The sequence below is a fragment of the Carassius auratus genome, chromosome 1, assembly GCF_003368295.1.
Source record: "Carassius auratus strain Wakin chromosome 1, ASM336829v1, whole genome shotgun sequence".
NCBI lineage: Eukaryota > Metazoa > Chordata > Actinopteri > Cypriniformes > Cyprinidae > Carassius > Carassius auratus.
This window is the reverse complement of record NC_039243.1, coordinates 3,185,305-3,309,534: the sequence shown is the minus strand read 5'-3', so window position 1 is coordinate 3,309,534 and position 124,230 is coordinate 3,185,305. Positions and strand designations below refer to the sequence as shown.

Here is a 124,230-nt window from a genome sequence, read left to right as displayed (position 1 = left end):
AAAAAACACATTATTCTAATATTTGTAGGGAGTGAATTTTAAAATTGGGTAACACATATAGAAATTTGAACTCCATTGCTTGCTTTTTAGACACAGAGATCAAGAACCAGCATATGATGCTCTACAACGGTGACAATCAACAAAATGCTTCATGTTGCAATACATTAAAGACTCCCATAATGCACTGCAGTATGAATAAATATTTTCACCACTGTTGAGGATCATATGATAAATAGTCATGGCTAAATGACTAATCCCAAACTGTGTTTTTATTTTTCCTATAAATCTAAAGTGCACACACAGAGCAGTGAACAGACAACAGTCCTCTCTAATCACTTATACAGAAATTATTTTATTTAAAAGTAACATCAAGAAATTGAATCGAGAGCATACACTCATCAAAAGCATTAGTTAACTGCTAGATCAAGATTAAACAATAATGCAATTGCTGTGAAACAAATTTATAAAAACAGCTGAAAGGCTCAAGAGCTCAACTGAAGCAAATTCTCACCACAATTATGGTGGCACAGATTTTTTTTTTTCTCCCAATTGATTTCATCCAAGGCTGTGGTTAGAGTCAGTTGTAGTTCTTGTGTTTCTCTTTTCTTCAGTGATGTTGATTGTAAACAGCAGGTGTTCATCACTAATGCACAATCATCATTTAATTAGTCTCTTAATGATCTCATTAACTTTAACTCTTTGAGGACTTGGGATTTGACTCAAGACTAGTTTGTGACTTGAAAGGAATGACTTGTTTCCTCCTCTGATGAAATCAGCTGCTAAAAATATGGCAGGACTTTTACTCTTTGGCCCCTGGATTACCCATCTCTGTCAGGGACCCTTTATAGGCGATAAAACTGTCCAAGGAGCCTCAAATAATTATAACAGTGATCAATGCTTACTACAGTTTGTACTTTTGGATCATGGAAATGGATTATGTTTAATATTTCTGGAGTACATTAATGTGTGTGTCTTCATTGAAGTATGAGTGTGTTTGTCTTACCGTGTTGAAGCTCATCAGATCAACAGCAGACACATGACTGTTTTAACACATGAACTTTAGATATGTGGCTTTGTGTAGTTAACACCTTTTTTTTTTTTTACACAGTTGCAGAAATATCAGTGTCCCTCCCTCAGCAAGAGAACAACATTACTGGACTTAATCTACAGAAAAACAGAGCTCTTTTTCTTTAAGTTAATTTAAATACATTTACTGAAGGTGTTTAGAGAACAAGATTGTGTTTGCAGACTTTCTGCTGGATATTTAACACTTATTAATATGATGTAAAGAGTAAACTCTTTCCCTCTTTTGTATGTCGCTCTCTGCTGGACGTCTGTGATTCTCAGGAACAGGTTATCAAAGTATTTTGGGGTCAGGGACCAGAGGTGGGTAATCCAGGGGACAAAGAGTAAAAGTCCTGCCATATGTTTATTCCACCCATAAACTCAGCATCATATTTCATCAGAGGAGGAAACAAGTCATTCCTTTCAAGTCACAAACTAGTCTTGAGTCAAATCCCAAGTCCTCAAAGAGTTAAAGTTAATGAGATCATTAAGAGACTAATTAATGGATGATTGTGCATTAGTGATGAACACCTGCTGTTATTGAGAACTACAGAGGATCAGATGATGATGTTTTATTGGTTAAAATGATGTCACCATCATGGAGATCAGTGTTTGGTTTAGTTGTGTTCTTGACCCTTGATTTGTTGTGTCAGATCTCTCTGTAGCTTATTTGTTATTTTTCTGGATTCTGATTAAAGGTTAAAATAAATTATAACCAAAAAGCATGTCTAATTATTGTAAATCATACATAGTATGCAATTTAACTTCATATTTAAGGGACATATTTTAGGGTTTTAATTTTTTCTCAAATGAAGTGTTTTCTGTTTTAATTACATTTAAATAGTATAATTATATTAAAATATAAAATATAAGTTTTAATAATCAAAAATGATTTTTGGTTTAAATCCAGGCAATCTGTTTACTCAACCGGTTTGAGTAAAGTTTACTTATCGGGTTTTATGATATATAAATTAAATTGTATAATTAAATTGTAATAATCTAAAAGCATTTTTTGTCAACTGAATTAATAAAAACTGTGACATTTATTATTTTAGTATTATACCATTTTAATATTTCATTCATATTTTATAATGTTTTGTTTCTTCGTCTGAAATTCTGTGTTCTGTCTGTTTTAATTTCTTTGGATTTATAATTTAAGACAAATGATGTGTTCATGTCATCATAAAGTTGAGATGACAGATGCTGAAAACAGTGAAAGTGTCGTAGATGAAAACACACATATGACACAGAGATATGCAGGATTCATGTTTAAAAAGCGGTCTTTTGCAGTTTATTATTCACATTTGAGTACAAATAACAACTTTATAAATCACCAACATTTAACTAAAAATATAAAACTGAAAAACACAGAAAGAGACTGAAAGGTTAAGGATCCAAACACAGAATATATTGAAGTGTTAATCCACAGAAGAGTCCAAAAACGGACAAAGGTCATTCACAAACAGATAATGACAGGGTCCAGAACAACAGACTGATGATCAAAACCAGCATACGAGGCTTCGAAATGACATAATGAGACCTGCAAGACTTGGACAAGGCGTATGTGCAAAGGATCGTGGGGAATGAAGTCCATGACAGAGGAGCAACAGTTTGAATGGAGCTCCCTCTGGTGTCTATCAAGGGCACTCCAGCTGGTGTGCGTGACAATAGCACAGTGGAAACATAAATAAAAGATCAGATTTGAATTATATAAATAAAAACCACACATACAAACTTTAGACATATTAAACATAAAGTCAGGTTAATTTGGCCACTTATTAATGAATGCACGTCATCTAACTCTAACACCTAACATTTTTGTCAGACTACTTTATATTACTTTAACTGTTGCTTCATTTAACTACTAAGAAAATAAAATAGTTATGTTTTCTGTTGTTTTTGTTTACCCATGTAACACTAACATTTAAGAATAAAAGGTATATTAGGCTGCTGTCACTTTAAGACCTAATGCACAGCTCCAGTACTGATACTTATATCAGATCTGCACTTCGATGGCTATTATGAGAGAATTAGTGAAGTGCAGAATTCATTCAGTGGATGTTTTTTCAGTGGATTTGAAGAACTTTAATCCCTGCTATCCAGAATGTCACAACAAACTGATTTTTTGCCACATTTTCTCCAGACAAAGGCTCCAGCGGCTCCCACCGCAAACACAACTCCTGCAATGATTAGCGCTGGTGCTACGACTGGCTCTGCTAGCAAACCTGCTGTTATCAATCCTACACTTGCTGGTGCTGCTCCTGCTGTGACTTTATTTAGGGTTTTTTCTAGTTTTTCATTAAAGATCTTTTTTTGAATCATGTTTTTAATGAAGTATGACAATGGCATTGATTATACTTGACTGTGGGTTTTATCTCATCTCCTGATCCCTGATTACTGCTTTATCAGGTAATGATTCATACTCACTGTTGTAACTCAGTGTCTTTCAGTTTGACCTGTATCCACTGTTTCATGAGTCTTTAATTATACATTAATAACTGCAGAGGAGGAAAACCAGACACTCCTACTAGAGCTCTTATAAATGTTTAGTAAGCTTAGATTAAATGATAAATAATGATATATTAAATCATTAAATTATATTAAAATCACAGGTTATTATTTTGTGTGTGTTGAGCCTTTGCAAAAGTAAATAATTGTGTTTCACATTCCTGAATATGACCATATGATATTGACTTGTTCTTTGGTGACATCATGCTTTCTTTATTTGTATTTTTTCAGATTAAAGATGAAGGAAATTAGTCTGTTTTAAAACACATCCATGTGGCCCTCTTGCAGACACTAATAAAGTGAATTAACTACTATCTTTATTTTAAATAACAAAACTTTTCTTTCTTTTTTATGCAACTTTTAGTTGCTGCTTTTTTGATGCATTAACTAATTGAGTTGGAATTGTTTCAAAGGCTGATTACACAGATAAAACATAATTTAGGTGCACTACATCCTCAGATGGTATCAGCCTTTTCTGGGTGAAAGAGCAGCACTTTGAAGCAGAAAGTGAATTTAAGTTCAGCTATTTCACTCACAGTTAACATGCTCATTTTTATCATTCAACCTGAGCATGTTCTTCATCAGCAAGATCTACCAAAACCTGACGCCAGAAAAACAGCCATCTGTATTTTGCAAAATTGAGCAGATGAACTAAGAAATAAAAATAAAACGATTCTGGGGTTTTGATTGGCATGTCATAGTCACCTGATATCAAATTAATCCATTCAGAGCTGCTGCTGTTTCTTGTCTCTAAAGAATTAACAGAAAGCCTTACATGTGCCTTACGGGTTAATAATTAACAGCCTCTCTATAACTCAACTCTTAACAAATGTATTGTGACATAATCACTCCCACTGTTTGGTTTTTGTTTTCCTTTCCACCAATGAGTATATAAACACCCCTGAGATGATCCGAGAGTCTGTTCTGAAGAAACATCTCATCATCTGTGACCTCAGGTCAGTGCTGACGCTCTGTTAAAGCTGTCTTTATCATGTTTAGTAGCGTGTTTAGAATGTATAGTAACTTAATCTGTATTTACAGGTACTCAAGTCTAAGAAGACTATTACTTTGCTCCTGAGAGATTGTTTGATAGAGGTAGGAAATCTTGATATTAATGCTTAAAGGGATAGTTCACCCAAATTAGGGGTTGAATGACTACTGATTTTTTAAAGTCGACTTTTATGTGATAAAAGTCTAGTCGAAGTCGACTAGTCGCTGATGACGTAATAATGAACAAATAAGTCTGAAACTATAAAAAACTCCTCGAGCACAGTCATGGCATATGACACAGCTCTGTGTACATGGCTATTGCTCCTATAACAGCTCATTTTTATCAGTTCTTTTGCCTTTGGGTCTTAATATTCCTCACAGATGTTTGCTCTTTCTTCATCATAAACAGACAAAGTAGCACAGATTACATTTATATGAATGTATTAGTGAGAGCGATTGTGTGTGTGAATTATTTCTACATGGCAGCATCTATCTAGTAGTATAAACACTGTGGGATGTAGTTATCAACACATACAGTATATGCGTAAACTTTTCAGTTTCTAAGCTATTTTGTTCTAAGATTTTAGTTTTTTTTTTTTTTTTTTTGGTTGAGCACCCTCTATAGGATCGGTGACTAGTCGACTTCCAGCTTAAAGCATCATGGGAGAGCACTGAAGTCGACTAGTCGATTAGTGCAACCTCTAACCCAAATATAAACATTCTGTCATTTTATTTATTTATTTATTTTATAAATTGTTATGGATGATAACATTCTTATTCATTTACACAACAGTATGCATTTATACATACACATTGAACCAATAATAATAATAATAATAATAATAAATTGAGTTTATTCAAATAAACAATACACATGCAATTTCTACCCTTTTATTTAATTTCAACGGCTTTTTAAGATTTAATAATAAATAAACTTTAATAAAAGAAACTACAGAAAAACAAGTACAATAAACAGACGTGCATTCTCGCAGGAATCCCGTGACCTCATGGATTTCTTCAAAGCGGTGGGCGCGGTGGCAGCTGGTGTAGCCGAAAGAACGGTGGGCGTGGTCAGAGCCGTGGTGGACGTCCCGGTGGGGATGGTGAAAGGAGCTGCAGACAGCATCAAAGAAGCCAGCAGCAAAATCGACAGCGCCAGCTCGCCCGGTGAAGGGGTGGACGCTGTTTTCAGTCTGCTGACGTCTCCACTGACCGGCGCGGTGGCCGGAGGCACGAAAGAGATCGTCAAGGCACCAGGAAAAGTTGTGCAGAGTGTTGCAGATGGCATCGAGAAAGTTTTAGACGACTAAGTAGTGTGAGAGTTTATGCTTTTTTATAATAATCCTTGAACACTCATCATGCAAAAACTTTTATTTTAGACCAAAAATTATTAGAAAATTTTATGTATATGAAGTAGACAATATTTTATAAATTCACTGGTAATAATGTTCTCACAGTGTCTACAAATTACATTAAATAATTGTAGGCTATCATAAATCAGCACTGATTGTTTTTAGATTTATGACAATTATGCTAATTAAACTTCTTAAATTTCTCATAATACGATGTGATCTTAGTTTTGGTTTCAATATTAATGCAGGACAAACTATCAGCCAACGGCCAACCCAAAGGACATAAAACAATAAACATAAGATTTCAAACAGTTTTACCAAATGCCTACTTTTTTTCATAATACCAGAGCTGTGAACTTTTACTATTTAGGGCACATTAATTTCATTTCCACTTACAACATCTACACATCTGCATTAACTGTCTTCACATCTGCCTGAACCGTCTTCAAGAAAAGCCATACTAAAGACTCTGGAATAGAAATAAATGTCAGAGATTTTCAGATTTTTCCCTTAAGTGGATAATTATTTTGGATTTTATTTAAGCTAAACAGGAAAATCAAATATGATACACAACAGCTCCAGTATTTGATTTTTCATATCATGTTTATTGTGGCCATTCAAATTCACGATATCGATATATTGTGATCTTTGCCGTCACTGTGGTCCGGAAAATAAAATGTATTCTCTGACCGATTTGTTGCTAAACTCCTCATGTGAATGTCTGCATGTATAATTCAGAATGTTTAGTGTCCGTGGTATGAAAATGAATGAGACGCTTCCGAAGCTTGTCTTCAGAGAGTTGTGATTTTCTGCTATTTATACTTTTGTACTACTTACTGCAAATAGTGGCAATTATCTGCACCTCAGAATTGTAGTACATTATAAAACAGGATCCGATAATAACTTATTGGTTCTAATTTAATGGATGCCACCTTATTGGGACAATAAAGCCCTCCCTACACCTACCCTTTTTGATTATTACTTAATTTTCATTGAAAATAAATGCTTTTCTGATGTGATTTGAAATTTAGTCGAGGGGGCAAAGATTAAAAGTCCTGCCATATTTTTGCTCCACGCATGAACTCAGCAGCTGATTTCATCAGAGGAGGAAACAAGTCATGCCTAATAAACACGGCCCTCCTCGGAGTAGCTGTGAGCACTGCATCTTCTTCTTGTGTGACAGTGTCAGTGTTAAAGCACAATACTGCCACCTGAGAGCTCACACAGGTACTGGCACTGGTGTTATCATTAGAAAACTGTTCATTTGAAATATTGAGTTTATAATACATGTTAAATACTAATACCATTACATCGTCACACACTATATTAAAGCAAGTGTAAATTTACCTAACTACAGCTAACACTGATCCCCATTATGGTGACATCAATCCAAACTCTTAATCTTAAACAGACATCAACATCTAAACTTCTGTTAAACACAATAAATACTTGAAAGAAATAAAGTCAACCTGGTTTATAACAAGTGAAGATGGAAATACTATTTTTGGGTTATTAAATGAAATTGGAAAATGCTGGGTTTTTACTTTCAACCAAAATTTGACATCTGAGCAACATTTTAGTCCACATCTAAGTTATTAATGTTATTGATAAATTTTGATATTGATTTTAGATAATTGTATCCTACCTTTTAGGAGAACTTTCTGCCAACTAAAATAAAACTTGCAGCTGAAAACATATATACATATATCATTTTCCCAGAACAGTCTTAGAACAATAACATTCCTAACTGAGTGGTCTTTCTGTTTTCAGTGTTTGAATACTTGAAAACCATATCAAAATAATGTTTGTTAGAAAACAGTTACTGCGTGGTTTTCTGTCAAGACAAGTTTCAGCAGCGATGCTGTCAGATATTTATCACTTCTATGGAAAGTTATGTAAACTGTTCATGCAATAACACAACATTACTGTATTTATATCTCATATCATTATTATATCTTACATCAGATGGTATAGCATGTCAGTGTAATTGATTAAGTGAAACTTGTAATATAATCTAATCAAGTGAAGAATTAAAGTATCGCTTTAGGCTAAATAAAGATTTTATTTTAAAAACACCTGACTTATGTTGAATGTGGACTCATTATTAATGCAAATAAAAATAATTGTTCAGTTTTTCACTAAACTGCACAAAACCGCTGCACATTTCAGTTCAGACGCATTGAGCCTACAAACAATACAGAAATACACACAGAATTAAAACTATTATATGACTGGAAATAATTACAGTAATATTGCAGTTTATTTTCTATGTGAATTTCTTTCTCCACAAGTAGTAAATAATTCAGAGCAAAGACCCCTGTGCGAAAAAACAATTTCAGCATTGATTTGAGTTTGGTTAAGCATTCAGTTAACATTACTTATAGCAGAATTAATATATAAATGTACATTACATCAGCTTAGCTTTCCGATATGAACTCTTGGACTATTATTGATTTTTTTTTTCTCAAGGTACATCCCTAATTTGAAGCCACACATGATGTTCTGTGGAAAGTAGACCATCTTCAGATTACAGATGCATGTTTCCCTGGAACAGACTTATTTTGGCTTGATTTAACTTAAACAATTTCAACAAAGATCACAAAGATATCAGCAAACATGCATAAAACTGCAATAAATATTATTTGTTGTGTTTATGCAGCAAAAGATTGTGAAGAACTTCAATCACACAAATTACATATATATGCGGACGGAAAATCATCTTGTGACTCATTCTTTAGATACTTTATTGAGAGTGTATGCAATTGTATGATTAGACACATTCTTTCTTAGTAAACATTAGATGCTTTCTCAGCAACATATTCTTTTGAAGAAGCATTGCGATATTATCACTTCTAAAGTGTCGTGTAAGTTTCTCCATGCATTGAGTATATAAAGACACTTGAGATGATCTGAGACTCACTCCTTCATCTGCACTGCTAAATTCATCAATCTCACCTGACAGACAGCAGCATCTTCAGAAAACTGACTTCATATCGACTACAGCTTCTGGGTTTGAGGTAAAACCTTTCAATATTAAAGGCCATCAATATAGCTTTAAAACCTTAAAGAGTGACCATCCGAGCAAACTATCCAAGCTACTATTAGTTGAACAGCTCTATACTGTATGTCTATTGAACAATGAGTAACTTTAATTATTTCTCCAAAAAAAAGTGACAAGTTCACACTAATACTATTTCTGAGGTTCAATCTTTTCCTGAGCAATTCCCTCAGTGTGACATTTATTTTTAACAATAACTGTATATGTTCATTTAAATAATGCTTATGTTGCATTGCAGGTGCAGTCAAGTGTGAAAGCAGCTCAACTTATTTCTGACTTCTGAGTGTCTGCTGAAGGTAAGATATCCTCTTTATATCCTACGATAAAGACATAATATATTAGGGTGATTAAATTGCTCACAAGTGGCACAATGTAACGCTTCAATATTCTTAAAGATGTGCACAGTCTCATTCATCAATCCATATTTTTTACAGACAACTTTCACGTGCTGGAGGACAATTAAAATAAGATAAAGACAAGAAGACATGGATTTCATCAAAAAACTGAACGATGGTCCCGAGATGCTGAATGAAGCTGCTGATGGCATGAAAGCTGTCAGCAGTAAAGTCAGCAATGTCACTGACTGCATGAAAGATGCAAATGACAAACTAAACAAATTCATGACTGGAGAGTCCAAGATATTTAAGAAACCAAGAAAATTTATGCAGAGCATTGCAGATGGTTTTAAGAAAAAACTTTAGATGACTAAATATTTCTAATATAATGTTAACTTTATCATTTAGCATTTATTCAAATTTATAAGCTTATGTTTCCATGAATATTTGAAGTTTACTGTTCACTTTTAATAATCTTTTGTTCCTTTAACTAATTTACATATTACTACTAATTATTTTTTATAATTTCCATAATCAGAAATCTTCCTTTCAGAAATGAGCTTGTAGTGTAACACATTTCAAGTCCTGCTTCAGCAGCTGAAATATCATGTTGGTGAATGTGTGATGTACTGTACTGTACTTGACTGACTTTATTCTATTAAGTGTTTATGTTGAAAAATCAGAAAAGTTAAATATATATTTCTGAAAATCTATGTTTTGCATTCATACATTAGAGTCATTTGATGGACAAATAAATGCACATAAAGTCTATTGCAAATAAAGTCTGGGTCAGTCCAACACTTCCGGTAACAGAGTAAAATAAAATAGTAACAATTAAATAAATTACAAGGACAAATCTACTCATAATTTATTAATAATGAAATGCAACAAAAAGCAATATTAAAAGGTTAAGAGCTCAACTAAAGTAAACACTGATCACTATAATGGTGACTTAAAAAATGTGATTTTCTTCTTTGGAAATTTTGCTTGTTTACACCAGCTGCCTTCAATAACGGTCTATCATTACTCCATGCATCTTAACAGGTGTAAGCATGAATTCTGATATTTTTGTGTCATGGCAATGCACTGTGTACTATACATTTCTAGATTCTACACCAATAATATAATGTTGTGCTGATTAATGCTGAAAAAAAAATCAATGAATTTTGTTGCTGTGCTCTACATTAATTTAGTCTCAATCTGGGGAAGTTATTCTCTAGACCTTAATTACAGGACTTTTAAACAATAAAACTGACTCAATATGAAAATGAGATCCACATTTGTAAAACTTGACCATATAAAAAGAATCAGTTTGCAGGAGGTGGATGTCCCACCAATGAAGAATGATTCACAAATCATCCACTAGATGTCCTGTCAATCCAGTAAAAACACTACAGCCTTAAATGACTTGCAGATCAACCAAGTTTATTGAAGCATCCACAGTAGTAACAAAAACATACAAAGTGAAACATGAAAAAGACACTTTTGATAAAATACAATAATAAATAAAATAAAATACTTAAACCATGTGATTATAAAAGAAAAGGTTTAGTTTTAGTTGCAGTACAAGTGACATTATTTGGCTTAATTTCAGATGAGAAAATGAATTATAAGTTGCAAATAACATGATCCAGGTTATATTTCTTCATGTAAAGTATATTTATGGTTTATAAGTTCATGTCTGACACGAGCACAGGCTTTGTGTCCACTGCTGTCTATCATTCACTTGACACTGCTGTAGATTACTGATGCATCTTCCATAGTTTGAACATTTGATTGCCTAAAAGAAAAAAAAAAAAAATCAAACAAGATCACAACAGTGTTACAGCTCTGATTACATGATCTGTGCTGGTTAATGTTGCTGTTTTCTCACCTCATGGCAGCATCATGCTGATGGACCCTTATATTGTCATACTGACATTCATCTTCCAGTCTGCTCTTCTCTTTCTTTCTGTGATATTGGACAGCTGCGTACTGGATCTCCTCAGTATCTCTGGATTCAGGAGTTTCTCCTGTGGATCTGCTGGGTTTCACACTGGCATACAGAGCATCATTGACTGGATCGGGTTCAGAAAGGGACTCGTCATGGACTGAAACTCTCTGTGACACATCAGCGTAAAGATCATTCTGAAAGTTGAAAAATTAATCAGCTTTTTTCATAGGTGAGGTAAAGCTTTTATATAGAAGTTGGCCTCTAAATTTAGCATTTTATCAAATCACATTAATGTAGTGATGTAAAATATGCGTTTATATCCTTGATTCACACATGGTGTGGAGAAGAACAGGACAGAAGGAGCCTTTGAATTGAATCACGAATGTTCATTCACAACACAATTTGCTATGAATATACAATTAGTCCAACAAATTGAAACACAGACAATGGATGATCAATATTCTGGTACCGTGAAGTCATGTTGTGTCTGGATGATTTACCTTTGTAATTGTGAGATTAGTTTTAACACTCCTTTTCCTCCTGTTACATTAACATATAAAAGACAATAACATCAGAATTAATGTACAGGGAGAAAATATGAATGCTGTTTTTTTTTTTTACGTTATCTAATAATACTTGCTATAATATTTAGCTACATTAAACACCCACTGCAGTTTTTATTGAACTCACTTTATAAACAGGATGATGATGATAATGATGATGGTGATGATGAATCCTCCAGATGTTGCTGCGATCACAATCACATTCCTATCAGCTCCAGGATGAACTGAAAGATGAAGATCATCATAATTAACAAACTGATGAATGATGAAGATCCAGGAGCATGTTAATAAAAGCTTCACCTGTGACAGTAACAGCGTCTGATCTCTGAGATCCATGTTGATTGTGAGCCTCACAGTAGAAGCGTCCACTCTGTAGTGCACTGAAACTCTGTCCAGATCCAACAGCTGAGCTTTGATTCTCCTTAAACCAGCTGAAGTTCAGAGCAGGAGGGTTTGAATCACTGCTGCAGATCAGAGTCACTGAATCTCCCTCCACTATTACACCTGATCCAGTTATAGACACTGAGACGTTCCTGGGAGGATCTGAAAAATAAAAATAAAAATATCATTATCAATAATGCTAAATCTGCAGTGACAAAGAATTAAACCAGGGATGTCAAACATACAGCCCACGGGCCAAACACGGCCCACAGAAGTGTCCAATCCAGCCCGCAGAAGGATTTTAACAATGATATAAAAATAATAAAATAAACATCAGTTTGAAAATTAAATAAAGACAGACAGGCTATTTAAGGAGAGATGGAAAAAAAAGGTATTATTATCTCAACAACATGTAAGTTTAATCACAACTTGTGGCTAACATTAAATTACACTGTGACGCACTGGACAGCTTCATATGAAGAAAGTAAATGAGAAAGGAGTGTGCAATATTTATCGTGTACTAATATCCTAACTGTTGTTTTAATGATGTGTGAACTGACATTTTGTAACTTTGCAAAAAACATTTAAAAAAAAAAAAAACATTGTGAGAGTTTTTCAGTGTCAGATGAAGGCTATCAGGTTACAATATAATTCAAGATATGAGGCAAAAATGCCCTGTATTGTTTTTAATATTTATGTCATGATCGTTAAGTAATGTCTAACTACATCAAGAGTTTTGCTTTTCCGAATGTCAGCGCGATCGCTATTATACAATAGCTCAACTAAAAAGATGCTAGTATTAAGTGTGCTATATTAGTCACAGTGCTATCTATCTCTGTTAAGACAAGGATACGTTTTTAACAAGGCCAAAGTAAGACCAGGCCTTAATGTCATTTATTTTTCCATGTCAGGCTTAAACCATCTCAAAAACACACTCTGCAAAATAAATATATATATGTGTGTGTCAATATTGCACACCCCTAAAATAACGAAGCATCATCTTAAAAAGAAAAAAAAAATCCCATATGTGTGTTTATATATATATATATATATATATATATATATATATACTGAGTGAGCGAGCGCCTTAGGCCCGTTCACATATCGCGCCTAAAATGCGTGGAAAACGCTAGGTGCGTCTTTCTCCTCCTTTCCAAAGCGCTCGGGCAGAAGCGCCTCTGAGGCGTCTGCCTTTGCTAAGCAACAATGACGTGCTTTCTCCATGAAGACGCGGAAATTTCAGCAAAGGATAAATGGATTTGCAGCTCTAAAAATCACTTGCAGTAGGCTAGCTCTGCTACTAAATTTATTTCAAAATTGCAATCCATATACAACTATGATCAGCTGTTCCTTCATCTTGGCTGAGCTTTCAGCGTTGTTACGGGAAAGGATGAAGCTGATTGGTTAGTTGATACGCGGTGCGCTTGAGGCATTCTGAAAAGTTGAGATTTTTGAGAGTTTGACACCCCTGAATTAAACTGAACCATAATTGAAACGGAACCATCAATAACTCACACATGACACCTAAATTTACAGCATCAGAGTATTTCTCTCCATGTTCATTGATGGATCTACACTTGTATTCTCCACTGTGATCAGAGCTGATCTTTGAGACGCTGTAGATTCTTCCAGATCCTACAAATATTCCTCCTTTAAACCAGCTGATTTCTGCAGGAGGGTTTGAATCACTGCTGCAGATCAGAGTCACTGAATCTCCCTCCACTATTACACCAGATCCATTTATGGACACTGAGACGTTCCTGGGAGGATCTAAAATATGCACAAATTAAAATTCTAAAGAAATATTATTAAATTGTGAATTTGGATATTATGAGCAAGTTGCAGCTGATCATTAACTCACACAGCATTTAAAGTGACAGCATCAGAAAAAATAAATAAGCAAGCAGGAGTATGTGGTTAAAATATAGAATATGATTCATAAAACTCACACATTATGTTTAAAGTCACAGCATCAGAGTATTTCTCTCCATGTTCATTGATGGATCTACACTTGTATTCTTCATTGTGATCAGATCTGATGTTTGAGATGCTGTAGATTCTTCCAGATCCTACAGATGTTCCTCCTTTAAACCAGCTGATTTCTGCAGGAGGGTTTGAATCACTGCTGCAGTTCAGAGTCACTGAATCTCCCTCCACTATTACACCTGATCCAGTTATAGACACTGAGACGTTCCTGGGAGGATCTAATAACAATCACCATATTATTAAAGATCTCTTATACATTTTTTAAATTATTATTATGAGCTGAAATAATACAACAATCGAATATACTCACACATAACATTTAAAGTCACAGCATCAGAGTATTTCTCTCCATGTTTATTTCTGGACTTGCACTTGTATTCTTCACTGTGATCAGATCTGATGTTTGAGATGCTGTAGATTCTTCCAGATCCTACAAACATTCCTCCTTTAAACCAGCTGATTTCTGCAGGAGGGATTGAATCACTGCTGCAGTTCAGAGTCACTGAATCTCCCTCCACTATTACAGATCCACTGATGGATACTGATACACTTTTTGGTGGGTCTAAAACAGTAAAAATAAAACGTTTAAGTAAAAGTTATCAGAAAGGGAAAAAAGAAGACTAGAATTCAAGAGGCCAAAATAATTCAAAAGTGATGTATAACAAAACACAACATATAAATAGTGTAATAGGAAACATGCATTATATGAATAAATAAATACATAAATAAATACAGTAAAATAGAATAAGGATGAACTGACATCAAAACATAATCTGACATTAACCCTCTGGGAATGACAAATATGGAGGACCAAGAGTGCCACTTAAAAATACAAATTAAGAATCCATTTATTAATTAAATAATTCAAACTTAAAAATGTATGTAAATAAATCACCTTTTAAATTGACAAATGAATAGACATATTTAAAGATGTATTTAATTAGTTTTTAATTATAGTTTAATAAGTCAATACACTTTAAAAATATCATTTTTTTATTTATAAACGAGACCTTACAAATAATGCAATATTGCTGATGACCGATAAACAGTTGTATAGTGCTTAAGTGTTAATTCAGAAATGTGTAAATCCAGCAGAAAAAGCCAAATTATCGGAACTTTCTGAATTATCTGAACTAGAAGGAATGTTTCTCTTCGACAAAGATGTCATTTTTTGTTTTGCAAATTGGTTTATTGTTTCAATAGGTTTTGTATGTTCTTAAGCAAGAGGCCAAATTAAAATGCTAAAAAAACACAGAAAATCAAAACAATTTTAGTATTGTTCCTCAAAAAAAAAAAAGCAATATTGTCCGAGTACCACTGCTTTAGAGCATGTGTCTACACAAATATTTATCGTGAAAACCTAATAAATATTCAATGAAGTATAAAGTGTGACAGTAAAGCTTGGTCTCATCTATATTTAATGTATAAAAGGTGGTACAGGGGGCAGTAGAACAGGGCACAGAATGCCTGAGGAGCATATCGCTGCAGCCTGCGGTGGACATCCAACCCGGCCCATATCCAAGTGCGACGTCACAGAACACGCCCATGTCAAATACGTCACATTCTCATTCATTTTGAAGCAGGAAGAAGCATCGATAAGAAGATATTTTTTTATTGTTTGTCAACCACTAAAAATGAGTATTTGCAAAGTATTTTCAACTTCCCACAGGCACATTATTGCTTAGCTAGCAACAAATATACTTATGTGTGTGTGTGTGTGCGGGGGTGGGGGGTGAGATGTTTTTATGTTGGGGGGGGGGTCTATCTATCCACACATGTATGTATGTATGTATGCAGAGGTGGGTAGTCCAAGGGCCAAAAAGTCCTGCCATATTTTTGCTCCACCCATGAACTCAGCAGCTGATTTCATCAGAGGAGGATCCAAATCATTCCTTCCAAGTCACAAACTAGTCTTGAGTCAAATCCCAAGTCCTCAAATCATCACTGAAGAAAAGAGAAACACAATAACTACAACTGACTTAAAGCACAGCCTTGGATGACATCAACTGGGAGAAAAAAAAAACTTTGCCACCATAATTGTGGTGAGTATTTGCTTCAGTTGAGGTATTTAGCCTTTAAGCTGTTTTTATAAATTTGCTTCTAAGCAATTGTATTATTGTTTTATGGCAAACACTTGTGCAATGCTGATGCAAATCTTGATCTAGCAGGTAATTTATGCTTTTGATGACTGTATGCTCTTGATAAAATTTCTTGATTATACTTTTAAATAAAATAATTTGTGGCTTAGTGGTTAGAGAGGACTGCTGTCTGTTCACTGTTCTGTGTGTACTTTGGATGGGTTAAATGCAGAGTACGAATTCTGAGTTTGTGTCACCATACTAAACTGTATTCCACTTTCACAAAAAAGAGAAATCTCATTACGTAAATGCCACCATAATGCTTCAATATTAAGGAATAAAACAAAAAGTACTTTGGGATTAGCCATTTAGCCATGACCATTTATCATATGATCCTCAACAGTGGTGAAAATAATTATTCATACTGCAGTGCATTATGGGAGTAATTCATGTATTTCAACATGAAATATTTTGTTGATTGTCACCATTGTAGATATTCATATGCTGGTTCTTGATATTTGTGTGTGTTTAAAAAGCACTGTATTTCTATATGTGTTGCACAAATTAAAAATTCACTCCCTACAAATATTAGAACAATGTTTTGTGTGTGTGTGTGTGTGTGTGTGTGTGCTGTAGTTTCACTGGGATTATTCAACACCTATACATTTGAAAAAACATTTTGATGTATTATTAAACCAGCTCATTGTGACAATAGGTTCTTCATATATCAAAGATCTCTTTTTTCCACAACATCACATACAGAGAGAGATCTGTCACAATAAGTCAAGGGTCAAGAACAAAACTAATTCGAACACTGATCTCCATGATGATGACATCATTTTAACCAATGAAACAACAAAATCTGATCATCTGTAGTTCTCGGTTCCTCATCTGGTGAAATCAGCTGCTGAGTTCATGAGTGGAGCAAAAATATGGCAGGACTTTTACTCTTGGGCCCCTGGATTACCCACCTCTGCTTAGAAATAAAAGGGACCACAGAGATTGGACAATAGTTATTTAAAACAGAAATGTCTAAGAAAGGCTTCTTTAGCAAATGATTAATGGAGGCCAATTTCATGCATGCGGGAACCAAACCAGTTGATAAGCATTTGTTAAACTGGGAAAAACAAGGCAGGGCCTACTGATTCCATCAACAATTTATCGGGGTGAATTACGTTGTGAGGACAGAACGCAATTTTGAGGGAGTTAATAATTTCAGAGAGAAATTGTAAAGAAATGGGATCAAAGGACTCCCATATAGACGTTGACTGGAAAATCTCATCAGAAACAGGCACAATGTAGGTGGTTACCACCTGGGATCTTAATTTAACAATCTTTTCAGAAAAGAAACTCAAGAATCTTTCACATAATTCATTTGAGGAATTTGGTATACCATTAACAGATGGATTTAAGAGAGCATTTGTGACCGAAAACAAAACTTTTGGTTGGTTAATTATTGTTTAGAATCAGATTAGAGAAATATGCTGCTTTTGCAGTCTTGGATTGAAGAGCAGACTTAAATACCTTGTGTGAAAATTGAAATCTATCCTTTTTGCATTTTCGCTCTGTTTTCCTGCACGTCTGTCTTAGAGAACAAATTTCGGGAGTTAGCCACCTTTCAGATTTAGTTTTTGGTTTAAAAACTTTAAGAGGAGCAGTTTCATTTAAAATGTCCATCCATACATTATTTAGCATGTCAAAATGTTGGCCGACATTCAGATCAGCAAGCGAAATGTCCAGGGACAATTTTGAGCTCAGTTCATTAAAAAGCAAGTTAAAATCCAGGTGAAACTGAGAGGAATAAGACTGAGACAACTTGACAACATCAAACGGAGCACGTAGATTTGGCAGTGACAAAGAGAATAAAATAGGCTTGTGGTCAGAGATCACTGCATAAGAAAGCTCAAGTTCAGAAATAAAAAGCCTATAAGTGAGCACTAGGTCCAAAGCGTGCCCTTGTATATGAGTGGGCTCATTTATCCACTGAGTGAGGTTAAAAGATTCAATGACAATGAATTCAAGATTTAAAAGCTCCTTAGAAAGGGAACTGGATGGGCAACATGAATATTAAAATAACCAACTAATATAAAATGGTCATAATTAGTAGTAGTATACCTCATTAACTCTGTAAGTTCAATAATAAAATCTTTAACCAAATGTGACCAATCACGGAAAGTAGCAAGTCGGTTCTGGGGCATTTTGAGTTATTCACAGATTCTGAAAGTGTAGTCTTCAATCTTTCCAGCGATGTGTAACACATGTAAATCTGATAATATTTGGAGAAGTTGTGGCCATTCAAAGGTAGGCACTCAAAAAAGCTCAAAAAGCAGAAATAGCCTCTGAAGATTGTGCAGTTCTCACTGCTGCGAGTGACAATGGGGCTCATTTACATATCATTTAGATAAGCCACACCCCCTGCATAGCAACGACAGACACAACGGGAAAAATCGGACCGCATACTATTAATGATAAAGGAGAATGTGTATTGTAAATGTCAGTAATTTATCTTTTTTGACTATTATAAAAATGATTTAGAGGCTGAAATATGTGAGTTTTATCTTTTTTATAAAAAATCTTTAATCTTTAAAATGTGGCCATCATTTTCAATGTTATTATTTTAATGTTTATGTAAACAGAAAGTACATATTGATGCTAATTTTATTTGTTATTTGCTGGTTTTCTACATAAAACTTGGTGAATTGATTTCATTGTGTAGCATTAGGACTTTTTTAACAGGATTCTGTGATAACCGATGAGCTAGCTAATAACAATAGGTAGATATGGGAAGGTCTGAACATGGACTAAACATGAGATAACGTGTGTTCTTAGAATGAACACAAAACAACAAACTTTGATGTTTATGGAAACTCACCCCATAAGAAACAAAAGTATTCTCGCAGATCTCGATGCCTCCAATGAAATAAGTAGTTCGGGCACACTTTCTCTTTGTCTGGGTTTTCTTTGTGGATGTCACCATCTCCGAAGTTTGCACTGTGCGTCTGTTTGCCTCTAAATGTTACGGATTTTCCCCATTTCTCTGTCTTTATCCCCATCAAATGTTACTATCGATATAGCCTCTGATATCTTACGGTCCAACTCGTTTGACGCCAGTCCAATACATTCTACCTCGTCATCATCTTCGCTCAGCTGTAGATTAGGGATATTACAGTCTTATTATGCCGCTTTCATCTTCGCTCAGATCGTCTTCAGAATCAGTGAGTGTTGTTTATAAGCATCCGGCTTGTCTTCAAGTACTTCAAAACATTTTTGGTGTAACGGCCACGGTTCAGCTCGTCTGCCATCATCTTTGCGGGGTCCATCTTCACTGAATTTTGATATCAGCTAGAGCCGGCCAGAGAGCTGCATACTAAGTAGCCACGCTTCCCTCGGAGGGCGGGGGCAATAACAAAAGAAACAAAAGCCGGCTTATCCAGTGTGGAAATACACAGACAATGAAACGCCCCTACTGCGTGCTAGAATCTCCGACAAACTAGCTGATTTCAACCTCAAAATGTACATTTTTAAATATACCAATACTGCTATCTCCAACACGGAGAGGCTTCTTTGTGATATCAACTAACAGATTCTGAAAAAAAAAAAAACGAAAATCACCAATTTTGAAAAAAAAAAAAAACGCTTCTTTCTCATTTTGTTCGAAAGTTGTGCTGCCGACTTGTGTCACTGGTTTCCATGACGGGGCACAAATGTGCACAGCAAAATCCCCAGTGTTAATTTAACACTCTTGAGTGTGGACTCATATAAACACTAAAGCAGTGTTAAAAGTAACACTGAAGCAGAGTTGAAGTTAATTGAGTTATGATTGACCATTATTGAAGACACCTGATGTTAACAAGCAGAATCACCAAACGAGAAAATCACAATTTGTGTATCACCATTATAGTGGTCAATGTTTGATTAAGTTGGGATCTTGACCCTTCAGTTATTATCTTTAGATTTTATGTGGCTGTGGTGACTGAATTATATCATACAGACAGACCACAGCAAAGGCAATCATGTGTGCCATTGATTGAGGTTTGAGCTATTTGTTATAGAGTGACCTGAATGCCTGAGTTTAGGTTTCTTTACTGCATACATAAATTAAGTGAAAAAGAAAAGGAAGCAACTCAGCATTTCTGACATAGTATGACATGTTTATAATAGTTAGTACCACGTAAAAAAAGAAATATTTAGTTTAGACACACAGACATCAGGAATCAGGGTGAGCATCACAACAGCGGTGACCATCAAAAAAGCATGTTGTAGCCAATAAAAACTCATCCATGGCTCCCATCATGCATTGCGGCATGAATAAATTATGAGCTGAACTGTCTTTTTAACTTTTTATTCTAACTATATTTTACTTTTGCTGTTTTTATGTTCATTTTTAGTATCTAGTTTTGTGATTTTCAGAGTTGGTCTGTTTATCTGAATATGCTGTTTGTCACCATTGTTGAGATTCATACGCTGATTCTTGTTATCTGTGTGTGCCTAAAATTAAAATTCTTTAATAAAAAAAATAAAATAAATCAGAATTACTTGAAAGAGATACCTACAAAATTTATAGAAAATACAGATTTTTTCACTGTGGAATCAAAGCTGTGACAATCAATAATGGAAGTTTTACTTTGAGAAAACACTGTAAATGAGTTCAGTGATTCATGTCAAACAACGATTACATTAAAACATAATCATCAACCGCAATGATTTTTGCTCTTGGTTTGACAAACAAACTTTAAAAGTAAAAAGTTACAAGCCAAGATCCCAGCTAAAGCAAACACTGAACACTATAATGGTGACACACGAATTGTGATTTTCTCGTTTGGTGATTCTGCTTGTTAACATCAGGTGTCTTCAATAATGGTCAATCATAACTCAATTAACTTCTTAATTATCTCATTAACTTCAACTCTGCTTCAGTGTTACTTTTAACACTGCTTCAGTGTTTATATGAGTCCACACTCAGAGTGTTAAATTAACACTGGGGAGTGTTAAATTAACACTGGGGATTTTGCTGTGTGGAGGGCGATACAACACAACTAACAGAAAAGGACCGTTCCACTCAAATTTAAAAGCTGAACTTAAAAACTAGAAAAAACTTTTGCAACAATTCTCTGACAGCGAGAGAAAAAAGCATTTTTTAAAACAGTCAGTAGGCCGCCCCCTCTACCATTTTGCCGGGGAGAGTTAAAAAAAAAAGCGAGCAATCGTTAGGAACCAGTTCAGAAAAATGACTCAAATCTCCTTCCTCTGTCCAAGATTCAGTGATAAAAAAAAATCCAACTTATGAGAGGAGAAAAAATCGTTCAGCAGGAAGGTCTTATTTACCAGCGAACGGCGTTTATCAGAGCCAATTTCATGGATTTATGTAGCTGGAAGAGGTCTTGACTCTGCGCAGAGATCTGAGGTTTCCAGGATTTAGCGCCGTTTGTCGCGTGCTGAAACTGATGTGAGGAGATGCAAGACGAAGGTCAGGTGAGCAGTCAGCGTAAGGGAAAAAACAACGAGGACCAGAGAGCAGCGGAGTGTTGAACCGGCTTCCGGGCCCGGAGCATCAAGCTGGATTCGCAACTATCCCGTAGGTGATATTTCCATCTGGATGAGATCGGAGCGCGTCTGCCACACTTCCTCCTGCATTTCCTTCATGTTGGTGTGAAAGGCCAACGGCATATATAGCCCAGTATATCCGATGGCAGGGATCCACACGTTTCAAAAATAAACTATTTAGCAGCAATATTGCTGCTTGCCAGAAATGAGGTACGAATATCCAGCAAGGTTTGACGATCATAGGTCAGCAGTGCATGACAATTCGGAGACGGAAAATTGATCAAAACCAACAGACACAGATAGAGCAACAGACGACAAGCCATCACCAGCGCCATCTTTCATTACAACCTAAAACCTAAAACTTAATTAGATTTACTTAATTTCCAAATGTGTTAAAGAGCCACTCAGATGGGAAATCAAAAATTACCTGTATTACAGTGTATGATGTAGCTGTCCATCAGTGTAAACAATGTGCAAAGTAATTAAACCAAAAAGTACATAATTTATAAAGTTATTGGCTTCTAAAGTAAGGAGTCAACTCTGAATCGCTGAAACGAGTCGTTATAGATTTCAAATCTAATGCCCATCTCTATGTACGTCACTAGGAGCACTTTGCATGATAATCTCCGCCTACCATCTTGGGAGAAACGGAACTCTGAACTGCCCCACCCCCCACACAGACGCTCTGGTTGGTGTGAGAGCATCATGTCGAAGAGACAGTGTGTTTTTAATTGTAAAGGCAAGTTTGTTTTATATTCACTGCCAAAGAATGAAGATCAGAAGAACCAATGGCTAAAATTCATTTTTACCACAATACCAGAGCAGTACAACAAATCCTTGTTGTGTTCACAACATTTCACTGATGACTGTTTTCTAATCTCGGTGAGTACAAGGCAGGATTTTCAAAGCGTTTGGCCATAAAAGAGGGTTCATTACCAACTTTATTTAGACCAACGACCATCTCCGAATCACAACGTGAAGTATGATTATGAAGTTATGTGTTTGTTTTCTCCCGAGCGTCTTATCAGTATGTGTGCTGTCTGCAGCCTGTCTGCGCTGATCTTCATTTACAAAAACATCATTAAAATGAAGTGTAACTACGTGAATACTCAACGAAGAGACATGAGAGAGATATCTATAGAAAGCTTGACATGTCTACTTTAAAACTAATTAAGTTTTGCCGAAAACAGATATTCTGTGATAAAGTAATCCATATGAAAACAACGCGATCTCTGTTTTTCATGTCTCCCTTCGTTATATCTAATGTGACCACGCCCCCGCGCTGAACGCGTTATTCAGATTCAAACTGAAGTGCGCGGCTTGAATGCACCCACACAGAAGAAAAAGCAGCGAGACTGTTCAATTTTTTTTATTTTACTGTTTGCTTCGCGGTAAGAGGAATAAGACATAATTCACCCTAAACAGATGCTAACGCATTGTTTACCGTGAAGTTGTGTGCGGAACAACCAATCAAAACTATGTCAGTTGACCAATCAGAACACAGTATGCTACCGAAAGGTGGGGTTTAAGGAAACTGAATCTTTTGAACAGCTTCGCGTGAACTGTTTGGGGATCTCTGAGAATTGAGGTAATTTTAAAATGATATTTTGACAAAATGACAATGTTTTTTTAACCTTGGATGGATTTAAACCTAATGTACAGGACTTTTAAACAGTGATAGGAAGCTTAGAATTTTCATCTTACTGGCTCTTTAAATTTATTTGAAAAATGCTTGTGCAAAAATTTGCCAAATAAAAATTAAGTAAATTTACTTATAATTTTTTTTTCAGTGTAGGAAGCACAGACATTATATATGTCCACAAGAAGAGGATATGAACAGTTCAGATTATGCAGATCAGAGGATGAATAGAAAAACTCATAGTAATAACCATAAAAATATAGTAGTCAGGGTCGAAGCAGCAAGGTAGAGAGAACTAAGAAAATTTGCAAAGATGTAACATACAGTTTGTATACACTGCAAAATGTTAGATTTTGCTGTATTTGGCTGAGCAGTGGTTTGGGTGACTCACCAATTTACTGGAATTCTCTAAAATATAAAATAAGGAAGCTCGACTGGAGTTCATGCGGTAGATAATAATTTATTGAAGATAGCAGTGTAGCCGTTCTTTAACAGTGATGTTAGCATGAGAGTCTTCAAAATATCTTAAACCTTTTAAGAATCTTAGCTTCTCCAAAAGTTCTGTATGTGAGACGTTATACCAAAAGACAAAAGGACTGCAAGCGATAGATACTGTAAAGACCTCCCGCTTGAGATCCAGTAATCTCCAGGAAGTTCCTGAGGAATGCTCTGACTGTGCAGGTCACACCTTTACAGAAACAGTTTCAGCTGATTTTAATTGTTTGCATCTAAAGGAAAGTGGCAATGTAAACGCATCTGAACTGAAATATCCATAATATTTCAAACAGGAAACACTTTGAGGAAAAAAAAATATATATTACAATCGTTTAGCATTTAACAATGTGTGATATTGAACAGGACCACATGGAGAGACCTCAATGTGACTGCATATAGATATGATAGAGATCCATTCAGAATGAATAAACACAGCAGAATACAGCGATCTGAAGGAAAGTCGACAGCATCAGTGAACAGTTTGTCTGTCAGAGGGAGTGTTTGTGTGTTTCAGTGTCTGATGTCTATATGTACATAAACACCACCGATCCTCACAAACACCTTCAAAACACACTTCAGTGAGCATCTGTCATAAAACACTTGATCATACTGAAATGTGTTTGTGCCTTTACCATAATTATAATCATCATCCATCAAAACTTTACACTGGTTTGCTGTATTCAGGACTAGTTCTGACTTAAGCAGTGGCTCATTAGGGACGATAAAATAATCATCTTTTTGGATTAGATTTGAGGACGCTGATTGGCAAAATTTTATGTCATATATTGAATATGTTGATATTAGCAGTTGGCCAAACAACTATTCTGTCACACCAGAGATATGTAGTCCTACACTGTGCTGACTTTCCAAAGTCAACTATTAAGAGAAAACAGCATTCTGTACTCACAGGTGACATTGAGCTGAGCAGCAGGAGAGATGTAAGTGTGTCCATGTAGAGCACAGCTGTATCTGCCTGCATCCTCTCTTCTGACTGACTGCAGCAGGAGTTGATTGTTTCTGTCTCTTCTCTCAGTTAATGGCTGTGAGTTTCTGTACCAGATGAATGTTGCTCTGTCAGTCAGAGCGCAGCTGCTTTTACATGTCAGACTGACATTATGACCCTCTGTCACTCTCTCAGGAGCCTCCACCTGAAGATCTGAACACAACACACACATTATATCTAGTGCTGCTGTCATACACTGATTATTATTCAACATAATGCACAGAAGAAGAGCTCAGCCTCATGAAAGTCACCTGTGACAGTAAGAGTCACTCCTGGATCACCAAGCCATTGATCTATATTAGTTTTGAATCTGAAACAGTACATGTGTTGGTCGTTCTGTGTCACATGACTCAGTCTGATGGTGCAGTTCTGCTGTTTGTCTCCCAGATACTGAAGCCTCTGACTGTATTCAGGATCCTCAGACAGATCTGGAGGGTCTTCACCCTTTACAGGGTTTTTGGTCCAGAACACTTTCTCAATCTTATGTCCAGTAGGGTATGTATAAGTGCAGCTCATTATCACTGATGAGGTCTTTAGTGCACAGATGTGTGAAGAACTGTAACTCACACCCCAATCAGCAGAAACCCCTGAAACACAGAATTCATCAGGAGGAAAATTATGTTTAATCAGATACAACAGAAATTAACACATCATGCTACTTCTTAATTGAAAACAGCAACTAATTACAAGGAACTATAAGCAAATTTTCTCAGAATCTATTGAGTGATAAATGATGTGAAGTTCAACATCAGCTTTTATGAAGGGTTGTTGCAGAAAAGCAGAAATAAAAGCACAGAGACAAATGAGTGAAAAGAGAACCAGGAAATCAGCTGTAAGTATTTAACACATTCACTTATGAGATCAAGAGCAGAAAAATATTTGAGTGTTACGCTGACTTTTTGTCCAATCAGATGCTCTGAACAATGAACACGTCCCTAAACCGCATGACACTGAGCAGCAAATAACAGAAGACTACTGAATATTTATAAAAGACACAAGGCCTAAACTTCATGTTTAAAAGGAAATACGTGACCCTGGACCACAAAACCAGTCTTAAGTCACTCGGTTATATTTGTAGCAATAGCCACAAAAAACATTGTATGGGTTAAAATGAACACATTTTCTTTTATGCTAAAAATCATTAGAATATTAAGTAAAGATCATGTTCCATGATACATATTTTGTAATTTTCCTACTGTTAATATATCAAAACTTATTTTTTTTCTTAGTAATATGCATTGCTAAGAATTCATTTGGACAACTTCAAAGGCGATTTCCTCAGTATTTAGATTTTTTTTATGCCCTCATATTACATATATTCAAATATTTGTCTCTCAGCCAAATATTGTCCAATCTTAATAAACCATACATCAATGAAAAGTTTTTATTCAGCCTTCAGATGATGTATAAAAATCAATTTTGAACAATTCACTCTTTTGTGGTCCAGGGTCACATATGTGAATCCTTAAATTAAACCATCAGAGAGTTTGTAATGTGAATGTAACAGAGACTCACCGTGAATCATGAGCAGAAAGATCAGAGGAAGACGAGGAGCCATTCTGACCGACATCAGCGTCAAATATATCTATAATACAGCATTAATCAGCTCTTATACACTCATGAACAGTACATCTACATCTCCATATTCTTAACATTTCTCACGTTAAGACTCGTGTGTTATATGAGCAATAATCATCAGTTTTCTTTGAAGTATGAGTGTGTTTGTCTTACCGTGTTGAAGCTCATCAGATCAGCAGCAGACAAATGACTGACTGTTTTAACACGTGCACTTTATCTTTAGACTTGGTGTGGTTAACACTTTTTTTTTTTTTTTAGTTGCAGAAACATCAGTGTCCCTTCCTTAACAACAGAACAACATACTGGACTAAAACTGCAGAAAAATAGTGCTTCGTTATCAGAAGCTGATAATATTGAGTATTTCGAGATCATGGTTTTTAATAGCAGGAATATAATGTGAAATAAGGCAGTGCTTGTATCCACCACTGAACATCACTTCAGCTGTTTTGTTCTGCTGCCTTAATCTGAATATTATGGTCTGGTTTCACAGACTGGGTTTGGACTAAATCAGGATTAGGCCATAGTTCAATTAGGACATGTCTGAAACCATTTGATAAATGATCTGAGTGAATTATTTCTTCAGTTTAGATGGAGTAATTGAAAGCATATCAAATAAGTCAGTCATAAAAATCATGCTTCACTAAATAAGTGTGAAAGTTAAGACGAAAAATTATTAATGTTGCTCTAAACATTATAAAGATGTGAGTTTTGTGGCTTGATGTTCATGTCTATCAGCTCTGAGACCTTCTTTATTCTAATAAAGTCCTTTGACACATAACCCTCTATCATATCTACACACTATCTTCAGAGAAAAAAAGGTCAAAAATATGCATGATCTGTTGATATGATGATGTTTGTCCAATCAGACGCTCTGAAGAGTGAGAAAGTCCCTCCCCTAAACCGCCTCACACTGACTAACAAGAAATCAGCAAATCATATGCAAGACTGTGATGTAACGAAGAACTACTGGATATTCATAAAATGGACACGCACAGTAACATCTCTTCTTCCTTTTTCATCAGCACCACACAGAAACTACTCATTATCACTCATTATCAGGTCTTTGATAATACAATTTTGTCAGGAATTATGTGTTACATGAGCTTCATCTATAGAAATCAGTTTTTATTGAAGTATGAGTGTGTTTGTTTTTCTGTATTGAAGCATCAGATCAGCAGCAGCCACACATCTGACTCTTTTAATACAGTGTTTAACACTCTTTTAATTTGCAGACGTTGGATTTTGGTTGAAAATTAAAATCGGGTTGACGTCAAGATCCAACGTTGGGCAGATGCTGAATTTTGGCCGAAATAAACACCCCCCCACCCCAAAAAACATAAAAAACTGTGAAATGCATGGCAGTACACGTATAACCAGCTTCACTTATTACTAACCAGTTTGACTTTATTTCTGTCAGATGTCTACAGAAGTTATTTTGAGAATTTACAGAGGTTTAGATGTTGATGTTTTATTTGAAAATGTTTGGTCACCATTATTGTGATCAGTGTTTGCTTTACTTGGGTAGTTTGATATTTATATAATATTTATATTGTCCATTGTGAAGGTGTGAAATTGAAATATTGAAGGCAAATGTATTTTTAAAATGTTAAAACAGTGAGCTTACTTCATATTTATATTTCTATACAATAACATTTAATTTTACTGTTACATCATTCCTAAACTATAAAGAAATAAAAGGCTTCACCAACTATTCATTAATGATAGCTGTCAATCATATGTGGCTCCGCCCACAGAGCTCAGGATTGGTTCCTCTCTGCTCCGCCTCTCACAGCATCATCTTCCTGTTGATCTGAAAAAAACAAGAAGAAGAAGATGGAACGACTGACTGAAGTTCATCAACAACATTATAAACCTCCCACAAGCTTGATAAAACAATCAAACTAGAACTGTGATGATGATCTGACTTTGACGTCTCACTTACTGTGAGTGTGTCGTAGAGGTCAGAGGTCGTGGACTTGAGCTCAAGAGCTGTATATGTGTCTTCACTGGGATCAGAGATCTACAGAGACAGAAGCAGATGAGTTCATGTTTAAAATCTGAAAATGTAACTGCACTGAGTTTATTATTGAGAGGAACTGTTAACTGAATCCAGGACTATAGAATCAGGTGTCCTGTACTCTTCATATCTGTGTACGGCTCATACAGCAGCTGTGGGAAACATCTCTCATGCAGAAAAACACTGTAAATTACTGATCATCTCACCGCAGACTCCTTCATAGCTGATCTTCTGTTCATCCTTTTAGTAAGACTGTCAGAAGAAAGATGAATAAACAGCACATTTAAAGAGATTCATATAGATATTACATATCCTGATCTGTTGTGATGTTGGAGGACCTCGATCAGTGACTGAATGAACCTGTTTCTACAATAATGTTGTAGGAGACAAGTTATTGTTTATACTGAATTTATTTCACGTATTTTAGATTGTGTTGTTTCGTGTTGTCTTGTGTTTTTGTGGTTTAGGAGTCCTCTATAGGAGGTGATATATCAGAATATAATGGTGTTATGTCTGAGTGCCAGGAGTGTATTTACTGAAGAGGAAGAGGAGTGAAACACTGTCAGTGGTGTTTCCCGTGTGGTACACAAATAGTCTGTGTCACTACAGATGTTGTTCAGAAATGTTCATAGATTCATTTTAATAAACACAGCATTATGAAATCACACACATCCCTTAATGTAATAACGGTAGATTTTAACTGTTATACATGCATGTGTGGTAAACAAGTATATTTTAACCCTGAAAGCATACAGCAGTTATTTGTGAAAGGAGCTTCTTACCAAAGGTACATCATGAAAGCACCTGATGCTCCACCGAGTAAAACAGCAGCAGAAACAGAAACAGCTAGAGCTACTGACGAGAAACATCTGACTGCTGAAATACAGACAAACATACACACCATACTGTACATTTAACAGGACTAGATACCACAACATACACTGACAAATAATGAAGAAAGCAGGTTAAAAAATAGAATATGATTGATAAAACTCACACATGACGTTTAGAGTCACAGCATCAGAGTATTTCTCTCCATGTTCATTGATGGATCTACACTTGTATTCTCCACTGTGATCAGAGCTGATCTTTGAGATGCTGTAGATTCTTCCAGATCCTACAAACGTTCTTCCTTTAAACCAGCTGATTTCTGCTGATTCTGAGGGTTTGAATCACTGCTGCAGGTCAGAGTCACTGAATCTCCCTCCACTATTACAGATGGACTGATGGAGACTGAGACGCTCCTGGGAGGATCTAAAACAGAACAGAAAAAAAAAAAAAAAGATTTTATGTTAATCAAGGTGTCTGCAGATATGATCAAGTTACATTTAAGGCTTTTGAAGAACCTCTTAATACCACTTTATGTGAAATTTATGACCAAACTTGTGATGGAATTACATTGAATATTACATCCGTGATACGTATATTTAATTTGTTTTAATGTAATGTCCCATAGTCACTGAGATATTTTGTGGTGTACACAATTTATTCTGATGTAATATTTTCATCAGTGTAGTATCAGCTTTTTCAAACTTAAATCTGCATGTTTTTAATATTTACCCCAAGATGTCATTTACCTTAATAAAGGCCAATATTTTTTACCCTTATTAAATATATGCATAATCTTTCATGCCAAATTCTTACAATTAATCAATAAATTAATTATATACTACTGCGCTGTTACCAATAAAGTTGTTTTAAAAATATTTTACACAGCAAAATTACAACTGCAGTAAATAATGTAATGAGATTAATATTTTAAATAACATTTGTAATATACAAATAAGAAATGTTGGGAAAATGCATACTTTTAAAGATGAGACTAAACAATAAATCACTTATTCATTAAATCGCTTCCTTCAAACCTGAAGTGTTGCTTGGATAATGTGCAATAATTCTGATCTGATCTTTGATCAGAAATGTTTTTGTTGGTGAAACAGAACAAAACAGTTGTGTCTCAAATGTAAGTAACTTCATACTTTACTTGTTTGTTGAACTAAAATCAATGAAACATTTGCAATTGTGAAAATATTCAGAAATCTTGTCACAGATGTTACTTAACTACATTGTTTTAAATAAACAAAACATTTTTAATTTTGACCTCAGTATGTTTGTTCTGTGAGTTTCTTTATATATGTCCCTCATATGATTTGATTTCTCCATGAAAGTCTCTCACACACACAGACAGACAGCGGGACTGAGACCAGAAATACACACTATCCATAATCTATCACTGTTTATAAATTAGAAGAATCATTCTCGTGTTTCGAAGCATCACTAGTTATTTTTTGTCACTTTAGTTTTAATCAGACTAGATACCACAAAATATACTGACAAATAAAGCAGGTGTGTGTGTTTAGAATATAGAATATGATTCATAAAACTCACACATGACATTTAAAGTCACAGCATCAGAGTATTTCTCTCCATGTTCATTGATGGATCTACACTTGTATTCTCCACTGTGATCAGATCTGATGTTTGAGATGCTGTAGATTCTTCCAGATCCTACAATCATTCCTCCTTTAAACCAGCTGATTTCTGCAGGAGGGTTTGAATCACTGCTGCAGGTCAGAGTCACTGAATCTCCCTCCAATATTACACCAGATGGACTGATGGAGACTGAAACACTCCTGGGTGGGTCTAAAAACAATTACAAAAATATTTGTTGACTTGACCTTTGAATACTCTGTCAGTAATGCAATCTAAAAATGATCCCAATAAATGTTTTTCAGTATAATGTTTAATAAACTCACACATGACGTTTAAAGTCACATCATCAGAGTATTTCTCTCCATGTTCATTGATGGATCTACACTTGTATACTTCACTGTGATCAGAGCTGATCTTTGAGATGCTGTAGATTCTTCCAGATCCTATAAATGTTCCTCCTTTAAACCAGCTGATTTCTGCAGGAGGGATTGAATCACTGCTGCAGTTCAGAGTCACTGAATCTCCCTCCACTATTACAGATGGACTGATGGACACTGAGACACTCCTGGGAGGGTCTAAAACAGAAAAATACAAAAACAAATTTGTCATTGCATAAGACCTATGAATAAGAGATTTCTGAATCTCCCTCCTTTATTTCTCCAGATGGACTGATGGAGATCACAGGATTCTCTGGAGGATCTGCAGGTGTCTGGTGAAAGTATTCATGGTATATTCTCTATTTATATACATTTTTATTCATTGACGAAACATTGCATTTGTAAACAGTTTCCTTCTCAACCTTAGACATTATATATATATTTTTTTCATTTTTCTTTTAGAGACTGTTGAAAATGAAGGCCCAGTATTTAACAGTATTTTCTGATTGGATGTTAATGTGATTGACAGTTAGTTTGACCGTCCAGAAGAAAGACAACTTTTTAATTTCGTACAGGCCTGTCAAGAAAAGAAATAGTGTTTGTTTATATCGTTTGCTTACACACTTAACAAATATTTAACTATTTAATCAATTTTCCATCAGTTTGATTACATAAATAAATAATCTTTCTGTGATTCATATGTCAGTCATACGTAATTTAATCAGGTAATGATTGATGTAATACTTCACAAGTCCCCAGAGTTAACTAAACACTGCTCTGTGTTCATGTGTTTCCACAATACAGAGTATTAAAGTAGCACTGAAGCAGTGTTTTCATGAAATAATTGTATGAGTTATGATTTTGGAGAAGGGATAAGAGATTATACAAACTGGCCATTAATCAGAGATTAATGACAAGATTAATTTTAATTAATCAGAGATTAATGACAGTTAATTTTAAAGATGAAACATCATTCTCTACTCACAGGAGACATTGAGCTGAGCAGCAGGAGAGATGTAAGTGTGTCCATGTAGAGCACAGCTGTATCTGCCTGCATCCTCTCTTCTGACTGACTGCAGCAGGAGTTGATTGTTTCTGTCTCTTCTCTCAGTTAATGGCTGTGAGTTTCTGTACCAGATGAATGTTGCTCTGTCAGTCAGATTGCAGCTGCTTTTACATGTCAGACGGACATTATGACCCTCTGTCACTCTCTCAGGAGCCTCCACCTGAAGATCTGAACACAACACACACATTATATCTAGTGCTGCTGTCATACACTGATTATTATTCAACATAATGCACAGAAGAAGAGCTCAGCCTCATGAAACTCACCTGTGACAGTGAGATTCACTCCAGGATGACCAAGCCATACGCCACCAGGTTTATCAGTGATGAATCTGAAACAGTACATGTGTTGGTCGTTCTGTGTCACATGACTCAGTCTGATGGTGCAGTTCTGCTGTTTGTCTCCCAGATACTGAAGCCTCTGACTGTATTCAGGATCCTTAGACAGATCTGGATAGTCTTCACCCTTTACAGGGTTTTTGGTCCAGAACACTTTCTCAATCTTATATCCAGTAGGGTATGTATAAGTGCAGCTCATTATCACTGATGAGTTCTTTAGTGCACAGATGTGTGAAGGACTGTAACTCACACCCCAATCAGCAGAAACCACTGAAACACAGAATACATCAGGAGGAAAATTATGTTTTATCGGTTACAACAGAAAATTAACACATCATGATACTTTTTTACTGAAAAGAGCAACTCATTATAAGGAAATAAAAGCTAATCAGTTTGGAAACAAAAGCAAAGAGACCAAGGAGTGAAAGAGAACCAGGAAATCATCCGTGAACAACACGCTACACTGTCAACTAATGAAAAACAAGATTAAGAAAATAAAAAAAATTGATTTTGACATCAAAATATGGGTTTTAGTTCACATTTATCAGATCTGCTCATCTATGAGCTACTGAACTATTTAACATATTCACCTCTGAGATCATGAGCCAAAAATATTCTAAAGTTGCACTGACTTTTTGTCCAATCAGATGCTCTGAATAATGAACACTTCATTAAACCACATGACACTGACCAGTGAATAACAGAAGACTACTAGATATTTATAAAAGTCCTGTGACATTTCTCACCTATACTTCCTGTTTAAAAGGACATATGTGAGGTTTTACATCTCTCTATTCTTAACATTTCTCACGTTAAGACTCGTGTGTTATATGAGCAATAATCATCAGTTTTCATTGAAGTATGAGTGTGTTTGTCTTACCGTGTTGAAGCTCATCAGATCAACAGCAGACACATGACTGTTTTAACACATGAACTTTAGATATGTGGCTTTGTGTAGTTAACACCTTTTTTTTTTTTTTACACAGTTGCAGATATATCAGTGTTCCTCCCTCAGCAAGAGAACAACATTACTGGACTTAATCTACAGAAAAACAGAGCTCTTTTTCTTTAAGTTAATTTAAATACATTTACTGAAGGTGTTTAGAGAACAAGATTGTGTTTGCAGACTTTCTGCTGGATATTTAACTTATTGGTTAAAATGATGTCACCATCATGGAGATCAGTGTTTGGTTTAGTTGACCCTTGATTTGTTGGGTCAGATCTCTATCTGTAGCTCCTCATGTATTGCTGAGAAGAAAAGAGATCTGTGATATGTGAAGAACATGTAGTCACACTGAGCTGGTTTACTTCTGTTTATATATATATAAAATGTTTTTTCTCTGTTTTCACATGTTTAGGTTTTGAGTCTCAGTGAAATAATACCAGTGAAACTACAGCATACAAAAAAAAAAAAAAAAAAAAACATTATTCTAATATTTGTAGGGAGTGAATTTTAAAATTGGGTAACGCATATAGAAATTTGAACTCCATTGCTTGCTTTTTAGACACACACACAGAGATCAAGAACCAGCATATGATGCTCTACAACGGTGACAATCAACAAAATGCTTCATGAGATTCATGCATTCAATAATGAGATCATTAAGAGACTAATTAATGGATGATTGTGCATTAGTGATGAACACCTGCTGTTATTGAGAACTACAGAGGATCAGATGATGATGTTTTATTGGTTAAAATGATCATGGAGATCACCATCATGGAGATCAGTGTTTGGTTTAGTTGTGTTCTTGACCCTTGATTTGTTGGGTCAGATCTCTCTGTAGCTTATTTGTTATTTTTCTGGATTCTGATTAAAGGTTAAAATAAATTATAACCAAAAAGCATGTCTAATTATTGTAAATCATGCATAGTATGCGATTTAACTTCATATTTAAGGGACATATTTTAGGGTTTTAATTTTTTCTCAAATGAAGTGTTTTCTGTTTTAATTACATTTAAATAGTATAATTATATTAAATATTATAATACAAGTTTTAATAATCAAAAAATATTTTTGGTTTAAATCAAGGCAATCTGTTTACTCAAACGGTTTGAGTAAAGTTTACTTATCGGGTTTTATGATATATAAATTAAATTGTATAATTAAATTGTAATAATCTAAAAGCATTTTTTGTCAACTGAATTAATAAAAACTGTGACATTTATTATTTTAGTATTATACCATTTTAATATTTCATTCATATTTTATAATGTTTTGTTTCTTCGTCTGAAATTCTGTGTTCTGTCTGTTTTAATTTCTTTGGATTTATAATTTAAGACAAATGATGTGTTCATGTCATCATAAAGTTCAGATGACAGATGCTGAAAACAGTGAAAGTGTCGTAGATGAAAACACACATCTGACACAGAGATATGCAGGATTCATGTTTAAAAAGCTGTCTTTTGCAGTTTATTATTCACATTTGAGTACAAATAACAACTTTATAAATCACCAACATTTAACTAAAAATATAAAACTGAAAAACACATAAAGAGACCGAAAGGTTAAGGATCCAAACACAGAATATATTGAAGGGTTAATCCACAGAAGAGTCCAAAAACAGACAAAGGTCATTCACAGACAGATAATAACAGGGTCCTGAACAACAGACTGATGATCAAAACCAGCATACGAGGCTTAGAAATGACATAATGAGACCTGCAAGACTTGGACAAGGCGTATGTGCAAAGGATTGTGGGGAATGAAGTCCATGACAGAGGAGCAACAGTTTGAATGGAGCTCCCTCTGGTGGCTATCAAGGGCACTCCAGCTGGTGTGTGTGACAATAGCACAGTGGAAACATAAATTAAAGATCAGATTTGAATTATATAAATAAAAACCACACATACAAACTTTAGACATATTAAAAATAAAGTCAGGTTAAATTGGCCACTTATTAATGAATGCACATGTCATCTAACTCTAACATCTAACATTTTTGTCAGACTACTTTATATTACTTTAACTGTTGCTTCATTTAACTACTAAGAAAATAAAATAGTTATGTATTCTGTTGTTTTTGTTTACCCATGTAACACTAACATTTAAGAATAAAAGGTATATCAGGCTGCTGTCACTTTAAGACCTAATGCACAGCTCCAGTACTGATGCTTATATCAGATCTGCACTTCGATGGTTATTATGACAGAATTAGTGAAGTTCAGGATTCATTCAGTGGATGTTTTTCAGTGGATTTGAAGAACTTTAATCCCTGCTATCCAGAATGTCACAACAAACAGATTTTTTGCCACATTTTCTCCAGACAAAGATTCCAGCGGCTCCCACCGCAAACACAACTCCTGCAATGATTAGCGCTGGTGCTACGACTGGCTCTGCTAGCAAACCTGCTGTTATCAACCCTACACTTGCTGGTGCTGCTCCTGCTGTGACTTTATTTAGGGTTTTTTCTAGTTTTTCATTAAAGATCTTTTTTTGAATCATGTTTTTAAACATCTCATTTGTGTAGAACTTCCACTGGTTTCTCTCTGCAATGTTTTCGATCTTCTCCAGCAGCTCTGAGATCTGATTGTGATCATCTCTATTCTCGTTGTTGAATGAGTGAAATCTGCCACCGCAGCCTTGAACCAGCGACTGGAGAAGGCTTCTCTCTCTGATATATTCATCTAATGTTTTCCCCGTCAGATGATCGGCGTGAGTGAACAGAACGATGGTGTGACATAAAGCATCTTCTCCAATGTTCTTACGAATCCATCTCTCGGTGTTATTCTCCTCGTCTGTGAATCTCGTGTCCAGTTTGATCACCAGCAGAAACACATGAGGACCGGGAGCAGACATGAAGACAAACTTCTCGATTTCTTCCTTCATCTTCTCTTCTGGTGCATCGATCAGTCCAGGAGTGTCAATTATTATCATCCTCTTTCCACACACGAAAGCTTCTAGCTCTCTGCTGTCAGATCTCCTTTGGCCCAGGAAGGTTTCTACCACGCTGGTCTTTCCTGATTTCGTTTTACCCAGCAGCACAAAGCGAGGTTTTTCAGCCCCTGTCAATCAGATTGTGAATTAACTGAGTGTTTAGGTTCAACACTATCAATTGGAAATGAAGTGACACAGGCACAGAGAACAGATTTTATTCACAAACATCAGTTTATATCATGGTGGTATTATGTGTCAAAAGCACTTACAGAACTGTGCTCTATTGCGTATCTTTCTCTGAGCGTCCTGGTACATCTCATTAGTGTAGTGCTGTCCTCCATTCTTCTCCACCATGATCTCAATCTTCTCCAGCAGTTCTGTGACTTGATCGCGGTTCCTCATGTCTTCGTTGTTAAACGGGTGATATCTGCCCTCACACTTATTTACGAGGGCCTGGAGATCTTCACTTTCAGTGATGTACAGATCTAAAGGTCTTCCCTTGAGATAATCAGCGTGAGTGAACAGAAGGATGGTGTATTGAGTAGCTTCTTCTCCAAAGTTCTCCTGAATCCATTTGACTGTGTTTTTCTCCTCTTCTGTGAATCTCACACCCAGTCTGATGAGCAGCAGAAACGCATGAGGACCAGGAGCAGACATGTAGACACATTTCACTATTTCACTCTTCATTTCCCCCTCTGACATCCGTGTATCAAACAGGCCTGGCGTGTCGACGACTGAGATGATCCGCTCACCAATCTGTGCTTCTCCTCTCTCACAGGTCTCAGTAACCGATCCTGGAGAAACAGCCTTGATGAAATACTCTCTGCCCAGGATGGTGTTTCCCGCTGAACTCTTTCCTGATCCAGTTTTACCCAGCAGCACAATCCTGAGTTCAGATGGAGCCGATCCTGTCAGTCACATGATCATGTCTGGATTAGACAAAGCTTTTTAACCGTGTTCAAAATAATTAGAAAATCATGTCATTATTTACCCACCCTCCACCTTTTCCAAACCTCAAAATAAAATATGTTGAAGAATAACGGTAACCAAACAGTTGACGGCAGCCATTGACTCCCATAGTATGGACAAATAAAGTGTGAGTCAATGTACAATCAAATGTTTGGTTATCAACATTATATTTGACAAATGTTTATTGCATGTCTGCTTGATCAGTGAAGGTACATGTGAAATAAATACTGTCTTCTGTGGATTGCTGTGTCCTCCCATGATGCTCGTAGTTGTGATGTCGGTGTGTCTGATTTAGTGTCCGTCGTCGCACCGCAGAAGATTGTCTTTCTGAAACTAGTTTTCAGGAGTGACAGATGGACACAGTTAAACTGCAGCCAAGCTAACCTTGAAAACCTGGAGCTGACAACACTACAAACTTACACATAACAGCTCACTACACTACATAAACCTAGGGCATGACGGGTTTTTAAAACAACATTTATTATTTTAAAAATTCATTTATCATGAAGACAGATCTTGATAATTTGGATCTGGACAGAGTTAAAATCAATTGAATCTTTTCTAAAGACTAAAACCACATAGCAATGAAGCAGATAAATCTTACCAAATGAATCGATGGCACCTTCATCTGAAAACAGAGGAACTATGGAGAAAGCGATATATATATATATATGATAAAGTGATATGTAATGTGCGGATTATTAGTAGATCATTTGTGTCTTTATGAAGTAAGTACTCACCTCTGTCATTCATTTTCTTTCTGCTTGATTTTGGTTTCTCAGAAAGCTGTAAATCATTCAGTCACTTATATATCAAAGCACACATGATCTTTAAACAGTTCCAGTATGATTTATTCCAGTTTAACAAAAGGAAAATTATTAATACTTGAAACATTTTAAATAAAGATAATTGTTTTACCAAGTTCGAGATTAAATCTGAGGATGATTCTCATAAAAATATTTTTTCCTGCAAGGTTTTTTCAAGATCAATTAAAAAAAAGAAAGAAAAGGAATTGTTATAATTCACAATTTATGTATACAATAGTTATGTATTTTAATAATATAGAGAAGCATATTGGGTTTGGCCTTTATCATCTTAGTCCATTATGCCACATTTTGCGGTATGTGAGGAAAATACTATATACTTATTCATTAAAATAATGAACTGTATATTTAATTTGATATTTTAATAGCATCTTAATACAATAAGCCATGTTGAGTGTTGGGTGTTCTGGCCACGGATTTGCCGGTCTTGTCTGTTTCTTGCAGGACCCTGTATGTTATAGTACTAAATTAGTTTTAATCGTTTAATCATCAACATAGCTTCAATCATTCAACATGCATGATTTGTGTCGATTGCAATTGTCGCAGGTAGCGATTGCAAGAGATATTGTAATTTAGTTTATTTTTTCTTGTCTTCGCCACCTGGATACTGTTATAAAATGTTGGGAAACTCAAACAAAAAGTAAAAAAAAAAAAAAAAAAAAAAAAAAAAAAAAAAAAAATCTGCAAAGTAAAAAAAAAAGACTGCAAGTGATGTCACTAGCGGAAGTGCAAGTGTCTGAGCGTGCAAGTGCAAGTCTGCAGCCAGACCCTCTTGGACGTGACAGCATTGGATAGAGGAATTAATTTGCAAGCCTCCTTACAAACGGGCGCATAGTCATTATTATTATCATCATCATTATCATTAGAATTATTACTGCTTTTCTGGTCATATTGACATTCACTGTACTTTTATCTTTGGTAACTTGGCATTAACAATAAAACATTAAATAAAAAAATAACTAATAATTTGTCCTTCGGGCTCAGACTGCGCTGACTGAAAGAAGTGAACTAGACTACTTCCAGAACAGAACCTAAAGAATACTGCGCATGCGCGACTGAACGAATCACTCCCGAGACGACTCGTTCTTCCCGAGTCACATTAAAGATTCGTTCAAAATGAACGAATCGTTCAAGAACGACCCATCACTAAAACATATAGCATCAATTTATCAATTTAAACTTAGTCAATTGGTGACTAAGACTTTGCAACCACTCAGTGTTGTTTTTCGAGATCGTGCTGACACATTGTGAATACATTATCTGAAATGAGAAGACTAATCAGAATTTTAGATGTCGTTTATTATACGGATGTTTAATGCGAATAGAGCCCAAGCGCGAGCGTCTCACACGCGTTTCCGCTAGTTGCGTTAAAAGAGACAAATATAAAGCATGCTGCTATAAAACAGTCTTCTTAAACTATTCAACAAGTTCGTGAAAGAATCATGTAAGTGATTCTACTCACAGAAAATCTTTCCTTCTGCTCTGTTTATCGTATGTGGCCTGGATCCGCTAGATTTAGGATGAAGAGATTCAGATGAAGAAGATCCTGCAGAACAGGGTTGAGCTGAACCTGAGGCGGTGCTACATGTGTCCTTACAAACTCTCATTGGCTCTGCCGTCTTCATATTCATGATAGGAAATATGTTCGTATTTCTATTCTTCAAGTCTGTGTGAACTGGGAGAATGAAGAAGTATGTAAAAAAAAAAAATGAACCCTCATTATTTAACCAGAATTATAATGCTTATCTCCAGCTCTTTCTAAAGAGAAATTAACTGTGAATTAAACATCACAAAATGTAAATTAGTTCGCATAATGACGAGAAATAAATCAGTATAACATGGCAATAATATATTTGTATGAGAAATACATTAAACACACACACACACACACACACACACACACACACACACACACACACACACACACGATGTGTTTTTCCTCATCCTGTAATTCAAGGCTTTTCCTGTAGAGAGCAGTTTACTTTCAGTTTCACTTTAGCAGAAACACATCAACATCAGAGTTTCTTTCAAACTAATGAAGACAGAAGGCAGGACTGCCAGATGTGTGCTAATATTTCTTGCTTATTTCAGTAGAGGAATATTTTCTGTAACAGAAATAGTAAGACAAATTATGTTTTAAGAGCTGCAGGCAGATTCATATCAGATTAATATTGAATCACTGATTTTAGCCCTCAGCAAAAAAATAAATAAATAAAATAAAATAAATAAATAAATAAAAAATAATAAAAAAATATTTATATTATAGATTATATAAATTGACTCTGTTTAAAGAAGACTATCAGCATTTTATTGTAGGAGTAGAATAATTTCAAAATACGAAAGTATCAAATATTTATAGAAGTTTAAATTTTCTGTAAAAAAAAAAAAATGGTTTTACGTGATGAATTTTGTGGTTTTAAGCTTTGAAATGATATCTAACTTATCTTCACACATTTGTAAGCAGCTGTTAAGGTCACTGTTCGAGGGTGTATAGTGTTAAATTGTTCAGATCACTATTGTGTAACAGAGTTCCCAGCTCCACGCCCCCGTGTTTCTGGCTTGTGTTTTAGTTTGTTTGTTTCTTTAGTTAGGTTTGATGGTTTTGCAGAGTATAGGCGCATTAATGTAACAAAGTGATATTGTTTGAAATGTTGCATGCTGATTGTTTTGATGCATGAAGAGCCAAAGAAACTCTGAGAAAGAAGCAGGTAAACATTTCATGAGGAGTTCATGAGGATATTAGCAAATTTCCTTCCTCCATTTGTTTTCTGTTTTCATCATTTCACACCCGATGGACAAGACTCACTGAAACTGGTAAAACTACTCTGTATCTATCTGGTTTTACTTCATTTGGAAACATTACTTTTGTAAAGCATTCTTCTGTTGCTTTTCTGTTGTTCTTGTTTGATTTATTGTAGATGTTGTAGTCAATATTCTGACTTGGAGTCTGTATTGATTGATGACCTCAAAATTCAGCAGACTATTAGTTATTATAGTATTGACAGTGAACTCACTATCTTGAGGAATAAAAGGAGATGTACAGTACATTGAAGACACTGAAACTTACTTAAAAAGATCAACTTCTGGAGCTTTTTATTGAGTTAAATGGTATTTGTCCTCTTTGTGCTTAATGTTACAAACCCTTTAAATATGTTAGCAATTTAATTTTCCATCATGTTATATTGTATGTATAACAGTAACTGATTGTTTATTGGTTGTTGTAGGTGTTGCTGTGGTGATGTCATTCAGGATGGCTCCTCCTCTACCTTGGATCTTTCTTCTCATGATTCATGGTGAGTGTCTGATAATGCAGCAACACTTCACGCTATATTCACTGATCAAAGTCATACTGAACTGTTTTCAAGGTATTTAATTATTTATGCAGCATGAAAAATCAGCATGCTTTTTGCTCTTCTTCGTCATCCTCCACTCATCTTCTTTCTTTGTTTGGGAGAAATATTTCAGCATTTGCAGAAGCAGCTGATGTCTAATGTATTCATTATGAAATCAGTTTCAGGTCTTTATAGTGTGTAATGCTCCCTTCGAGGGCTAATAATTGAACCGCATGTCAACACTGACCCATAGTGGAGCAATTCTGATGAGTTCTGACTTCACTGCACTTTTTAACTTTTTTTTTTTTTTCTGCTCTGTAATTATTGTGTTGTGGAAGCCTGTAGTGCTATACTGATTAAATATCTGTCCCAGTGCACAAGAATAAATGAGAATTAGTGTACATGTCTGCTTATAATAACTTTTGTTTGCAACAAAACACATGGACTAAAAGCTGGAAAAATCCATAGCTCAGTAACTCAAGGAAACATATTAATTTTTATTGTTTCTGTGTTTCAGGGGTTTCTAGTGCTGACTGGGGTGTGAGTTACACTCCTTCACACATCTGTGCACTACATAACTCATCAGTGATAATGAACTGCACTTATACATACCCTAATGGATATAAGATCGAGAAAGTGTTCTGGACTAATACGAAAGAGAAAAAAGATAAACATGAAGAGTTTCCAGATCTGTCTAAGGATCCTGAATACAGTCAGAGGCTTCAGTATCTGGGAGACAAAGAGCAGAACTGCACCATCAGACTGAGTCATGTGACACAGAAGGACCAACACATGTACTGTTTCAGATTCATCACTGATAAACCTGATGGAAAATGGACTGGTGATCCAGGAGTGACTCTTACTGTCACAGGTGACTTTCATGAGGCTGAGCTCTTCTTCTGTGCATTATGTTGAATAATAATCAGTGTATGACAGCAGCACTAGATATAATGTGTGTGTTGTGTTCAGATCTTCAGGTGGAGGCTCCTGAGAGAGTGACAGAGGGTCATAATGTCCGTCTGACATGTAAAAGCAGCTGCACTCTGACTGACAGAGCAACATTCATCTGGTACAGAAACTCACAGCCATTAACTGAGAGAAGAGACAGAAACAATCAACTCCTGCTGCAGTCAGTCAGAAGAGAGGATGCAGGCAGATACAGCTGTGCTCTACATGGACACACTTACATCTCTCCTGCTGCTCAGCTCAATGTCTCCTGTGAGTACAGACTCATTTGTTCTTTTTCAAAACCTGAAAATTGTGTTTGAATGGGTTGATATAAGGATTGAATATGTATCCTTTATAGATGCACCAAAGAACGTGTCAGTGTCTATAAATGGATCAGGTGTAATAGTGGAGGGAGATTCAGTGACTCTGATCTGCAGCAGTGATTCAAACCCTCCTGCTCTGAACTTCAGCTGGTTTAAGGAGAATCAAAGCTCAGCTGTTGGATCTGGACAGAGTTTCAGTGCACTACAGAGTGGACGCTTCTACTGTGAGGCTCACAATCAACATGGATCACAGAGATCAGACGCTGTTACTGTCACTGGTGAAGGTCTTGGAGAGCAAACCTGTAAAACCTTTTTTTTTTTTTTGGTTTGGACAGTTAATCTTAGCTGATTTGTTTCTTTCTTTTAGAGCATTACAGATCCAGTTGGAGTGTAGTTTTTGGGATTGCAGTGGAATGTGGAGCGTCATTAATGCTTATTACCATCATTATCATAATCATCCTGTTCATAATGTGAGAACCACAAACACATTGATATTTTCAAATGTTGTCTATATCCTGTTAATATCTGTCATTATTACAGAAAGAAAAGAAGGAGTTTTAAATCTGAATACATCACAAAGACGCAGGTAAATCTTCCAGACACAACTTAACTGAAGCAAAAAATCAATTCATCAGTGGTGTAGCATTTGGACCAATTAGACAAACAACTATTTGTAATATTTAACAAACGATATGTAACACTCCCTCATCCAACCAAAAGGTCTATGGACCCTCCCCCCTCAAAAAAGGCAGAACATGTTCTCTATTTATTTAATAGAAAAACCTTTCTTTGAATTAATTCACATATACTTTTTCTTGTATATTGTGTTTTGTATATGTTTTATACATGCTTATGGTGGATCACTAGTTAATATAACCTCATCTATATGATGTTTGGTATCTATTCGTTCGTATTTTCATGATCTAAATGAGTCTTTATTATATATTGATTCCTATGCAACACATTCATTTTATATTCTCTTGAACCCCCCTATCTAATTTCATATGCAAGACACCATACTAGAGACCCCCAAAAGGTACCATTCCTCATCGGCTCACTCAAATTCTGAGGGTGTGACATTATCCCATCATGAAGATGCTGAGCTAAACAAACACTCTAAGCTTGAACCAAGCTTTTCAGTCTTGATCTTTCATTCATCGATATCCTCTTATTCGAGCTGGTCTTTCTCATCAGCTCACTTCAGCAGAGACCAAATTTAGCCCCAAAGTGCATCAGGACTCTTTATCAAACAGGCGAGACCTGCTGTGCAAGTATCAGACTTAGTCTTATTAACTGATAGAATAAGTATCATATGCACCTTTGTAAAATATGCATATGATACTTATTCTATCAGTTAATAATTTGAACTAAGAAACTGATGTTTCCTTCAGGCTGTAGACCTCCTGAATATCAAATTGTATCATACTGTAGCTTCATGTCTTTATTTCTCTTTTCTTTACTGCTGAAACTTTAAGCCTTTTTCCTATCCAAACTGTATGCATGTGTGTGTATGTGTGTGTTAGACTAGTTTAATTTCTTAGGTAGTTAATAAAGTTTTATATCACATTTGAGGTCTTTTTTTGCTCATAACTGAAGTCCCTAATCATGCAGATTTTAGCTACATGCTCTGAGTAGTATTGTACAGTAAGAAACAGGAAAGTAATGTTTTTAGAATTTACATACAGTTGACACTGAGAGGTCAAATAAATGCATATAGCAGATCTAAATACTTATAACAAATCATAACTAGTTATGATTGCTTATTCATATTTCCCCTTTGAGATAATTCGCTACAGCAGTTATCTGTGTTTCAGACTTATCAAAGTCTATCAACATATTCCACAACAAAACATTCAGAAACTGATATTTCTCTCTTTAAACGGATAGCTGTCAGTATGTGAAGTGTCCTTACATGGTGTGACAAGAGATTTTGGAAATTAAAAAATATATACAAATACTAATATATATATATAGTCTCGTCATAACCTGAACACAAAAACAAATAGCACGAGCAGCAGAGTCCTCTTCACAAACAAATTAAGTCCACTTATGAATCATTTAAAAAACCTGATGTCAGAATGATGCAAACAAATAAATCATAAGTAAAAATCTATTTTGAAAATATGTATTTAATATTGTGCTATGAATTTTAATTAATTTACCTTCTTTTATTTTTTTGATGTAAGTTTTTCAGTCTCTCTGTCTCTGTAGATCTCTGATCCTGGTGAAGACACATATACAGCTCTTGAGCTCAAGTCCACGACCTCTGACCTCTACGACACACTCACAGTAAGTGAGACGTCAAAGTCAGATCATCATCACAGAAGATCACATGACCATCTCTCTCTCTCTTCCTCACAGACCGTTCGTCCCAGACCTCCTGAAGACTCTTGATCCTAAACATGAGAATCCATCAGTAAGTGTCTTATCTGCAGCTCATCTCAAGATAATCCAGAAAACTCAGTTTCAGTTTCAGTTCAGTTTCAGTTTATTGTCCCCTAAGGGAAACTTGTCTTACAGCCAGGTAAACACACAGGTAGCACAACAGGTAAACACCACATACACATACAAATAACAATACAAACTACTAATTAAAAACACTGTTACACTACTACTCGTCTAGATCAAGAATTACGCAAGTTTAGCAACCGAATTGTGCTTGGTATAAAAGAGTTCTTTGTCCTATTGGATTTAAAACGAGGGACCTCAAAAGAACAATAAAGGGGGTGATTTACACAGTCCAATATGGCATCTGCTTTCCTCATAACCTGCCTCTCATATATATTTGTCAAGGAAACCTGTGGGCAGCCTATTGACTTACCAGCCATCTTTACAATATAGCTGAGGTTATTTTTCTCCCTCAGGCTGATGACCCAATACCAGGCAATAAAAGCAAAAGTAAGGACAGAGTCAATAAAAGATTTATAAAATAAAGACAGGATAACCTTATCAACATTAAAAGAGTTAAGCTTCCTTAGGAAGTACAATCGTTGTTGTCCCTTTTTACAGATCATCTCTGCATTTATTAAACTCTCTTCAGTACTAGTTTGATTGTTTTATCAAGCTTGTGGGAGGTTTATAATGTTGTTGATGACAAAAAATCTTCTTCTTGTTTTTTTCAGATCAACAGGAAGATGATGCAGTGAGAGGCGGAGCACAGAGGAACCAATCCTGAGATATGTGGGCGGAGCCACATGTGATTGACAGCTGTCATTAGTGAAGAGTTGGTGAAGACTTATTTCTTTGTAGTTTAGGAAAGATCATGTACCAGTGGAACTAAATTAAATATTTCAATTAATTAAATTAATGAAGGCAGTGAATTTGCACAATTTACAAGATTTTAACAAATTATATATATATATATATATATATATATATATATATATATATATATATATATATATATATATATATATATAATATTTACTCAGAACCTACTAGTGAATTAAATATTAATATACACATGAATGTACAAAAGGGCAAATGTGCAAACAGGTTGACACTGTCATATGTCAATGTGAGGTCGATAATGATGAATATCTTACTGATTAAATAAATATTAAGTGGAGACATGAAGATGTTAAGAGACTGGGTTTGAGTTTAGGAGCCTGGTGGGCTGGGGGAAGAATCAATCAATCTATCTATCTATCTATCTATCTATCTATCTATCTATCTGTCTATCTGTCTGTCTGTCTGTCTGTCTGTCTGTCTGTCTGTCTGTCTGTCTACGATTTAAACACTATTATCACCTAGCTTTATATTTTAGTTTGATGCACAGCATGTCTACACTACCTGACAGTTTATATTATCGCAAAATGCAATTTTGTCAAAATTTGTCTGTTTGTTTAATGTAAAACTGAAATGTATTGTGTAAAGCGCTGTACTACAAATAAATTGAGCTGACCTGACACTCTATTGATGGAAGTTTATTTACTTTAAAAAATGCATGTTGTTTTTCAAAAGTCAAAGCACTTCCTATAGGAACTCAATCCATAAAAGTTGAGCAGCTATATATTACACATCATATGCTTCCCAAAGCTGTTCAGGGTTGCGTTTCCCCAAAGCATCATTAGCCAATTATGGTCCCAAGTTCCGTCCTTACCAGCGTAGTTCAACGATTCGATGTTTCCCGAAACCATAGTTCAAACGAACATTCGTAAACTGCATCGCAAACTTGTGTTGTGTGAACGACAACTCTCCTTCTGTGGTTAGAAGCATAGTTCGTTGTTAGTTTGCTGTGTCGACGTCATTGATTGCACCGCACCTGGGCTGGGTTTTGTTCAGAGTTATCGACCCTATGCCCTATTACTTTAGAAGATTTCACCATCCACTTTGAGTGATTTGGGAAAAAGTTGTGGTGCGTAGATCTAACCTAAAACTGCAGTGATGGCTGGATGCTCGCAGGTGTCAGGAGGTGGGTGAAGAAGATATCCTCTGTCTCCCAGCTATCACCAAAGCCATGCACCCTCTTCAGCCACCTGCAAACTGCAGAAGTGGCCCACACAAAAGAGTCATGTGTGCTTCCAAGCCATTTTGGTACAATGCCATTGAACGTCTCCTTGTGATCACACACTATTTGAACATTAATGGCAGGATATCCCTTCCTGTAAATGCACAAGGGCTCATTTACCACAGCGTTTGACTCTGGGATTAGGGTGCCATCAGTGATGCCACTAACTCTTGAGATGTTGTCACACTGTAAATCCCGACAAGTTAACTTAACTTAAACCGTTTGAGTAAACCGATTGCCTTGATTTAAACCATGTACGTTTAAAAACTTTTCAATTAAGTAATTAACTAAGTGCTGATTGAGAATTAGTGATGAACAGCTGCTGTTAACAAACAGAATCACTGAAGAAAAGAGAAACACAAGAACTACTACACCTTACTTCAGACACAGACTTAGATGAAATCAACTGAAATAAAATACATGAAATCTCTCACCTCATGCAATGCTACATAAAGAGATCTTACATGTCAGTCAAGGGTCAAGAGCCCAACTAAAGCAAACACTGATCTCCATTATGGTTGCATCACTTTTACCACTAAAACATCAACATCTGATCCTCTGTAGTTCTCAATAACAGCAGGTGTTCATCATTAATGCACAATCATCATTTAATTAGTCACTTAATTATCCCATTAACTTTAATCCTCTGTGGACTTGGGATATGACTTGAAGACTTGCTTGTGACTTGGAAGTCCCACCTCTGTCAAATGGCATTTGTTTCTCTGACTGAAGCTCCTAATCCAGGAAGTACGAGCCTTTGAAGCTCACACGCACCAAAGATGTAGTTGATGATGAAACATTTGTGTGACCCAAGAGTAGTGTAGCTGGAGTTTCTTCTGTAGAGGGAATCAGCTGAACTAATTGCTCTGTAAAATGATACAATGGCTGCTTCCAAAATAGTAGATGAAAAACTGAATGTGACAAATGTACTATATCCGAATTCACAGTTCAAAAATCACTGGGATGTCTGACTACTCCATGCGTGATTCAGAAGTATAATGACTTATTCAGAAGAGTATACTCTAGAGAATATGAGATCTCAGACACAGCCAATGTTCTGAACACCTGAGGATGCTGAGGACATCTGCTGCTCAAACACGTGTAAATACAGAGGAAAGACTCAGAACACAAGCTGCGGTACTACAATACAGTTTATTAAAAGGGCAATATACAATCTTTAAATACACTGAATAAGCAGAATATGTAACACTTTGAATACAGTGAGGTTTTGCATGATTATATTCATTTTTAGATGCACTTTTTTATTGTGAATGAAGACTGTTTTCATGCCAGTTCATAATATTTTTATGCTTTAACTAAAATAAAATTACAGCACATTTATGGCTCATCGTCTGCAAGTCTCTCTGGATAAAACCAATTGGTAAATACATTTCTGTAAATCAAGACACTGCTGTCAATCATTCAGGGCTCCACCCACAGAGACAAAAAAGGCAGTGTCCCAAACACTACGGCTTGTCATGCTGAAAATAAATTAATAACTTAATAAATTATATAGTTATTATTCCTGGAAAGTGTAAAGGAATTGAATTAGACATTTGATATTCTAGGTAATGAGTGAAAACACTTACCATTGTATTCTCATACACAGGTTCAGTCATCTCAAACTCACAAGGTCCGGATTCATTCATCTTTGCGTTTAAAGAAGAAGAAGAAAGAAAGAAAGAAAAAACAGAATAGAGAGAAAATGTAAAAAGAAATTGAAAAATGTACAATAAATATTAGGTCATCTATAATAATAATAGTTTCATTAGCGTTCACATCAACAGATTATAACAACAATTTACCGTAACATTCTCATATAAAGGATCAGTCGACTCAACATCAGATGCTGTACATCTGTCATGATCACGTCTGGAATGATTCATCTTCAACATTAAAGAAATAGAGAAAAAATTAGAGACTAAATAAATAATGACTATAAACTTAATATATAAGATCAGAACTCTTACATATACCTGAGTTTCAAGTGTGTCTTTCCTCTTTTTAATCCTGCTTCTCCTTAAAAACAACGTTGTGAAAACAATGTTACATAAAAGAGTAGAGAAATAATATACTGTATTATAAAAATATTGGAATTGCATATCTTGCATTTCTTCTGTGATAATATTTCATTGGTCAATACCAATTCAATTGTATTCCTAAGATCTTCCACCTAAATTAATTTGTACAAAAAGTTACCCTTACAACAATGTTTTTCTTTTATAGAAGGTTATATCTGTAAATTACACACATCTTACCCAATAAGCACTGTGATGATAACTGCAGCTCCACAAATCACACCGACAGATATGTACAGTATCAGCAGACGTCCTACAACAGAGACAAAAGAGTAAAATATCTGGACAGGTTCACTTCAGAAAGAGTAATATACATATATGGGCTGTTCTACCTTTAACCTTTACAGTAACAGCGTCTGATCTCTGAGATCCATGTTGATTGTGAGCCTCACAGAAGAAGCGTCCACTCTGTAGTGCACTGAAACTCTGTCCAGATCCAACAGCTGAGCTTTGATTCTCCTTAAACCAGCTGAAGTTCAGAGCAGGAGGGTTTGAATCACTGCTGCAGATCAGAGTCACTGAATCTCCCTCCACTATTACACCAGATCCATTTATAGACACTGAGACGTTCCTGGGAGGATCTTAAAAGGACAAAAAAAATTATATTAGAAAACTGTGAATTTGAACATTTTGAACAATGTGCAGATGATCATTGACTCACACATGACGTTTAAAGTCACAGCATCAGAGTATTTCTCTCCATGTTCATTGATGGATCTACACTTGTATTCTTCACTGTGATCAGAGCTGATCTTTGAGATGCTGTAGATTCTTCCAGATCCTACAAACATTCCTCCTTTAAACCAGCTGATTTCTGCAGGAGGGTTTGAATCACTGCTGCAGATCAGAGTCACTGAATCTCCCTCCACTATTACAGATGGACTGATGGAGACTGAGACACTTTTTGGTGGATCTAAAAAGGACAAAAATTAAGTGTAGTTCACCTAAACTACACATAAACTCAGCAAGTTCAAAATAACTAATGAATCTGTACTCACAGGTGACATTGAGCTGAGCAGCAGGAGAGATGTAAGTGTGTCCATGTAGAGCACAGCTGTATCTGCCTGCATCCTCTCTTCTGACTGACTGCAGCAGGAGTTGATTGTTTCTGTCTCTTCTCTCAGTTAATGGCTGTGAGTTTCTGTACCAGATGAATGTTGCTCTGTCAGTCAGAGTGCAGCTGCTTTTACATGTCAGACGGACATTATGACCCTCTGTCACTCTCTCAGGAGCCTCCACCTGAAGATCTGAACACAACACACACATTATATCTAGTGCTGCTGTCATACACTGATTATTATTCAACATAATGCACAGAAGAAGAGCTCAGCCTCATGAAAGTCACCTGTCACAGTAAGAGTCACTCCTGGTTTACCAAGCCATTTTCCACCAGGTTTATCAGAGATGAATCTGAAATAGTACATGTGTTGGTCCTTCTGTGTCACATGACTCAGTCTGATGGTGCAGTTCTGCTGTTTGTCTCCCAGATACTGAAGCCTCTGACTGTATTCAGGATCCTCAGACAGATCTGGATGGTCTTCTTTCTCTTTAACATTTGTTTTGGTCCAGAACACTTTCTCAATCTTATATCCAGTAGGGTATGTATAAGTGCAGCTCATTATCACTGATGAGTTCTTTAGTGCACAGATGTGTGAAGGACTGTAACTCACACCCCAATCAGCAGAAACCACTGAAACACAGAATTCATATTGTACAAATGCTTCCATTCAGGGCCATCGCAAGGGAGGTGCCAAGCAGGCGAGCGTGACTTCACCAAGTACAACATGTTCCTGGATTTACACTATTTGATCATAAAATTTTATTTTAAAATGTGCACATTCACTCTTATTTGTATGTCTAATAGTCGAAAACGCATACGTTCATTTATGATTTAATCATGGTCACATATTTTCAATTAAAAACGGTGAACTTTCATAAAAATTTGAATAGTTTGCATCACTAAAGGGTCTATAACTGTTAGTCACTGAACATTTCTATCCTAAAACAGTACTACCTACATATTTCCACAAACTCTCATTGCATTGTGCTAGTGACAGTAAGTCCCACCTTCTTAAGTGACATTACATTCAGCCAAGTATGGTGACCCATACTCAAAATTTGGCACCCAATGGATCTGTTGGGGGTTCGGTGCCTTGATCAAGGGCACCTAAGTCATGGTATTGAGGGTGGAGAGAGCACTGTACATGCACTCCCCCCACCTACAATTCCTGCCGGCCCAAGATTCAAACTCACAACTCTTCAATTGCAAGTCCGACTCTCTTCCCACAACTTCCTCATCTTTAAAGTGGATCGAGCGCAGATGGACCACTGAGATTAAAAGCTTAACTTTTTAAAACTTTTTGTCATCCTAAACCATTTGCCATCTACTTAGACTTATATTGTCTATCCGCTATGACTATTTTAGTTTTTTGAAGGACAAAATAGGTAGAAAAATGGAAATAAAAGTTAGACATAAACAAGATGAAATGCAGGCCAGGAGCGAGGCCCTCTAGAGGCATGAGTGCAGTCACACACTTCGCACAGCCCTTGTGACGGAACTGTATCCATTGTCAAAGCAAATCCCTCTCTCTCTCTCTCTCTCTCTCTCTCTCTCTCTCTCTCTCTCTCTCTCTCTCGTCTTTTTAAAGAGTTGCAGTCACTTACTGTGAATCATGATCAGAAAGATCAGAAGAAGAGGAGGAGCCATTCTGACTGACATCATCATAGCAACACCTACAAATAGATTTACAGTTTTAAAGTTTATAGTAATATTTTTATGCAACATTGCAATATTTTATAAGACAATACCAAGTAAACATCTAATTATTACGGTTAGTTCATTGTCTGTTTAGATGCTTGTTTTTTATTGAGGTTTAGTGTTTTTGTGATTGGTTGTTGTGCTGTTAAACTATAGTTAAGCATACAAAACTTTAACTTCCTCTTTCTGGCTAGTGTAAATCGAGCTCCATCTGCAGTTGTCGACTAAGACATTCTTTGTGGGTTAAGCTACAAGTTAAACCTGGTGATCGCACCAACACACAAAACATGACTTATGTCAGTGCTTTCAACAGGCTTACAGTATATTTATAGAAAAACACATCTAATCACCAGGTAAAGGTGATTAGATGTTTAAAACATTCACCACTATTTTATTTACTTAATCAAAAAACATTTTTATCAGTTCATTCATTACATGGGAATTAAACCCATGACCTTGGCATTGTTAGCACCTGTTTGAGCTACAGGAATACTTAAAAAAAAAAAAAAAACTTTTTAGATTAGCACAGATGTATACCAGTATATACCAGTTTATTCCAGTGAAATTGTTACTGGAATTTTAACTACTTGGAGTGCAGAATTTACAAAACATATTTTAATCTAATTAATTAATATAATTAATGTATTTAAATTTGAATAATTTTAAACAACATACAGAAACACTTGGACTTTTGACCTTAAACTTGATTAATGGCAACTTCCCTGTGTGACAACTAACAACAATATCCCCTAAACCACACACACACACACACACACACACACACACAAACACACACACACACAAAACACACATTTGATGATATCAGTCTAAAGAATGATTATAAAATCATGTTCTTACCCATTTCACCAAATCTCATGACCAGTGACAGAACTACAAATGATCAGGATGAGACCAGCAGTGGGGTTTTTATATGGTTAACGTCTTTTATTTTAGCAGAAGGATATAACACTTCACACAGTACAGATGCAGCAGAAGCAGATACTAAACATGGCAAAGTAAATGAATACTGAAGTTGCACACTCATGTACCATATGAGATCTTATCTCTGTAGCGATCACAGATATAAGAAAATCCTACGTGCAAACTCACAGCAGCATCTCTCTAGTGTTGTTTACTGTGTGATCATGTGACCCTCATGAGAGATGGAGAGAACAGGTCTGACATCACAGTCCTGTTGCTCTGACATCGAAAGGCAGATATTGCTGATACTGTTTAACTGTGAATGTATAATACCTGTAGAAAACATTCATATCAAAAGGTATGTGTTTGGATGACCGTGGGATTTTCTCCTGTAGAGAACGATTAGTGCTTATTTCATTCCGTAGGCTTGTTGAAGATGCCAAAGGCCAGACTGAAAGACACGAGAAGGCAGATGTCACCGTAATGAGGTGAGAAGTAAAAAAAAGTGCAATCAAGATGAATAAATTTCATGGCAGACCTGCCCTAATGGTTAGAGAGTTGGACTTGTAACCTGAAGGTTGCTGGTTTGAGTCTCAGGTCTGGTAGGAATAGTTGTGTGGACAATGAATAACCAGTGCTGTCTTCCACCTTCAATACCGTGACACAGCAGCAAAAATAGCTACCCATGGCTCTGGGTGTGTATTTGTTCACTACTCACTGCTGTGTTTGTGTGTACCCACCAGTGATGCGCGGGTTGATCCGAAATGAGCGGGTGCCTGCGGTTACACGCGCCTACGAGTCATCCAAAAATATTTTTTATGATATTCGGGTCGCGGTCGGTCGGGTCGTTTGAAATTTATATAGTACTAGACACAATTTTGAAATACATAGGCCTACACGTTATTGGCTGAATAACTGGCGCAAATAGAGTGACCACCTTTCCCGCTTTACGTTGTACTGTACAGCAATTTACCCTTTGTCCCGACTCACGCAAATTGAGCATCTGTCCTGCTTTTTCATTCGACCCTGCCTAATAAATACACGGATACGTCCATAGGCGTACTGTTAACTTGTGTCCAATAGTTCAGAGGAGAGCAATAAAAGTGTTAGTCGATAGGCTGAGTCGTACGTCAATCAAACTGTTGACTGGTGCACGAACGCCTCCTCAACAATCTCAAATTGGAGAGCGCACGGGTTGTTCAGTCAGGTTAAGCAGCCATGGCCAGTGTGGACACGAAAAAGAGAAGATGCACTTTTAATAGCGAGTGGACCGCAACATAATCTTGGTTAAGACCTGTAGATGGCGAAGCAGAGAGAGCTTTTTGCATTTTATGCAAAAGCAGTTTTTCTGTGGGACATGGTGGAGAATACGACGTGAAGCGACATGGTGCATGTGAGTACCACAGAAAAAAGTGCATCATCAAGAAACATGCAAATCAGTGCAATCGTTTAACAATAAACCCAATGACCCACAGGCTGACAAAGTTCGGCAGCAGAAGTGACAAGCATGTATCATGCCGTACATCTCACACATTCATATCGCTCTACTGCAGTAACAAGTTATCCCCAGACACTTTTCCAGATTCTGAAATAGCTAAGGAAAAAAGCTGTAGAAACTTTGGGTGATATTTTGGGACAGGTCCCACACAGCAAAGGCTTCTGGAATGGACCCGCAAAACGGACCCGTATCGGCGTCCACTTGCGCGCAATGACGGATCCGAAACGAAGGCGGGTCGCGGACCCATTGCTCCGTGCTGCATCTGCTCCGCATCCGCAATTAAAACCTTACCTCCACATTGAAACATATATCCGCCACGGACCCGCAACGGACTCCTAAAAATACTGTCTCATCTGGTTCAGGTCCATTTTGGACCCGTTTATCTCATTTTCAAAATCCCTTCTGTTCTTGTTGTAGGATAAAATAGAATAAACGAAATATTAAGATAAACTATGCCTCGTAAGATAAACTATCACTACACTGTAAAACCCGACAAGTAAACTTAACTCAAACCATTTGAGTAAACAGATTGCCTTGATTTAAACCCTGTAAGTTTTAAAACTTTGCATTCAAGTAATTAAGTGATTAACTAAGTGCTGATTGAGAATTAGTGATGAACAGCTGCTGTTAGTGATGGGAAGATGAGGCCTCATGAAGCTTTAATCTTTTCAGCCAAGTGATTCACAAAAGGGTTAATTTTTGGAAACTTAATTTGCTCACAATACCACCTGGTGGCCAACGAGTGTAAAAACAAGCAGATATATTACAGACAGAGGTGTAAAGTACAGGGGTCAGAAAGTAAAAGTCCTGCCATATTTTTGCTCCACCCATGAACTCAGCCGCTGATTTCACCAGAGGAGGAACCAAGTCATTCCTTTCATGTCACAAACTAGTCTCAAGTCAAATCCCAAGTCATCAAATAGTTAAAGTGAATGAGATAATTAAGAGACTAATTAAATGATGATTGTGCATTATTGATGAACACCTGTCATTATTGTGCGTCACAGAGGATCAGATTCTGATGTTTTATTGGTTAAAATGATGCCACCATCATGGAGATCAGTGTTTGCTTCAGTTGGGCTCTTGACCTTTGGCTTCTTGTGTTAGATATTTATCTGTAAAAGTACATGTGCTGTTATAAAGCAGTGCAATTAGTGCAGTGCAGCAAACAATTACTAGCTGGTTTTACATGATGAAGTAATTATTAGGCATCAGCCGGTTTACTTCCAGAATAATTACATTTCATTTAACATATGTTCCATTTTTAAATAACATACCTTGTGGAACTGCAACATGCAAATTAAGCATTGGTTTAACAGTTATAATGAATTAACTTGAAATCTAATCTATATAATGAATAAAAAAAAAAAAAAATGAAACATTGTCCTAATAAAACACACAGACATCATGAACCAGCATATGAATCTCAACAATGGTGACAACCAACAAAACGCTTCAAGCTGAAATAAAGCACATTATTTTGAATTATTAAAAGGGTCAAGAGCCCAACTAAAGAAAACACTGATCTCCATGATGGTGGCATCATTTTTAACAATAAATCATCCGATCTTCTCTCATTCTCAATAACAGCAGGTGTTTATCACTACTGCACAATCATCATTTAATAATACACTTAATTATCTCACTAACTTTATCCTAATATAAAGACATTTTTTTAAACTGTATATAAAAATTATATACAGCCCAAAAAATTTTTATTATGTCATTAATTATTCAACCTTGTGTCGTTCCAAACCAGTATGAACTTTGTCCATCTTCAGAACACAAATTAAGATATTTTTGATGAAATCCGAGTGCTTTCTGACGACCACTTTCAATGCCCAGAAAGTTAGTAAAGACACTGTTATTAAAGTCCATGTGACTATCAGAAAGCTCTCGGATTTGATCAAAATATCTTAATTTGTGTTCAGAAGATGAATGAAGGTCTTATGGGTTTGAAACGACATGAGAGGGAATAATGAAAGCATTTTCATTTTTGGGTGAACTTTCCCTTTAAGACTGCTGAGTGTCTATATGTGTCCACACCAAAGCATTAACATGGGACAATTTCAATAAAATTAGGGTAAGAGCTAAACTCTGCAGGAAAGTGGATCTCGAGGTCCAGATTTGAGGATCCCTGATCTATGGTCATTATCAGAGATCAGTGGAATTTATCACCATTGTTAGCTCATTGTTAGCTGAACAGATGCAGTTAACAAACAGAATCACTGAAGAAAAGAGAAACACAAGAACTACTACAACTAACTTCAGACACAGACGAAGATCCAATCAAGAAGACATTAATAAATCTCTCAATGTCCCGGTAGAGGGTGATTAAAAAACAACACTGAACCATTATCAAATTTTTAATCAAAGATTGGACCGCACCAGTTGCACCCCAATAAGGACAGCCCTGAATCACATTCTTGTAGCTTTTTTGGCCATGACGAATGGCTTCCTAACCACACAGTTACAGCAGCCAGAGGAAAAATATATAAATAAATCACATAAGTCGTCAAGAGCTCAGCTAAAGCAAATACTTCAAACGGATATTATTTACTTTTGTGTGACATAAAATAAAGTCAGTCTGATTATTAATAATTGCAGCTGGTGATGCTGTTTGTGAGGTTGTTTAATCAGATCATGAGAAATTTAATGTATTTTCTTCCAGTTTATTTAATCTTCATCTGTGTCTGAAGTCAGTTGTAGTTCTTATGTTTCTCTATTCTTCTGTGATTCTGCTTGTTAACAGCAGTTCATTACTAATAGTCAGTAATCACTTAATTAATCATTTAATTAATTCATTAACTTCACTACTGTTCTTAACACTGTAGGGTGGACCCATACTGACACACAGCAGTGTTCATTTAACTCCAGTGATTTTGCTGTGGTAACTGACCTTGTTTATAAGCTTGCTTTAGTTCATCACTCGTGACGTGACTTTGCTTTCTAGCACCAGGTTCTTCTGACTCACAGAGCTGAAGTTGTTCTTCAGTTGGTGTTTTTCACTCATTAGATCAGTTTTGTCCTGTAAGCTATTGATGGTTTGATTGAACTCTTCAACGGTGTTCTTGTAACTCTTTGTCATGTCTCTCTCTGCTGTGATGGTGATGTACAGCAGTATGATGAAGACCAGCAGAAGAACACAAAAGAGCCCGAGACTCACTGTGATCCCCAACAAACATCTACTTCCTCCTTACAAACACGAACAAAACACACAAATATCAAGTGAAAACAATTCACTGAATATCATTAGATCACATATCAAATCAACCATTGTACGAACAGTGACTTGTAGGGCTTTTTGAAGAGTGTTTTTTTAAATGCTCTCATAAAATGAATTAAACTCATCAGAAATGAATGTACGATAAACTATGCAAGCAAGAATGTGCTGAAATAGTAAAAATAATAATTATGTATTAATACAGTTCATGTATACACTGAATTTTTTTTTTTATGTTGAATTTACTTAATTTTATTACGTCAAGGGGTTGCACGGAATAAATTTATCTAAATCCAGATATATTTCTTAAGTTGAGTGAACTTATATTTTATAAGTTGAGTTTACTTATATTTTATAAATTGGTTGTACTTATATTTTATAAATTGAGTTTATTAATCTCTTTCAGTAATTTCAGATTAATTATAATCATAATTTTAGCTAAACTATTTTGAGTAGAATTTACTCAAATTAATTGTGCAACCTAAACAATTTAATCATTTAATTTCTATATACTAAAAAATAATTTTAATCCAATATTTTTTTTTATCTATTGTATCTTTCATTAATATTCAGACAAATAAAGCAAACCCAATGTTTTTAATTCTATCTTTATTTCTCTCATCCAAGATATTTTTGCTCTCTCAAACAAGAGTGCCTGTATTGTAACTCAGTAGTCACCATTTCTCAGAGACCTCAATACATGGTACACCACACACAATGACGGTAACAATCAGTGAATAGTGTTCGAGTATAAATGGGTCATTTTTAGTAGAAAACGAACTTCAGGCATCACAAAAATGAATGTCACTAAAAATAATATCAAAAGCAACCATAAAACTGTGTAAATACAACTCGAAAACTGTGAAAAATTTAACATTTTTAATTATTCATGCCCCAGTGCAGGCCCGTCGTCAAGGGGGGGCATTGGGGGGCAGTGCCCCCCATAAAGACTTTTTGTGCCCCCCTAAACGTAACGCACAGAACAATTAACCAAACTTGCATTACTGTGCATTCACACCGCCGGCGTCGAGAGCGTCAAAGTGGCCGGAAGTCATTCATTTTCAATGTAAACCAGAGAGGAGCTGCGCGGCGCGACTTGGCCTTTGAGAGCGTCGAGCAGAGTTTAAATCAAGGCAGCTTTATGGTAATGAGCTATGACGCGGTTGGGCAGCAATCAATCGGAACGTAAAAGTCAACCGCTTGAGAGGATTCCAGAGGACGCAGCTCCGATCACATTAGTTCCAAAGCAAAATAGAGGACAGGTTGATTATTGCTGTTTCGCGTTTGCAGTAATCTATGATGTGTCCCTGTTTGCGTACAGGGACATAAAAAAATAATTAAAAGTGATACGTGTACCAAGGTGTCTGAGATCGTTCATTTTAAGTAAAGGATCTTAAAATTTCGTCCAAAACAACATTTAATGAGATCAATTTATAACGTTAACCTCCTTGTGGTTAGTCCGCATAAGATCAGCAAGTCTGTTTGCTTTGCGTACAAAATAAAAATTCAGTCTATGTGATCACGTCAGACCATCTGACCGCTCACGATTCTTTCTGCAGCGTCGTGAACAGAACAGCAAGGGCGATTTTTCACGCTCCCGACGCCGCCGGTGTAAACGCGCAATTAGACGTATAATATTGAATTAGATCATTGCCGTAATAACGTTGTTTCGGCAGAACTTGGCTCACATGAACAGTAATCACTACAACGGTAACACTAGAAATGCATAACACATTACCTTCAGAAATGATTCAGACGATTCATTATTCAACGCATTATTACACAGAACATAATTTTAAATATAATTATATTCATAAATGACTGTTAAAACATCCCAAAACAGCACCCAAACCTTGCAAAGACCTACCTCATTAATTATTCAAATACAACAGCCAATGGCAAGTCTCCAGTAGCAGACCTTTCAATATGTTATTTTTGTGTTAGTAGTTTTATTAATTCAAATTACAATATGCAGTTTGTGTGGAAGTATATGTATATGTATATATAAATCATGCAATTCATTTAGTTAAGCATAAAGTATTGTATTGTTTATACGCAATTCCTTTGTGCAGCTGAGCTGCGCGTTGCATGTGATCTCAGAATAATTTTTTGGCGGTTTTGGAAATGTTAAGAGACAATAAACAGAGACGTTGAGATCAAACGGTGAAGTATTTTATTTGAATAATTGAACAAAACAAGACTTTTGTGGTCTATTTTAGTTATAGCCTAATATTGGTTTATGTTATGGTCTGTCTCAGATCATTAAAAAAAGTGTGCCCCCCTATGAAAATTAAATGCCCCCCCATTTGGTTTGTTCTGGCGACGGCCCTGCCCCAGTGCATGATGGGAAATACACTGAAAAAAATGATTCATTGAATTTACTAAAAAAAAATATTTAAATATAGCTAAAATAAATTGATTGCAACCACTTACCATAAATTTTTTTAGTAAATTCAATGAATCATACCATCATAATCAATTTGTTTAAAACCAATTAATAATTATTAATTAAAATCAAAAAACTAAATTTAAATGGATTAAACTAGCTAAATTGATTTACGCTTAATTTAATTGGGGCCATAATCATTTTTTTTCAGTGTAACATTTCATACGTAAAACACTGATGTTTTGTTCTTAGACAGAAATTATTTTTGTTTAACGTTACTAAGTTTCTCAAATTTTAGCCACACAGAATTAACTTTCTTCTTACTGCACTTTCGAGCTTTTCCTTCATCCTGGCAGCGACTTGGTGATTGAGGTTCAGTTGTTCCTTCAACGCTATAATTTACATAATAAATATCTGATTCCATTATTTACACTTACATACAGTTATACAGTACACTATGTGTTCACAGATGTGCTGCTCTCCAGAATGAGTACTGCGTATTTACTGTTTATTTAAATAGTACTGACCTGATAATTTTTGTTGAACTTATGCAAAATCTTGACATATTTTTGTGTGTCTTTGTTGTTCCTCTTTCCTTCAGTGATTCTGAACAGCACTCAATCAGCATTTAATTTATCACTTAATTGTCTTTAACACTGTTTCAGTGTTACTTTAACGCTCTGGAGTGTGGACACATGAGGGGTGTCAGTTTACACAGGGGCACCTTCTCTTGCCCACTGATGAAGAGGAATGGACTTCCACAATGGCAGAAGGGTTTCCCCTGAGGGGAAGTGTTTAGGGATATTTGTGTGTTTAAGTTTAAAAGGAAGTGCAACGCAACAGTAGATTTCCATGTTTCGGTTTTACTATGATTGTGTTGATGGCTACAAACAAACAAACAAACATTAAATAACTAAATAACAGTCGAACAAGGAATCATTTTCATTTTTGGGTGAACTATCCTTTTCATTTAGGCATTTTCTCATTATATGTGTCAAGAAGATGATACACTAAATGTTAGTTTCTGAACAGGATAGTGCAATGTGTTATATGTATATATAGTAGTAGTAGTAGTGTACGGAAGTTCTAAGCGGCCATGCATTATAATTTTTTTTCTTCTTGTTTTCTCATTATAACGACTTAATTTTCTTGTTATCTCGACATAACTAAGGTTGTTTTCCGTTATAACGACTTAATTTTCTCGTTTTCTCGACATAACGAAGTTCGTTTTCTCGTTATAACGACTTCGTTTTCTCTAAGAAGTTACAAAACTGCGCCAGCAGTTGGCACTATAGACCTGAATATAACTGATGGGTGTTGTACACTATCCACTTTACTGTACGTGGACCTTCCTCGTGATCGCTATAATTTGTGCAGTCTTGTTCATTACTGACATTTCGTCTCGCTACCGAACTAGCTACAGCTTAATTTGTGGAGGATGAAGAGAAAGCCCCCATTTGGTAAATGAGCCAGTGAGAAATAATAACTTTTAAGAAGGGTCCAGTGCCTTTTTTGATACTTTTAAAACGGTACCGGCGCCTAAACGGTGCCTTAAACGATACTTTAAAAAAAATAACCTAAAAAAACTATGGATAAAATTAGAGAATATTATAAATATTTAAAATAAATCCATAGCTTTCACCTTGGATGCTCTCATTTCCCAAGTTGTGCTTCCCTTAATAAGGCTAATAAATGTATTTCACAATCTGGGTCATTATTTAATACAAAAGTACACATAATGTTTCTACTGTATCTCTGTCACTCACTCTGATATTTAGTTAAGATGAGTGCTGTCTGTCACTGTCTTTAATCAGTCCTGTGAATTACTGTATGGTCATTCTTTATTAAGTAGCAACAATGTCGTTTTTAAAATACAGTACTGTGCAAAAGTTTTATGGAAAAGAAAATATAGTATTTTCACCCCAAAAAGAGTGTTTTAAGTCAGTTATTTATATATTTTGCAGTAGTGTGTCCTTAGGAAAAATCAGTTTGCCATTAATTTTAATAATAATCTAGTGCGATTTTGAATGCACAAGCAGTTTGACGACGGCAAAATGGATGTTTGGAAATATAAACTGATATTTTATACTGACACACCATCATGACGAACACCATTCTTTTAAGTGAAAATACTAACGTGCCTAAGACTTTTGCACAGTAGTGTATTAAGTATATTTAAGTAAGTGTAATTAAAGTATGCGTTCGTTCATATGTGTTAAGGGCTGGATTTTCGCTGGAGGAAACGGCTGTGATGAGCGCGCGGTGACAAGCGAAAACTTTATACTAGATGAGAAACCGACTGCTCACTCGTGACCTTTTGTAAACTGTATTTATGACAAAGAACTGCACGGATACAGATATTCTAACAATCTATCGAGAAACACACACCTTGAGTCCTCTGTCTCTGTTTGAGCTCGCATTGAATCACTGTTTCACGGCTGATCACTGAGCTCGGATTGCAGAGCGCGCTGAAAGACAGAGAGGAGACCGCGGTCTGACGCCGGTTTCATATGAAATTTAAGGGGACTGACTCTGAGGCGATCGGAAGCCAGTTCCACCCTACTTTTAAGAAATATAATTTTTGATAAACGAACCCAAAACCGGCTATGTCCTTGCTGGAGTGTGATGTGATTTGTGTCATGTGCAGGTGCGATGGATGGATCGCCTACAGACCAATAGGGTGGGTGTTGGAATGGTATATGTTTATACTTCTCATCCAACCACAATCAAATTCACTCCATCCGGATGGCGCGATTTATCTGGATATTTTTTTTCTCAATTATGACAAGCCAGAATGAAAACAAGCCGAAATAAAATAGCAGTAACGAAGCTATTTTTAAAATGTAAGGAGTAGAAAGTACAGATACTTGCGTGAAAATGTAAGGAGTAGAAGTAAAAAGTCGGCTGAAAAATAATTACTCAGGTAAAGTATAGATACCCCAAATTTCTACTTAAGTACAGTAACGAAGTATTTGTACTTCGTTACTTGACACCTCTGGTAAACAGATTGCCTTGATTTAAACCCTGTAAGTTTTAAAACTTTGCATTCAAGTAATTAAGTGATTAACTAAGTGCTGATTGAGAATTAGTGATGAACAGCTGCTGTTAGTGATGGGAAGATGAGGCCTCATGAAGCTTTAAGCTTTTCAGCCAAGTGGTTCACAAAAGGGTTAATTTTTGGAAACTTAATTTGCTCACAATACCACCTGGTGGCCAACGAGTGTAAAAACAAGCAGATATATTACAGACAGAGATGTAAAGTACAGGGGTCAGAAAGTAAAAGTCTTGCCATATTTTTGCTCCACCCATGAACTCAGCCGCTGATTTCACCAGAGGAGGAACCAAGTCATTCCTTTCATGTCACAAACTAGTCTCAAGTCAAATCCCAAGTCATCAAATAGTTAAAGTGAATGAGATAATTAAGAGACTAATTAAATGATGATTGTGCATTATTGATGAACACCTGTCATTATTGTGCGTCACAGAGGATCAGATGCTGATGTTTTATTGGTTAAAATGATGCCACCATCATGGAGATCAGTGTTTGCTTCAGTTGGGCTCTTGACCTTTGGCTTCTTGTGTTAGATATTTATCTGTAAAAGTACATGTGCTGTTATAAAGCAGTGCAATTAGTGCAGTGCAGCAAACAATTACTAGCTGGTTTTACATGATGAAGTAATTATTAGGCATCAGCCGGTTTTCTTCCAGAATAATTACATTTCATTTAACATATGTTCCATTTTTAAATAACATACCTTGTGGAACTGCAACATGCAAATTAAGCATTGGTTTAACAGTTATAATGAATTAACTTGAAATCTAATCTAAGTAATGAATAAAAAAAAAAAAAAATGAAACCTTGTCCTAATAAAACACACAGACATCATGAACCAGCATATGAATCTCAACAATGGTGACAACCAACAAAACGCTTCAAGCTGAAATAAAGCACATTATTTTGAATTATTAAAAGGGTCAAGAGCCCAACTAAAGAAAACACTGATCTCCATGGTGGTGGCATCATTTTTAACAATAAATCATCCGATCTTCTGTCATTCTCTATAACAGCAGGTGTTTATCACTACTGCACAATCATCATTTAATAATACACTTAATTATCTCACTAACTTTATCCTAATATAAAGACATTTTTTTAAACTGTATATAAAAACTATATACAGCCCCAAAAAAATTTATTAAGTCATTAATTATTCAACCTTGTGTCGTTCCAAACCAGTATGAACTTTGTCCATCTTCAGAACACAAATTAAGATATTTTTGATGAAATCCGAGTGCTTTCTGACGACCACTTTCAATGCCCAGAAAGTTAGTAAAGACACTGTTATTAAAGTCCATGTGACTATCAGAAAGCTCTCGGATTTGATCAAAATATCTTAATTTGTGTTCAGAAGATGAATGAAGGTCTTATGGGTTTGAAACGACATGAGAGGGAATAATGAAAGCATTTTCATTTTTGGGTGAACTTTCCCTTTAAGACTGCTGAGTGTCTATATGTGTCCACACCAAAGCATTAACATGGGACAATTTCAATAAAATTAGGGTAAGAGCTAAACTCTGCAGGAAAGTGGATCTCGAGGTCCAGATTTGAGGATCCCTGATCTATGGTCATTATCAGAGATCAGTGGAATTTATCACCATTGTTAGCTCATTGTTAGCTGAACAGATGCAGTTAACAAACAGAATCACTGAAGAAAAGAGAAACACAAGAACTACTACAACTAACTTCAGACACAGACGAAGATCCAATCAAGAAGACATTAATAAATCTCTCAATGTCCCGGTAGAGGGTGATTAAAAAACAACACTGAACCATTATCAAATTTTTAATCAAAGATTGGACCGCACCAGTTGCACCCCAATAAGGACAGCCCTGAATCACATTCTTGTAGCTTTTTTGGCCATGACGAATGGCTTCCTAACCACACAGTTACAGCAGCCAGAGGAAAAATATATAAATAAATCACATAAGTCGTCAAGAGCTCAGCTAAAGCAAATACTTCAAACGGATATTATTTACTTTTGTGTGACATAAAATAAAGTCAGTCTGATTATTAATAATTGCAGCTGGTGATGCTGTTTGTGAGGTTGTTTAATCAGATCATGAGAAATTTAATGTATTTTCTTCCAGTTTATTTAATCTTCATCTGTGTCTGAAGTCAGTTGTAGTTCTTATGTTTCTCTATTCTTCTGTGATTCTGCTTGTTAACAGCAGTTCATTACTAATAGTCAGTAATCACTTAATTAATCATTTAATTAATTCATTAACTTCACTACTGTTCTTAACACTGTAGGGTGGACCCATACTGACACACAGCAGTGTTCATTTAACTCCAGTGATTTTGCTGTGGTAACTGACCTTGTTTATAAGCTTGCTTTAGTTCATCACTCGTGACGTGACTTTGCTTTCTAGCACCAGGTTCTTCTGACTCACAGAGCTGAAGTTGTTCTTCAGTTGGTGTTTTTCACTCATTAGATCAGTTTTGTCCTGTAAGCTATTGATGGTTTGATTGAACTCTTCAACGGTGTTCTTGTAACTCTTTGTCATGTCTCTCTCTGCTGTGATGGTGAAGTACAGCAGTATGTTGAAGACCAGCAGAAGAACACAAAAGAGCCCGAGACTCACTGTGATCCCCAACAAACATCTACTTCCTCCTTACAAACACGAACAAAACACAAAAATATCAAGTGAAAACAATTCACTTAATATCATTAGATCACATTTCAAATCAACCATTGTACGAACAGTGACTTGTAGGGCTTTTTGAAGAGTGTTTTTTTTAAATGCTCTCATAAAATGAATTAAACTCATCAGAAATGAATGTATGATAAACTATGCAAGCAAGAATGTGCTGAAATAGTAAAAATAATAATTATGTATTAATACAGTTCATGTATACACTGATTTTTTTTTTTATGTTGAATTTACTTAATTTTATTACGTCAAGGGGTTGCACGGAATAAATTTATATAAATCCAGATATATTTTTTAAGTTGAGTTTACTTATATTTTATAAATTGAGTTTATTAATCTCTTTCAGTAATTTCAAATTAATTATAATCATAATTTTAGCTAAACTATTTTGAGTAGAATTTACTCAAATTAATTGTGCAACCTAAACAATTTAATCGTTTAATTTCTACATACTAAAAAATAGTTTTAATCCAATATTTTTTTTTTTATCTATTGTATCTTTCATTAATATTCAGACAAATAAAGCAAACCCAATGTTTTTAATTATATCTTTACTTCTCTCATCCAAGATATGTTTGCTCTCTCAAACAAGAGTGCCTGTATTGTAACTCAGTAGTCACCATTTCTCAGAGACCTCAATACATGGTACACCACACACAATGACGGTAACACTCAGTGAATAGTGTTTGAGTATAAATGGGTCAAATGGCATCACAAAAATGAATGTCACTAAAAATAATATCAAAAGCAACCATAAAACTGTGTAAATACAACTCGAAAACTGTGAAAAATTTAATATTTTTAATTATTCATGCCCCAGTGCATGATGGGAAATACACTGAAAAAAAATGATTCATTGAATTTACAAAAAAAAAAAAAAAAATTAAATATAGCTAAAATAAATTTATTGCAACCACTTCCCATAATTTTTTTTAGTAAATTCAGTGAATCATACCATCATAATCAATTTGTTTAAAACCAATTAATAATTATTAATTAAAATCAAAAACTAAATTTAAATGGATTAAACTAGCTAAATTGATTTACGCTTAATTTAATTGGGGCCATAATCATTTTTTTCAGTGTAACATTACATAGTTAAAACACTGATGTTTTGTTCTTAGACAGAAATTATTTTAATTTAACGTTACTAAGTTCCTCAAATTTTAGCCACACAGAATTAACTTTCTTCTTACTGCACTTTCGAGCTTTTCCTTCATCCTGGCAGCGACTTGGTGATTGAGGTTCAGTTGTTCCTTCAACGCTATAATTTACATAATAGATATCTGATTCCATTATTTGCACTTACATACAGTTATACAGTACACTATGTGTTCACAGATGTGCTGCTCTCCAGAATGAGTACTGCGTATTTACTGTTTATTTAAATAGTACTGACCTGATAATTTTTGTTGAACTTATGCAAATATTTTTGTGTGTCTTTGTTGTTCCTCTTTCCTTCAGTGATTCTGAACAGCACTCAATCAGCATTTAATTTATCACTTAATTGTCTTTAACACTGTTTCAGTGTTACTTTAACGCTCTGGAGTATGGACACATGAGGGGTGTCAGTTTACACAGGGGCACCTTCTCTTGCCCACTGATGAAGAGGAATGGACTTCCACAATGGCAGGAGGGTTTCCCCTGAGGGGAAGTGTTTAGGGATATTTGTGTGTTTAAGTTTAAAAGGAAGTGCAACGCAACACTAGACTTCCATGTTTCGGTTTTACTATGATTGTGTTGATGGCTACAAACAAACAAACAAACAAACATTAAATAACTAAATAACAGTCGAACAAGGAATCATTTTCATTTTTGGGTGAACTATCCTTTTCATTTAGGCATTTTCTCATTATATGTGTCAAGAAGATGATACACTAAATGTTAGTTTCTGAACAGGATAGTGCAATGTGTTATATATATATAGTAGTAGTAGTAGTGTACGGAAGTTCTAAGCGGCCATGCATTATAATTTTTTTTCTTCTTGTTTTCTCGTTATAACGACTTAATTTTCTCGTTATCTCGACATAACTAAGGTTGTTTTCCGTTATAACGACTTAATTTTCTCGTTATCTCGACATAACAAAGTTCGTTTTCTCATTATAACGACTTAATTTTCTCGTTTTCTCGACATAACGAAGTTCGTTTTCTCGTTATAACGACTTCGTTTTCTCTAAGAAGTTACAAAACTGCGCCAGCAGTTGGCACTATAGACCTGAATATAACTGATGGGTGTTGTACACTATCCACTTTACTGTACGTGGACCTTCCTGGTGATCGCTATAATTTGTGCAGTCTTGTTCATTACTGACATTTCATTAATTCATAAATGTTAAATGCTTGAATCAATATGAATATTTTGTGTATTAAGTTCCTGCTAGATGCATGAGTTTCACCAACGCGTTCTGTGTCATAAAATAATTGCTTATCAAAACCAAGGTTGACATCACTGTATTCTGTTTATCTACAGTAGGACGGGATTTAACGATGTAGGCTGATGTGCTTCTTTTCCTTATTACTAATCTTTATTGTTAACCATATTGATGAGAAATGTGATGTATATGTAAAATCCATAGGCTAATTTAATTCAGTTTTGTTCTGTAATGTTGTAATGTTTTTTTTCCACACACACACACACACACACACACATACACTACACGTACACATGAACGCTCTTTTCAAACAGAAGCTTGTAACACACCTGATATCTGCCACATCATATAATGACTACTACAAATTACAAATTATATATAATTTTATTTCAAATAAAGGGAAAATGAAAAGGAGTTTAATCCAAGCAGCTCTAATGGCGTGGTGTTGCCATTTAAACATGTTAATTACAAAAAACAAAATGTTTGTTGTACTATCTCTGGAAAAATCAACAGTGATTGATCTGCCTTTATTTATGTACAGTATTGTAGACGTTATTACCTAGGAGAAGCAAACTTTGCTGAAATATAGGCTACAGTAAGAGCGCCTGCATGGTCCATCAGATGCCTGTCAAAGTTGAGTTCGTTACTATAGCAACAGTAAAACTGTCATGTCGTTATAACGAGAAAACAAAAAGGAAAAAAAAATATAATGCATGGCCGCTTAGAACTTCCGTAGTAGTGCCCTTCGGAAGCAGTTTCAAACTTTTCTATAGTCAACATGCGTTACCTTTTTGAGCCTCAGTAAGTAATAGCAGCTAATGTAAGATTTGTGTATTGGCAGGGTTGGGAAAGTTTACTTTTAAAATGTATGTAATGTAAACTAATATAAATACTTTTGAATACTTTTAAATACTTAAGGCCTACTTAAGGGCCATGTTAATTCTGAAGTCTTGTTTTTATGTTAATCACCTCTAAACACATTATTTGACCCTCTAACTCTAGCACTCTCTATTCTAATTCTAAAAATAAATAAATAAATAACACGCCCCTTTTAGACTTGCACTTTATTAATTTACTAACTGCTAAAAAGATTTTTTCTCTCTGATTCTTACTCCGCATCACAGTTGCACCATGATTCCTTTTCCACGTTTTCACAGTGTTACGCGTCATAACCAATCACACACAAGTTTGTTGAGTTTATTAACATAGCAGCCAATCAGATGCTTTCAGATGAGTCATCGCTGAAACACCTGAGATTTGTTCAGTGTGCACATTCGCTATCTGACTGGATTCTGTTCTCTTACAAATTCTCTCATCTCTCAGTAGGGGATTCATTCATCAAAAAGTGTATAGACAGCTTTACTGATTCATGAAGGGAGTTTTTGAGTGCACTAGACTTAAGTCAGTTATGTACTTTGACAAGCTAAATTTTCTTTGCTCGCTTATATCTCTTTACAATTAGTTTTAATAACTTTAAAATGTACAGGTAATAAAATTAATTAATTTCACACTTGAACATGACTTTGAACATCTCTGGATGGTGAAAAGCATAGACATATAAAACAGCTAGACACCTCATTGGCATTGGATCGTACGTCAATGGCGCCACCATATTGGTCTGGGCAATTTGCCATAACTCTCATAAATGGACTGAAGATGATGAGACTTACATGATAGGTATATGCGTAGTTGGTGTAGGACGGAGAATGCTGTAAAAGCTAAAAACGCTGTACAGTTTTACAAAGCCTTTACTATAATGCAGTTTTTAATTTGTTTCCTGAGTTTGGTCTTTTAAAAACACTGTTTTAATGCATTTGCCACATTAAACGTAGAAGGTCACGAATCATTCCAGCTGATTGAAAATAATCGGCTCAATTGTCACAAAATGGATATCGGAGAAGATACCAGTTTAATATAAATAGATGATACTTTATAAAGTTTATCTCAGTATTCGACAGTGGCTGTGAGACTGCACTAAAATAAGAGCATAATTATCATGAAATTGTGTTTGTAACTATAGCAACGGTTTACAGGTATGTCCTTTCAGAATCATCACTGACCGATAGAAATAAACAGTGGTGTCAAAAGTACTGGCATTCATTACTCAAGTAGAACTATAGATACTAGGGTTTAAAAAGACTTTTGTAGAAGTTGAAGTATCAACTCAAGATTTTTAATCAAGTAAAAGTGTAAAAGTACTGGTTTAAAAAACTACTTAAAGTATAAAAGTAAAAGTAATGTAAGGGGGAAAAAAAAGCTTAGGCCGCACCACAGGGGCCTATTGTGCACTACCCCACCACCTCAAAAAACATTTTTCTAAAGGCCATAGGCCATAATGACTATAATGTTATATTAAAATGTTCATGTTGAAAAATTTGGGATGCACTAGGCTTCCTGTTTCAGCCGCATATATGAAAATACAAAAATGGTGTGCACATCCCAAACATCCAATTAGGACGCAGGTGCAAGACAACTAAATGATATAGACAAATAAAGAAGTGAAGTCTGAACACTGAAAACTACTGCTCCAGAGGAATTTAATCAAGCAACGTTTCGACCTTCAGGTCCTCCTCAGCCACATATATGCCCATTTAAAATGAACGCACTTTAGTACAATGCAAATACATTAAAGGACTAGAGATATGATGACTAGTTGCCAATAAGTATTGTTATGGTGCAAAAAGTCAAACTTCAGAGGCTTGTCATCAATAACTTTTAATGGAATGTACATCCAAGATTAGCTGCAGGAATCTGCGAGGGCAATGGACAAGAACATTGGTGCAGGCTTAATAACAATTACACTTGTATGGTTGTCTATTTACAGTAAACATTATAGTGCTGTCAAAATGAATGATTACTCCAAGTGATTAATCAAAAACTAAAACTGAAAAATAAATTATAATCCTGATACTTTATTGATTGATACCTTCTTGTATTTGGTACATACGTCTGCTTTGTCCAGTGTTTGGGGGGTAACGAGTTACAAAGTTGGTATAGCCTACTTATCACAACATTGTCAATCGCATCGTCAATCGAAAACGCTAATTTATTAAAACGTCTCGCTACCGAACTACGTACAGTAGCTTAATTTGTGGAGGACGAAGAAAAAGCACTCATTTGGTAAATGAGCCAGTGAGAAATAATAACTTTTAAGTAGGGTCCAGTGCCTTTTCAATACTTTTAAAACGGTACCGGCTCCTAAACGGTGCCTGAACCGATACTTAAAAAAAAAGAACCACAAAAAACTATGGATAACTTTAAAGAACATTACAAATATTTAAAATAAATCCATAGCTTGTTGTGCAAGTTGTGCTTCCCTTAATCTAAGGCTAATAAATGTATTTCACAATCTGGGTCATTATTTAATACAAAACCACACATAATGTTTCCACTGTATCTCTGTCACTCACTCTGATATAAAAGTTAACATGAGTGCTGTCTGTAACTGTCTTAAATCAGTTCTGTGAATTACTGTATGGTCATTAATGCATTCTTTATAAAGTAGCAACAATGTCGTTTTTAAAATACAGTACTGTGCAAAAGTCTTATGGAAAAAATAGTATTTTCTCCCCAAAAAGGGTTTTAAGCCAGTTATTTATATCTGTAGTGTGTCAGTAGGAAATATCAGTTTGCCATTAATTTTAATAATAATCTAGTGCGATTTTGAATGCAGTTTGAAGCAGTTTGACAACATCAAAATGAATGTTTGGAAATGTAAACTGATATTTTATACTGACACACTACAGCAAAATATATAAATAACTGTCCGAACACCATTCTTTTAAGTGAAAATACTAACGTGTCTAAGACTTTTGCACAGTAGTATATGTATAAAGTACGTATGATTAAATTAAGTATATTTAAATAAGTTTAATTAAAGTATGTGTTCGTTCATATGTGTTAAGGGCTAGATTTTCGCTTTAGGAAACCGGCTGTGGTGTGATGAGCGAAAACTTTACAGATGAGAAACCGACTGTTACCTCGTGACCTTTTGTAAACTGTATTTATGACAAAGAACTGCACAGATATGGATATTCTAACAATCTATCGATAAACACACACCTTGTGTCCTCTGTTTGTTTAAGTGCGCATGCGCTGCTCCGTTCGCGGTCTGCGCCTCTGCGGATTGAAGAGCGCGCTGAAAGACGGGAGGAGACCGGTCTGACGCTCGTTTCATGTGAAATTTAAGGGGACTGACTCTGAGGCGATCGGATACCGGTTCCATACCCAACCGTTTTTTTTTTTTTTTTAAGATATATATTTTTTGATAAACGAACCCAAAACTGTCTATGTCCTGGCTGGACTGTGATGTGATTTGTGTCACGTGCAGGTGCGATGGATCGCGTACAGACCAATAGGGTGTCGGAATGGTATATGTTTATACTTATCATCCAACCACAATCAAATTCAATCCATCCGGATGGCGCGATTTATCTGGATAGGTTTTTTTTTTTTTTTTTTTTTTTTGAATGATGACAAGCCGGAATGAAAACAAGCCGAAATGAAATATCAGTAACGAAGCTATTTTTAAAATGTAAGGAGTAGAAAGTACAGATACTTGCCTGAAAATGTAAGGAGTAGAAGTAAAAAGTCGGCTGAAAAAAATCACTCAAGTATAGATACCCCAAATTTCTACTTAAGTACAGTAACGAAGTATTTGTACTTCGTTACTTGACACCTCTGGAAATAAAAGTTTATCGATTTCTTCACTTTCAAATAACGAGGAGCAGAATATTTTCCTGAAATAAAGGGGAGAAAAAGTCTATGTTTTGCAATGTAGTAAAGAAAATTTAAAGTTTCATAAAAATTGAATTGGCAGACACATTAGACTTTTGCAGTGTCATTTATCATCTGCATGACAGATAATTATATGTAACAATAATTGTCTTGTCAAGCTATATAAATTAAAACAGTAATGATACACCCCTTTCATTTTCCTTTCTCATACTCTGATGATCTGAAATAATCACATTTTCTCAAATTATTTAATTCATAATTCATTCTTCTATCTGAAGACCTGATCGTCTTACTGTGGATAAACAACCCAATTAATTTACTATATTCGTATGTTAGCCTAAAGATCAGCTTAATTTAACAAAACAATCATTTCAGGGACATGGCGAGTTACAGGCAAATGTTTTTTCTTCTTCTTTTGTACATAATGAAGGCTTTAAAAAACTGCACAGTGTTTTTAGCTTTTTAAACAATATTCTCTGTCCTACACCAACTACGCACACATTTCCTATCATGTAAGTCTATGAAAGACGATTGAACCAATCAGAGTAGGTGTGGGGCCCCGCATTGATCTAAAGGCTGCAGCCGGGTGCTTCTCGTTTTGGCCCATATCCAGCCAACATCTGGCCCGCATTGATCATTTTCACCAACAGAGGGAGCTGCAAGCCACACTGATTGAGTTGGGGTGGAAGAGGGATGCTGGAAAACTGTCACAGGACAGGGGTAGGTAGGCTGCATATATTTACGTATTGTGCAAGTTAGGATGCACTTGTTAGGATTCATGAGTTGCACTTATGTCATATTGGTTGATTATCTGATCGTGCTCCTCCCGAACCTTCTTAATAAAATATCATATATCCAACATGACAGACTGAACACCAGAGGTTATGAAGAACAAGTGTCAACACTGTAAATATTGACTCATTGTATTTTTGCTAAGAGAAGCCTTTAAAATGTATGATATGCTTATTGTTGTTTTTTAGCATGTCAAATGTGAAAAAAAATAATATTGAAGCAACAAACTTTGCAAAACAAAATGTATGTCACTGCCAAAACATGACTGCATTGTATTTCCGGTCTTTAAGGGCTTCACTTTATCTTCATGTTTTTTTTGCTTGCCATCAAGAGTGCACTCTCTTTCAGTGTTTGGAATAACACCATTTAAAAGAACAACGTTAGGTAACGACATTATTTTTTCATTAACGGGGTAATCTACTTTTCCCGTCGTTACAACGCCGTTAACATTACTGGACGTTAAATGCGGTGCGTTACTATGCATTGATTTAATAAAATATGTAATCTGAACCCAACCCCGGCTCACACAGCGAGTGAGGAGGTGGGTTGACTGATAACGAGATAAGCGATTATGATTGGCTAAGGCACAGTCATGTGTTTCATGGTAGCCAATCAGAGCCAGTGTTTTTACACACATGCCGTCACAAGCGCCAGCAGCACCAAACACACACACACACACACACACACACACACACAACAGCTACACAGAGATTCGCAGCAGAGATGGCGAGTCAGGAGCAATCCAATGAAAAGTTGGCATTTTCAAGGTGGAGATATAAGCACTACTTCAAATTCATTGTGGTCAAAGGCAAGAACATGTAATGTGTGACACGCATCTACAAAGCTAGTGGCCAAAAACACTTTTCTTACAAAGATAATACTTGAAATGCAGGATAAAACTCTTGCTGTCTTTTGACGTGCAATAAATATCGAAAGTTATGTATGAACACCTGTCTGTTCTACTCATTTTAACTGATTTGTGAAAACTGCAAAAAAAAAAAAAAAAAAAAATTCTTTGACATAACAACTTTTTTTTTTTTTTTTTTCAGTAACGCAAGTAGTTACTTTCCCTGGTAACAAGTTACTTTTATTATAGAGTAATTCTAGTTTCTAACTCAGTTACTTTTTGGAACAAGTAGTGAGTAACTATAACTAATTACTTTTTTAAAGTAACGTTCCCAACAGTGCTCTCCTTTGCATCAGTTTTTGTTTATAATAAAGCAAAAAAGATTGCATTAGCATCCTCTTTTGTTGGCTGTCTATGTCATTTAATCTGACACTTTTTCTTTGATGATGAACCGGTCAGAAGGTCCTGATGGTCAGTCCATCCCTGCCTGAGCCCTTCATCACTTGAGTCTGCTCTGGAGTTGATTTATTAGCATTTCTTCCCTTAAGAATTAGTTTGATGCAGTATTCTGTATGTATATGAGTGTGTGTCTAAAAGTGAAGTGCTTTATGAGACTGTATTAGCATATGAAAGAGCATTAAATAAAAGTTATACAACTCACATATGGATGTCATTTAGTTTTTAAATCAACACTGATTCTCTTGTTAGTCTTAACTGTTGTGTGTTTGGTTATATGCTTGCTTCATTTCTGATTTCTTTGCTCTGTTTTCACACTTCTGTCTCTGTGTGTTTATTTGTGCAGCATCCTCCATCTAAACTGATGAAGTCATTCACACTGTGGATACAAGCACTTCCTTACCATCTCCTGCTCCAGACATCAACACTAATGTGTAAGTACATGTGCATATGTGTGTTTTAGTCGAGTAATGTTCTTCACTTGTTGAGGGAGGGACACTGCTGGGTATTAAAACAGTGTTAACCACAGAGAGTCTAAAAGTGTGTGTTATACTGAGTTCAGTCATTTGTCTGCTGCTGATCTGATGAGCTTCAACACGGTAAGACAAACACACTCATACTTCAATGAAAACTGATGATTATTGCTCATATAACACACGAGTCTTAACGTGAGAAATGTTAAGAATATGGAGATGTAGATGTACTGTTCATGAGTGTATAAGAGCTGATTAATGCTGTATTATAGATATATTTGACGCTGATGTCGGTCAGAATGGCTCCTCGTCTTCCTCTGATCTTTCTGCTCATGATTCACGGTGAGTCTCTGTTACATTCACATTACAAACTCTCTGATGGTTTTATTTAAGGCCTCACGATGAGCAGCTGATGAGAACTTTCTTCTGTCCTGTTCTCACATATTTCCTTTTAAACAGGAAGTTTAGCTGAGAAACGTCACAGGACTTGTGTCTTTTATAAATATCTAGTAGTCTTCTGTTATTTGCTGCTCAGTGTCATGTGATTTAGCGACGTGTTCATTGTTCAGAGCATCTGATTGGACCAAATATCTGTTTGACACTAGAATGTGAATATTTTTGGCTCATGTTCTGGGAAGTGAGTGTTCATGTGTTAAATATTGTCAAAGAAGTTCACTTCGATATGGATGAGGTTAGAGATGACAAACTCACAAAACGCACATTGGGATTTAATAAATCAACTTATTATCAACTGATTTTTTTCTAAGTTTTGTTTTTCATAATTTAATAGTGCAGCATGTTGTTCACAGCTGATTTCCTGTTTTTTTTTTCACTCCTTTGTCTCTGTGTTTTTATTTCTACTTTTCTGCAACTGATGAACTTCATATAATTTATTATTCATGCTGTTGCTTGTTTAATTAGTAAAAGATTATTACTATGTTTTTATTATCCAGTGTTGCTAATTAAACATAATTTTCCTCCTGATGTATTCTGTGTTTCAGTGGTTTCTGCTGATTTGAGTGTGAGTTACAGTTCTTCACACATCTGTGCACTAATGAACTCATCAGTGATAATGAACTGCACTTATACATACCCTACTGGACATCAGATCATGAAAGTGTTCTGGACCAAAAACCCTGTAAAGGGTAAAGAGCCTCCAGATCTGTGTGAGGATCCTGAATACAGTCAGAGGCTTCAGTATCTGGGAGACAAACAGCAGAACTGCACCATCAGACTGAGTCATGTGACACAGAACGACCAACACATGTACTGTTTCAGATTCATAACTGATAAACCTAATGGAAAATGGACTGGTTATCCAGGAGTGACTCTTACTGTCACAGGTGACTTTCATGAGGCTGAGCTCTTCTTCTGTGCATTATGTTGAATAATAATCAGTGTATGACAGCAGCACTAGATATAATGTGTGTGTTGTGTTCAGATCTTCAGGTGGAGGCTCCTGAGAGAGTGACAGAGGGTCATAATGTCAGTCTGACATGTAAAAGCAGCTGCACTCTGACTGACAGAGCAACATTCATCTGGTACAGAAACTCACAGCCATTAACTGAGAGAAGAGACAGAAACAATCAACTCCTGCTGCAGTCAGTCAGAAGAGAGGATGCAGGCAGATACAGCTGTGCTCTACATGGACACACTTACATCTCTCCTGCTGCTCAGCTCAATGTCTCCTGTGAGTACAGATAGACAATTCATCTTTAAAGTTGTCTTTGAAAAGTTCATGGCTACATATCTCTGATTAATGGTTAGTAGTTTTTTTATAAGCTCTTGTCCTTTTACTAAAACCATTATTCTGAAAACAAAACCAGGTTTAAATGTTAGTGTCTCTAATACACAACAGATTATTTCTAAGGCTGAGAATGAAACAGGAAAGATCGCTTTTTCAAAACTTGCCAGTGAATAAAAATGCACATACATTATGTATATAATAATATAATATAATGATCATAATTCCTTACATTTATATAGCGCTTTTCTAGAGACTCAAAGCGCTTTACATAGTCAGAAGGTATCTCCTCATCCACCTGGATGATGCGACGGCATATTGTGCCAGAACGCCCACCACACACCACACACCAGCTTACTGGTGGAGAGGAGACGGAGTGATGAAGCCAATCAGCAGATATGGGGATTGTTAGGAAGCCATGGTGGTCAGAGGCCAGTGGGCGAATTTAGCCAGGATGCCGAGGTCACACCTCTACTCTTCCTGGGGTTTGTAATGACCACAACTATATGATTCATAACTTTTATGAATCTAGAAGCCTAAATACAAACGCCAGAACTAAATAGCTAACATTATGCTATAAACTACATATCAACTTCATATCAACTATCATTTTCCATGATAATTATTTACTCTGTGGATTAATTTTAATCTACATTATATTAAAAAACAAACCAAAAATGTGTTTATATGTGTTCTTTTTTTATTTGTGCCATCAGAGAGGGAGGAATAAGTGATGTGACATTCAGCCGAGTATGGTGACCCATACTCAGAATTTGTGCTCTGCATTTAACCCATACAATTTTTTATGCTGCGGCACCCCGGGAGTCCGTAAAAAAAATCAGTAAAACCAACTTAGACCAGCATGACAGTGGCCAAGCCCACTTTTAAACCATGTTAAAAGAATATAACCACCAAAATTAATACAATTAATTACCCACCAAACACGGGTCAGACCTTCAGACTGGTCTGACTCGGGTTGCTATATCATTTCTAACGGGTCCGGCTTATGGTTTTTGTAAACCATACTATCAAAACCACCTTCAATCCCATAGACTTTCATGGAGGGGGTGAAAACTTTTATAGAACGACCCAGCTTTTTTACGTTTCTCCTATAATACATTAATAGAAATACAAATCCTCACAGCTCGAGGTATTAAAAACGATAGGGGTTTTGTGTGCTTTGCTCAAGGGCACCTCAATCATGAGGTGAGGCCCAAGACTTGAACCTGCAACCTTAGGGGTTAACTGTTAAACAATATGAACAATCACTTAACATTATACAATTATACACTTAACAATCACTTAACATTATAGATTAATATAATAATAATAATAATAATAATAATAATAATAATAAATTACCCAGTTATGGCCAATAGCATCAGCATGTTAGTAAGTGTTCTTGTCAGAGTGATGATGTTGTGTGTCTCTGATAGCACCTGCAGTCTCATTTAGCAATTTGGTAGCAACCGTAATTTTTAAAAAACTTAAACAGCTTTAAAAAATCATGAGTGAGTGAGTGGGGTGTAACTGAAATTGTCCTTCAGCCACAGCTGCTACTTCCAGTGAATCCTGTGATCTCTATCAGTCCATCTAATGATGGAGTTTCAGAAATCTGTGATTTATAAGTGTCAGTCGTGTGATGTCAAATTTACTTTGTTAATTTCTTGCATTTTTTTAGACCCTCCTAAAAATGTCTCAGTGTCTATAAATGGGTCGGGTGTGATATTGGAGGGAGATTCAGTGACTCTGATCTGCAGCAGTGATTCAATCCCTCCTGCTCTGAACTTCAGCTGGTTTAAAGGAGAAATGTTTGTAGGATCTGGAAGAATCTACAGCATCTCAAAGATCAGCTCTGATCACAGTGAAGAATACAAGTGTAGATCCATCAATGAACATGGAGAGAACTACTCTGATGCTGTGACTTTAAACGTCATGTGTGAGTTAATGATTATCTGCACATTGTTCAAATTCACAGTTTTCTAATATTTATTTTGGATTAAATTTTTTGTCCTTTTAAGATCCTCCCAGGAATGTCTCAGTGTCTATAACTGGATCTGGTGTAATAGTGGAGGGAGATTCAGTGACTCTGATCTGCAGCAGTGATTCAAACCCTCCTGCTCTGAACTTCAGCTGGTTTAAGGAGAATCAAAGCTCAGCTGTTGGATCTGGACAGAGTTTCAGTGCACTACAGAGTGGACGCTTCTACTGTGAGGCTCACAATCAACATGGATCTCAGAGATCAGACGCTGTTACTGTCACAGGTGAAGCTTTTATTAACACACTCCTGGATCTTCACATCATTCATCAGTTTGTTAATTATGATGATCTTCATCTTTCAGTTCATCCTGGAGCTGATAGGAATGTGATTGTGATCGCAGCAACATCTGGAGGATTATTCATCACCATCATCATCGTCCTGCTTATAATGTGAGTTTAATAAATAAAACTGCAGTGATTATATGTTAATTTTTGTTCTGATGTAGTAAAAACTTGATCATATATGTTTGTTTATAAGATTTTATACAGTAAAGATTGTGTCAAAGCAGCTCTACACACTGTTAAAAATCGCTGTAAAAAAACGGCCAAATTTCGACAGTAACATACTGTTTTTCAGTAAAACAGTGCATTCTGGGTAATATTCATCGTTTTCTAGAAGGTAGCCTGCTGCTATATATCGTAAATTAACAACGTTCAAAGTCGACACTCAGCGGCTGTGTTTCAAATCACACCCTACTCCCTCATTCACTATTCCCTACATGAGTTTACTAATATAGTCCACCTGACAGAGAGAATGAAAACTAATGAGTGAATTCAGACAATGATCAACAGCTGCTGTTAATGAGTAGAATCACTGAAGAAAAAAGAAACAAGACAAACACAAGAAATACAACTGACTTCAGCCACAGCTTTAGATGAAATTAACTGAAGATTTAAACAATCAACAAACAGCTTTATCAACTTCACTCATTACTAACTGACTTTATTTCTATCAGATCAGAGATCAGAGATCAAAAGATCTTATTGAGAATTACAGAGGTGTAGATGATAATCTTAGTTTCGTTTAGCATCACCATTGTGGAGATCAGTGTTTGCTTTAGTTGGGCTCCTGACCCTTGACTTTTGTTTCATTGCTATATTTGTATCTTTATGATACATCTATTACAGCAATATTAATCTTGATGATCAAGTGCTTATGACTGTTTCTGTCAGGCATGATCTACTAGACTGACTTGTTGTTATAATAGTCAAATAATAATTTTGTGTTGAAATATGTGAGTGAATAACACTTTTCTTTCGTTTGTTTCTTCAAATTTATAAGATTGAACGGTAATGTGATTATCTGGATATGGATTTTTGAGCTTTAAATATTTTGGGCAGCAGTCCTCACAACACTGAAAGAGAGACATCAACAATCAGCATATTAATCTCAACAATGGTGACAATCAAAAGGTTTATGATGCAATGCATGCTGGGTACCAGCACAGGATAAAACTCATCCATGACTCCCAGCATGCATTGCGGCATGAATAAATTATGCCACTGAATTGTTCACTTATTTTCTTGAATTCTTATGTGCTTATCATTTTGCATTTGTTTTAAGTTTTAGTAGCATGTGTTGTGATGTTCAGAACTGATCTGTTCATTTATTTTGTGGATTGTCACCATTGCTGTGATTCATACGCTGATTCTTGATGTTTCTGTCTAAATTTCAGCAAAGGTTTTTTTTTTTTATTTTGAGTGAAATTTTCTTAACAGTCTTTTATAACTTATTACTCAGCAGTGTTCCTTCTTATGCTGTAGTATCAATAAGAGATAGTGGTGGAAATTATGATTCTTTCTAGTGATTCGTTCATTTTCAGTTCGTTCACCAAAATGATTCGTTCAGAATCGTTCACTGATTCGTTCAGTGACCATTTCTTCGTATTACACAAAATAAGCCAGCAGATGGCAAAAAGTGTATTATGTTGTTATGTCTTAAGTCAAAGAACGTATACACTTGTTACAAAAACTGATCCGGCTTTATTAAAATGTGTGTATAATCGCATTCAATATATAAAGTCTAATTAAGTTGTTCAGATGAACAAAGCACAAGGTTTTCTTGCCTAAATAGCATTTTAATTGTTTGGTCAGACAGTTTGTTTATTATATATTCACATTCATCAATCGTGGATAAACGTGGAGTTGCTAAATATCAAAACAAGCGTATGTGCACAGTACAGTACCTATAACTGCGCTTTGCATTTTTGCGAGATTGACATGCTAAATGGCAGACTGACCCGGTTTACTCTCATTCATTTCGTTCACGAACGAGATAAGCTATGTACCAGTTCATTTCATTCACGAACAACATGTATCCGTTCATTTAGCTCGTTCACGAATGACATGTGTGCCAGTTCAGTCATTTCATTCACGAACGAGATTTACTAAATCATTCAACTCGTGCACGAACGACATGTGCTTTGCCGATTGAGAAACGTGATTGGTAAACTGTTTGCCAGAATATACCCTGACCATCAGGTCACTCATTTCATTCACGACCGAGATGTATCATTCAACTCGTGCACGAACGACATGTGTGCCAGTTCAGTCATTTCATTCACGAATGCTATGTATCAGCTCATTCAACTCATTCACGAACGACATGGGTACCAGTTCAGTCATTTAGTTCACGAACGATAAGATCTCTAGATCTAGTTCAGACTCATATGAAACTCGTTCATTGAAGGGCGTATTCGTTCACTACATTCAACAAATCACATACTCTGTCACATCTCATACTCGAAGGCTATTGGCTCGAGGTTGAGTAATTCTTTGACAGGATGAAACAGTTGTTACCCGGTTCACTGAGCTGCGCATGCGCTGCTTATAGCGCCGCGCTGCTGTGGAGGGAGGAACTTCACTGAACGAGAAATATGAGTCAGTGGATTACGTGAACGAGAACGATTCGTTCACCTAAAAGATTCGTTCAAAAAGAACGATTCGTTCGCGAACGACACATCACTAATAAGAGAAGAGACATGGGATTAGATCAGAAATAATAGTATTTGTTCTTGTCAATCTATAAACAACAATATCAGATTTTTTTTCTTCTGTGTACTTTTGTTTTGCTATAACAGGTTCCAAAGGCGCATTGTTACAGCATGTAAAAAAAAAAAAAAAACCTTAATTGTTGAAAAGTCACGTTCAAGAGCCCAACTAAAGTAAACACTGATCTCCATCATGGTAGTGAAAAAAACACCTAAACCTATTTAACTCTCCATAAGTTCTTCTGTAGACATCTGACAGAAATAAAGTCAGTCTGGTTAGTAATGTGAATCTGGTGAAGCTGTTTTAGTAGTTGTTTAATCAGATCTTGAGAGATTTGATGTATTCTTTTATTCAGTTGATTTCATCTAAGGCTGTGGTTGAAGTAATTTGTAGTTCTTGTGTTTCTCTTTGCTTCAGTGATTCTGCAGGTGTTTATCACTAATGCTCAATCATCAATTAATCACCGAATTATCTCATTAACTTTACTGATTCGGTGTTACTCTAACACTCTGTAGTGTGCACACATTATAAGTGTTCATTTAAAACTGAGGATTTTCTTGTGGGGTTTAAAGGGTTAAAGATTTAAGATGAAGAAAAAACAGCATGAAACATAATTTAACAGTAATAAACTGTAATTAATTTACAGGAAACAAACTGTAGAAAAATAGTTATTTACTGGCACCCCTGCTGCCAGTAAATGACTGTTTTTCTATTGTTTCTTGCCGTAAATAAATGTTTGCCAGCAAAAAAAGTGTTTTTCTACAGTTTGTTGCCGTTAAGTCAAGGAAAAACAGTAATATACTGTAAAATGTAAACGTCAGATTTACCAAATGAAAAAAAAAAGTTAATTTAACTAAAATATTTGTGAACATCCATAGAAAAAAAAATTAGGCAAAGTCATACACTGATAATGAGAGTAAATACTGAACTTGACTGTATTAATGTGTGTTTGCACAAGAGAGATCGTTTAGTTTAATGTAGTTTTGTTGTTCACCATTGTGCTGGAGAGTAGAGCCTGTGCTTCAGTCAATGATGAGCCACAAATTCTGATTTTTTGCTGCTTTATATAAAGGCAGTAAATGTGGAGTCGCTGATACAGTGGTGATCTCTGTGTTAAGTACTTCAGCACATACATGTGTAATACAGCTGACAATGAGCTGCAGTGATTTGAGTAAAAGTCATGTATTTAGTTACTTTATTACTGCACATTAAGTGTAAGAAATATTCCTTCTCAGTGGACTCAAATGAAATAAGTTCATAGTACTAACATCGTAGGAATGCTAGTTTTAAAAACTCGAACTGTTTGAAGCAGTGGGAGTGGAGTTAATTTCCATGGTAGAATTTACGGTAAAATACTGTTAAAAAATAAGAGCGGTAAATTAATGGTTAAGAGCTGTAAATTAACAGTACTTTACTGGCACCCCTGCTGCCAGAAAATTATTGTTATTTAATGGCAAAAATTTTTACAGTGCAGTGTCAGACAGAAAAAAGATGTATTGATAATGCAAGAGGATAATACACTCTCAGAAAATAAAGTACATAATTGTACCTTTAGGGGTACAATAGCTTGTCACTGGGACTGTACCTTCAAGGGTACAGCTTTTGTACCCTTGGCATAGTGTACAAATTTGTACCCTTGTGATTTGTACCTTAAGATACCAGTTTTGTACCTGTGGTGACAATTTTGTACCTTTCTTTAACAGTACAAAAATGTACCCTTCAAAATCGGTACAATCGTTGACTATAATATATATATATAACACACACGCTGAATTAAAATCAGAATTTACTAAATCCTTTTCATAAAAACAATGTCTAATTATAACATAGAAATGATCATCTAATGAATGAGTGCAATTTGCCTGAAAATCCATTTCATCTCCTGGTTTCAGTATAATCCTTTTATTAACAGCCTTGACAGAGCATGCATGAAAGTGACGCTCATAAGACAAAGGATCCACATGTTGTCTTTGTTAAAGAGATAATAGATTTGCCAAAACAATGGAATAGACTCAGAATGCAGTACATCTCGATGTCGGTTACTTCTATGTCTGCTTCTGATATTTTTTGAAGGACCTCCTTGGTTGAAAGCCCTGTAAGAACCAGAGGTGGGAAGTCCAGGGGCCAAAGAGTAAAAGTCCTGCCATATTTTTGTTCCACCCATGAACTCAGCAGCTGATTTCACCAGAGGAGGAACCAAGTCATTCCTTCCAAGTCACAAACGAGTCTTGAGTCAAAACCCAAGTCCTCAAAGAGTTAAAGTTAATGAGATAATTAAGTGACTAATTAAATGATGATTGTGCAATAATGATTAACACCTGCTGTTATTGAGCAATACAGAGGATCATATGTTGATGTTTAATGTACCCTATACCAAGGTTACAAAAGCTGTAACCTTGAGGGTACACTCTCAGAAAATAAAGTACATAATTGTACCTTTAGGGGTACAATAGCTTGTCACTCTGAATTCGTATTCTGTATTTAACCCATCCAAAGTGCACAGAGAGAGCAGTGAATACATGGCAGTCCTTTCTAACAACTAAGCCACAAACTCTTTTCTTTAAACGTATAATCACGAAATTTAATCAAGATCATACAATCATCTGCTAGATCAAGAGTTGTATCAGCATTGCACAAATGTTTGCTTCAAAACAATAATTCAATTGTTTAGAAGCAAATTTTTAAACACTGTTTAAAGGCTCGAGCTCAACTGAAGCAAATACTCACCACAATTATGGTGGCAAAGTTTTTTTTTTTCTTCTTTCAATTGATTTCATGCAAGGCTGTGCTTAAAGTCAGTTGTAGTTATTGTGTTTCTCTTTTCTTCTGTGGTCACTATTGCATCTTCATTTAATTAGTCACTTAATTATCTCATGAACTTTAACTCTTTGAGAACTTGGGATTTGATTCAAGACTCGTTTGTGACTTGGAAGGAATGACTTGTTTCCTCCTCTGATGAAATCATCTGATGAGTTCATGGGTGGAGCAAAAATATGGCAGGACTTTTACTCTTTGGCACCTGGACTACCCAATCTGGTAAGAACCATGCGTTACCGTGCTATGACTTTGTCTCCGCCAAAAGAAAGAAACAGAAGAAACCTGACGTTCTTTTAAATTGAGATTCAAGCAGCCAATCAGGGCTGGCTCTATAAATTGTACCTTAACCTTTAAAAGAAACGGTACATATATGTACCTTTTACTGTTTGGGAACATATATGTACCTTTTTGACCCTCACAAAGGTACATACATGTACCTTAAGGTCCAATAATAAGCCCTATGGGGTACGTTAGTGTAGATTGTACCTTGGGGGACAGAAATGGACTCCTTCTGTACCCCTATTTCTGACAGTGTAGTAAAGTTACATTTTCAGTTAAAGTCAGTTCATCATTGATTCAGTGATTTCATCATCCAAATCAGCCCAACTACAATAGTATCTGTGCAATCAACACAATATTGCCAGAAATTAAACTAATCTAACCAGACAGGACACTACACTGTAAAAAGTGATTATAGGCCTCCAAATAACTCTGTTTTGGGGGCCTTACAACCTTTTGAACATGATGCCTTTATCATATCTATGTAAGCATCACAAATGTGAATTTGTAAAAAAGTTGACGTCATGTGATGTATATAATGTTTTCGAAGGGTGTTTCATGATCACCAACTACTGGCCTCGCATGCATAACATAGTATTCTTTAGCATAGTGTTTTTTTGTTTTTTTTGTCCAATGAAATCAATATTTTTGTGTAAATTTTACTTAATTTTTTCATGTTATTCTACTCAATTTGAATGATTATTTCTACTTAATTAAAATTTGTTAAATTTAATTAATAATATTGCTTGTAAATTTTTGACACAATTTTATTGAATAAATATAGAGAATCACTTTTTACAGTGCAACAAGAAATCAAAACTCCATCGGTGGCAGAAATGGAGAAAAACCTTTGGAGTAACCAGGCTCAGTCGGGACCAGTTCTCCTCTGAACAGATGAAAGTAGCATGATGTGGTTTAATTCCAGTCTGCCGCACACGTGCAGAGGTCTTGTCTGGTTCTCGTAGTCTTGAGCTGATGAGGTCTTCACAGGGGATCTGTCTCAAGGGTTCATCTAGTTGTCGTTCAGGGCTGTAGAGGTTGACTTGTGCTGATCCACCATCTGGTCTGGATATGGACTGGATCTGAGTGGCTACGAATAAGAATAAAACAGACTAATATTTGATTATGTCATTCATCTTACGATGTAACAAGTACATCAGGGGTTAAGTATATTAATGAATGCTGTTAATGTCTGTCATTATAACAGGAGGATACGAAAGAGTGATCAATCTGAAGATCTAACAATGAAACAGGTAAATAAACACGACTTCACAGAAGCAGACTATGTTTTAGTTATCTGATGTTATGTGATCTAATGTTGTACTTGGTCTGAAAAGTTTGAGACCTGCTGCTGTCTCAGAAGCTGCTCACCTCTGAAACTTTTATTTGTCTTACAGTTTTGACAATCTCTAGGAAACATTTCGGTAACACTTTAAAATAATGGTCCGTTGTTAATAAGTAACTACGCAGGAAGTAATAGGTAGTACTACATTAACCCTTAACTTAATACTATTAACTAATATAGAAGCAATATTAACTAAGCAGTAAGTAATAGCTCATTTAGGACATAGGTAGTTCCTTATTAGGTATTTGATAATTACTAAAAGAAAAATATTGTCATTGAGAACTACTTTGGAACTATGGCCAACTAATGTAGAATAACTAATTAATTACTAATCACAACAGCTACGTCTATAAAGTGAACAATTAGCTTCTTTATGGAAACGTGTATATATATATATATATATATATATATATATATATATATATATATATATATATATATATATATATATATATCAATATCATAAACTGGTGGAGTTTATGATTATTAGGTGCAGGCCGTTCTATCTGCCGAGGGAATATACTGCTATACTGCTCATTTCAGTGTACATTCCCCCATTCAACATCACCAGCAACAGGACCGACGCACTTAATGAACTGTACCAGCACATCAGTGAGCAGCAGACTGCACACCCCGATGCTTTTCTCATCATAGCTGGGGATTTCAACCATGCTGACCTTAAGAGTGTGTTTCCAAAAATACACCAGCACATCAACTTTCCAACACGAGGTAATAACATTTTGGACTTTGTTTACACCACACAGAGAGGAGTTTACAAAGCCCTCCCCCACCTCGGAGCCTCAGATCACATCACTGTTATGCTAATGCCTGCATACAGACCGCTCATTAAAGTCGCCAAACCAGTTTACAAACAGATTAAAGTGTGGCCAGAAGGATCATCAGAGATTCTTCAGGACTGCTTCAACACAACTGACTGGGACATGTTTAAACAGGCTGCCACATTCAATAACACCACTGACCTCCAGGAGTACTCAGAGACTGTTACTGCCTACATCAATAAGTGTATTGATGATGTAACGATCACAAAAACTATCACTGTCCGGGCCAACCAGAAGCCATGGATGACAGGGGAGGTCTACAGACTCCTGAAGACACGGAATGCTGCCTTCAGGGCTGGAGATGGGGTGGGCCTGAGAACAGCTAGGGCCAACCTGTCCCGTGGCATCAGAGAGGCTAAGAGACAGCACTCCAGGAAGATAGCTCATCAATTCAGCGACAGCAGAGACACTAGGAACCTGTGGCAGGGGATACAGACCATTACGGATTACAAGCCCCCACCACGGACCTGTGACAACAACATCTCTCTGCTGAACGAGCTGAACACCTTCTTCGCTCGCTTTGAGGCACAAAACAGCACCACTGCACAGAAGACTCCACCTCCTCCCGGCAACCAGGTGATGACTCTGACCCCAGACAGCGTGAGGAGATCCTTCAGCAGGATCAATGCCCGCAAAGCTCCGGGTCCTGACAACATCCCTGGGCATGTACTGAAAGACTGTGCAGCAGAACTCACTGATGTCTTCACAGACATTTTTAACATCTCACTGAGTCAGGCTGTTGTTCCCACATGCTTTAAAACTACCACTATCATCCCAGTCCCCGAAGAAGCCATCTCCATCCTGCTTCAATGACTACCGTCCTGTTGCACTTACCCCCATCCTCATGAAGTGCTTTGAACGGCTAGTCATGCACCACATCAAGTCTGCCCTCCCCCCCTCCCTGGACCCCTTCCAGTTTGCATATCGGTCCAACCGGTCGACCGATGATGCCATCTCCACTGCCGTCCACTCAGCACTCACCCATCTGGAAAAAAAGGACTCTTATGTCAGAATGCTGTTCATAGACTTCAGTTCAGCATTCAACACAATCATCCCTCAGCAGCTCATCTACAAGCTGAGTCAGCTGGGGCTTAACACTTCACTGTGCAACTGGCTGTTGGACTTTCTGACTGGAAGACCTCAGGCAGTACGGGTCGGCAGCAACACATCCAGCACCATCACACTGAACACTGGGGCCCCCCAAGGATGTGTGCTGAGCCCCCTCCTCTTCACTCTGCTGACCCATGACTGCACACCGTCACACAGCTCCAACCTCTTCATTAAGTTTGCAGATGACACGACGGTGGTGGGTCTCATTAGCAACAAAGATGAGACAAACTACAGGAGTGAGGTGAGCCGCCTGGCTGGGTGGTGCAGTGACAACAATCTCTCTCTGAATGTGGAGAAGACGAAGGAGATTGTTGTAGACTTCAGGAGAGCACACACTCAGCACGTTCCTCTGACCATCAACGGTGCGACTGTGGAGAGAGTGAGCAGCACCAAGTTCCTGGGTGTGCACATCACAGAGGACCTCTCCTGGACTGAAAACACCGCAGCACTGGCCAAGAAATCACAACAGCGTCTCTACTTCCTCCGCAAACTGAGGAGAGCCAGAGCCCCACCCCCAATCATGTACAAATTCTACAGAGGGACCACCGAGAGCATCCTGTCGAGCTGCATCACTGTGTGGTATGGCGCCTGCAACGCATCCTGCCAAAAGACTCTACAACGCATAGTGAGAGCAGCTGAGAAGATCATTGGAGTCTCTCTACCCTCCCTCCAGGACATTTATGGAACACGTCCCGCAAAGCCCTCTGCATCACAGGTGATCCCACCCACCCATCACACAGCTTCTTCAGCCTGCTGCCATCAGGGAGGAGACTGCGGAGTCTCCAGGCCAGGACCAGCAGACTGAAGGACAGCTTCATCCACCAGGCTGTCAGGAAGCTGAACTCCCTCCCGAACCTGCCCCCCCTCCCCTCTTCTTCCCCAGGCACCACTGAACTATGAACACCCCCCCCCCACACACACACACACTAATTATATGATGACATGCACGAGTCACTTGTGCAGCATTGGTCTGCTCACTCACCGCTCACTACCTCATTCGGCATGGAACTACCTCATCAGTCCGTTAAATAACTGCTCTTGGTCACTTGTCACTTTAATCAGACTTAAGATATTTTTAATAAGTGATTTTTTTTGCACTAAAAAATCTTTTAACTGCACTGTTGTTCACTTCATTGATTTGCACTATATCTGTCATTTATCTTGCGCTGCTTTATTTAACTTTATTTTTAACTTTTATTTTTATTATATGTCTTTTTTTTATAATTCCCTTATTGTATAATTGTATCTACATTTTATATTTGATCTAGTTATTTTTTTTTAGGCTTTAATGTTAATGTTATCTGTATGCACCGGGGTCTGAGAGTAACGCAATTTCGATTCTCTGTATGTATGTACTGTACATGTGGAAATTGACAATAAAGCAGACTTGAACTTGAACTGAACTTGAATATATATAGCCTATCCATATGATATATTTAATGAGCTCCATTAAGTTCAATGTCTCCAACTCTAATAACTTTAACGTTAGTGATATTATGCTGGGGAGGGCTTCTCTGTAGGAAGTGACAATAAATAATGATGTTCTTTTGTCAAAACATATTTGCATCCTTCATTGACTGCATTTATAGTGTTAAGCACAAAACAACATCTTCCAGATTACAATGTCTGGTAGAATATCACTAGTTCCTCACAGAAATATATGGCTGTACAGTATGTGTCAGATAATTTTATTGTAAGTTAGTTGTGAAATCCATGACTCATTACTCGAGTGTTACCTTGTCAGTCCGCAGGAACTACTAGTGATCTGGCCCATTATTTTAAAGTGAAAAACATGTTAACTCCTGACTTATTACTCAAGCGTTACCTTGTCAGTCCACAGGAACTACTAGTGATCTGGACCATTATTTTAAAGTGAAACAATAATCAGCATATGAATCTCAACAATGGTGACAAACAGCATATTCAGATAAACAGATCTACTCTGAACATCACAAATCTAGATACTAAAAATTCACATAAAAACAGCAAAAGTAAAATATAGTTAGAATAAAAAGTTAAAAAGACAGTTCAGCTCATAATTTATTCATGCCGCAATGCATGATGGGAGCCATGGATGAGTTTTTATTGGCTACAACATGCTTTTTTGATGGTCACCGTTGTTGTGATGCTCACACTCATTCTTGATGTCTGTGTGTCTAAACTGGAGAACTCTTTCTTTATGTAGAACTAACTTTTAAAAACATGTCATATTATACCAAAAATGCTGGATCTCTTAATCCCCCCCCCCTTCTTAATTATCTCATTAACTTCAACTCTGCTTCAGTGTTATTTTTAACACTGCTTCAGAGTTTATATGAGTCCTCACTGTGTGGCTGTGTTTAACACAGGAGATTTTGCTGTGTAACATTTAAACCTCTATTAATTCATAATAATATTTCTTTAGACACATAAAATTCAAACTGGTTTGTATTTGCGCAAAGTTGGTTATGCTGTTTGTGGAGATTATTAATCATCTGCTGAGATCTTGAGCAATTTAATATATTTTATTTCAGTTGATTTCTTCTAAGGCTGTGGCTAAAGTCAGTAGTTCTTGTGTTTTTCTTTTCTTCAGTGATTCTGCTTGTTAACATCCAGTATTCATCACTTATGATCAATCAGCACTTAATTAATCACATACTTATCTCATGAATCTTGACACTGCTTCAGTGTTACTTTAACACTCTTTTAGAGTGGGACCATGTATGCTCTGAGCAGTGTTGATTTAACACTCTGGCTTTTACTGTGTATCATTCTGGTTTTTACAAAAGAAAACATTGCATATAAACATTGTTTGTTTATGTAAGAATGCTTTGATTTGAGACATTAATGAAGTCTTTTGGTAGTTTTGTGCATTCTGAATGTGAAATAAACTGCTGTATCAAGTTGAACGATGTTAGGAGAACTGTGAGAAGAGTTTTGAAAAAGTGACTTCAGTATTAAGAAATGTGTTGTGATTGTAAAATCAACTGTAATTGTGTGTTTTCTTGTCTTTCAGAATGATCTTTATTCTGATGTGTCACAGAGAGTTTCCGTTCATGACGAGTCTCTTTCTGAACCTGATCCAGTCAATGATGCTCTGTATGCCAGTGTGAAACCCAGCAGATCCAGAGGAGAAACTCCTGAATCCAGAGATACTGAGGAGATCCAGGACACAACTGTCCAATATCACAGAAAGAAAGAGAGGAAAAGACCGGAAGAAGATGAATGTCAGTATGACAACATATGTTCATCAGCTGCCATGAGGTGAGAAAAAACAACTTCACCAGCACAGTTCATGTAATCAGAGATGTAACACTGTTGTGCTCCTGTTTGTTCAGATTTTCTAGGAAATCAAATGTTCAAACTGTGGAAGACGTATCAGTGATCTACAGCAATGTCGGATGAGAAGTCAGAAGTCAGAAAGAGCTGTATTGTATGTATGACTGCACAAACAAAACCTGCGTTCATCTGTTTAATGAGTGACTGTTGGATTATTGTATAATTGTGGAGACATTTACTCATCTGTTTAGACCACAACCACTATATGTTCAAAACCCACATTTTATTTGATTCTTCATATATGAGGATATATATATTCTCCCTTCATATATCCAAATTTACATACAGACGGTTGGTCTGGGAACGCCCCGTCACGTGATGTGAATTTAGCCTGTGGGGGAAAACATTGCCTTGGCACCAATTGAAATAACTGGGACAACCATCCTGAAGAGATTCTGTGTCGTTTTATGTACCGCCAATAAACAAACAAATTATGAAATGAATTTCTACATCCTAGAGCTGAAGATCTTTGCCCGGACCTGAATGAATGAATGAATAATGATGCACCATCAGTGAGTGCAGGACCGCGCTGAACACATCTACTGTGGATTCATTAATTTTCCTCCACAAAAACATGCAGGCTTGGCTTAATTGTTGTGAGTAAAGGTTTTTTAAATGATAACTAAATATTCATTGAGCCTTAAATGCATAATGTGGACCGAGTATTTATGCTAATGTTGGCATACTTTTATTAAATGTCAGCTGCTAGTGTCGAAGCAAATCCGGCAGAGCCTTTCTAAATTCCACAACCAATCTCAACTTAAAATTTATCTTAATTTAATTTGATAAAAAAAAAAAAAAATTTTTATTGGTGCGTTGGTCTATTTACGGGCTTAATGAACCTATGCCTATTTAGACTGAGATGTTAAGATGTCACAGACGACTTATTTTATTTATTTATTTGAACTTCCAAGTGGCCTATATTCTACGTTAGTTATGAATAAATTGTTAAAACGCGTATAAATGACTCATTCTTGACAAAAGGAAAAAAAGAGCTTGTGCGCACATTTGAATAATGTCGAGCCTCAAACGGGTTCAGGCTTTTAAAAAGCTGTCAGTCAAAATGTACTTGTCGGGCTCGGCTCCTGTCCGGCCTAACCTTTAAGGCTCGATTACAACTCTACTACATCCTTGCGAATAAACATACAAAACCAGAAAGGAGGACAAGATGGTTATAAACAATAAGTTGTGAGGATGTTCAAGGGAAGTTGTGCAATCCCAAGACTAAGAATGTGTGTGTGTGTGCAGTCGGCATTACATCACAGGTAGGCTATGTTAACATTGTGTTCATTATTAACGTTATCAAAACTGTGTAAGGTTGTTTCAGAAAGTGTCATATATAATTAAATTTGGTATGTGCCTTATACGCACTAGAATAGGCCAAGGTTTTCTGTATACCCACTTAAAAATGCGTGAGGATACGTGACAACTTTGTTTTGTGTCAGAACTTTCACACTTTCATTAATTCACCTTGTCTGTGTTTGCGAAGCGACATGGATCCAGTTACAAATGGAACTTGCTAGAACATCACAGAATTTGGCAATTTTGAATAAAATCAATAAATGAATAAATCTAAATTAGGGCTGTGCAATTAATCAAATTGCGATATGGACTAGTGTACATGAATATTAAAGTTAAAAGAGACTACAAATGTTCTACATGTCTCTGGGAATATTTTCTCAATATGTGCATTTTTGTCATTCGAATACACACGATGTTCGCTATTTTTTCCCCCATGCTGACTCCACCCTCACCACACCAGACCACGCCCCCAACTATGACTAGATGCCAACTGTATGTGTTTAGATATGCTCAACTAATCCCAGCGCACCATTCCACGCACTCTAGAAAGTAATTGTGGCACTTTAAATACACTCCACATCTTAGCATTACTCTTCTACTTGGTACTTTGTGATCAACAAACAAGGGCTGCATGATAAATCACATGAGATTGTCATCCGCATCTCGTCAGTAAAGCCGGTTCTGTGATTAATGGTACTGGTTAATTTCCATCACATGGAGCGATATTTGGTTTTACATGGAGCGATATTTAATTCACAGAACTGTAGATCAGTGACAAACTGCACTATATCGTGTTCATTACATGAATCACATTTGATTATGAATGTGATATCGCGTAGCTTGTTAGTGTTTTTATTAATGCCTTTAATGCTATAAAAATCCAGCCCCACTTGTCACATACCCCCATCGACCCTCGCAGACCGCGGGGTACTCATGAGACTGCTCTCCATTCCCCCGTCTGTGGGGAACCGCTCATTTCCACTCATCACAATTTATGTTTAGTCATCTAAATGAATGAAACATGGCAAAGATGAATGCACCTTTGGAAGTTGAATGTAAGGGAAATGTCATTTTGGAATTTCTGTGGTTTAATGTTATGTTGTTGTTAATGTTCGTGTTCACGATTATTTTTATTTTTTTTGTTACTGTAATAAATTCATAGCATTAACAGGATGACAAGTTGAATTCATTTAGGAAGCGATGACTGCTGAAACAATTTTTAGACCAGTGCCTGTATAGAAGTATTGATTATGATATAATATAACTTAGCACTGACCAAGTTCAGAGGCTGTCATGGATCAACTTACTATGTTGTGTATTTTCAGTTTCAATATGAAAAATAACTTTCATATTGATTCAATGGATTTATTGCATTTTGGGGGAAAAATAAATAAAATAACATTTTATCTTGCCAATTTCTTGGCAAAGAAAACATTTTTTACTCAAATTAATTAAAATGGATTCATTGCATTTTGGAACCTCTCTCTCTCTCTCTCTCTCTCTCTCTCTCTCTCTCTCTCTCTCTCTCTCTCTATCTCTCTCTTATTTAAAGTTAAGCCAAAGAAGGTCAGTTATACTGTAACTAAAAATGGGCAGTTTCTAACTTTTATTTATTTTGATTATTACTTAAAGTATATTTTGACAAGCTAACAATAGTGATATCTTTAACTTATACAATATTTAGTTGCATTAAGTGTTTTATTTTATGTATTATTGCATTTTATAAAGTGTTTCCTTTTCATGTTTTACTTTGTGTGTTTTTATACCTAGGGCAGATGCTTCAATAAACCTGATTTATCTGCAAGTCATTTAAAGCTGTAGTTGTTGATTTCTCTCTCTCTCTCTCTCTCTCTCTCTCTCTGGTTAAGCAGCAATCATAAGACCTCTAGTGGAGCCTCAAAAGATTCACAGGGATCATTGATTAAATATGGTGAAAGTGAAGTGATGTGAAACCTGAAGTGATATTTTTAAATCACAATTGACTGTTTTAACCTCAAGTATTATACAAAATTAATGATGCCTAGTGTATTGTTTTATATGGTGCCATTAAGGAGGCTTGTTCAGTTTACTTAGTTTTGTCATGTGTGTTTTTTATTTTATTTATTTATTTTTTTTAACCACACTGTTTTTTTGTTTTGTTTTTTTGATCTAAAAATACATTAAATCAGTCCTGGAGCAAAAGTAATGGGTTGAATGTCAAAATTCTCATGAGTTTCTAGTTCAAATCTGAAGAAGATACCATGAAAAATTAGATTCCTGCAACCATTTTTCTGAGACTATTTCTAGTCCCCCCCCAACCCCCCAAATATAAAACAAATATTTACCAACTCTATTGAAGGCTTCTACAAACTATTTTAGTCATTAAACATACCATTGAATATATATATATATATATATATATATATATATATATATATATATATATATATATATTATAAAACAATAGACAGAAACTTATACATCATATAAGTGATTTATTTGAGCACTAGAAAAATACTATAAGAATAATCTGAGTAAGAAAAATAAATAAGAAAAAAATAAAATAAAATTAACTTTGTATGCCAAAATACAGAACATCCCAAGATTGCTAGAAATACAGAATTTACTTCGATTTCTGGTCATAAAGTCATTTATCACGTGCTGATGTGCTGATGGCCAGTTATAGAGATGGTTATCAAAGAGATGCACCATAAAGTCATTAAATCACACTCTATTCATATAGATGGCATTCATATTGATAGCTGTGATAACACAATAGTAGTGAGCTGATTTGCACTCAAACAGATGGTAATCATGCAGATACATTCACATTCAACATAAAACACAATCACACATATATGGAAAATGTTGAAAAAATAAAAACAAATAAAGAAAAAAGCGATCACTAAGTTCCGCCTCCATCAGATGACAGGTGTGTCAGAGCGCGTCACGAGCCGTCACGAGAGAGCGCCAGAATTCAAATATACTATCTTTCGCCTATCTTTCACTTTTTTGTGTTTCATTCTGTTTGTGACACTGTACGCAACAAAACCATGCCATTTTTTCCTACCAAGATGCAGTTTATGAGCGTGAGTTATTCCATAAAGGACACAAACAATACTGTCCCTGAAGAACTGAAACGTAAACAAAGGAATTATCATCCATATTACAACATTATTGCTTCATTGGACCAAACGTGCTCCATGAGATGTTGATCAGTGGACCCTTACCTTTCTAACTAAACCGAGATTTACAGCTCTGGATGTGTTTATGACTCGTTATTAAGACGAATCTGGTATGTATTGCATTTCCATTATTCATGTTTTGATGTGTACTGCTTACACAAATTTGGAGAATATATTCCTTATAAGCTTTCCATTGAAAAACAGCGATCTATTGATAATGCTTGAGGCTTAGATCTTTATAATGATACATAGTTTGTCAAGATTAAATTTGTCCAGTTTCATTTAATCTATTCATAAATATTGACAAGTGCAAACAAGGGGAGTTCAGGGTGCTTACGTTGGGGTGCAGGTTAAGAGGCTTTAAGTTCTCCGTTTATTTGAGGTCATCTCATGAAATTGTACAAACACTTAAATTACCACCAGATGTCACCATCTCCTGCTAGTGCAGGGGTCTCTAGACTCAATCCGGTCCTTTGTCCTGCAGGGTTTATCTCCAACTCTCCTCAACAGACCTTCCTGGAAGTTTCCAGTGCAGGGGTGGGGAACATTGATCCTGGAGGGTCTCTGTCCCTGCACAGTCTAGCTCTGTTCTAGTGTGAGCATTAAGACCTTCATGAGCTTGTTCAGATGTGTTTAACCACGGTTGGAGCTGAACTCTGTAGGACACCGGTCCTCCAGAAGCAGGACTGTGACATAAACTGTAATGTGCGTCACGAACATGAGTACTGTTTCAGATTCACAACCGATAAACCTGATGTAAAATGGATTGGATATCCAGGAGTGACTCTTACTGTCACAGGTGACTTTCATGAGGCTGAGCTCTTCTTCTGTGCATTATGTTGAATAATTATCAGTGTATGACAGCAGCACTAGATATAATGTGTGTGTTGTGTTCAGATCTTCAGGTGGAGGCTCCTGAGAGAGTGACAGAGGGTCATAATGTCCGTCTGACATGTAAAAGCAGCTGCACTCTGACTGACAGAGCAACATTCATCTGGTACAGAAACTCACAGCCATTAACTGAGAGAAGAGACAGAAACAATCAACTCCTGCTGCAGTCAGTCAGAAGAGAGGATGCAGGCAGATACAGCTGTAGGCACAGTTACATCTCAGTGTCACGTGTGAGTACAGAATTATTATAATTATAATTTTTACGAGAGTTTATATATTTCTGGGGCTATAGAGTAGCTAAGCAAACAATAAATATATTCAAGATATGGCATAATATTTAGCCAATCAGACACTCAAACACAGACACAAACACTTGCTCTGACAGACGAACCATTTACTGATGCTGTCAAATCACTCTAAGATCATTGTGATCTTGTCAAATTACCTTCAGATCATTGTACTTGTTTTGCTGTTTTTAGTAAATATGAAATAATTTTTAAAATATCTATATGAGGTAAAACATCTCCATGTGGGCCTGATTGGTGTAGTTATATAAAAAAGTACTAAACAAATGTAACATTTATTTTCCTTAATAGTTTCTGCTGTTGCAGTGTATTGTGTATAGTGGGGAAGTCGTGGCCTATTGGTTAGAGAGTTGGATTTATACCAGCAGGGATTGTAGGTTGGGGAGTGAATGTACAGAGCTCTCTCCCACCCTCAGTACCACAACTGAGGTGCCCTTGAGCAAGGCATCGAACCCCAACAGCTCCATGAGCACTGCAGAAAAAGATGGCTGTTCACTCCTTTGAGTGTGTGTTCACCAATTCATCAATGCAGCAACATTTTCTGAAAACATCTGCAATTGCCGCAAAAGAAGCAACTCAACAAAAGTCATGGGTCAAGAGCTCAACTAACAACTAACAAACAATGATCCCCATGATGGTAACCTCAAATAAAACTTTATCCATAATACATAAACATATAAACCTCTGTTGATTCTCAATAAGAACTTATGTAGAAGTCTGAAAGAAAGTCAATCTGCTTAGTAATATTGTAAGTGAAGGTGTTAATGCTGTTTGTGGAGTTGTTTAATCAGATCTTGAGAGTTTGAAGGTCTTTTATCTTAATAAAATTGTGTCAACAGATTACAAGCAATATTATTTATTAAATTGAACACATTAAATTTGATTGGAATTAATCCAACGTGATCTCATGAGAATACGTGTGTATTTTTATTTTAAATGTGGTTCTACCACACGTACATTTATTTATGTTTTCATGCACATAGAAACGTACAATTTAGATGTATTTATAGCAGTAAAGCGTACAAATACTTACGTGTTAGCAGCTAAAAAAACGTAAATATTCTAACGTAAAGTGTGAATGTATATGAATTCCCATGTATTAATATTAAAATTGTGGCTTTAATGATTTAAATCTGTTGTATTTAATTGTCACATCAATACATGTTTTTAGTCAGTTTATTGAAAGCAGTTTACTCGTCTACTTAATAAGAAATAACATTTCTGTGCATGCTGCAAACCATAGATGCACAAAAGCACAGCATACAATTACAAATCACATCCATTTTATTTGTTTGCTGTACTGCATATTTTTAGAATCCAGATGTTTGCAAGGAACATATCTAAATTCAGCCCTTTATCAATCGATCTTCATCTTCATTCTCAGCAACAGCGTCCGTCACAGTCAAAGCTCGTGCTTGTTATGATTAGAATTTGAAAATAGCGCCAGTGCGCCACGTTACGACATGGTTTAGGGCACTGATATCCAACGCTCATTGGTCCTCATCCAATTCGTCACATTGCGACATGTCGTGTTTCAGTTTATGACATTTGAGTACTGCGCCAGTGCGCCTTCACGGAGAGAAGACAGATACATAATTTCACGGATTAATAAATTAAATTCTGCTCTGTACCCTATAAAAACTATTACCTCCCTATAGAGGACTGTGACTGGAACTCATTATCATTTGAACTACTTTTGGTACCATTTTTGATATTTTCGCAAATAAGAAATGATTAACGTCACGTTTGTTTGTCTGTTTTTTGTTTACTTATAACTGTAACGTTATATAGTTTTAAGAAATGGTTATGGGTAGGTTTAGGGGTAGATTAACGTTAGTGGCCCAAAATATCGTTTTAATGTTATATTTTTACTAAAATTGTGTTTTACTATGTTTTATTCTTTTAACATTCTGTATAAAATGGGTAGGTTTAGGTTCGGGTGGTATAGGGATCTTACATTTTATCAAAAAATATATAAAAAGGGAAAATATACATACATATTAAACAAATTAATCAGATAAGCATTGAAAAGCAGCTTCGTGAGTAAATTTTTATGGATAACTGACTGTTCAGAGAACACGTTCTATCTGTACGTATTTGAGGTTGTTTTAACGTAAATTTCTATACGTATCGAACCTATAATTACATCCAGATAATAGGGCTGTAGTACTCGAGTCCGGTCTTGGACTCGAGTCCGGACTCGAGACATTTGTCTATCATCTCGGACTTGTCTAGGACTCGTTGCATTTGCACTCGGACTTGTCTGACTTGGCCATTGGACTCGCCAAGTCTTCTAGTTGGTCTCGACCGGGTCCAGCAAAAAAAATAACATAAAAAATTTCTCCTTCAAAACAAAACCACATTTGCATGATGTCGCGACTGAAAAGGTGTGGAAAACGCTAGGCGCGCCGCTCTCCTTATTTCCGAAGCACTCTGTAATCTGCCCTCACGCTCCAGTGGCGTCTGCTGTTGCTGGGCAACCATGACCCGCTCTCCATGAAGACTACGAAGTTTCAGCAAAGAATAAATGGATTTCCAGCACTAAACATCCCTTGTAGTAGCTCTGCTAATAGATTCATTTACAAAATGGCTATCCTTGTACAGCTATGATCATCTGTTTCTCCATCTTCTTAGCATTCAGTATTGTTCCGGGAAAGGATGTGCATGACCAGCGGTGCACTTACTGCGACCTGAAAAGTTTAGATGAATATAATTGTGTTTTATTTACGTCTACACCTAGATAGCCTTAAACGTACCCTTTACAATAATAAAATACTAATTATTGTTGTACAGTATAGGGGTTGCAAGACTACTGATTTCTACCAGTCGATTTTTTAATAAAAAAATGCTTGAGTTACTCGACTACTCGTGGTTCATGCTATTGTAAATGAAAACACATTAAATAGTTTTTTTTTTAATCAATCAATGCTTATTAATGTATAGCCTTATGCAACAATTACATATGTAATTTTTTAATACTTTATAATTATGACATTTCATATTTAAATTTTCATGTAACAGCCAGTATTTGTATCTGTTACAATCACAACATTTTTCGTATCTGCATTCGGATACAACATCGTACAGTTACTTGATAAGACCATTATGACTTTTTATATTTTTTTTCGTAGTTATCACTGAACAAGTTTGTCATGTTAAACTAAAATAATTATTAATTTCTAAAATAATATTTATTTTATTACATTTGAACATGACTGAATCCATTCAATGCGCAAAGTTTCATTACGCAGAACACTGAGCGAGTCTTAATGAACATCACTAAACAGATGTGTGTGTGCTGCGCAAACCAGCAAAAGGTAAATATGCAAACATGTAGGACAAGTAAACAATGTATCTGTATCTAAGCTGATTATAGTCTACTCTTAAGAGAGAGAACTGTTTTGGTTTTTGAGAGACTGAGACGCGCAACGCTGCTGTTTGATTGATGAGTGCGCTGTGCTAAATCATTCGTTTCATGTCATAGCCTAAGCTTTAAATCATTGCCTTTTAAATATATACAAATACTATAACGTGTATGATGTATTATTATAGGTAAAATTACTCTTGCAATGCTCTGATTTCTGAGAGATGCACAGAGAGGCGACAACAATGCGCTCTTTTCACTCATAAAGTTTACATTCATTCACTTCTGGCGCTGATCCCCTGGCTTACCTGTTGTCTAGCAAACACCAGACTGTGTCAGCTTCAGCGAGTATTCATGCAGAATTATTCCTTGTCCGTTATTCGTTTTTTAAGCTATTATCCTTGCCATTCCGAATAAGGTATTCGGCTTCAGCCACAGCCCTAATTATTACATTACATATTTTATTTTTACATGCAACATAGATAAGGTCATATAGTAACAGGCCACGCAATATTGTAATTCTAAAATTCACGTCATACTTGCAAACACTTTGTATGCATTATGGTTAATGCATGCTGGAGTAATCGATTGTTTCCGACAGCGCTTGACTAGTCTATGCAAGCACTCGTACAGTGTGACAAAAAATTTGCTGTATTTATGTGCGCATGCCCAGTAGAGCCAAACGTATCCCTTCTAGCCTTGCTGCGCGCCTTTGTCATATCCCGAGCTTTGCGTGTATCTGTGCACTCACTGTGCCAAGACATCTGTCATATACATTTTGACCACAGACATAATGTCAGCAAAAGCAGCATTATAAAGTAAATAAAATGAAAATAAAGTATATAAAAATTATTTGACCTTACAGCTCCAAACTCTGTTCTAGAGGGCCAGTGTCCTTTATAGTTTAGCTCCCAGGGTCGGACTGGGGGTAAAACCAGTACTCATTACCAGGGCCCCAAAGGAAGAGAGGGCCCTTGAAAAGTATGAATCTGAAATATATTTTATTTTACCTGGATATTTTCATTGGTGGGGGGCCCATCAGGACTGCCTATGCATAGGGCCCGGGATCTTGTGTAACGCCCCTGTTAGCTTTAACCCTAATTATACACACTTGAAGCAGCTAATCAAGCCCTTACTAGACACACTAGAATCTTCCAGGTGTGTTAAGGCCAGTTGGAGCTATACTTTTCAGGACATTGGCCCTCCAGGATCTAGTTTGGAGACCCCTGTCCTACAGAGCTGTTACTTTGCACATGCTTTTTGATCATAACAAATAATAATGTAAAATTATTTTCTTAGAATAGGAGATATGCTGTCTCTCGCAACACATACATTATCAGTAGTTAAGTATGTGGTCTTGAAGAGGACTCTTTTTTCTCTCATTTGGACTCGGTCTTGACTTGGACTCGAAACTTTTGGACTTGACTTGGACTCGAACCTCTTTCGAGCTTGATTAGCCGAGTCTTCTTGACTCGGTCTCGACTAGTCCTGGACTTGGACTTGACTTGGACTCGACAAAGCTGGACTTGACTACAGCTCTACCAGATAATACGTAAATGACACTGTAAATACATAAAGGCACATACGTATTGGACAGTTTTAATTTACGTCTAAATATGTACGTTTTGATTGTGAGATCAGGCTGATTAATCAAATGAGATGCTTACAATCAATCATTCAAAATGAATAAAATAACGTGAAAAAAAAAGTAAAATGTATACAAAAAATATTGGTTTTGTTGGACAAAACAAGAAGCACCCGACTGCAGCCTGCATATAGAGGCGGGGTTGCACATGGTAACCTGTCCCATACATACTTTGATTGGTTCGATCGATTTTAGTAGGCATGCATGATTGGAAATGTGTGCGTAGTTGGTGTACACTGTTAAAAATAATACACTGTATTTACTTTATAAAATTGTGGCAACAGATTACAAGCAATATTATTTATTCAATTTAACACATAAGAATTCATTAGAATTAATCAAATGAGATGCTTAGAATTGAACCATTCAAAATGAGTTAAATCACACAAAAATAAGTAAAGTTTAAACAAAAGAACAACAACAACAAACAAATAATAATATTTGAGAAAGAAAAACAAAACACTATGCTAATGAATACAATGTTATACATACCAGGCTGAATCAAGAGAGCCATGTTGCACTGCATTCTGGGTGCTGCCATTCAAAACTCATTAATGGCTGCCATGATGATTTGACTTATATTTATTCTTATTCTTCTTTTCTTTTATTTTTACTTTTTAATGCAATTTTGAGAAGCTTGTTTTGTGATGCTTACAGTTCATCTGTTTATCTGAATATGCCGTTTGTCTCTATTCAGATTCATACGCTAATCCTTGATGTCACTGTGTGCCTAAAAGAAAGCTCCTCTTCCTCACTATAATTTTTTTTTTTTTTTCTAAACCAGAATTTTTAAACTCTGGGTTTTAAAGAAAATTCTGGGTCTTCTGTTGTTGAATTATAGGGGCTGCTAAATTGAATGTTAATTTAACTAAACAGGAGAACAGGCTCTATTTATAACACTCAGTTCAAAACTCTATGTAAAATCATAACCCACACCACCTGGACACTGAATTCTTTACTTTTATCATTTCTAGCTATTATTTATCAGTTACAACTACCATTCAAAATGTAATATTAAAAAGTCTAGGGTCAAGAGCCCAACCAAAGCAAACACTGACCACTATAATGGTAATCCTACCAATTTACAATTTGCTCCTTCAGTGATTCTGTTTGTGAACTTTAGGTGTCTTCAATAACTCTGTTTTGGGGCACTGAAGACACAAACTTCTGAACATGATGTCTGTATCATATCAATGTAACCAACAAAAATGTGAATTGGTAAAAAAAGTTGACATCATCTGCATGCATATAATGTTTTCACAGTGTGTTTCATGATCGTCAACTACTGGCCTGGCATATATAACATGCACTGTTAGCAATTGACGTAATTTTAAAATAAATTTTACTACAATACACTGTATTCATGTTTTTAATGTAAATGCAAATGCATGATGGGAAATTGATGGACAGTCCTTTAATATTATTGTAACTATTCTGTATAAGCATTATTTTACAGACACTACAAAGCATTGTGGGGTATCATTAAAACTGGTACTTTCATATTCTTTTCTAACATAAACAATTCAACATTTTTAAAAGGTATGATGCTCCTCAAACATTCTTTCAACTTTCCAATTTCCATATTAGTGTAATGTTATTTTAAGGTTAGTAAAATGTACCTGTAACATTCTCTCACTTGCTGTGAACAAGCAAGAAAGAAAGAGAAATAAGGACACAAACTACAACTTTCTTCAGTCACAGCCTTAGATGAACTGAATGTAAAAGACTTTAAATCTGAAGATCTGACTTAATAACTCCACAAACAGCATCACCAGTTCCACTTACAGTAATACTAACCAGATTGATTTTATTTCTGTCACAGAAGTTCTTATTGAGAATTCACAGAGGTTAAGATGTTGATGTCTTATTGAAAAGGTTTTGTTTGAGATCACCATCATAGAAATCAGAGTTTGCTTCAGTTGTGCTCTAGATCCTCAACCTGCTTTTTAGTTCATGTGCTGCTGTTTAAGATTTTATAAATATTGCCCTTGCTAACTTTTTGTTTAAAACATATTTAAGGTTATTTATACACTCACAGACATCAACATTTGGCATATGAAATACAACAATGGTGTCATGTTTCAAATACTGACCACAATTCTGGTGACAAAGTTATATATTTTTTTTTCCTTCCAACTGATTTCATCCAAGGCTGTGGTTAAATTCAGTTGTAGTTCTTGTGTTTCTCTTTTCTTCAGTGATGTTGATTGTTAACAGCAGGTGTTCATCACTAGTACACAATCTTTATTTAATTAGTCACTTAATGATCTCATTAACGTTAACTCTTTCATGACTTGGGATTTAACTTGAGACTTGTTGGTGACTTGAAAGGAATGACTTGGTTCCTCCTCTGGTGAAATCAGCTGCTGAGTTCATGCTTGGAATAAACATATGGCAGGACTTTTACTTTCTGGCTCCTGGAATGTCCACCTCTGGTCACCATTGTTGTGAATTGTATGAAAACGCAAATACAAAACACAGCATTTACTGTATTAATGCCACTGTAATGACAGGAACACTGCTATATAAACACCATATTTTATTGTATTAAAATATTGTATTAAATAACATGATAACTAATTTTATAATTAATTTACATTCAATTAAAAGATAAATAAAGTGCTTGCTTTTTAGATCCTCAAATCTGGACCTCGAGATCCACTTTCCGAGTTTAGCTCTAACCCAAATTAAACACACCTGAGCATGCTAATCAATGCCAATCAATGTCCTTGGGATCATTAGAAAATCACAAGCAGGTATCTTTGGTCAGGGGTGAAGCCAAACTCTGCAGCGCATTGGACCTCCAGGGTAAGATTTGAGGAATGGGGGTCTAAAGCAACTTACAGTGCATTCAGGCTATCAATTTTTACCTATCATGTGTTCCCAGGAAATCGAACCCCCATTCCTCTACCACTGAAGCTACATAATTTTTACAGTGCATCTAAGGCTGTTGTTGAAGAAAGCTTTTTATGTTAAAACCAACATTATATATTTGGAGAACGTTCTTATAACAAAATTATAATCATCCTGTGAAGAATGAAATATAAACATTGGATGCTAATTTTGCCTCAGACAGATGCTATTTACAAAATTGTGATAATTATTCACTGTTTTGATGATAATACCAGTACAAGTAATCATTTAATCCCAAATTGAAACATGTTGAAAAATAATCTACTAATGCTGAAGCAATAAACTTACAAAACCAAAATGTATGTCACTGCCAAAACTTTTAGCCATGTTGATGATTTTGCATTCATAAATGAGAGGCTCTTTTTCCTCATTTCTCTGTCGCCCCCTGCTGGACATCTGTGAATATTTTGTCATATGATTATTGCCTCTGTATGGCAGTGACTAAAGTGCAGAACATACTTGGCAGAACTTGTGCAGAAAGGTGTATTTTTTTTTTTTACTTTTCTTTCATTTCCAACCCCAAATGAGTTTTAATTACTTCGAAATGCCAGAGGAGGCTGCAGAAATACCAGAGGAAACTGTGTGAAGGTATTTTTGAGTCAAAATGACTGAACTCCTGTGACAGTACGATTTGTAGTTGTAGAGAAAAGCCACACGTGTATCAGTAAATTTGAAGTGACAGAGAGAAATGTTTTAAGAGTTGCAAACCTGTAGACATGTTTTTCTCTCCCACAAACACAACACAACAGTTACACCTTCTCAAATTCTTCATTGCAGGTGCACAAATCCTATTCTACAAATCACAAATTAAGAAACTGCAAAAGGGAGAGTGCAAAACTTGTCACTTGAAAGCAAAAAACGGTGTTTGAGATTCATCGCAGCAGATTCAAGCAGCTGTAGTTATGTACTTGTGTTTGTGTTAGAAAAATATACAAGACATGAGAAAATATTCTACAAGTGTGCAACTCTCATTGGATGAATTCACATACTGATTTGAGGATGTGCAGAATTTCTCCATGACTTCACATTTCTTGATGCGGGTGTGTAAATACGTTTTGCACCATATTCACTGCAGCAATTGTATCAAAAATGTGAGCGTACAAGTGTCTTAATGTGTGATTTGTAGAATAGGATTTGTGCACCTGCAATGAAGAATTTGAGAAGGTGTAACTGTTGTGTTGTGTTTGTGGGAAAGAAAAACATGTCTACAGGTTTGCAACTCTTAAAACATTTCTCTCTGTGACTTCAAATTAATGATACACGTGTGGCTTTTCTCTACAACTACAAATCGCACTGCCACAGGTGTTCAGTCATTTTGAGTCAAAAATACCTTCATAATAAAGCTCTTTCTGACTTCTGACTTCTCATCCGACGCTGCTGTAGATCACTGATAGGTCTTCAACAGTTTGAACATTTGATTTCCTAGAAAATCTGAACAAACAGGAGCACAACACGGTTACATCTCTGATTACATGAACTGTGCTGGTGAAGGTGTTGTTTTCTCACCTCATGGCAGCTGATGAACATATATTGTCATACTGACATTCATCTTCTTCCGGTTTGTTTCTCTCTTTCTTTCGGTGATATTGGACAGCTGCGTACTGGATCTCCTCAGTATCTCTGGATTCAGGAGTTTCTCCTCTGGATCTGCTGGGTTTCACACTGGCATACAGAGCATCATTGACTGGATCAGGTTCAGAAAGAGACTCGTCATGAACGGAAACTCTCTGTGACACATCAGAATAAAGATCATTCTGAAAGACAAGAAAACACACAATTACAGTTGATTTCTCAATTCTAAAGTCACTTTTTCAAAACTCTTCTCACAGTTCTCCTAACATCTTTCAACTTGATACAGCAGTTTATTTCACATTCAGAATGCACAAAACTACCAAAAGACTTCATTAATGTCTCAGATCAAAACTTTATCACTCAACACAACAACCTGAAAACACGGACAGCAGTTAGCATTATACAATGTTTTCTGTTGTAAAAAAGCAGAATGATACTCTCTGTCACATGGTCCATGTTTACATTACAGTGCAAAATCATTACTCTTAATCTAGATGGCAATGAAAGAGAAGGTCAAACACTTGTGAATATATTCAGCTACAACTGCTTTGATAGTATATCAAATTTTTTTTTAAATATTTTTCTGTATGATATTACTGTAGAAATGTTGCAAATTTCTGTCTTTGATCTGAAGTGTAGCAGTTTAGAAAACTTTTGGGTTTTATAGTACATACATTTTTTGGTGTTTGTGTCGAAGTGATAAAATAATTAATGTAATTTGTCAGATGTCATCAATGAATGCAATTTAGTGTCAAAGCAGTGATAAAATGATTCACAGTTTAGCGAACAGAGACTGCTGTTGTTCTGGCTGTGTGAAGAGATTTAACAGAAGTGACCTAATTAGAAGTGACCCGTTGCCTTGTACCTACATGTGCAGTGACAATAAAGTTGAATCTAATCAAATCTAATCTAATTATTGAGAAATGTGTCCTAGAGATTGTCAAAACTGTAAGACAAATAAAATTTTCAGAAGTGAGCAGCTTCTGAGACAGCAGCAGGTCTCAAACTTTTCAGACCAAGTACAACATTAGATCACATAACATCAGATAACTAAAACATAGTCTGCTTCTGTGAAGTCGTGTTTATTTACCTGTTTCATTGTTAGATCTTCAGATTGATCACTCTTTCGTTTCCTCCTGTTATAATGACAGACATTAACAGCATTCATTAATATACTTAACCCCTGATGTACTTGTTACATCGTAAGATGAATGACATAATCAAATATTAGTCTGTTTCATTCTTATTCGTAGCCACTCAGATCCAGTCCATATCCAGACCAGATGGTGGATCAGCACAAGACAACCTCTACAGCCCTGAACAACAACTAGATGAACCCTAGAGACAGATCCCCTACAGCCCTGAACGACAACTAGATGAACTCTTGAGACAGATCCCCTGTGAAGACCTCATCAGCTCAAGACTACGAGAACCAGACAAGACCTCTGCACGTGTGCGGCAGACTGGAATTAAACCACATCATGCTACTTTCATCTGTTCAGAGGAGAACTGGTCCCGACTGAGCCTGGTTACTCCAAAGGTTTTTCTCCATTTCTGCCACCGATGGAGTTTGATTTCTTGCTACTGTCATCTCTAGTTTGATTACCTTTATTTCTGGCAATATTGTGTTGATTGCACAGATACTATTGGAGGAGGGCTGATCTGGATGATGACATCACTGAATCAATGATGAACTGACTTTAACTGAAAATGTAACTTTACTATTGTCCTCTTGCATTATCAATACACTTTTTCCTGTTTGACACTGTAGAGCTGCTTTGACACAATCTGTACTGTATAAAGTCTTATAAACAAACATATATGATCAAGTTTTTACTACATCAGGACAAAAATGAACATATAATCCCTGCAGTTTTATTTATTAAACTCACATTATAAGCAGGATGATGATGATGATGATGAAGATGATGATGAATAATCCTCCAGATGTTGCTGCGATCACAATCATATTCCTATCAGCTCCAGGATGAACTGAAAGATGAAGATCATCATAATTAACAAACTGATGAATGATGTGAAGATCCAGGAGTGTGTTAATAAAAGCTTCACCTGTGACAGTAACAGCGTCTGATCTCTGAGATCCATGTTGATTGTGAGCCTCACAGTAGAAGCGTCCACTCTGTAGTGCACTGAAACTCTGTCCAGATCCAACAGCTGAGCTTTGATTCTCCTTAAACCAGCTGAAGTTCAGAGCAGGAGGGTTTGAATCACTGCTGCAGATCAGAGTCACTGAATCTCCCTCCACTATTACACCAGATCCAGTAATAGACACTGAGACATTCCTGGGAGGATCTGATAACAATCACCATATTATTAAAGATATTTAAAAAAATATTAATGTGAGTAGAAATTATAAAACCAATCTAATACACTCACACATGACATTTAAAGTCACAGCATCAGAGTATTTCTCTCCATGTTCATTGATGGATCTACACTTGTATTCTCCACTGTGATCAGAGCTGATCTTTGAGATGCTGTAGATTCTTCCAGATCCTACAAACATTCCTCCTTTAAACCAGCTGATTTCTGCAGGAGGGTTTGAATCACTGCTGCAGATCAGAGTCACTGAATCTCCCTCCATTATTACAGATGGACTGATGGACACTGAGACACTCCTGGGAGGATCTAAAACAGAAAAAAAAACTCTCTCTTTCTCTCTTTCTCTCTCTCTCTCTCTCTCTCTCTCTCTCTCTCTCTCTCTCTCTCTCTCTCTCTATATATATATATATATATATGTGTGTGTGTGTGTGTGTGTGTGTGTGTGTGTGTGTGTGTGTGTGTGTGTGTGTGTGTGTGATTTACAACCACTATACAAATTTGACATCACAGTTGCTTAATCATCAATAACTCACACATTATGTTTAAAGTCACAGCATCAGAGTATTTCTCTCCATGTTCATTGATGGACTTGCACTTGTATTCTTCACTGTGATCAGAGCTGATCTTTGAGATGCTGTAGATTCTTCCAGATCCTACAAACATTCCTCCTTTAAACCAGCTGATTTCTGCAGGAGGGTTTGAATCACTGCTGCAGATCAGAGTCACTGAATCTCCCTCCACTATTACAGATGGACTGATGGACACTGAGACGCTCTTTGGTGGGTCTAAAAAAACATTAACAAAGTAAATTTGACATTACACAACTGAGACTTATAAATCACAGATATTTGAAATGCTGTTTTATAACAAAGTTCGGGAGGAACAGTCGCAGTTCATTAACCTGATTAACACAAGTGGAGACCAATCAGTAATCAACTCATGACAAGGTATAAATAACAGCAGAACCTATCTCTGTTCATCGACGGTTTTCAGCATCCCGGTTCGCGCTGTCTGTCATCTTATCACAAATCTTCCTTCCAACAAGGAGATCCATACCGGTGATTTTTCAGATCTGCTACTTTGCTGACCATGATCATTAAACACGGCCGTTGAGCACCATCAAACGTCATCGCGACAGCTGCTCTTCGTGCCAAGCCACACGTCGTGGCCAATAGACCGTGCAAAGTTCAAGCTCGCCTCGCTTGACACCACAATTGATCCGATCAAGACCGGGCTCTCTTTGAGCGCTGGAATCGCAGCACCAGCAGGCATTCAACCAGCCCGCTCCTCATTTCTTACTGCAGCAAGCCTCTTTCACTTCCCGCAGCGGCTCAGCCTTTCACCGCGGCTTTTTCCGGCCGAGGCGCAGTTTGAGGCCGCCTCCTCTAGCGGCGCAGACCGTGCGTCATAAATCAATACATTTCAGATGAAGACGGTAAATACAGGTTTGCGGCCAGAAGTAGTGCGAGAGCCGCGTGGAGTTCCGATCACATATGTATGTGGAAATTCAGATCCAAATTGAGCCTCGGATGCGTTCAAATATTTAAACTTCTGCGACCAGGCCGTGTGCAAACGCCCGACCGGATGTGATCTTTCGTTGCGAGGTCGAATTACCTATATTTTGTTAACCTTGACATTATTCTTCAACATAATTTATGTAAAATGGTGGTTCATAATAATTATGGCAGAAATAATTATTAAACCATTATTTATGTGATTAGCCCCATAAAACCTACTGTTTTTATTTAGGGGGTAATCTGATTTGTGACGATGTATTCATACATTATACATTATATTCATTCAAATTATTAACTTTACCATGGTGAACATGTCAAGGTAACAGTTAGGGCTACTGCACGACCAGTTTGAAAGTTAAGCACGCCTGCCGCAAGAGGGAGAAATGTGACAATCGTGTACAAATGTCGTGTGCTGTGGAAAGGAGGCTTAAAGTTTGTTAAATCAGGCCATGAGGTAGTCATCATCCACACTGAAATGTCCAAAGATATCATCTGCCTTACCGTGCATGTTTAAACCTCACTGAGGTTTTACAGACAAGTTTCATGCATTATTCTGGCAGGACAAATTTTCTTGGGGACATATTTCACCATCTACTGGCGTGATCATTATACCCTCGTTTTGCCGCAGGACAGCAGTGTGAGTAAATTCTGAGTTTTTCTAGGACCGTAATATGAAAGCATGCAAGTAAATATCGTTAGAACTGCTTGTAAGTGAATAGCACATAACTGCAATTAACGTTATTGCCATAATCATGTCTGTTGGTATGTTTTACAGACATAATGATTTTCATTGCATAATGATTCCCATAGTTTTCAGAAGCCTCTGTTTCCACAGTCTATACTACAACGTGAAACCAGTGTTCCAGATGTATCCATTAATGCTAGTGATGTGTCGTTCGTAAACGAATCGTTCTTTATGAACGAATCGTTTAGGTGAACGAATCTTTTAGGCGAACAAATCGTTCATGTTATCCACGGACTCATATTTCTCGTTCAGTAAAGTTCCTCCCTTCATAGCAGCGCGGCACTTTAAGCAGCGCATGCGCAGCTCAGTGAACCGGGTAACAACCGTTTCATCCTGTCAAAGAATTACTCGACATCGAGCCGATAGCCTTCGAGTATGAGATGTGACAGAGTATGTGATTTGTTGAATGTAGTAACGCAATGAACGAGTTTCATATGAGTCTGAACTAGATCTAGAGATCTTATCGTTCGTGAGTGAAATGACCGAACTGGCACACTTGTCATTCGTCAACGAACTGAATGAACGGATACATGTCGTTTGTGAATTAAATGAACTGGCACATAGCTTATCTTGTTCGCGAACAAAATGAATTAGAGTAAACTGGGTTAATCTGCTATTTTAGCATGTCAATCTCGAAAATGCAAGCGCAGTTATAGGTACAGTACTGTACACATACGCTCGTTTTGATATTTAGCAACTCCACGTTTAATCCATAGACCGTAAAAGAAAGGTTAATCCCCGATTTATGGATGTGAATATATAATATACAAACTGTCTGACCAAACAATTAAAATGCTAATTAGGCAAGAAACCCTGTGCTTTGTTCATCTGAACAACTCAATTAGACTTCATATATTGAACGCGATTATACACACATTTTAATAAAGCCAGATCAGTTTTTGTAACAAGTGAATGCGTTCGTTGACGTAAGACATAACACATAATACACTCTTTTGCCACCTGCTGGCATATTCTGTGTAAAACGAAGAAATTATCTCTGAACTAATCATTTTGTTGAATGAACCGAAAATGAACGAATCTCTAGAAAGAATCATAATTTCCACCACTAATTAGTGCTGCAACGACGCGTCGACATCATCGCTTACGTCGACTAAAAAAAAAAAAAATACGTCGACGCGCGTGCAATGCGTGGACGCGTCACACTGTTTACATCTCGCATAATGGCATACAGTGAATGAAGAAGTTGCATTCTATCACAAACCGAGACCACTGTTATTAAAAGTATGAGAATACTTTAAACAGAGGACAAATAAAACGTCTCTTTGTTCCCTTTGCAAAACCGATATGGTGTACCACGGCAGCACAACTGCGATGAGCGAGCACCTCAGAGGAACATCTAGGCGCTCTCCGGTGTCTCCATGCAATTTAACTGGTTACCCTGTGATCTGGTGACCAACTTCCTGGTTCAGGTCTGATATTCTTGCGCTGCGGCATCCTGAAAAGTTGAGATGTTTCCAACTCGATGCGGTGCGGACGCGCCTGAGAAGAGAAAAAAAAAAAAAAAAAAAGACGTGATAGGTGAACGGCCCCTTAAAAGACAGCGCGCCACGAGACAACAGTCACAAACCACCGAGCTACCCAGAATCAGCTCCAGATCTCTGGAAACCATGCTAAACCTTGCAGAACCATAACTACATTCTATGGTCATGATGCTAAAGAACATTTCACGACGTCTCAGACAACGGTAAATTTATGGCTACCGTGGTTTAATTATAAATGCTGTCATAAACTCATATTTACAATAGTAAAATAATTTTTGCCTCTTATTTTATACTGTAAAAAAACTTCCTCCACATTGGTTGAAAATGAACAAAGGTTGAAAATGTTACTAACCTGTCTACTCTTCCCACAGTCAAGGAGGGGGAACTCAGGGCCCAGTGGTTAGAGAGTGGACTCCTAACCCTAGGGTTGTGGGTTCGAGTCATGGCCCGGCCATGCCATGACTGAGGTGTCCTTGAGCAAGGCACCGAACCCCCAGCTGCACCCTGGGCGCCGCAGCATAAATGGTTGCCCACTGCTCCGGGTGTGCGTTCACGGTGTGTGCGCGTTCACTGCCGTGTGTGCACTTGGATGGGTTAAATGCAGAGCTGCTTCCACAGGAGCCTTTTCCGTATCTCCTCACTGCCGCAGCAGTGTCTGCTCCCGCAGGAGCCCCTTTCGTATCTCCTCACTGCCGCAGCAGTGTCTGCTCCCGCAGGAGCCCCTTTCGTATCTCCTCACTGCCGCAGTAGTGTCTGCTCCCGCAGGAGCCCCTTTCGTATCTCCTCACTGCCGCAGCAGTGTCTGCTCCCGCAGGAGCCTTTTCTGTACCTCCCCCAGATAAAAAAAAAAAAAAAGTCATCATGTTAAGCCATTTCACTGAAATAAGCTGTTCAGTTTTCACAATAAGCGACGTGAATTTCAACAAGGGTTTATGATCAGCTTTGATGCCCCACATTCCCAGTCGCATTAGCCTCTGCACAATACGCCGTTTTCAAACATAATAAAAAATTTTAATTTAAAAGTCTCTCAGCGGACGCAGTAAATATTTATTTGTTTCCACTGCCCGTCCAGCGAGCACGAGTCTCTCAGCGGACGCAGTAAATATGTATTCGTTTCCACTGTCCGTCCAGCGAGCACCAGTCTCTCAGCGGACGCAGTAAATATTTATCCGTTTCCACTGTCCGTCCAGCGAGCATGAGTCTCTCAACGGACGCAGTAAATATATATTTGTTTCCACTGTCCGTCCAGCGAGCACCAGTCTCTCAGCGGACGCAGTAAATATACATTTGTTTCCACTGTCCGTCCAGCGAGCACCTGTCTCTCAGCGGACGCAGTAAATATTTATTCGTTTCCACTGCCCGTCCAGCGAGCACCAGTCTCTCAGCGGATGCAGTAAATATTTATCCGTTTCCACTGTCCGTCCAGCGAGCACGAGTCTCTCAGCGGACGCAGTAAATATTCATTCGTTTCCACTGCCCGTCCAGCGAGCACCAGTCTCTCAGCGGACGCAGTAAATATTTATTAGTTTCCACTGCCCGTCCAGCGAGCACCAGTCTCTCAGCGGACGCAGTAAATATTCATTCGTTTCCACTGCCCGTCCAGCGAGCACCAGTCTCTCAGCGGACGCAGTAAATATTTATCCGTTTCCACTGTCCGTCCAGCGAGAACGAGTCTCTCAGCGGACGCAGTAAATATTTATCCGTTTCCACTGTCCGTCCAGCGAGAACGAGTCTCTCAGCGGACGCAGTAAATATTTATCCGTTTCCACTGCCCGTCCAGCGAGCACCAGTCTCTCAGCGGACGCAGTAAATATTTATCCGTTTCCACTGTCCGTCCAGCGAGCACCAGTCTCTCAGCGGACGCAGTAAATATTTATCCGTTTCCACTGTCCGTCCAGCGAGCATGAGTCTCTCAACGGACGCAGTAAATATTTATTTGTTTCCACTGTCCGTCCAGCGAGCACCAGTCTCTCAGCGGACGCAGTAAATATTTATCCGTTTCCACTGCCCGTCCAGCGAGCACCAGTCTCTCAGCGGACGCAGTAAATATTTATCCGTTTCCACTGCCCGTCCAGCGAGCACCAGTCTCTCAGCGGACGCAGTAAATATTTATCCGTTTCCACTGCCCGTCCAGCGAGCACTAGTCTCTCAGCGGACGCAGTAAATATTTATCCGTTCCACTGTCCGTCCAGCGAGCACTAGTATATTTATCCGTTTCCACTGTCCGTCCAGCGAGCACCAGTCTCTCAGAGGACGCAGTAAATATTTATCCGTTCCACTGTCCGTCCAGCGAGCACTAGTATATTTATCCGTTTCCACTGTCCGTCCAGCGAGCACGAGTCTCTCAGCGGACGCAGTAAATATTTATTTGTTTCCACTGTCCGTCCAGCGAGCATGAGTCTCTCAGCGGACGCAGTAAATATTTATCCGTTTCCACTGTCCGTCCAGCGAGCACCAGTCTCTCAGCGGACGCAGTAAATATTTATTTGTTTCCACTGTCCGTCCAGCGAGCACCAGTCTCTCAGCGGACGCAGTAAATATTTATCCGTTTCCACTGTCCGTCCAGCGAGCACCAGTCTCTCAGCGGACGCAGTAAATATTTATTCGTTTCCACTGTCCGTCCAGCGAGCACCAGTCTCTCAGTGGACGCAGTAAATATTTATTTGTTTCCACTGTCCGTCCAGCGAGCACGAGTCTCTCAGCGGACGCAGTAAATATTTATTCGTTTCCACTGTCCGTCCAGCGAGCACCAGTCTCTCAGCGGACGCAGTAAATATTTATCCGTTTCCACTGTCCGTCCAGCGAGCACCAGTCTCTCAGCGGACGCAGTAAATATTTATTCATTCCACTGTCCGTCCAGCGAGCACCAGTCTCTCAGCGGACGCAGTAAATATTTATTCATTCCACTGTCCGTCCAGCGAGCCTCAGTCTCCCAGCGGACCCAGTAAACATCTATTTTTCATTATTATTTTTCTTTCCTCTGTCTGTCCAGCGAGCCTCAGCCTCCCAGCGGACACAGAAAATACCTATTTGTCTCCTCTATCAGTCCGCGAGCACTGCAGTAATTATCTAATTCCTTCTACCTGTCCATTGGGCCTCAGTCTCCAAGGGGACACCGTAAATACATATTTTTTCCTCTGCCTGGCAGCGAGCACTAGTCTCTCAGCGGACGCAGTATGCATCCATCTCTTCCTGTTCTTCGTCCAGCAAGCCCAGTCTTCCAGCGGACGCAGTAATATCTATTGGTTTCCTCTGTCTGTCCAACGAGCACTAGTGTCCCAGCGGACGCAGTAAATACCTATTCATTCCTCTACCCGTCCAGCGAGCCTCAGTCTCCCAGTGGACGCAGTATGCATCCATCTCTTTCTGTTCTTCATCCAGCGAGCCAGTCTTCCAGCGGATGCAGGAATATAATTTGTTTCCTCTATCTGTCCAGCGAGCCTCAGCCTCCCAGCGGATACATTACGCATCTAGTCAATATATCATTACACCTCGCAGGCAGACGGTGGAGCCCGTCTTCCCGACATCGTAACCGCTTCTTCCTCAACTATTAACCAACAGGACCTGCCTGCTCCTCTACTTCTGCCAGAGGCAATGCGAGATCTCCTGGTCAAACGACCATACTTCTAAAAACGTCAGCCCGCCAAATCTCTGCGTTTTGGGGGGTTCGTAGTCTGGCGGCTGTCCTTTTGCTCTCTTGTTTTTGGGGGGAGTACTCTGGGTTCGGGCCACATCCCGAGCTCGGAGCCCTCCACCCGGACAGCACGCCAAATACGCATAAACTTACGGTATTAATATACGTAGATGTGAACTCGTGAAATGCTGTTTTATAACAAAGTTCGGGAGGAACAGTCGCAGTTCATTAACCTGATTAACACAAGTGGAGACCAATCAGTAATCAACTCATGACAAGGTATAAATAACAGCAGAACCTATCTCTGTTCATCGACGGTTTTCAGCATCCCTCCTCCACCCCATTTCTCCTCACTTATAGATCCATCTACTCTTACCACAACCGGGGGGAGTACTCTGGGTTCGCGCCACATCCAGAGCTCGGAGCCCTCCACCCGGACAGCACGCCAAATACGCATAAACTTACGGTATTAATATACGTAGATGTGAACTTGTGAAACTCATATTCACTGATAGCGATCACAAGATTTACTGGAAGTAGCAGCTGTGGCAATTGTCTAGGTAGGGCCAATGTAACATACTCAATAATTTGTATTATTGTAATAGTTTGTTTTGTATTGCTTTTGACATACTTTGTATGTTAAAAGTTGAATAAGGTTTGCATTAGTTATTTTACGTATGTGGGACTTTTATTTTGCATCTGAATCTGTATTCACAGCTAAAGGGGTAATGATGGCAGCGATGATGCCCATTTGTTGTACTTTGTTTTATTCAGCTCTTACAGCTGATTTAAATGGACATCTTCATAAAAATCATCAGTAAAGCTTTGGTCCTTATTCGGTCAGGATGAAATGCAGATAAATGTTTTACCAAGTTCTGGATTAAGTTTGAGGATGATCCTTCTCAAAAGTTTATTTTTCGCAAGACATGTTTGCTTTATCAAGTCCTAGTCCTGGCTTTACTTTTCTGATTTGATTCAGTGTGTTGCTCTAGCACCCTCTATCGGCCTCTTTTTACATATATACATAATTTATATGCATTTTTATTAATCAACAAAGCACTTGATTTGTAAAAGCGATTTTACCTGTTTCCTTCTCAGCCTTAGAAATAATCTGTTAAATTTGGTTTTGTTTTTCAGAATAATGGTTTTAGTAAAAGGACTAAGTCAAAGTCAACTTTATTGTCATTTTTAGCACATTGGATGGCAATGGCAAAAGCGAAATATAGTTCTTTCATAGAGCAATGGTGACACAAACAGTATATACAAATAAACTGCAGAAAAAAAAGAGAGTGCTTCCAAAGAAATCAGAGCTTGCAAAAAAACTACTAACCATTAATCAGAGATATGTAGCCCTGAACTTTCCTAGCTTTTCAAAGACAACATTAAAGATGAAATGTCTATCTGTACTCACAGGTGACATTGAGCTGAGCAGCAGGAGAGATGTAAGTGTGTCCATGTAGAGCACAGCTGTATCTGCCTGCATCCTCTCTTCTGACTGACTGCAGCAGGAGTTGATTGTTTCTGTCTCTTCTCTCAGTTAATGGCTGTGAGTTTCTGTACCAGATTAATGTTGCTCTGTCAGTCAGAGCGCAGCTGCTTTTACATGTCAGACGGACTGAATCTCCCTCTGTCACTCTCTCAGGAGCCTCCACCTGAAGATCTGAACACAACACACACATTATATCTAGTGCTGCTGTCATACACTGATTATTATTCAGCATAATGCACAGAAGAAGAGCTCAGCCTCATGAAAGTCACCTGTGACAGTAAGAGTCACTCCAGGATGACCAAGCCATACGCCATCAGGTTTATCAGTGATGAATCTGAAACAGTACATGTGTTGGTCGTTCTGTGTCACATGACTCAGTCTGATGGTGCAGTTCTGCTTTTTGTCTCCAAGATACTGAAGCCTCTGACTGTATTCAGGATCCTCAGACAGATCTGGATTCTCTTCACCCTTTACAGGGTTTTTGGTCCAGAACACTTTCTCAATCTTATATCCAGTAGGGTATGTGTAAGTGCAGATCATTATCACTGATGAGTTCTTTAGTGCACAGATGTGTGAAGGACTGTAACTCACACCCCAACCAGCAGAAACCCCTGAAACACAGAATTCATCAGGAGGAAAATTATGTTTTATCACCTACACTGGACCATAACATGATAATACTCTTTTTCTCAGAATCTATAGAGTAATACATTATTTGAAGTTCATCATCAGTTGCAGAAAAGCAGAAATAAAAGCACAGAGACAAAGGAGTGAAAAAATAAAAAAAATAAAAAGTTATTGCATACCCAATGGGAGTTCTTTGGCTTCTACATTTTCATCTCTAACCTCATCTATATGGAAGTGAACTTCATTGACAATATTAAACATATGAACACTCACTTCCAAGAACATGAGCCACACATATTCACATTCTTGTGTCAGACAGATTGTTGTCCAATCAGATGCTCTGAACAATGAACACGTCGCTAAATCACATGACACTGACTAGCATACATATATCAGTTGCAAAAAAAGCAGAAATAAAAGCACAGAGACCAAGGAGTGAAAAAAAAACAAGAATTCAGCTGTGAACAACATGCTGCACTATCAACTAATGAAAAACAAGACTAAGAAAATAAAGTTGATTTAATAACCAATGACATCAAAATATGAGCTATCAGATCTGAGCTCATCTATATGCTAGTAAACTTCTTTGACACAATAAATATTTAATATATTCACTTCCAAAACCATGAGCTCTGAACAATGAACACGTCCCTAAACCACATGACACTGACCAGTGAATAACAGAAGACTTCTGGATATTAATAAAAGACACAAGTCCTTTGACTTTTCTCAACTAAACTTCCTGTTTAAAAGGAAATGTGTGAGAACAGGACAGAAGAAAGTGTTCATCAGCCACTCATCGTGAGGTCTTAAATAAAACAATCAGAGAGTGTGTAATGTGAATGTAACAGAGACTCACCGTGAATCATGAGCAGAAAGATCAGAGGAAGACGAGGAGCCATTCTGACCGACATCAGCGTCAAATATTTCTATAATACAGCATTAATCAGCTCTTATACAGTCATGAACAGTACATCTACATCTCCCTATTCTTAACATTTCTCACGTTAAGACTTGTGTGTTATATGAGCAATAATCATCAGTTTTCATTGAAGTATGAGTGTGTTTGTCTTACCGTGTTGAAGCTCATCAGATCAGCAGCAGACACATGACTGAACTCAGTATAACACACACTTTTAGACTCTCTGTGGTTAACACTGTTTTAATACCCAGCAGTGTCCCTCCCTCAACAAGTGAACACCATTACTGGACTAAAACACACATATGCACATGTACTTATGCACATTAGTGTTGATGTCTGGAGCTCTGGTAGTAGTTTGAGGATATGTACAAACACATGAGATTTTCACAAATTAAACTGCGAAAACACAAAGACAGAATAACAGAAGCCTGTAATATTGAGCACTTTGACCCCATAAAATGATACACTGTTCATTGTGAATCTGCACTGTTATGATTTTGTTCAGTAGTTTAGGATGAAATGATCAGTTATGATTTAAAAGCAGGAATATATTGTAAAATAAGGAAGTACTTGTATCCACAGTGAGACTTCATCAGTTTAGATGGAGGATGCTGCAGAAATATACACAGAGACAGACGTGTGAAAACAGAGCAAAGAAATCAGCAATGAAGCACATGCTGCACTATCAGATAACCAAACACACAACAGTTAAGACTAGTGAGATTATATCCCACCACTGAACATCAATTCATGTGTTTTGTTCTGCTGAATTAATTATAACATTATATATTTACAGAACCAGCTTTTACATTTCATTTTATTCCACTGTTACTTCATGTATTTAAGCTATAAAAAAAGAAACGCTTCAATGACTCTTCACTAATGACAGCTTGCAATCACATGTGACTCCGCCCACATAGCTCAGGATTGGTTCCTCTGTGCTCCGCCTCTCACTGCAGCATCTTCCTGTTGATCTGAACAAACCATCAAAATGTATAGTAAAACAGGCCTTGTATTTAGTTTTGTTCTCTGCCAAAATAAGTATGTTGCTTCAGAAGATGATAATTAAACAGGTGGAATCATATTAATACTTTTATGAAGTGTTATGCAATGTTTGGAGAATCAAAGTTTTGGTCACCATTCACTGTCATTGTATGCTGCTAAAAATCTGTTTCATTTTGATTCAGTTTCCATTAAAACGTGGTTTTCTGTAAACCTGCTTTTAAAACAACAATTGTAAAACATGGTCAAAAACGGCTTGCGTCACGAACATACAATACATATATATATATATATATATATATATATATATATATATATATATATATATATATATATATATATATATATAAAAAAGTAAATTCCATTGAACCAGTTATTAGAGCGAAAGGTGAAAAGCCTGAAAATAAATACATTTAATTAAATTAAGAATATTATCCCCAGTGTATTTCAGAAATGTTCACAGACTCGGAATGATTCTTGGCTCTCAACGAAGGCGAAATCGAAAACCTATGAATCGTAATCGAATCGAATCGCTGCCTTGCCAAAGATTCACAGCCCTAATAAACATACACAATTTGAAAGTGGAAAAAGTGAAGAGTGACATTCAGCCAAGTATGGTGACATATACTCAGAATTCATGCTCTACATTTAACCAATCCAAAGTACACACACACACACACACGCACACAAACACACACACATGTCTGTTCAGCCATCCTTGTGGGGACTCTCCATAGGTGTAATGGTTTTTATACTGTACAGACCGTATTTTCTATCGCCCTACACCAACCCTACCCCTAAACCTAACCCTCACAGGAAACTTTCTGCATTTTTAGATTTTCAAGAAACTTCATTCTGTGTAATTTATTAGCTTGTTTACCCGTGGGGGCCTCAATTTAGGTCCCCACTGTGAAACGAGTCCCCATGAGTCTGTATGTATTCAGGTTTAAGTCCCCACCAGAATAGAAAAACAAGTACACACACAAACACACACACACACAGCAGTGTTCACAGTGTCTGCAAAGACATAAAAAGACGTCCACTGGACGTAACTTTGCCCAGTGGATTAGGTTGATGTTAAAATAAGCAATATAGTAAATTTCACGTAATAGTTCCTTTAAAAACAAACAAAAATTTTAAATAGATGTGACTTCATGCCACAAGACTGCTAACATATGAAGGTATAATTAAAACTGGATTTATTTAACAAGCCTTATGTACCATGTGTTGAGTTCAGTGTAAAATGCATTGAGTAAAGAAGTTAATATACAAGACTTGGTATGTCCTTGTGCTTTGGACACAAACTTTCAATAAAAAATAAAAATAAAAAAAAAAGTTATTTGACCCGTGTTATGGTCTTTTATTTATTTAGACTATTTTAATGATATAAAGTTGTGGCCTAGTGGTTAGAGAGTTTGACTCCTGATCCTAGGGTTGTGGGTTCGAAACTCGGGCCGGCAATACCATGACTTGGGTGTCCTTGAGCAAGGCACCGAACCCCCAACTGCTCCCCAGGAACCACAGCATAAATGATGAACACTGCTCTGGGTGTGTGTTCATTGTGTCAGTGTGTGTGTGTGTGTGTGTGTGCACTTTGGACGGGTGAAATGTAGAGCATGAATTCTGAGTATGGATCACCATACTTGGCTGGATGTCACTCTTCACTTTAAAATTATGTATGCTTACATTATATAGATAATAGGCCTTGTGTTCAGTAAACAAAAATATTTTGTTCTGATATTTTTTAGGTTAACATGACTATTTATGTTGTGACAACTTGTGATATTAAGTTATTATTTTAAGTTGGGTGGACTTTAGTCCCGTTTGTAAAGTTTACTCAAAAAAAGCGCTTGCAATAAGTTGCCTTATTGTTTTAAGTTGACTAAACCTTTTTTTTTTTTTTTTTTACAGTGTATTATTATTATTATTATTATTATTATTATTATTATTTTAGATTAGTTCTCTCACACACAATCTTTATTTATAATCAGACACAGGTTAAAGTATTTCTAATCTACATTTTTTATTAAATTGTTACTCAGTTGATGTTGGTCTTTTGGCTGGAACTTTATTTGATTGCACAGATAACATTGTCTTGATGATGTTTTAAAAAAAAATGCCTCCTGTTGGATCTACTTGTTGCATGAACTGCTGCAAACTTCTACAAAGGATTGTGATTCTTGAAACAAAGTTACTTGCTGGACTTCCAAAACAGACGGAACACTTAGCAGACCGTAGTCATGGACCCCCTCAGCATACAGCCGGTGAGTCCCATGAATCTTCTGAATCTCAACAGTTAATTGCAAGTGTAGAGGAACAAGCCAAAACTGATCGCCACACTAATCGTTGGCACAAACAGGGAGCGAGACCCAAAGGAACACGAGACATCAGTTTGTCATGAGTTTCTCGTATCGCTGCCATAGCTTCCTCTACCTCAGATTCAACTATGACAAGGATTGTGAATACTGGCATTCTACCACCCCCTATACACCTGGATAATAGATTTGAAGCATTAATAAATGTGGGTGAGGAATCCTCAAATGTGATTAAACATGGACCGGATCAGCTAACACCGCTACTAACAGGCGCTCAAGGTCAAGCAGACAGCGGCTTTCAGCTCAGAGCGCAGCCGAGCCAAGGACTCTGATAGTGGGTGACTCTGTTATCAGAAACATCCGTAGCAGGACTACAACAACATGCTGCCTTTCTCAAGCAACAGTCTCTGATGTGAACAAGGAACTTCAGAACATTCTGATGAAGCACAAGACTGCAAATCAAATCATCATCCATGTGGGGAAGAATGATATTCGGAAAGAGCAGTCAGAACTCCTTAAGAAGGACTTCATTGAACTCTTTGAAACACTTCAAAGACTCAAAGTTCAGTCGTTCATCAGTGGACCACTCCCAGCAAGGGGAACAAATATGTTTTCACGGTTGCTTGGGCTGAACACATGGCTACAAAGATCTTGTAATAAAAAAGGAGTAAATTTAATTGACAACTTCAATCTTTTCTGGGGCCATAGACAATTGTTTA

General features: G+C 36.7%; 3 protein-coding genes and 3 long non-coding RNA genes across 11 annotated transcripts; 3 read left to right on the top strand and 3 right to left on the bottom strand.

The window, feature by feature from the left end:
- Window positions 1-4,477: 4,477 nt before the first annotated feature.
- On the top strand, window positions 4,478-6,103 carry LOC113118257 (uncharacterized). Its single transcript, XR_003294299.1, has 3 exons — window positions 4,478-4,529; window positions 4,615-4,668; window positions 5,556-6,103. It is a non-coding gene; the product is annotated as an uncharacterized LOC113118257 (long non-coding RNA).
- A 4,781-nt stretch (window positions 6,104-10,884) lies between these two features.
- On the bottom strand, window positions 10,885-120,191 carry LOC113116074 (B-cell receptor CD22-like). The gene is made up of 13 exons (XM_026283981.1): window positions 120,132-120,191; window positions 118,915-119,256; window positions 118,568-118,816; window positions 110,292-110,543; window positions 109,813-110,064; window positions 30,914-31,168; window positions 14,135-14,389; window positions 13,701-13,955; window positions 12,105-12,347; window positions 11,932-12,028; window positions 11,742-11,781; window positions 11,182-11,408; window positions 10,885-11,088 (listed from the first exon to the last, which is right to left on the bottom strand). Exons 1-13 carry the CDS (start codon window positions 120,184-120,186, stop codon window positions 11,031-11,033), a joined length of 2,580 nt encoding a protein of 859 aa, XP_026139766.1. The 5' UTR covers window positions 120,187-120,191; the 3' UTR covers window positions 10,885-11,030.
- On the bottom strand, window positions 28,451-29,668 carry LOC113118449 (uncharacterized). 2 transcript variants are annotated; one of them, XR_003294326.1, is made up of 4 exons: window positions 29,523-29,668; window positions 29,308-29,401; window positions 28,732-28,777; window positions 28,451-28,528 (listed from the first exon to the last, which is right to left on the bottom strand). It is a non-coding gene; the product is annotated as an uncharacterized LOC113118449 (long non-coding RNA). The 2 variants fall into 2 exon arrangements; XR_003294324.1 differs by lacking the exon at window positions 29,523-29,668 and having other exon boundaries at window positions 29,308-29,486.
- On the bottom strand, window positions 37,409-38,223 carry LOC113118513 (uncharacterized). The gene is made up of 3 exons (XR_003294335.1): window positions 38,190-38,223; window positions 37,799-37,918; window positions 37,409-37,524 (listed from the first exon to the last, which is right to left on the bottom strand). It is a non-coding gene; the product is annotated as an uncharacterized LOC113118513 (long non-coding RNA).
- LOC113117298 (B-cell receptor CD22-like) lies at window positions 40,970-46,351 on the top strand. 5 transcript variants are annotated; one of them, XR_003294152.1, is made up of 11 exons: window positions 40,970-41,117; window positions 41,634-41,702; window positions 42,259-42,612; window positions 42,711-42,959; window positions 43,048-43,296; window positions 43,380-43,482; window positions 43,553-43,598; window positions 45,224-45,301; window positions 45,374-45,428; window positions 45,877-45,910; window positions 46,135-46,351. XR_003294152.1 is itself a non-coding variant. In XM_026286040.1 (10 exons), the coding sequence occupies exons 1-9, from the start codon at window positions 41,084-41,086 to the stop codon at window positions 45,404-45,406; spliced, it is 1,209 nt and encodes a 402-aa protein (XP_026141825.1). In that variant the 5' UTR covers window positions 40,970-41,083; the 3' UTR covers window positions 45,407-45,428; window positions 46,135-46,351. The 5 variants fall into 5 exon arrangements, 4 of the variants coding, with proteins under 4 accessions (XP_026141825.1, XP_026141709.1, XP_026141988.1 ...); XM_026286040.1 differs by lacking the exon at window positions 45,877-45,910 and having other exon boundaries at window positions 43,048-43,290; XM_026285924.1 differs by lacking the exon at window positions 45,877-45,910.
- On the top strand, window positions 76,804-92,834 carry LOC113116864 (sialic acid-binding Ig-like lectin 12). Its single transcript, XM_026285199.1, has 8 exons — window positions 76,804-77,119; window positions 77,218-77,466; window positions 79,202-79,459; window positions 79,542-79,784; window positions 79,863-79,950; window positions 86,855-86,900; window positions 91,937-92,184; window positions 92,259-92,834. Exons 1-8 carry the CDS (start codon window positions 76,831-76,833, stop codon window positions 92,323-92,325), a joined length of 1,488 nt encoding a protein of 495 aa, XP_026140984.1. The 5' UTR covers window positions 76,804-76,830; the 3' UTR covers window positions 92,326-92,834.
- Window positions 120,192-124,230: the final 4,039 nt, after the last annotated feature.

Bases quoted from the DNA above. Each gene is read 5' to 3' on its own strand.
- LOC113117298 (XM_026285924.1), top strand. From the start codon at position 41,084: ATGAAGAGCCAAAGAAACTCTGAGAAAGAAGCAG. The intron at 43,297-43,379 runs GTCTTGGAGAGC...TCTTTCTTTTAG, and splicing joins TGTTACTGTCACTGGTGAAG to AGCATTACAGATCCAGTTGG. The intron at 45,302-45,373 runs GTAAGTGAGACG...TCTTCCTCACAG, and splicing joins ACCTCTACGACACACTCACA to ACCGTTCGTCCCAGACCTCC.
- LOC113116864 (XM_026285199.1), top strand. From the start codon at position 76,831: ATGAACTCATCAGTGATAATGAACTGCACTTATACATACCCTACTGGA. The intron at 79,785-79,862 runs GTGAAGCTTTTA...TTCATCTTTCAG, and splicing joins AGACGCTGTTACTGTCACAG to TTCATCCTGGAGCTGATAGG. The intron at 79,951-86,854 runs GTGAGTTTAATA...TCATTATAACAG, and splicing joins ATCATCGTCCTGCTTATAAT to GAGGATACGAAAGAGTGATC.
- LOC113116074 (XM_026283981.1), bottom strand. From the start codon at position 120,186: ATGTCGGTCAGAATGGCTCCTCGTCTTCCTCTGATCTTTCTGCTCATG. The intron at 119,257-120,131 runs GTGAGTCTCTGT...TCTGTGTTTCAG, and splicing joins CTTTCTGCTCATGATTCACG to GGGTTTCTGCTGGTTGGGGT. The intron at 31,169-109,812 runs GTGAGTGTATTA...AATTGTTTTTAG, and splicing joins TGTGACTTTAAATGTCATGT to ACCCACCCAGGAGTGTTTCA.